Source organism: Sander lucioperca, chromosome 9, assembly GCF_008315115.2.
Source record: "Sander lucioperca isolate FBNREF2018 chromosome 9, SLUC_FBN_1.2, whole genome shotgun sequence".
In the NCBI taxonomy this organism is placed as follows: domain Eukaryota; kingdom Metazoa; phylum Chordata; class Actinopteri; order Perciformes; family Percidae; genus Sander; species Sander lucioperca.
The window spans coordinates 37,366,513-37,483,270 of NC_050181.1; the positions used below are offsets into that span (position 1 = coordinate 37,366,513).

The 116,758-nt window shown below is 40.4% G+C and overlaps 6 protein-coding genes across 16 annotated transcripts; 1 reads left to right on the forward strand and 5 right to left on the reverse strand.

Moving 5' to 3' along the window:
• Positions 1 to 4,431: 4,431 nt before the first annotated feature.
• Positions 4,432 to 13,037, reverse strand: LOC116037348 (RNA-binding protein MEX3B). Of its 3 annotated transcripts, none has more exons than XM_036005362.1 (5): positions 12,731 to 13,037; positions 12,474 to 12,609; positions 11,379 to 11,947; positions 9,187 to 9,449; positions 4,432 to 9,026 (listed from the first exon to the last, which is right to left on the reverse strand). In XM_036005362.1, the coding sequence occupies exons 3-5, from the start codon at positions 11,875 to 11,877 to the stop codon at positions 7,800 to 7,802; spliced, it is 1,989 nt and encodes a 662-aa protein (XP_035861255.1). In that variant the 5' UTR covers positions 11,878 to 11,947; positions 12,474 to 12,609; positions 12,731 to 13,037; the 3' UTR covers positions 4,432 to 7,799. The 3 variants fall into 3 exon arrangements, with proteins under 3 accessions (XP_035861255.1, XP_035861254.1, XP_035861253.1); XM_036005361.1 differs by having other exon boundaries at positions 11,379 to 11,942; positions 12,731 to 13,036; XM_036005360.1 differs by having other exon boundaries at positions 4,432 to 7,746; positions 7,779 to 9,026; positions 11,379 to 11,942; positions 12,474 to 13,036.
• Positions 13,038 to 13,729: 692 nt separating this feature from the next.
• On the reverse strand, positions 13,730 to 21,462 carry mbd3a (methyl-CpG binding domain protein 3a). 2 transcript variants are annotated; one of them, XM_031281271.2, is made up of 7 exons: positions 21,242 to 21,462; positions 19,907 to 20,072; positions 18,577 to 18,714; positions 17,741 to 17,831; positions 17,467 to 17,644; positions 14,804 to 14,965; positions 13,730 to 14,648 (listed from the first exon to the last, which is right to left on the reverse strand). In XM_031281271.2, exons 1-6 carry the CDS (start codon positions 21,253 to 21,255, stop codon positions 14,809 to 14,811), a joined length of 744 nt encoding a protein of 247 aa, XP_031137131.1. In that variant the 5' UTR covers positions 21,256 to 21,462; the 3' UTR covers positions 13,730 to 14,648; positions 14,804 to 14,808. The 2 variants fall into 2 exon arrangements, with proteins under 2 accessions (XP_031137131.1, XP_031137130.1); XM_031281270.2 differs by having other exon boundaries at positions 13,730 to 14,965.
• Positions 21,463 to 22,803: 1,341 nt separating this feature from the next.
• On the reverse strand, positions 22,804 to 26,028 carry LOC116037407 (cytochrome b-c1 complex subunit 10). 2 transcript variants are annotated; one of them, XM_031281299.2, is made up of 3 exons: positions 25,880 to 26,028; positions 24,599 to 24,729; positions 22,804 to 23,194 (listed from the first exon to the last, which is right to left on the reverse strand). In XM_031281299.2, exons 1-2 carry the CDS (start codon positions 25,927 to 25,929, stop codon positions 24,609 to 24,611), a joined length of 171 nt encoding a protein of 56 aa, XP_031137159.1. In that variant the 5' UTR covers positions 25,930 to 26,028; the 3' UTR covers positions 22,804 to 23,194; positions 24,599 to 24,608. The 2 variants fall into 2 exon arrangements, with proteins under 2 accessions (XP_031137159.1, XP_031137158.1); XM_031281298.2 differs by having other exon boundaries at positions 22,804 to 23,198; positions 25,880 to 26,027.
• Positions 26,029 to 27,488: 1,460 nt separating this feature from the next.
• On the reverse strand, positions 27,489 to 57,070 carry tcf3a (transcription factor 3a). 6 transcript variants are annotated; one of them, XM_031281071.2, is made up of 20 exons: positions 56,534 to 57,070; positions 52,905 to 53,001; positions 51,488 to 51,560; positions 45,366 to 45,439; positions 44,286 to 44,361; positions 43,551 to 43,591; positions 43,265 to 43,400; positions 42,813 to 42,862; positions 41,291 to 41,387; positions 39,589 to 39,725; positions 39,296 to 39,452; positions 38,916 to 38,974; positions 38,720 to 38,798; positions 35,940 to 36,016; positions 35,600 to 35,773; positions 35,322 to 35,433; positions 34,617 to 34,704; positions 30,791 to 31,026; positions 30,265 to 30,396; positions 27,489 to 30,151 (listed from the first exon to the last, which is right to left on the reverse strand). In XM_031281071.2, exons 2-19 carry the CDS (start codon positions 52,956 to 52,958, stop codon positions 30,272 to 30,274), a joined length of 1,845 nt encoding a protein of 614 aa, XP_031136931.1. In that variant the 5' UTR covers positions 52,959 to 53,001; positions 56,534 to 57,070; the 3' UTR covers positions 27,489 to 30,151; positions 30,265 to 30,271. The 6 variants fall into 6 exon arrangements, with proteins under 6 accessions (XP_031136931.1, XP_031136929.1, XP_031136927.1 ...); XM_031281069.2 differs by having other exon boundaries at positions 34,572 to 34,704; XM_031281067.2 differs by lacking the exon at positions 30,791 to 31,026 and adding an exon at positions 32,498 to 32,736 and having other exon boundaries at positions 34,572 to 34,704; positions 56,534 to 57,068.
• Positions 57,071 to 61,546: 4,476 nt separating this feature from the next.
• On the reverse strand, positions 61,547 to 68,069 carry map2k2b (mitogen-activated protein kinase kinase 2b). Of its 2 annotated transcripts, XM_031281204.2 has the most exons (12): positions 67,177 to 68,069; positions 66,624 to 66,834; positions 66,340 to 66,486; positions 65,749 to 65,826; positions 65,391 to 65,442; positions 64,990 to 65,114; positions 63,643 to 63,856; positions 63,118 to 63,170; positions 62,950 to 63,011; positions 62,780 to 62,825; positions 62,404 to 62,531; positions 61,547 to 62,319 (listed from the first exon to the last, which is right to left on the reverse strand). In XM_031281204.2, exons 1-11 carry the CDS (start codon positions 67,269 to 67,271, stop codon positions 62,421 to 62,423), a joined length of 1,194 nt encoding a protein of 397 aa, XP_031137064.1. In that variant the 5' UTR covers positions 67,272 to 68,069; the 3' UTR covers positions 61,547 to 62,319; positions 62,404 to 62,420. The 2 variants fall into 2 exon arrangements, with proteins under 2 accessions (XP_031137064.1, XP_031137063.1); XM_031281203.2 differs by having other exon boundaries at positions 61,547 to 62,531; positions 67,177 to 68,068.
• Positions 68,070 to 94,608: 26,539 nt separating this feature from the next.
• Positions 94,609 to 109,961, forward strand: onecut3b (one cut homeobox 3b). Its single transcript, XM_036004912.1, has 2 exons — positions 94,609 to 95,686; positions 104,768 to 109,961. The coding sequence occupies exons 1-2, from the start codon at positions 94,609 to 94,611 to the stop codon at positions 105,115 to 105,117; spliced, it is 1,428 nt and encodes a 475-aa protein (XP_035860805.1). The 3' UTR covers positions 105,118 to 109,961.
• Positions 109,962 to 116,758: the final 6,797 nt, after the last annotated feature.

Below are 116,758 nucleotides of genomic sequence, written 5' to 3' on the forward strand. Positions count from 1 at the left end.
TAAGAGAATGATTGAAAGACAGAAGGTTGAGTGTTCAAATCCTGTGTTGTGCAATTGGTTTCAAAATCTACTTCATAGTAATAAACATTACAAAAAGATGAAGCGAAAAGTTGTTTCTGTCACTCGGTTATTATTTTCAATATGCTATACTACACTCTTTATCACTTTTTCGACATACTATACTATGACGTTTTTATAACTTTTTTCAACATGCTATGCTATGACATTTTTACCACTTTTTTCGACATACTATACTATGACTTTTTTATCAATTTTTCGACATACTATACTCTGACTATTTTATCACTATTTTCAACATACTATACTATGACTTTTTTATAATTTTGTTGACATACTGTACTATGACTTTTTATCACTTTTTTCGACATACAATACTATGACGTTTTTATCACCGTTTTCGACAAACTATACCATGACTTTTTTTATCACTTTTTTTGACATACTACACTTTGACTTTTGTTTGACTTTTTTCGACATATTACTGTATACTGTTACCTTTTTATCACTTTTTTTCAACATACTATACTATGACTTTTTTCGACATACTATACTATGACTTTTGTATCACTATTTTCGACATACTGTACTATGACATTTATATCACGTTTTTCGACATACTGTACTATAACTTTTTTATTTTCGACATACAGTACTATGACTTTTTTATCACTGTTGTCGACATACTATACTATGACTATTTTCAACATACTGTAACATGACTTTTTTATCACTTTTTTTCGACATACTATACCATGACTTTTTTATTACTATTTTCGACACACTATACTATGACTCTTTTATCACTTTTTTGTCAACATACTATACTATGACAATTTTTTTCAATTTTTCAACATACTGTACTATGACTTTTTCATACATTTTTCGACATACTATACTATGACTTTTTTATCACTTTTTTCGACATACTATACTATGACTCTTTTATCACTTTTTTCGACATAATATACTATGACTGTTGTATCAGTTTTTTCTACATAATCTTTACTTTTTTTGACATGCTATACTATGAATATTTTCGACATGCTATACCATGACTTTTTTTAATCACTTTTTTGGACATACTATACTATGACGTCTTTATCACTTTTTTCGACATGCTATACTATGACATTTTTACCACTTTTTTCGACATACTATACTATGACTTTTTTTTATCAATTTTTCGACATGCTATACTATGACTTTTTTATCACTTTTTTCGACATACTATACTATGACTATTTTTGATATGCTTATTTGACATTATTACCACTTTTTTTGACGTACTATACTATGACTTTTTTTCAATTTTGCGATATACTATACTATGACTTTTTTTTCAATTTTTCGACATACTATACGATGACTTTTTTTTCTATTTTTCGACATACTATACTATGACTTTTTTTTATCAATTTTTCAACATACTATACTATGACTCTTTTATCACTTTTTTCGACATACTATACTATGACTTTTTCATAAATTTTTCAACATACTATACTATGACATTTTTACCACTTTTTTCGACATACTATACTATGACTTTTTTTTACCACTTTTTTCGACATGCTATACTATGACTTTTTTATCACTTTTTTCGACATACTATACTATGACTTTTTTTCAATTTTTCGACATACTATACTATGACTTTTTTTTCAATTTTTCGACATACTATACTATGACTTTTTTTTCTATTTTTCGACATACTATACTATGACTTTTTTTTCTATTTTTCGACATACTATACTATGACTTTTTTATCACTTTTTTCAACATACTATACTATGACTATTTTTGATATGCATATTTGACATTATTACCACTTTTTTTGACGTACTATACTATGACTTTTTTTTAAATTTTTCGAAATACTATACTATGACTTTTTTTTTCATTTTTTCGACATACTATACGATGACTTTTTTTTCTATTTTTCGACACACTATACTATGACTTTTTTTAATCAATTTTTCAACATACTTTACTATGACTTTTTTATCACTTTTTCGACATACTGTACTATAACTTTTTTATCACTATTTTCGACATACTATACTATGACGTTTTTCGACATACTGTATTATAACGTTTTTATCACTATTTTTGACATACTATACTATGACTTTTGTATCACTTTTTTCAACATAATCTTTACTTTTTTTTACACGCTATACTATGAATATTTTCGACATGCTATACCATAACTTTTTACCACTTTTTTCGACATACTATACTACGACTTTTTTTTATCAATTTTTCAACATACTATACTATGACATTTTTATCACTTTCTTGACATACTATACTATGACTTTTTTAACACTTTTTTTTTCGACATACTATACTATGACTATTTTTGATATGCTTGTTTGACATTTTTACCACTTTTTTCGACGTACTATACTATGACTTTTTTTTTTTCAATTTTTCGACATACTATACGATGACTTTTTTTTCTATTTTTTGACACACTATACTATGACTTTTTTTTATCAATTTTTCGACATACTATACTATGACTTTTTTATCACTTTTTCGACATACTGTACTATAACTTTTTAATCACTATTTTCGACATACTATACTATGACTATTTTTGATATGCTTGTTTGACATTTTTACCACTTTTTTCGACGTACTATCTATGACTTTTTTTTTTTTTTTCAATTTTTCGACATACTATACTATGACTTTTTTATCATTTTTTTAAACATACTATTTTTTGGGCATTTTAGGCCTTTATTTGATAGGCATCTTAGACATGAAAGGGGAGAGAAAGGGGGAATGACCTACAGCAAAGGGCTACTGGCCGGATTTGAATCTGCGGCCGCTGCAGCAAGGACTTAGACTCTTTACATGGTGCGAACGCTCTACCTGTGACCTACTTTTTCATAATTTTTACTTAATAATAATATAATTCTTAGTAAAACATACTATACTATAATTTTTTTTACCACTCTTCTCAACTTACCACACTATACTTTTTCATGACTATTTTCGACATACTATATACTATGACTTTTTTTAGACATACTATAGAAGACTTTTTGCGACATATGCCTTTTTATCCTTTTTTTTTTTTTTTACATACCTATACTATGACTTTTCGACATGCTTTACTATTACTTTTTTTTTTTTAAACCTTAAAATATTCCACTTTTGTTTAATAAATGATTGGCATTATTCAACATTTCAATGAAATTCATACTAATTAAAACCATTCCCACTTTTACAACTATTCTCACTACCTCACTTTCTTCTTACGCAATTATGCCAGCAATGCAGTTTAGCTTTAGCAATTTAGCTTTTCAGTATTCTCTGCAGGAACTGCATTTTGTACATATTTCAATATTTCTACTATAATGTAAGACAAGGAAGCAGCTAATTTAAATATTTAAGAAGCTGGGACCTTTTAATATTTAGCAATTTTGCCTATAAAATGGCTTTCCAATTCCAAATTAGTCTGCAGTCAATTGTCTGTTTTGTTTCAGCTCTATTCAAGTTCTTAAAATGTCAGAAAACAGTGAAAGATTTCCACCAGAAACTGACATCCTTACTTTGCTTGTTTTGTCAGGCTAGCAGTCCATTAAGGTACTGAATTCCTAGCTATAGAAAACAGAAAAAAACAGAAAATCCTCCCATTTTAGAAGCTTTAACTTTAGCTTTAAAAAAAGAGGCACTTTTGCTTGATAAAGACTTAAAACACATGACTCAATTGTTTTTCTGTTGACTAATCATTTCAACAATACTTCTGACATGATACATTTCTTCTAAAGCTACACCAAAATCTATATCAGTGTTAGATCCAGGCTCATGCCAATGTTCCATTGATTTTCTAAAGAATTAACTGATGTTAGGTCTCAGACAAACACTTCTGAACTGCAGATTTCAGTCCCAGCAGTATTGATGCTTGTATCTGCTGCAGGTGTGTCAGTACTGCCACCATGTGGCAAGAGGCAGTTGCTCCAGTCTGCTGCACATTTCCACTCAGCACAGGGAAGTAATAAAGACACCAGACACAAGTTCTTATTTTTACAGTAAAAAAATGAAACCAAAAACAAGACTTTATTAAAGAAGCATAAAAAATAAAACTCTTGATACATTTCTCATAACCGTCAAGTCAGTTCAAATTATACGATTATACAATTTTTCCGGCTCACGGTTAAAAGGTCCATAAACTTTCAAATAAAATATATTTCAATTTTAAAATTTCTTCAATAATTTTCTCATTTTGTTATAAATTGCCTATATGTAGTACACAGAAAATAAGGAAAATAAAAAAAAAAAAAATGGAAAATAAAAATAAATTTGAAGTAATAAAAAGGGTCACATTATTGTCTGGGATATTTAGGTAAGCAAATAAATTGTAAAAAATAAAATGTGTAAAAAGTTTTTTTTTTTTTTATCTTAAAAATTATTAGCTAATGCCAGGTGGCTTAAAGACATGCAGATGGTTAACTTACAAATAATGATACATGTTCTTTAGAAACTACACTTATCTTAAATAAGTAATTTCGCTTTTGAAAACAAGATCCCAATGATTGTATTCAGGGTATATACACACTCAGGTCAGGCCTGAAACCTAGTTTGCCAACAGTTTACATTTTGGTTCTGCATACAAAGAGATTTAAAGCAAAAAATAGGAGAGCGGCGGTTTGAGGGGTGTCCGTCACCCCTTACTGGCGTGGCTCTCTTCTCACCCCCCCCCCCATCTAATCACAAAAAAAGCCAGAGGTCACTGGCTAGCATGCCTCAGGAAACCCTGTTTTCAAACCTTCAGGAAGGAAATCGGGGGAAGGGATAAGTTTGGCTAAAAAAAAAAAAAAAAAAAAAGTCAGCAGTCAATCGGAAAAACTTTGTACCTTTTTAACAATTAAACTACTGTACATTAAACCCTAACATTCTCTCATTGGCCAGAAACATCCCAGTGCAACACCAGAGTTTACATGAGACCCATCTGGTAAATACAACATGTTTAATTCCTTCAACACATCGACTTGGACAGTTTGAAGAAGGGCTTTAAGACTGGCCTCAACAGACTTACATGACAGAGCTGTTCTTTCGGTACATGTTCACAGCCCTGCATCTGTTCCCAGTGTGCACGAGTAAGAGACAAAATGGTGGGTTGCCAGTTTCGACGAAAATGCGAACGCGGTTGTCAGGCCTGTACAGTGCCCTGCAGAAGTTTAGTCTGAGAACTAAAGAGGCCTCTCGCTACCAACTGGGTTTGTTCATCGCCATGTTTCAGTAGGGAGTTGCACCAAAGCACCATGGGAAAGTCTTCACAAAGACTACCGGTTCAGCTCCTGGGCAGATTTTTCCTACTCGTGTGTGACACATGAATTAGTGCACTGCTGCGCTCAACCAGGACAGCGGCTTATTAGATTCCTCTGTGCAGCTGCTGCCCTCTTCACCTAAAAGTAGCAAACAAACAGACAGCAAATAATTTTCACATCATACTGGCTGGAGCACCAAAGCACAGCAGCAACTGCCCATCCTCGGCAATAATTTCCTCAAGTAGTTGCCCTTTTTCCCCCCCTTGATATTAAAACCCTACAACCCGTCCTGATCTGAGACTTCGTCCAGAGAGGAGGACACACTGTGACTGCAATGCCCTACGCTCTACTGGCAGGATCCGAATGTGATGACTGTGTAGGGACAGTTAGAAAATATAATTTAAAAAACAAGCAAAACATTCTGCAGCTGCTGGGATTTGAACACAAGGAGTGTCTGGAAGCCCTGGATGACCTAGCTACTAGCTGCCATAAAAGAAGTTCTACCTACCGCGTGTGAGCCTGAAAAATGTGATCATGTGTCTGTGCAGTCAGAGGAAGCCCTTGGGAATTAAGTGTGTCATTTTTAATTCTATTGTCATGGCTTGTCTCATTCTATGAGCTGATTCCATGCATTTAAAAAAAAAAAAAAAAAAAAAAAAAAAAAGGTCCACCAACGGCAACCGTGTACCATCGCACCGACATCACCCAAATCATACGTACAGTATTAACACTATAGGAGGCAGTTACTGCAAACTCACACTGAATTCTTTAAAAACCACGAAACACAAAATGGGATGCAACCGCCTTATCAGGAGTTACTCAGTAATGCTATGAAAACATAGGACAAATCTCAACAACAACTAACCATATAGTGCACCACATTTGGCCAGGAGTACAGCGCTATATGGGTATGACGGCGTGTCATCTGAGAGAGTGCCATACAGCTTGGCTGTGAGAGTGGGGTGGAAGACCAAAACTACCAAAACAAAAACAGTAAGAGGCGTTTCTTTCTTCTTCTTTTTTGTCTTCCATTTTAGAGGGGCCGGGAGTAATCAGTGCATGAAAAAAAAAAAAAAAAAAGGTTCAATCGAGCCCCTTGTTATTGTTTCATATGGGAGGAGCAGCTGTCTCTCCGTAACCTTATTGGACAAAACATTCACATGTGACATCAGAAAAGCCCTATCTTATCCTATAGTTCAAAATATGTCTGCGAGCCACACACTTGACAGTCAAGAGTCAAAAACTAGTAGAAAATGCTAAAACGAGCCGATCTGAGTGTAACAGACAGGACGTGAGGAGGAAAAGGTCCTGGTGTGGATGGATCTGCGCAAAGTCCTCCTGTAGGACGATGAGCGGGATGAAGGAGAGGGGCAGCAGACAGAAACCAGGCCTTCTCATGGTGAGGGCACATAATGATGCCAACATGGAAACAGCATGAGCGGGCATTATTCACACACACACACACACACACACACACACACACACACACACACACATACATACACAGACGCGCAATAGAGAGATGTAAAGGGATTGTCAGGCAGCCCAAACGTACAGAGAACTGACCTCAGACACATTCCTACAGTATCACTAATGGTATGTTTCCCACTTATTAAAAGGAGAATTAATGTGAACCAATGCGGCAGCCACAATTCAAATGTGGAGCGTCCAAATTCATCCATCGTGTTATTGAATTCGATCAGGAAGTAAGAGGTGTCGATTAATAGCATTCTTTTGTCATTACTGATGGCAAAACAATGTGTGGCAATGAGAAACATGAAGTCATCCTTAGGAGGTCCCCTCGGCTCTATTGTTTTCCGATAGGCGCCTGACCAAATGCGGACATTTAAAAAAGTTCCGAGCGTACAGAAAAATAGCAACCCCGCCGCTTCATGTCAAACAACAGCATGAGTGAGCTCAAGAGGAGAAAGCATAGGGGTTTGTTGGAACGGTTTCGTGTCCTGTCTAGAACATTAAAATAAGGAGTAGAAAAGTGCAGGCCTCATTGACAGCTTCATCAAAAAATATCTGTTAAGTACAAAAGTGTCAAAACGAAAGGCTGTGAGAGAGAAAGCAGGCAGAGATCTGAAGAAGCCAGAATGAAGAAATGTCGAGACGGACCGGCAGCAGTGCAGGCTGCTGCCGGTCAAAATGAAGGCCTGAAGAGAGATAAGACACTAGTTTCCTTCCAGAAGTTCACCACCGAGAGACTGTCTGAGCAACAACTGTCTGCAGACCAGTTTCAATTAACTTCCCTCTGAAAATAACTCAGGTCATTATTATTATTATTATTATTATTGTAGATTATTAATCTTGACAGTTATCAGCAATAAATCAACATCCGTATAGTATCATCATCTCTATTATGCATTTATTATGGTCCATCATGTGTGTGAGAGTTATTAGTGTGAATCCTTCCATTGCCTCCGCCACAGCTGGTGCCCCACCTCAGTCTTCTTCTTGCCCACCTCATGTTGCCCCCACCCCCCCCAGGCATTAGGAAAAGATGCGGATGCACTGTGTGGCGGGGGTGTGGCAGACGGGACACTCGGGCTCAGCTGACTGGCAGATTTGCCCGGCGCACTCCATGCAGAACAGGTTGTGGCCACAAGGCACCAGGGCTGCCGTCACCTCGCTCTCGAAACACACAAAGCAGTCCCTGTTGATCCCGGGGCTGACGCCGACCAGACCCGCGACCCCGGAGACGGAGCCGCCTTTCAGCCGACTCAGCATCCCAGAGCTGAGGACCATGCCGCCGCTGCCTCCCTCGGAGTCAGTGGGTGAGCCGCCGGGCAGGGAGGAGGCCGAGCAGGAGGAGTAACCGGTCGACGAGCCGCCGGAGCTGGAGCTGGACGCTCCGGAGAAGGAGCCGCCTCCGGCGCTGCCAGACTGTAGCCAGGAGAGAGTGCTGAGGGGGTCGCTCTGCGCACGACGGGCTAATGGATGATCCAGGGGGCCCACGCCCGCGTCCTGAGGCAGAGTTGGAGACAATCTTGGAGTGATGGCGCCACCGCTGAGGCCGCTGCTGTTGCGACGTAGAGGCTGCTGCTGCTGGGAAGAGCCGGCCGTCTTATTGCCCGCCCCCCCGTTGACGAAAGGTGCCCAGATGTTGGCAGCAGTGAACTCAAAGCCCAGCTCATCCGAGGAGGGCAGCCCTGGGGTGGAGTCGCCCCCGAAAGTAAACCCTCCTCCAGCGCTGCTAGAGCCTGTGCTAAAAGGGCTGGTGGGGCTGCCTCCCTCGTTGGCCTTGCGAGAGGTGCTGAAGTTGTCTGAGGTCATCCCGCCGTTGTGTGTGTGATAGGCTACTGAGGAGGACATCTTCCGGCCAGAGGAGTGGTGCATGGACATGGGGAGGGGAGGAGGAGGTGGGGAGGGTGGAGGAGGAGGAGGGGGGACCGAATGGTGGCCAGTAGCCCTGGACCACAGAGACGACCCCAGCCCTCCGCTCAGGGCGCCCAGGCCTTCCAGACTGACATCGGTGCCGTTGGAGTGGAAGTCGTTGTCTCCCTGCAGGTCTACAAAGGTTCCAGTTCGCAGGGTGATGTGGGTCTCGATCTCCTCTCTCGCTCGGTCCACGTTCTCCGGCATGCCGGTCACCTCGAACACCGGGTCTTTCTCTCGACTGGGTGTCACGATGTAGGTGTGAGTCTGCTGCTGGATGCGCTTGATAGTTGCTCCCTTTGGTCCAACTACTAAACCGACTACTCTGTAGGGCACCCTCACCTGAATCAGTGGCAAGAGAAATGGTTTAATTTAACTACAGGATAGAGAACAGAGGTATGGTGGTTTTAAGCAGATGTTATCTAACACCCAGTTATTCCTTTGTTACCCGGCAGAATAAAACAAAAAACACAGCTAACGACTAAGTATTCGGTTTCTGTACCTGTATGGTGGTCTGTCCAGGTAAGTGTGGTGGTCCAGGAAGAGAGCTGGCGCCTCCTCCTCCTCCTCCTCCTCCTCCGGGCCCTCCAGCTTTGCAGCGGGACGCCCGGATCATAGAAAAATGCTCAGCTGCAGAGACGATTTCCCGCTTGGCCATCTCGACATCCTCCCTGCGTCCCGTCACGATGAACACTGGCTCCTCGCCTCTGACTGGAGTCTTTATATAGGTGTTTGTTTTGGCACGCAAGGCCTTAATCTTACAACCTGGAAGACACAGAAGCACATAAACACCATCATTTATACACATTCAGACACACACACGCATATATAAACACATATTTATGACATAGCCATAAATATAAGTGCAGCTATAGTATATACACAAAGTCTAATGAGAACACTTCCAATATGCACTCTTAGCACTTTATTAAGTACACCTTGTTAACACTGATGTGGTCTGATACAACAGCCCTACAAGAAACCCTACCCACATGAAGGTTATAATGCTCCGTTTAGTTGAAATTGAGAGTAGGACTGGGCAATATATCGATATATGAGGCAAGATAACGTCTTAAATTTTGGATATCGTAATATCCTGATATGGCACACGTGTTGTCTTTTCCTGGTTTTAAAGGCTGCATTACAGTAGAGTGATGTACATTTCTGAACACACCAGACTGTTCTAGCTGTTCCACTATTTGCCTTTACCCACATAGTCTACATAACTGATGATTATCAAAAATCTCACTGTTTGCATATTTTGTGAAAGCACCGATTGTAAAACCCTACAATATCGCCACAATGTGGATAGAGGTATTTGGTCAAAAATATATTGTATATATTTGATTTTCTCCATATTGGCCAGCTCTAAGTGAGGTGTTCCCCCGACTTGGATCAGTCTTGAAAACTGTTTCAACAAAAACTGCATAATTCATCATGATGGTACTTCTTTTTTTTTTTGATTCAGGACTGTTGTATTAGACTGCATTAATTGAACTAAGTGTACCTAATTAACTGGCAACTTGTTATATACACAAACATGTTTTAAATTGAAAGCTGTTCCAATACATTTTTGAATATCGAAATGAATAAGGAATCAACGTGCTTGGCTGCGTCAACATGCTGGGTACTGAATCCTCAAAAACATTCAAAAATCAACAACATATCACTACAGTTTCGGTGCTTTAATGATGCACCGTCATGGACATTTTCGCATCATAACAACATATCCGTAGCCGCAAAAGCAGCGGTTATGCAGGTTATTCATGAAGAGCCTGTCTGCCCCAAACATGAAGCCTAGAGCGGATGCACTGCTTGTGTCAACTCATGCTCCTCCACCAGCATCAACCGTGTGCTCTGTTTCTTTAAATATGGACGCTTCGTTCTCGGCGACCAATAGGGCGCACAGTGTGTGATGTCATTCTGGGAAGCAGAAAGCATGGCTTTTTCAAACAAAGAGAACAATGCCGTAACGCCGTCGCGGCTGCGACGGTCGAACCAAACCTACAACCTCAGTCTATCTAAAGTGGAGGACATGTGTGGATAAATAGACAAAAAGAAAAGGGACAGGTATCAAACGTAGCGGCTCATATGCGAGCAGCAGCATCGGCAGACAGAGCTGGGTGCAGGGCGTAACACCGCCCAGTCCCGTGTTTGTGCGTCTGCTGCCCCGTTTCAGCCTAAAATCTGCTCAGCGGGGACAATAATAATCTACCATAAACATACACATGAGGTAGAAATGTGAGTTCAGTGTTCAACACTGACTCTTAGAATATGTGATATGTAAAAGCAGCACATTTCGGTATTTTTCCTTTGTTAGATGCAGGCTGCTAGACATGTCCAGACTCCCGACAATCTGCCGCTTTGTCTGACCCTCTCCCACCCCTCCCCCTCCATCCTACTCAACCACACTCTCTCTCACTCCCTCTATGCCTATTGTTAAAATGGAATATAAATATAGTACGTAGGGCTTCTTTAATGGAGTACGCATTATGCTGACATCAAAGACCCAAACAGTGAGTGCAGTCCGACCAGAGCACTAAGCTCACGCTGTAAAAGTTCAGAGATCATCCTTCCACCAGACTGCCACCCAAACAAAGAACAGCCAGGCTGCATGCATCCTTTAAGCGCAACATAAACACCAATTAATTCTTCACTAACTAAGCAGCATCACACACACACTCGTGCTCTTACCTTGTCTCCCCACTATTTCAGCCACATGTTCAGAGCTGGGGACAGGTACACATTCCGTCATGTTGACACTTCTTTTCCTGCTGCAGAGGACGGAGCTTTGTTCCCCGTGGAGCATGGAGTGCGAGCTGGCCATGTGGTACCCGCCCGAGCCGTAGTACTCCGGGGATGGAGAGCAGGACGTCGGCGAGTCCCGGGACCCGTTTGGATGCTCCAGCATCTGTAGATCCACGTAGCCTCCTCCGCCCACACCGTTGCAGCCCTCGGAGCCCGGACCCTGGGTCCCATCCAGCGTGTCGACCAGCCCGCCGCCTCCGCTACCACAGTCCACCTTCTCCAGAGCCATGAGTGACAGCTGGTCCAGGGCGAAGCGGAGCGCATCATGGTGGTCCTCTTCCCGGGACTCCTGGTCTGTCTCTCGGGGCAGACCGACCCCGTTGTGCTGGCTGCTGATCACCACGTCGTGGTCCATAATCTCGGGGTGGAATAAAGGGCTAGGCATTGTCTCTCCGTGGATCTCACATCAGATCACGGATGCCTGTTTGTTGGGAGTGAGCTCACCCTCTTCTGAAAAAAAGGGATAAATAACAAAAAAAATCAAGTGTTTGTTTATCATAAAACACTCAAAAGCAGGCCGGAGATGAGCACAGTGGAGCCACCGATCATTCAGAAACAATAGCATGCATTAGCAGTGTTGATTTGGGCGCCTTGCTTTGTCTGTTGTTGCTTTTTGTCTGACACCTGAAACCATCCAGGAGCTTGTTTTGTCATAAAGCATGTCCGCTTTAACACAAGTGCACAACGTGTACGCGTGCACACATACGAACATTTGTGGTAATAACTTCAGACACTCTTATATGTACTGATCGAATAAAAAACAAAATATAAAAGAGGGCTATAAGCTGTTGTTAGCTTCAGCAGCCAAGCTAACAGGCTAGCTCCACATAGTCGGCACTCAGTCACGTTGTCGACCCCTTTGTTTGGGAGCACCATAGCTAGCTGGTTAGCTCTGTTCTGACAGTCGAACTTGTGATCATTCTCAAATGCAGCCGCGTTGATTTTCAAAATTAAACAAGTGCGAAAACTACATGAACTTACTTTATCTTGTCTTTGTCGACGAGATCCTGTCTTCGTTTGTCGCCCAATTTTTGAGGGAAAGATGAGAAGCAGCCAGGAGGAGTACTGTGCGCTGTGCAACGCTAGAGAGCTAGCAGGTTAGCTAACTAGTAGCACGCTAAATGGGGGGCGTAGGAGAAAAACGTTTAAAAACGAAAAGAGAGCTCTGTTGTTTTTGTCTCTTTCTTGAGAGTCAAAGCATATTCCTGGGAGTGTCACTGGGTCTTCATTCTGCGTACCTTCAGGGAGACCGCCGCTCAAATCCAAGGTTAGCAGTTTTCAGTTAAAAAAAAAACACACATTGGTTCTCAGCTCTCTGCTTCTACTGCTGCTGCCTGACCCCAGTCGGTCCGCCGCCTTTGTCTCGCCAGGCGCACGCCGCTCCGTCTCCAGCACACGGCACTGACGTCATCCGCGACACAACAATGAGTTCAAAGGCCACATGCAGCAAGGGGAGAGCATCAACGGCAAGCCACCACTGCTGTCACTACCATTGTGTCTATCAGTCTGCAGGGCACTATTTTATTTCTCTATCTCCCTCTCTGCATCCCGACTGTTAACGCATTGATACATGTTTAAAACATTTTGTCATCATTGGGTGTGTTCATCATGGCTACCAATAAGGTGTTTTGGGTGGTCCAACAACAGAATTGAATGATGCTCATGCAGTGTGTGTGTGTGTGTGTGTGTGTGTGTGTGTGCGCGCCTCCATTTATTTGTGCTTTCTAGGTTAATACCTAATACAAAAAAAGAATCATTAAGGGCAATAGGTATTAAATATTAAATTAATACTATTAAAAGCACACCCTTTTCTTTGTTTCTTTGTTTAAAACAAAGCTCACATGGACACTGAAAGTAATTGATCACTGTAATTGTTCCTCCTGTCTATACTGGCTGTGGAGAGATCCCCTCTTATGACCTCTGCGTTTCCTTGCTAAAATCCCTTGGTGTCATACCAAGGGATTTTATTTTTTACTTTGGAAGATACCCACTTCGTTTGATTAACTCATTAGCTTTGGCTCAACATGGACTGTGGGTTTTGGAAAGGAGGAATCATTACAGGGAATAATGTCAATATACATCCAAGAAGTTCAGTATTGTTTTAAGATGCACTTGAACAATCCTAAAGCTTCATTTTAAAGAAGAAAGGACCACAACCTTTAATCACAAAATCTAAAAACATGTCCACCTACCACAACCTCCTAGATTTAAGAATGATAATGACCAAGAAAACATCAGTCATGAAAGAGCTGCATTTATTTGACATTGACACAGGGGTACAGAGACAAATAATAAATCTTGTAATGAGGTACAGTACATCTTGTTATGAGGTACATCAGTGTTGTATTTGTTTTTCTGAGGGTACACACTCTGTTACTGATTAAACTCAAATGTAGCTGGCAAAACAGTACTAATAATTATTTTGGCAATACAAATACCATGACTTAAACTCCAAAACAATGTAAACTCAAAAAGGTTATTGTGAGAAATAACACTGCTTTGAACTGTCAAACAATCAAATCAAACAAACTAAATGTGATTATACAGAGCATTGCTGTGTGCATGTAAACATACTGCAACCTTTTTATGCTTCCAAACAAACACACTACCTATAGTGCCAGAGTAAAATATAAAAGAGCAACATGTTAAAAAAGAAACCCACAACGTCAACATGAACTGATACATTCAACACACATACACACACGTCAGTCACATACATCAGGTTTGTGTTTTTAACTTTGAGCTTGAACAGCTGTCAACTAAATGTAACACTGCATTGTATAGAACATCATCCACAACTGCCGTAAACTGCCTTAAAAGTACAACTACTTACAAGAACAATATTTTCCTTTGACTCACTATAGTATCAATAGTGAAATGGTGGTCATTCCTGAAAACAGTGAACAGTATAGAGTCTAAAGAAAGTTGCCATACATTAGTGGAGGTAAAAATGAACTGAAAACTGAAAGCACCCATCCAGGATTACACTGTCACATGTAAGAAAAAATACAAATAAAGAAAACAGTCTTTGTTAAGGTAAACAAAATCTGCAGAATGTCTGCAATTAGGGTCTATTTTAGTTAAAAGTGTATACACAATCCTCGTGGAGCCAATTATTTGAAAATGAAAGTTTACCAGCAAACATGTCAAACAAGCCTGTGGGAGAGATGAGAAAGAGACATGTTACATGCACTGTAGTTCCTAACAATGAGGCAAAACAGGGGCAATGGGTGAACCAATAACAAACAAAAAAAATAATAAAAAATTATAGGATTCAGCAACACTGGTACCAGCCCTGCAGTTTGGAGTACCTTGGCTATAATTCCTCCTTGTCCACCTGTTCAACCTTCTCCTCCACTTTGTTGGCTGCTGCTGCTGCGTCTGCAGCGGTGTCCTCTATATGAGCTAACATATCAGCCGTGAGGGCTTCCTCCAGCCGCCTCCGCACATTCTGCACCAGGTCCTCCTGCTTCCTAAGAGACACAGACGAGGAAAATAAATAAATAAATAAATAAATAAATAAATAAGGTGGCTATAATGAAAACAAATCTTTCATGGCAAAGACACAATGATGATGACAAGACAGGATTTAGTTCCCCAAATAGTGGAACATGTATAGAAATATAATTAGGGCTGCCAAAGTTAACACCATAATAAGTAAACGCAAATTCCTTTCAACGCCACAAATGTTTTTGAAGCTTTGTGAGCGTTTATTTTCCCACATGTGAGGTTAAACACAATTACACTGTCACATTCAGCTGACAAATGTACTTGTACAATATGTCTGTTGCTGTAATACACAGGCTCCAGTGTTTTGTGTTGAATTGCTGATAAGTTAATCTTTCCAAGTGTAAAGTGGGACACTACATTGGGTTAGTAGTACCAAGTAATGTTACATTCAGGTCAATGTTCCCAACTGTTGATGCTTGATAGGCTTAAATTTGCCGTATTATGCTTTCAGCATACATTTTGAGCATACAGTACCTTTGAAGTTATTCTGAAGAATATTCTAGACAGTATCTGTCATTCTTTTGGATTGTTGCAATAATAATTAAAAAAAATGCATAAAGCAAGCATATTTGTCCACTACCATGTTGATAAGAGCATTAATAACTTGAAAAATATCCCTTTTAAAAGTTAATTTAGAACAGATTAAAAAAAAAAAAAAAAAAAAATGAAAGAAACACATTCAGCGCGTTTGACCACAAACTAGATTGCAAGCCAACCACGGAGCTCCATGCCGCTCTCGTCTTAACAGCCCAATTAGTCAACATCATATGTATACAAGGTCTATGTTTAACATGGGTGCCGAAGGGAAGTGGGCAGCGCTTCAGGGTGCTTCCACCTCCTGTCTCAACCTGGCGACTGCCAAAATGGGCAGCGCAGCAAAACTTCGACTGGAGAGTCACAGCTGTGGTGCGTTTACGGTGTAATCATTGTCACAAATGTATGGACCTGTGGGAAAATTTCCTCTCCATGGCATCCCCAGTGAGCAACACAGCATGGCTGCCTTAAAAGGTCAATTCCGACGCAAAACAAACCTAGCGGTTAATAACAGATGTGTACCCACTCGATCGTTCTCTGGGACATGTTTTCATGCTAGTCGAATGCGTTTGTAGCTTGAAAGAATCTAGCGCGGACCGCTGGTTAGCTTACAACGCTAGTATTCAGGGCACAGGGAAAGTAAAAACAAATCGCCATTTATTCCACTAAAAAGGCTCAAAATATCACCAAACTTCAACGGTAGCATAATGAGGGTCCCTAAATGTTAACCGAAGCATTGAGAACACTGTAAGTTTCATCAGCGTTCATTGAACGAAGAGCTGCGGGAGCTCCGTGAAAGGGCTACGAGAGAGAGAGCTACCGGTAGTCAATGGTGCAACACAGCCTCGTACTTCAGGAAACTGGTGGTGTACCTGCTGACATTGTGAAGCTATGGCCACCGAACAGGAGTGTCTGTGTTGCACGGAGTGGGCGCTGTTGCGTTGCGACACCCAAGAGACGCAGTGTTTTGTACAGTACAGGGCTGAAACTTTTTTCCCCATGTTCCGAAAATAAATTGGAGACGGCGACCCAGACCGGAGGGACCAGATGGACAGTTATCCACCGAGTAAGTACACTAGACAAGTTATGTTTTAAATCGGTGTGATTATTTCAGATATACTGAGCAAATTGCTTGATTTTAGTTTGCATCGCCAGCTGTAAGTCATGACTGGTTTTCAAGACGGCGGCCGCATGTAAACATGAACGCGAGTGTCTTTATAATCTATCTTTTCAATAAACTGTCTGTACGCTTACAAAGTTCTCAATGCTTCGGTTAACATTTAGGGACCCTCATTATGCTACCGTTGAAGTTTGGTGATATTTTGAGCCTTTTTAGTGGTACAAAATAGCGATTTGTTTTTACTTTCCCTGTGCCCCGAATACTAGCGTTGTAAGCTAATCAGCGGTCCACGCTAGCTTCTTTCAAGATACAAACACATTCGATTAGCATGAAAACATGTCCCAGAGAACGATCGAGTGGGTACACATCTGTTATTAACCCCTAGGTTCATTTTGCGACGGAATTGTCCTTTAAAACAAGAATTCTTGATCTCCCCGTCACAGCAGTAAATTCACTTCACCAGTGGATTGAAATGCATTTAACAGAGTAAGCAAATCTCAACATTCAACACAACGCATATTTCAGGTGTGGTGCTTTTTCTATTATGTACCCTAATAACATGTTCACTAGTTCAGTAACTTAACATGATAACCCACAACTAACAATAGGCCTAACATGTTAAACGACCTTGTTACTGAGTGCATGTGCCACAATTAACTGCACTTTTACAGTTTACTTGATTCCAATTTGACACATTAAAAAGAGCCACCAGTGATGGATTGATTCAGCCTATTGTCCATTTCCAATGTTTTCATGATATGGATCAATCCTCCAGAGGGGACAGCCATGTTGTTTGTGTGAACATCTTACCTGATGTCATCATCAGTCACTACGAAGGCTTTGCAGAGGGGCTGTGATGTGTTGAGCCAGACTCCAGGATTTTTCTCCACTGCAGCGGTGAGCTGTCCAGTGACCGGTGCCGGGCTGGTGTGCAGGGCACTGGCGATGGCAGAAAGCAGTGTTTTATCTGAACATGCAGGCCCAACACCTAGGCAGAGGACAACAAGAAAGCACAAGTCAAGCTTCTAAAAAATTCCAGCTCTGACTCACACAAGGTTGTCATATTTGTTTTGGTTACACTCACCCTGTAAGCCTTTTGGAAGATCCATAGTTTTCACTAGCTCCTCTGCGATATCAAATGCATTTAACCCGCTCAACTTCCTCTCCCAGAACAGCTGAAGAAAACAAATTTCCTTGTTATGTTTTGAGCACATTTTTCCACAAACTAAATATGTGCATCATTATATAATTTACAGGGATATTGAACTAGGTTGAATCGACCCTTTAGCACTCATTACATAACAGCAAAGTCAGAAAGAGACATAACATAACACTAGGACACCAGGTTTTGTACTAGAGGTGTTGAAATTAATCAAATAATCGATGCATCGAATCGTGGACATGGACGATGCTGCATCAATTATCGGCCAGGCCATGATCGATTATTTCTGTTTACAATTTAATGTAGGCCAAACAACCTTTCTGTTTACATATTCTGTTATGTTTTGCACATTCAGGAAGTGCCACGTGCTCAGTGCTGTAGTTTTATGTGTCCAATGTATTTAATATCAGAGCACTGCAGAATGTTTTGTTTTTGAAGCTTGAAAAGCTATGAATTAAATATCCTATATGGCTTTAATAGAAAAATGTATTTGATGCATCGTGATGCATCGAGATATCGAATCAAAGACATGATAATCGTAATCGAAAGATCAGTGAAGATTCACACCTCTATTTTATAGTGGCCAGCTTTGCAAAACATTACAACTACTAAAAAGGTATACTAATTTTCTTTTACTCACATGTCCTTCTATTGTATTAATGGTGATGTAATCATTTCCTAAAAACACTAAAAAGTACAGAGAGCCTAAAGAAAGTTTTAAGAGCTGAAATGTGCACGTTTTCTGCCCTCTGACTTACTTGTTTCGGTTGGTCCACAGCCTTCTGGGGGTCTGTCTTCACCTTGTTGTTGGGATGATTTGTTACCTTGGTCACTGGTTGTTTGAAGATGGATGCTGTCTGTCGAACTGGTAGTGTTGTGTTTAAATCAGGCTTGGCCTTTAAGAGAGACAAGAACATAACGGCAAAAATTCTGATAACCAGCTTTGACCAATTTTCTTTCATAAGAAAATACAACTTTTTAGAAGACTTTTGTGAAAAGTTACTGTACAAATCTACACAGCTGTATGACTGTGTTGTTGTTAGTGATGAACAGGGGGTACTGTTGCATCTCTTATTTACTTCTATGCAGTGTGAAGAGACATTACAATGAACTGGGATGATTATGATGATGCAGGACAGTTTGGGGGGAATGATCTCTCCTTAAGCTAAGCAGCAGAGATAAAAGGTTGTAATGATGTAACGATGTCAGTTTTACAATGGCACTGAATACCCCTGGTAGCACAGTCTTCAGTCAATCATAAAACAATGCCTGTGGGAGATGATTATCAGCAAGGGAGGCAACAAAGCAGTCTATGGCAACTCTTGTGGACGGTCGTGTCCAAAATCCCTCCTTATTTGTTAACTTGTACACTATATATAATGTCAAAATTCTGATATAATAATATAATAAAATATATGCATATACTAGTGTCAGAAGATCTAGATTTACAGCTTACTGGAGTAAACTAAGGTTTATTATGTAGGTCACAGTCACTGTGTACACCACATGACCACAACTGTTGCCCGGGCAATTTATCAGTTAAAACTTTATGGCAGAGTAGCAAAGAAAGTCATTGTTAAAAAAATAAGTCTCATGACATACTAACTAGTGTTTGCCAGAAAACATGTGGGAGACTCTGAAACAAAGTGGAAGAAGGTTCTATTGTATAATGAGACCTAAACTGGGCTTTATGGCCGTACTATAGTAATTACACTAAATGCTATGTTTTGGGTTTAAAGACAGCACTTTGGATGTTTCCTGGAGCTTCTAAGTCCATCCAAAATGTGTGGCAGGTCCCCATGTAACCTGAGCCGGTTTGCAAGGAAGACACCTATTCTCATAAACTCAAGGCTGGAATTACTGCCAAATGTGCCTCCAATGATCAATTGGCTCAGGTTAACATTAAAGACTTGCTCTGTTGCTCATTGTCAGAAAGTATAATTAAAACCACTTTCATTAAATAATGTAAAACCATAACATGAAAATGGGAGGGGAATATGATTTATGGGCACTGTATACTAATGTAATAATTGTCCCTTCAGGCAGCACAGCACAGTCATTACTGCATCATAAATACCACATTCTCACCCTGATTTGATGGTTGATGTCATAGAAATGCTTGTGCCTGCTGCGCTGCACTTTGGTCAGGAGCGACCATCCAGCCCGGGAGTGGCTGGCATTCACATCTGTGTGAAGGTTGCTGCCCAGACTGCGGACTATCTGGGGCTTGTTGAAAATGCGCTTAACAGGAACACTAGAAAGAAAAACAGAAGACTCATCATCATCATCACAAGATTTACCTGTTCATTAACCGAGGCATTAAAGCAGTTATGGGTCTGGACACCCACACATGGCTTCTCAGTTATTCTAAATGATTGGATCTCTTCACAGGCTAAAGTGGGGCATAGTTCTCTGAGGTCACTTAACTGCATGCAACTTAAAATATGATCAAAAGCTGTAACGTTTGATTGTCCCAGCCTATCAGGTGTAATTACTTATGGTAATTAGTTACCATTGCACCTTTCTGCATTTTTTTGCTACAATCTAATTTTACTGTACTTGATATCTTCCTTTGTATTTTTGTAGTATGTATGTGTACGTGGATGTCACATGTCTGTGTGCCTATGTGTGTGTGTATAAGCTATTGGACACCTTAATTTCCTTCGGGATTAATAAAGTATCTCTCTCTCTCTCTCTCTCTCTCTCTCTCTCTCTCTCTCTATATATATATATATACACACACACACACAGGAAATGTCAGTCAAGTACAAATCTGTACACGCCCACAGGTGTAATCAGTAAGTGAAAACACCTGTGTGGATGATTTTTGGGTGTGTATTTGGAGCTTTGAGGTAGATCACTTAACTGCTACGGCTTTGTAATGTAATAACGTACAACGGAATGGATGATTTTCAAGCGTACGTTACCACTATGTTAGAGTGAAGTGTCTACTCATTTTTGGGACTTGCAAGTGGATAAATTAGCGGTGAACTACACACGAGGCAGCATATCCTTCATCTACAAGTTTTAACCAGACAGCTGGCTGCAGCTGAGATTTTTATACCGTATACTTGCGTAACTTAGCTGTGCCGTATGCGGGCCCAACGCGCCGCAAGTCAAGCGTGTGTAAACAATGAAACTTAGCTAGCTAATCAGGCTAGCGGCGTTGGTAACGTCAACGCACCAGCAACCAGAATATCAATTAACTTGCTATTGTTCTAAGTTGCATGTTTACACACGTAATAAAGTCAAAACCAGCTAAAGCCTACGTTTAGCTAACGTAACCAACGTGTAAATATAACAGACCTGGTAATTTGCTAAGTGTTGTTCTCAATTGCAAAACGCATGTATGCATGCGTGCATTTCCTGCAGAGAAACTTTCATTTGAACAACTCCTTCGACTGAACATTTAAAAAGTCTCACCCTTTTCTTTCCATGGTCTTGGCTGTCTTTATTTGTTTGTCTCTAATTATGGCTCATAAAAGATAAGAAGCCAGCTATCTGACTATTGCTGCAGTCATAATGTTCATTCACCGAGTCTGGTTTGTTATCGATCCCCGCTGTCGGTCTGTCTCCCGTCAGGACCTCCACAACTGCAGATCACTCCGCCAGCCTTGTAAACACACTAAGCGGAAGACATCCGCCACACGCCTGTAAAATAGTCCGAAAATGACACGCGCCAGGTTTCACGTGATATGTTCACTGCACAGTCAGAGGTAGAAAGTAACACATCTAAAACTAAGTATATTTACTCAAGTACCACACTTGAGTACAATTTTGAGGTACACTTGTACCCCTAATCCGCTACATTTTAGAGAAATATTGGTACTTTTTAAACGCATATTTATTTATTTGTTGTTAGTTACTTTGCACACTGAGTAGTTGCATGGTAAACATACTGTACGGTATAATCAACTTAGATAATGACGTATTTCTATAAATTAAACTAAGTACAGTAGTACTGCTAGAGTACAGTAGTTTGACAGACCACCTGGACCTGGCTACATTAAAATGCTGCTTACAGGTTATTCACTTATAACACCATCAAAGGGTCATTCTGAATGAGTGCTTTTACGTGTGATGTTTAGTACAGTTTGCTGCCTAAAACTATGTACTTTTTAATGTAACTTTATTCCAGGACTAATACCGTTAATCGGGTCACTTTACATTATTGCATTATATTTACTTTGAAGAATCCTTCTACAACTGCATTAAATATATTTGTGGCAATTCTGTAACTCCATGGCAACCTTTAGTTACACCTGTATAAAGTGTAAGCCTTGTACACAGAAACATCTTTTATATGGATACAATACAATCAAAATTCAGGACAGGAACAACCATCTCTCCCAAATTGTTTGTCTACTCTTTTAATATGTGGACTGTGTCCTAATGCTTTTTAAGATTTGTTTTCATCACCTTCACTAATGTCTGTTAACACAGTTTATATTTGTATTATGGTCACTAGGGCTGCTCCCTCTTAGTCGATTAATCGACTAATCGGTCGTTTTGGTCTTAGTCAACTAAGATTTCTTTAGTCGATTAGTCATGTTGTATGCTTTTTTTCATGTTGAATGACTTATTTCCAAGAAACGTACGAGCACATCTCTGGTAAACACAAGAATTAAAGTGGTGCTTTTGCATGACTCTTTGCGGAGAAACTCAGATTTACAGATCTGTCGATTAAATCAACTAATCGATTAGTCGATACAATTGAATGAGTGTTAGTCGACTAAGAATTTCTTCAATCGAGCACAGCCCTAATGGTCACCTATGGTCTTTAGGGATATACCAGCTAATCAGAGGCTCAATTCAGGATTAGTCATTTTCTATATCCTTCAGTGATCTGACAAGGTTACATCCAAGCAAACTGTAGCCAAACTGCACTGATGGGGGCTACATTCACAATACAAATACACTTTAATTTAACATGATATTGAATCATTAAATCATTGGAAGTGAAATAATTTCACACATCCACAATATAGGATACATCTGATCTCACATACTTTACTTCAACTTTTCAAAACAATTAGAGTATGACATGAAGGGAAGATGTTTCCATTTGAGAGGCAGGTTCGACACACAGGAGACTGGTGATTCAAATAAATACCGGACCCCCAAACTAAGTGGGAAAAGAAAAAAAGTCCAATTATCATGAGTGTTTTCATATTCCTTCCATCCACGTTTTCACTGGTTGAGGAATGTTGAAATGCCTAAGTCCAGTGCATTTCACAGGATGCTGATGGTGAACAGTTCAATGTTGATTGAGCTGCAGGATGAAGATGACAGCTTCCAGTGGCCTGGCACGCAAGGTACGGGCTGCAGCAGTTCTTGTCCATTATTTTAGTCTTTGTGTAAAAAAACAGCACTGACCTGACTGGGGAAAAACAAAGTCATTAGTGTAAACAGTAGAAATGTGGTTTTGCTGCGACAGATAAAATCAAAGCTGGATGGAAAGTCACCAAGTTCAGTTATATTGAAGTGGCACTTGAAAGCACATCTGTCTTTTTGTTCATAAATTATATGCTTTGTTGTTTTTATTTTAAAAGCACTATCCAAAACTCATTCAACATTCAACACTCTTCGCAAACTTTCTTTGATTTGTGGGTTGAACAACTATCAATTTTGAAATTTCCGAGCCAAATAACTAAGTGGCAGTAGAGCAGTTGAAGCTTTGAGACAAAGTCCTGTCTTATTCAAAGCTGCTACACATGGTCTCAAAATAGCCCACTGTCCTGGATTCTGGTATCCTGATGCCTCTAAACTACCTGGCTTATTGTCTGTGAATGCCACTCTTGTTAATTGTTTCCTTAGTCATGAGTCTCCTGGTCCCTGCTAATGAGAAGCATCCCATGTCTTTATTCAAGTGTTTTTTTAATTACCAGAAGTGGCACTTGGTATTCAAGTACTGTGTTGGACCAGAGTTATTAATATAGTGCAAAAGCACAAACAGACCTTTACCTCTTTTACATAGTTTCATTACATTTAGTTTAACTGGAAAAATTGTCCGGCAATTTTCCTACTTGGGACATTGTAACATTGTGTCTTCTTCACAACAGTTCCAATGTGAACAAAAGCACAAACGTATAAAGCATGCACAAGGTTACAACTTTCTTTGACTCCCAGCTTGTCAACTAGAAAACATGCAGAAGAAATGGTGTCCCTGTGCATGCGGTTATGTCTATATTCTAAGTTATTTCAGAATTAAAAACAGTGGCCGTGTTCACTGAAATACATTGAGTATGTCACCCAATGCAACAACATGGCTGTGACGTGTGGTTAATGGTTTATAGACAACAATGTAGTTATATCAGATAGAGGCTTAAGGCTGTTTTATGCTTCTGCGTCAACTCCACGCCGTAGCTACGGCGTCGTGACCCTTTTGGAGTTCTGCGTTGGGGTTGCTTTGCATCGCGGTGCATTTCACCGCCATAACGCTAGGGGGTGATAAGTCTGAGGTTATTTGGTTTGAGGTGTCTTCCAGCCAGTTTATGTCATGTTAGCAAGCAAGCAGCCTTCAAGCTGATATTAGGCTGTGGCTACACAGACAATACGTGTTAACTGGACTGATTGCTGCAACAGAGGTACACCTTCACCCTGTGCTGCCTGTGGTCTCTGGATGGAAGTCTGTTGCCACTGTTCTTGTTTTGGGGCTTTGAAAGATACAGTAGGTGCAGAAATAACGATGCTGATAACAAAATGTGATAACGTTTCAGCTGTCCTTATTCATCACATGCTGTCACACCTCTCTTATTTCTACCATTTCCTGAGACTAACCTGAGTGCCACTACTCTTCCTTCTTGAATTTGCCGCTGATGTAGGGGACATAATCCAAAATCACTCGCCAGTCTGTGAAATGGACCAGAGCTACGCCTCCAACTGTGCCCCATACAGTCATAGTTGGGATCCTGTTGAGTAGAGAACACTGTCAAGATTTTACCAATGTCTTTTTCCATTTAACGTGTATATACCCCTAGGACAAACACCTGAGCAAACATCAAGCACCTATTGACTAGTAAAGCAGTAAGTGTTGGAGTAATGCATGCCAAAAATGAGCAACTTTTATCTCGATAGTCGATGATTTTGATCATTGTGTAAAACTATCAATAGACTTGCTGGTTAAAGCTTCACAAACACAAATGTGAAGAGCTGCTTGCTTTTCCTCCCAGTTTGCATCAGTTAGCTTGTTAGACTAAGTCCAGAATTAGGGACATTAATTTGACCTAATACCTGACTCTTGTAGACTAAATAATGAATGGACTAATTATCTTTCTGATTAATCCATAACGAAAATAACCGCTCCAGAGATCAGGGAGTTAGCTAGCTCTCTAACCCCCCCGCCCTCAGTCACTACACGTTACATTAACGCACATCCTGGACTATTACCCCCCGACCATTGCACATATTATAAATACTGTGAACTTTTTTTCACATGCCCTGATCAATATTTTTTTCACATCCTGCTCTAAACCGTACAGCATTCATTCTTTCCCTTACTAAAACAGTTATAGTGTACATATTTATTTTGTTACTGCCTTTTTTTAATTGTATTGTAATATATACAGTATATATATTCTATATTGATGGTCTTGACTGTAGCAGTACTTTTGTCATCTTGTTTATTCCCTTTAATATGTTTATTGTATGCACCAAATACATTGGCACATTTCTTGCAAGTGAAACTTAACTTTGGTAATAAATATGATTCTAACGTTAGGTAACGTTAACCGGTTAGTAATAGCAGAGACGATTTAGAACAGGATCTTTGGTAATCTTTGCTTAAACGTATTCAAACTGGGTTATAAAAAATATATATATGGAAATTACGTTTGCTATGTGATCATAGCCATTGAAGAAAAAGTAATGCTGACCTTTTTACATCATAATGGTAATTTTAGGCATTTTTAGCCTAATCTTAGCTGACAGGTAACGTTACAGCATGTCCCCAAGCAATGACCTCGGCTAACGTTAAGCTAATGTTAAGCTAAGGACACATCGAGATTATTCAACCGAAATACTGACTTCTTTTACCACTGGTACGATATAAAGAAATCTTACCATGATTTGGCAATGGACACATACTTCTGACCGATTACTTTACTGATCATTTTGGCTGAAATATGTCCTCCTAACGCAGGACGTGCAACTTAAAAGCTAAGAACTTCCGATTTGGGTTTGCTGACTACGCGTAGAGCGCATGTGCGTGGACTACTTCCGGTCACTCGAAAAATAAAAGTCGCAGTCCCTCCCTTTCCGGTGGACCTCATGGGACCATAATTCGGAAAAAAATATGAACGGTAGTGAACGGGGAGAGGCAAATTATTTTTTGATCCCGCTTGAACTGAGCCAAATATGATGTTCGTCAATTTAAAAAATAATTTATCAGTTTGTCGCACGTATGTCGTATGACCACTTAGTTTTGTGTGAAACCGCTCTGTCGGTACACGATCCGTTCTGCACATGCGCAAAATGTTCGCGCATGCGCGGTTGTACGAGGATTTACGACACTGCACGATCTGTTCCACGCTTCCGGTCGACAGCCAAGCTAACGTTAGTTTAGCTAACAGCTAATTCGGCTAACTGCTAGCTGAGACAGCATGTAATAACTTTAAAAGACCCTCAAAATAAAACTTGAAAATAAACGTTGACATATATAACAAACACCTAACATATATAACAGCTGTTACGTCAGTTCTACTTTACTTGTGCTCATTTAAAATACAATCACTCAATACTTGTCTTTATTGTTATTACTGTGAAGTCTTAATTTAGCTGTAGCCTGCTTTTCCCATTACGTTTGAGTTAACGTTATTTTAGACTGAATCTAGCTGTCAGCTAGCGGTTAGCCGAATTAGCTGTTAGCTAAACTAACGTTAGCTTCCCGGTGGAGGCTAGCCATAGGCTAGCGTGGAACAGATCGTGCAGGTCGTATGGATACGTAAAACAGTATTATCTTGCGCATGTGCAGAACGGATCGTGTACCGACACGCTCAGTGAATTACATCTCTCGTCTCACACAAGTTACGTCACCGCTTGATGCTCAACTTGCCCGCTAGCTAGCTAACTTAGCTCTATTTCACAACATCTGTAACGTTATCTTGCCTGATGCGTTTTATCCGGTGAAGTTTTATCGGCAGAGAAGCGTAAGAACGAGCAAGATCATCTAGTAGTGTGAATAACTAACGTTACATCCCGGTTACGATTCAGCGAGACGTCATCCATGCGACTTGAAGTGTGTAGTCTTTCTTATATACTGTCTATGAGTCTTTCTAGTTACGTATTTTCATAGTATTATGCTTCAACAGTTTAACAATAAACTGAGACTTTCTTGACATGAACTGACGAACATATGTGTAATCCATGGCTCAATTCAAACAGAATCAAATAATAATTTGTCTTTCCCCGTTCACTACCGTTCATATTTTTTCCGAGTAAGGTCCCATGCAGCTCATTTCTGCCCCGTAGCGGACAAATCAAGGTATTGTACTGCTGGCCACTATGAAATCAACGTTACCGGAATGGCCTGTACTAGATGGGTCAAGTCAGTTTCACAAATAAAATACTGAATGGATCGACCACTACCTGGTTGCATTGCAGAAAGGAAAATGCAATTAGGTTTTTTTTAATTTATGGGTTAAAAAAAAAAAGACATTGGATAATCGTGGTAGTTGTTATTAAAAATGGCACATTTATTGCTACATTACTGTTATATACACAACAGTTCTCTATATCTACTTTATATATAAAAAATAGGAAACTGGAGGCACTTTGAGGACATAGCCTACATAGATGTTGTCCCCAAACATGAGTGAAGACAGAGAGATTTGTAGCAGTTCATCTGTTGTGGAGGACAGAAAGGGTCTCTTAACAAAGAATATTAGGTGCATGTTTTGATCCTTGGATTCCCCCGACATATCTTTCATGTAAAGAAATAAAAGTATAAGTCTTTAGTAGAGATTTTCATATCACAACAACACCACATTTTTCTGCAGAAAGGTTAGATTAACTGACTGACTGTGAAAATAATGTTTTGGGCTAGTCCGTGGGGCAAGATTTGTGATAAAATGACAGGTGGAAAACCAAATACTGTTACATATCAGGATCAGCTTACAATGATAAAGCTGACATATCATACAGCTGTACATACATATCAATGCACATGCCAGTCAAGGACAAAATTATACTTAACAAAATCAGTACATAAAAGATGAAAAATTTTAAGCAGTTTTCAGCGTCAAAGTTGAAGACCAGGTTATTAGTCATTTTACATTTAATGACAGACACTGAAGCAATCTGTATCAATGAGTGTAATTCTTCATTTAGATGTTGTGAGACACTGTCAGATGTTACAGAAGTATATATGTTTTTATACATCTGTATTATAAAAAAGGTACAACCTATAAATCCTCAAATGCAACATCATCCACCATGTAGCAGAGACGTATTCAGGCACTGGTGAGTAACCATTATCAAAACTCCCAAAGTCAGGAAAATGACTAAGGCCACCCTTTTTGATTCGTTTTATGCTTCAGATCCTGACAAAACAGTGAATTATGTTGCAGATTGTGCAGACCGCCCCTACTGCCCCTGCCTCAAACTAATCAACAAGCTCAGCAAAGAGCTGGACATCAGGGAGTGAAGAGGGGGGTGTGCTGAAGAAAAATATTGTTTCATTTAAGAAAAACTGTCGCAATCACCAGAACAATCCAATTACAACTGGTCTGACAGGTTTGTGTTGAAACATGCATTTTTTTTTTTTTCTTCAAAAAAAAAAAAGAGAGCAATATCACAACATGTGATGTTACAGAAGTTTGTCATTTCTAAGCACCTGGCACAAAAGAAAACACCTCACTTTGTTCCTGGAATCTAAATTGAGAGTCGTCTTACATTTAAACAATGTAAACAAAAAAAGAAAGAGCATTCCAAATGATATAAACAAAAGTCATACAACTATCTTACAAAGTAAAAAACAAAAACAATACAAAAAGCAATGATAAATCAATTCTACAAAAGGAAGATCCTTACAACAGGCTTTGCAATTGTTCAAAAGGGGAGAAAAAAAACAAAAAAAACACTAAATGCTCAAAACACAGCAACAACCAAAACAAGTCCATTAATGGCAAGTAAATTCTCTACAGGGTAGCAAGTACACTCATGATCCCTTTCAATACCCAATTATTTCTGCCTTCTCGCAAAATGTGATTTACCACAATACAAATTGCTTTGAGACTTAAGTTTAGTAAGTTCCTAATGCTGTAACAGTCTTTAGGTATGATTTGACAGGGGCAGACTGATGGGACACTGGCTGACCACATGGCTGTGTGACAGTCATGAGGGTGAAGGAGCTGAGCAGTGAGGATGACATCTGTACACTCCAATCCAATCGGCTGAGATGTGCATCGGCACATTTGATTCAACATCGCTGTGGCTCCTGGATTTGTATCGAGTCTTTGCTCATGTCTGTGTCGGTGGAGGGTCTCTCTCTGGCAGTCTTTCTTTCTGTGTCACTTGCATTGCAGTGACCATAACAGATGTACAGGACTTAGAGAGGTACGATTCAGGGATCCACAGTTAAGAATAAACAAAAAATTACCCACCACATGCGAGTCAGTGACTGTGGCACCTTTTTAGTCAAAGCAAGAAATAAAAAATAAAAAAAAATACATCTAGAAATACCAGAATACCAACAACAAAAAAGGAGTCGTCTCTCTGATTGCCCAGTTAGTTGCTGGAGGTCTCCAAACCTGCCTCTGTAATTCAGTCATCACAAAAGGAGATAATGATGATGGCTATTTTATCTTAACACTATGCATTAGGCCTCTTGGGCGCATGTTTAAAACGGGTTTTGTTCAATCATAAGATATAAACCCAGTTGTCCCTCTTTGCCTGTGAAGAATGTAAGACCTGCTTTTCAGATGGGAATGCCAATAATCATCCAACAATACAAATCCTAACTCTGCTCACACAAGCAGTTGATCCAAAAAGTTTCATTTGATCCAAACAAAGTTTTGCTCCCAACACGTAAAGCAATTTTTCAAAATGTCTTACAAAAACACGATCATAAGAATGTCCTTATGTCCAATTTCCACTGTCTCCAAACCGGTGTCCTCGGTTCAAAGTGTTGTCATGTTAAGATTAATACATTTTCCCTCTTTCTGTAAGAGTGTGCTTGTTACTTTTGTATTCATAGTCAGGAATGTGGCCACCTGCTTTGTCAGTAATGAGGTGTGTGTGCGTGTGTGCTTTCCAAAAGTTGATTAACACACACTGAGATGCATGACAATGATAGATTAAGGCCACGTGTTCTAAGGGCTGTACAATCAACAGGAACTGGAAGAGAAAGGAGAACAATGAATGAATATCTTTCCACAAAACAGAAACATGCAAATTGTTATTATCTTGCAGGCACCACAAACCCCACTGTACAAACTCTGTAGACTGACCTGAGAATTACATATGTCCATCTCCTCCTAGACCAGGGTGACCCCCACCAAGCTGCATCTGGGGGTCCACGCCAGAAACTTTTTCCTCCTCTCTCCTCTTGAGGCAGGCAGCCTTTGGGTTCAAATTACGCTCTTTGAAAAAAGGACCAACACATAGATTAAAAACAGTAAGGGAGCACATCTTTTTATACCTTAAAGCTGAGTTGTGAACATACAAACGGTCAACAATAGACAGGGAGAACAGAAAAAGGGGAAAGCCAGACAGGAAAATGAAAAGTAAGATGAAAAATGCAGGCATTTGGCAGAAAAGCAGGGATATACTTCCTCAAATTCTCCCTTTCATCTCCATTTTTCAAAGTCATACGAGCAAATAGCGAAGAGAAAGCCAAAGTGAATGCCACACAGTAAGCGAGAACAATATAAGAAGAGATTTTTCTATAGGTGAATGACTGGCAACTTGTCCAGCTATGATAAGAGATGGTTGGTTGTCTATGTGGATCAGACCTTCCTGTATCGGCTGACCTACCTCGCACCTGCTTCTCCAGGCCCATAATGACCTGGACAGCCTGTTGCAGGATGATAAGCTTGGTCTGGGCCTTGTCGCTCTGCAGGTGGACCTGACACATCCTGCCCAGCTCTCTGAAGGCTTCGTTAATGTCACGCACGCGCACCCTCTCCCTAGTGTTGTTAGCCATGCGGCGCTCACGCTCCCTCTGCTCCTTCTCCTCGGCAGTCAGGTTCTCATCGGTCACCGAGACATTGCTGCAGCCAGGAGGAGAAGTGGGGGGTGGAGGGGCTGGTTAACAAACCCAAATCACAGCCCTCGCTGAACCTGGGCTAGATGTTCTCACTAAAACTGGGTTTTTCACCTATAATATTACTTTTAACTTAGTATTTTTCCTCCTCAGAATCACCCAGAGGAGACCCGTGGAAATGCTGAAGAAGATACCAGTGGAGTGGGCTGTGTTGCAAGAGAGGGAGCGGATGGATGGGAAAAGTTTTCAGGATCTACAGTATGCAAACAATACATCTTTTTAAAATTATGGATATTATCTCAATGAGTCACAACTTTAAGTGTTGTGGGTTGAGTAAGCGCAACACTAAATGATTCAAACCAAGAACAAATATATTGGAGATCAAGATACAATCAACCTGAGCGACCGGGTCTAATTAATCCATCCTGAAGTCTATCCAACAAACAATTTCTTTTGGTCACTGAGGTCCAGGATGGAAGTTGAGGGGATATGGTGACTGTCCAGCAGAATGAGAGGAGTTATGAAGAGGTAGAGAGAAAGGGAGAGAGAGGAAGCAACACCTTCTGCCAACATAAAAAGAGCCACAGAGAAAAAGCCAAGGGGAGAGGCTGAGGGCATTGTGTTAAATACATCAGCAATAGGAGATGTATTTATCTGAATATGAGGAAGAGGTGGTCACTGTTGATATCTGTAAAAAGAAAATGACAAGAGGACAGGGGAGTGAATGGAGAAACAATAAGGTTTTTCGCGAAAAAAAGGGTGGCAAAATTAAAGGGTTAATGCTTGAAAGGCTGGGACATGCAACACAGAGAACTGCAACAAAGCTGAAGACAGGTTAATACACATGACGACAGCCCTGCTTTCATGCTAACCAGAGTGCCAGTGTATAGACAGGTACACTATGTTTGGAAGGTTTAAAAAGACATTATAATGCTGAAATAACGTTGAAATTAAAATGACTTCATAGTTTACTAAAAGCTTAATGAGGCAACAGTGGAAAAAGCAAATGAGCACACAAAAAGATGTGTTAATACAGTGGAAGGGCGAGGCAGAGAGACATGTAAGCCTTTTCACAGCGGAAACAGACGGCCAATTATAAGACAAGGCAACACATACTGTATCAGAACAAACAGCAGTCCTGTATGTGTTACCAGAGGACGAAAACCATAGAAGATGAACTAGAGAATGGGCATGTCTTAAAAACAGTCACACAGCTTCATTTCCTTATCCCATATCCTTACTTTGATGATCACTTTTAGGATGGACTGCAAAAACTGCTTTAACTCCCATTATTCCTGCTTAATACCAGCGTTAATACCACCACAAGTGGAGTCAAATGAATTGCCATAAGTCATTTTAAAAAGATCTAATATGACTAGCAGCACATCAGTCAGGAGCGGTGGAATTGAAGCCATGTGGGAGTTTTTTGTAAAGAGGCCCTTCCCCTCCTTTTCCTTTCTCCCTGGACACCCACTGACCTCGAACTTGCTGCTCCAGGTTGAGTATAACGTTAACGGCCTGTTGCAGTACGATCAATTTGGTCTGCGGTTTCTCGTGGCTCAGATGGAGCTGACACATGCGGCCCAGCTCCTTAAAAGCCTCGTTGATGTCCCGCACACGTAGCCGTTCACGGGTGTTGTTTGCCTGCCTCCTCACTTTCTCCCGCTCAGCCTTTACCTCCACTGGTAGATCTTCATCGTCTTCCTCATCATCCAGACTAGCCAATGGCAGATGAGGAGGGAATGAAACAACAGTATGGGTACAGTTCACTGATAATAACTTCCCAATTATGGTGTGCAATACATTTTCCTAATGATGTCAACATCACGTGGAAAGGGATACAATTCCAGAGTAACTCAATGACGATTACAAACACTGCTACAAATGTGGGTCACATTAGGGTTTGGCCCGAGCAATCGGTCAGTTTTTGACCAAATAGTACCAGGAATAATGGAGCCCCAGGAACTAAAGTCAGGAACAGAATCAGGAACTTAAAGCTTCCACCACATCTAAGGAACCATGAAGATTAAAGGTGCTATACACAACATTCAGAACATTAATATAGCAGCAAACAACTAATTGCTATGTAAAGATATAGTGGACTAATGGCGTCCTGAGCAGAGAATGAAGTCACATTCCTTCTGTGTTTGTTGTAATCAGAGCTTCTCTGTTCTTTGTTTTGGTAGCTGGGCCAGCCGCAAATGCATGTTTGTGCATGTGATTGTGATGCATGTGTGTGGCCAATGCACCAATTTGTTTTGGTCTGAGATGTTGGTGCTCCAGCGCAACATTTAGTGGTTCTGAATGTCGTATATAGAACTTTTAAGTAAATGACAATGATGAAAAAGATTAAAAAGTAACAACTTTGTGTGAGATGCAACGTCTGAACTCCAGCACAGCCAAGAAACCAACTGTACTTAGTTCTTGTGGTCGAAATGTTGGTAAAGAATAAAGAGAACATATTCCAAACAGAAAAAAACTGCATCAACAATGTGGAAAACCAGCGAAGATGAAACTCGCTGACAAACAATAGCATGTGAGATAATGTGATCGACAACTGTAGCAGTGTTTATAATTGTGATTTTATTACTTTCAAATTGAATTCCCTTTTAATGAAGTGTTGATCTGGTTTAAACTGTGTAAACCAAATTTTCTTCTAATCATTGGCTCTGAAATTGTCTTTTGTCTGTATTTTTGCTGACTAGATTAGGGCATTTTCTGTTCATTAACCTTTAGATTTGATACTGATGTTAACCCTGTAAGGATGTCAGATTTAGAAAAAGACTTTCACTTTTTTTGAAGTGCTCATATTATTCCTTTTGGCTTTTTTCCCTTTCCTTTATTGTGTTATATATCTTTTTTGTGCATGTTATAGGTTTACAGAGTGAAAAAGTCCAAAGTCCACCCCAAAGGGACTTACCATCTCCACCAGAAAACACTGTTCACAAACTGCTCCAAACAGCTCTATTGTAGTCCAGCCTTTACTTCCGTGATGAACGTGCGTCACTTTGTTACACACGTTATAATGCTCGCCTAGCAGCTAGCGTGGCACGCCCTCATACTCTGCTTCTGACTGGCTAGTAGTCTTACCTAGCTACTGCTGTAAACCTATTCTGATATAACCTCTAAATACAATTATGAACCTGAAAATGAGCATAATATGAGCACTTTAAGTCAAATGACAGCTCCAACTAGTGAGGTATCCTACTTAACAGATGATGAATCTTTTAACACTACACAGTAAAAGCACCTTTAGAAACAACAATACGTTTATAACGGGCCATCCTCTCTTACCATGCAAGAAAAGGGGCACAACTGAAGTCCTTTTGTAATTTAAATTTTTTTTAATTTGTATTCATTGTTAATAGACTAGTGCCCATAATTTTATGATTGAATTAAATAAGAAATTAATGACTAGAAATCATCATTTCTAGAAGGTTGAAAGACCATTTCCTGACACATATTATACTTAAACCACAGCAGCATTATTTGCCATGAAATATCATGCAGTGATGGAGTATAAATATTGTGTGAAAAAAAGGTTTTAGACACCTTGTTCCCAGGCGAGCCTTCGCGTCTTTTTTCTCGTCCTCTGACCTGTCGGTGATGGAGCAGTTTTCATCGTCCTCCTTGTCCTCTCGTTTGATATCAGAACCACTGGAGCGATTTAGGCTTCCGGACAGGGCTGCACAGAGTTCAGAAACAAGGATACTGAATGAGATACATAAAGAACTAAAAAAAAGATTACTTAAAGTGGCAATATTGAAGACTTTCATTTAAATGTGTCTGTTAAGTCACCATCTATCGCCGAATGAGGTAACACAATGGTGATTAAGCCAATGGCCCACTGATGTAAGCATTGCAATATTTATATATTTGCAGTATTACAAACTCAGTGTCTGTGGCATCATTCCCTATAAAAAAGTTTTGTTTTTTTAAAAGTTACTGCTAATGCAAACCAAACATTTTATAGAGTTGCAGGCTGCACGCCTCCAACTTTTCAGCGAGGTAACCAACTACTTTCACAAACTCAGGTGTGACCAGGTGCATAAAATCACACCACAGTTGCTCACAGAATGATGGAACAAGGCTATTATTATTATCATCAAAAAGACAATAGTTTGTTTTATTCTAGTATTAAACCGCTTTTGCTGTTACCACCAGTAAATAGGGTGTCACCAAATCAATCAGAGCTGAAATCTTAAGGATTGCCACTTTGACATCCAATGATGGCAAAGTATTACCAACCTTTCTGACATTAAATAAATAAATAGAGGAGTAGAGAGCAACAGAAAGTCTTACCGGTAAAACCTTCAGGCTGAGAGCCTGGCTGGACAGATGCGGGGCCATGGTGACCATGCATAAGTCCTCCACTAGAGGGCAGACCAGGAGAGTCCTCATGGTGACCGGACAGCTTCAGGAAAACAATTTAACAGTGTTTCATGGATCTTATCAGAAGTTTGTTGTACTAGCATGAAAGCAAAAAACAGGTATACCACTCTCTTTAATTTTTAATATCAAACTTCATTCAGTCATTTGTGGATGGATAGATTTCCTGTGCTGTTATTTATTCATCTCACCAGTCCAGGCAGGCGACTGGCCAATCCAAGTGCTGCGCTGGTGAAGGCTGGAGGCAACCCTAAGCTAGACGAGAGCAGACTCTGCATCTCAGCCAGTCCTGGCCCTCCTTGTCCACTGGCGTGACGCTGAAGAACATTGATGGCTTCGTCCAGACGGTCCTCCATTTTACTTGGCTACAGAGAAGAATGGACAATGAGACAGCAATAGATGACGCATGAATGACAGTGAATGTAGCATCCTGTTTTTGCTACTGCAATTTACTTTTACTTACTTACTTTATTACTTTAACAATCTTTTGTTGCATCTCTACTATCAAAAAGAAAAGACATGTTGACTCACCATGGATTGAATTCCACCCTCAAAGTTGGGAGAAGGTGTGGCCTGGCCAGAGGACCGAGTCCACTGGGATGCAGAGCCTACAAAAAAGATCATTAGATTTTGCTAGGTTCATTTGCCCTCATTTACTGAGCTCAGCTGAGCTTATGCTCTAAACTGATGTTAACATAATAACGCATAGGTAATGCCTCCAATCAGTAGCGGATGTTTGATGATGCTACATTTTAAGGTTGGACAATTTAAGAAGAAGAATACATTTTATTTATCCCGCATGGGGAAATTCACAATTTTCACTCTGTTACTACAGTTGCACACACAGGCCTGAATTACAAACATACTCAGAGTGAGGGGGCTGCTCCTTGGAGGAGCGCCCCGAGCAGGTGGGGGTTTGGTGCGTTGCTCAAGAGCACCTTGGCAGTGCCCAGGAGGTGAACTGGCATCTCTCCAGCTACCAGTCCACACTGTACTTCGGACCGTAAGGGGACTTGAACCAGCGACCCTCTGGTTCCTAACCGGCAAATTATTGTTCATTTTTTAAAGTTTTTTCAAAAATTAAAGTCTTAACATGAATCCAACATATTATTAGCAAATATAAACCCCCCACTGCTTACTAAGGTAGTCACTAAGGTAGCCATCCACAGATACAGTTAATCCTGAGGATTCACTGTGCCACATGTATGTTTAACATTACAACATGATTTATAAAATCATGCCAACAATTACTAGGCTATTTGAATAGCTTAGTATTCTATCAAAAAAAAAAAAGGTATGTATAAAGGCTTTAGGCCGCCCTACATGATATTGTAGGCCCAGTTAAATATGCAACTTCATTTTATACAATATATGTAGTAGGGGGTCCCTGCTCCATCTCTCTTTCAGTTGGGGTCCTTGGCCTAAAAAACATTGAAGACCCCTGTACTAGACTGTTCTATCAGTTGCCTTTACCCACTTAGTCAATATATCCACATTATTGGTGATTATTTAATCAAAAATCTCATTGTGAAAGCACCAATAGTCAACCCTACAATACTGTTGTATTATCAATATCAAAGCATTTGGTAAAAAATATTGTGATATTTGATTTTCTCCCCAGCCCAACTCAGGTTTTTTGTTTGCTCCTGTGTTCCCAGAGAGATGCGAGTGCTGGGTTTGTCAACAAGAAGCACTCCTGGAAATAAGCTTCTCATGTCTCACTCACAAACATTACAGAGTAGATGACGGATGCAACTGGGGCTTGAACTTGGGCCTTGATGGTGAATAATGGTCTCCCTACACTGTCGTATTTTGTGAGTCAATTGTGTGGTCAATATGATGCATGTTCAATCACCGTCACTATAACTTTTATGCCCATGTTTTGTTGTTTTAAGGCAACCACATGCAGAAAAAAGATTAGGATTAGTTTTTATAGTTTCTAAAGATTCTGCTCACATTATTGTGTTGAACATGAAACACAGGATAACAGAAATTGTGTGTTTCATTGCACATTTTAACCTGTAAAATATAATAATAATAATAATAACAATAATAATGATGGGGATATGAAATATGTATATACAGCAGATATATAACATAACTTTGTCGTCCATACTTGGCCAAAGTATGAATCAAATCTACAATTTAAAAAAAAAGGTTTTTCCTTATTTCAACCTTTATTGGGATTACGATTATCATCTTCGCCCCCCTTTTTTCTTTTCTCAACTTGTGCAGCATTTGATGTATGAAGGGGGTGATGAGCTCACTCATAGACTCAGTGCAGAGACAAATGGAGAAGTGACCCCACTCTTTTTTTTTTACTGCATTTTCCCTTCCTCTCTTAAGTTATATTTTGAGTGTGTGTGTATGTGTGTGTAAGATCAAGTGAAGGTTCAGCTGTGGATGGTGTAGCTTGAGTTACATTTACAGTATGCACAGATAAAAATGCCATTGTCTGCCATTTTCAGAATTGATGCAAGGTTTAAAAAAAGAAAGAAATTTAAACAAAAATATGGACATAATACTGACACAAGTATCTTTGAATCTTGGAAAGATTTCAGTCAATAGGTGAGACATGTCATACAACTAGCTTACTGCTAAATCAGATGACCAAAATGTCATGATAGTCTTAAATGCCAAACTTATTTCTGTATGAAATAAAGAAATAAAGTCACTGGTGACACAGGTGATGAAAACAAAAGAAAACAATCGCGTTTATTTAAATTTTGTAAACCAAATCAGATTTATCAAGGGTGACCCTAAACTGTGCTAGACTCAGACATGCTCTTACTTAAGATAATGCTGTGGAGACATTTGGAGAGCTTTACTACTATTACTATAACTTGCCAAATACACAATTTCAATAGTTTGTAAATGTTTTCTATGATTGCCCTGCGGCTTGTCAGCTAAGATGATCGCTAGTCATCATTTCTAATTTAAAGCGGTAGTATTAAATAAGTCCAACTGATGGTAAGATAGTTTCAAGCTCTTACAGTCACCCATGTAATGTATTTTAAGTGATATGTTTCAATGACAATATTGATACATATCGTGAAGGAATTTGCACGTGAGAAAGATCACTCAATACAAAAAATAAAAACGTTTGTTTTACTTCTACCTTTAACCCAATAGATGGAGCTACATTGTCAATAAGAACCAATCAGGCTTAGTTAGATAGTAGGATGACAACAATTTGCATTTTTAAAGATTTTAACATTTTTATAATCTCCTTACACATCCTGTGTTGAACCAACATGACAGCCAGCTCACCTCAAGGCCTCAGGAAAAACTAACTAGAGCTATTTCCTCACCTGATACAGCCTGTGGAGAGCCAGAGGGAGTAGACGGAGATGGAGGGAAGGTGTTACTGTGTGGGTCTGAAGGATAGATCTGGAAAGAAGAATTTGTTTTTAACTAAATGAAATGCAACTTATTCCTTTACAATACGTTATATTTGAAGTCGTGTGTGAGAGAATTGCCTATAAAATGTATTTTATTATTACTTACAGATGCCAGGGCTTTTCCAATCTCATCACCTGAACTTCCAGGTACTGCTCCTCGATTGGCTTTTGAGGAAGAAAAAAGCTTTTCAATTAGATCCTATGCTCAATAAATAATTAGCTATGTGACAATATTGCATGAATGTATTTGTGTTATGCTGATGTGTATAATGTTTTTTATTTTGAGCTGCTGTAGCACAGGAATTTCCCCAGAGTGGGATTAATAAAGTATATCTTATCTTATGAAAACATAAGGAGCACTTTTCACAAAGAAAAGAGCACACAATTAAATCCTAGGCTCAATAAATAATTAGCTATGTGACAATATTGCATGAAAGCATAAGGAGCACTTCTCACAAAAAAAAGAGCACACATTAAAGGGTTTACCCATAATGGTGTCAGCCATAGGGGGTGTGTGGCTGGGGACTCCGAAGCTGCTGGGTCCAGAGTGGGGGCCAGAGTGGAAGCCAGCAGGATGAGCCCCATTCACCTCACTGCCATGCATTGGGTAGTTTTGGGGAGAGAGGGGTAGTGGCTGCCGTTTCTGGGAAGCAAAGACAGCCAATGATTTAAATGCACAACTAAAAAGAAGCCCTCAATGATGCATTAGTCAAAAAGTGTCTACGACCTCATCATGCCTTCATAGAAAAACAAAACCAAAGTGTGAAGGCACAACTCACCAGTCTGTCTTGGGGGTTGATGGCAGTGAAGGGAGCAGGCTGGCCCAGATGGGGGGAGTTGCCCAGCATGGCAGAATAACCAGGCTGAACCATCGACCTGGCAGAGCCCCATGGATCAGAGGGCGGGTGGAGGCCTTCTGTCAGGGGGCATCCAGCGGAGGAGGGAGGAGCAGGAAGGGCAAGGGATAACCAGCCACGGGAGATGAGAAGACAATGAAGGCCACATATGAGACATGTCACATTACTGTGATGACTTCATTCAACTGTGATGCACTATTCAGCACACAGGCACCAGAGGGTGTTAACTGGCATACGGCTACAGCACATAGGCCCTGGTCACACCTGGCATTAACATCGGTCCTGAGTGATCTGATCACAAGTGGACCAGTACTGAAAGGCACCCAGGACACATTGAAATCAGATTACTCAGACCACATTTGGAGGTGGTCTGGGCTGCAAATGGCCACATTCTTTTAGCAGTGTGTGCGTGTATGTGTCCTGGGCCACATTGAAGGACTGCCCACTCAAATGTAAGCGGAACTACTCTACGTACTCACTGCCTTTGTCCACAACGTCTGAGCTAGAAATAGGTCTGGGAGTTGTAGTTTCATTGTTTAAAACAATTGCCGATTAAAATATATCTGTTCGTGGATGGGTTAATCCATTACAGTTTTATCCACGTTCCGTTTCTTCATGTCATTCTGATAAAATCGCTGCAGTTTCCCCCACATAATTACGTTTTCTTGATTCGATTTGTATTGGTAGCTAGCTAGGTAGTTGACCATGTTGAGAGCAAGCAAGCTAACATTAGCCACTCAGCTAAAACTACAATATATATTTCACATCAGTGTCACTTTTTGGATGTTTTTAGCACCGAGGGAAAGGGTTTGTTGTAACGTTACTCAACACCGCTGAGAGACTTACTTTGCGGCTGGGGCTGGCCGCCGAGTATCTCCGGGGCCGAGCCGTGGCCACAGAGTTAACGGCCGAGGATATGCCTACTTAAATGGGATGGCTGCCGGGTGTTGCTGCCAGACTCTCCCCACCTTCACCTTTTGTCCGCAGGACAGTCACCATTTGTCGGTCAACTTAACTGTAAAGAGGACCGCAAAACGCTAAAGGGGGAGAATTTCAGCACAACACCACTGCCAGCCAGACTCGGACGCATGGGGCGATATGGTCCATTTCCCCGATGGAACATAAAACTTTCTGTTACTGCCATTAGCATCTTTATCACCCAGCGCTTGAGTTTGTGCTGGCTGGGCTCGGATTGCTGTAAATTAATAATAATGGCTGGCTGCTGGCTAAATGTGGATGTGTCGTGTCCCCGGGGCTGTTGTCCGGGTGTGTCCTCCCGACTGAAGTCTTAACACATTTGGAAACGCATTCTAACGCAGTGTGAACAGACTAGAGCTGTCCACTTGTGATCGGATCAACAATGACGCATTTGAATGCCAATCGGTTCACCAAAGACTCATGTAAATGGCAGGTCTGAACAGCCTCTTAGGTTCATCCGGACTTCCATAAGGACATTATGGGGAGCGGATTTAACAACCATACTAGCTATAAAAGGAATATTTCAGGTCATTATTATCTTTATAGTTGTCTGATACATTTACCCGCATTAACAACAAGTGTCTCGGTCAGATTGAACTTTTCAACCCAATTCAATGAACAAGGAGAGGCTCTTGTTGCAACTGACCTTGCATGTAATAATGTTGGTAGACATTTCCTGCCTTGGAGGCCGGGTACCCAGCATTGTCCCTGTTAAAATCCTCTCCTGAGGCTGATGCATAAACCTAAAAAGGATACACAGAAGAAAAATGAGTGAAACTGTTCAGCTCAGTGCTTATAGACTTTGTCACAAATCACTATATTACTGTAAACAAAAAATATGGTTATCTAACTTGTTGCATGAACGACGTGCAGAAGATACTGCATATAGCATATTTGTTCTGAGATACTCATAAGAAAGCTATAAGAGCTTCATTGTGCTTTGTGCTCAGGAGGGTGACTACAAATTATTTTCCCCATAAACTAGTATTTAGGCCTGAGTTAAGTTTTCAAAAAAAAAAAAAAAAAGAAAGATATATGCATTAAATACCTGATTAAACACAGCTCTTAAAAGTATGTGTTCCTTACTAAGCTATCTATTTTTACGATCTGGATTTGCTACTTAATTCAATAAACAGGCTGTTGCAACATTTCTGTAGACTGTAGCGCTGAGCATTATGTATCGAATATGCAGTGTCAGTAATTTTATTGGGCTATGTCTGTAGGGCTTTAACATTTTATCCTGTTAAAAAGAACCTCACTGAATGGTTTACAGATACATAATTCACACTCTTTAACACAGTGAGATGTGACCACACAATGGGAAATGCAGTGGGAATTGGTGCATGGTATAATGGGTATTAAGGAACCAATGTTCTGAACCACTTTAGCATTCTCAATCAAGACTATTCTAGATGTAAGCAAGTTTCAAACTGTGTCTGCAAAACTCAAATCCAAATGGACTGAAGTTTTCTTCTGTAATTTGATTAAACAGAGAGAAAAAGGAGAGGAAAAAGAGGGGAGAGGAGAAGAGGGAACGGAGAGATGCACTCCTAATTACTGAACCATCTGCCGAATCCTGGATGGCAGCCAACTCCACTGGCAGCTGGGATAGAGGGATGGGGGAGGGAAAGAGAGAAAGGGGAGGGAGGCGGCGGGAAGGAGAGGGAGGCGGATGGAGGGGGGTGTGGGGAATAGAGGAGGGGGGAGGGGGAAGCAAGAAACAGAGAAGAGGAGGAAATAGGGTGCCCAGAGAGCGAGAGTGGGAGGGAAAAAATGAGGTGGAGTAAGAACCATCAAACCCCAGTATGAATTCCCTTCAGTAATCTAACGGGTATACTTGGCAGAGGGGAAGAAATGTGGCCATAAAGTAAAGGGCCTTCAAACACAACACACTATAAATACATGCTGCAAATGAGTGACTGGTTGAATGAGTGGCTTCCCCCACCCCCTTTTCCTTTTTTTTTCTTCGGTGGTGCAGATACACAGCTGTAAGAGCTGGATGTCCTGTATTGCAGCTATTCTCCTGCTTTGCAAGCCAAGGAGAGGCTTCAGATGCCGAATGGAATGTGAAAAGGGGCGTAAAACATGACAACATGAGCTCCCATTGACTGACTGCAAGGGCTGAGATATAGTTCAGGGTTGCAATGTTTGTGGATGCTAGTACTCACAGAGGAGGGTAGGCCAGGGGGCACCTTCCTGATCTTTTTAGGCTGTGGTCCTGAGGAGAGGAAGACAGAGGGAAATCACATAAGCATGCACACACAAAGATCTTAACTTATTGCAGAAGTGACTATAGAACCACCAATGTAGGGATTCACTTATGCAGCAGCCCTTCCTTCTGAAGTCCTGCTAAACCAATCTATCCATCTGTCTTGTGACCACTCATTAATGCATAACCAAAGGTTATTCTAGTATGAAGTTATTTAATGATTTTCCTCATCGAGAACTCAGTGATTTCACTTTCTTTAACTAAGCAGAAGTGAGATTTCTGAAACACTTTTTAAAACCTCAGCAGGAGAAGTGATGATATACACAGAAATACATACAAATCAGTACAAAAAGAACTTTTTCTGGAATGAAATCTCATCACTGTACTTCAAACTATCCTTCACAATCTTACCAATAGGCTCCTGTGAGGGTCTCCGGCGAGGGTTGCTTCCCTCATAGGAGGAATAAAACTGGGAGTTGGACTTCAGGCCAGACGGGGAGAGGGCATCGGGACTGGGCATGGGCATCTCACTGGGCATAAAGCCCGGCTAGAGATGGTGGAAAAAAAGGACAAGCTCATGTGGCGTATAAGGAAATCATTATGATACTAAATTCTGATGATATGGGAAAAGAAAACTGACTTAGGGACAGAATTACACTAAAAGAGCATTAAGGGTTGATACTTCTGACTGATTTACCTGTGTTGCAAATGACGAGTAAGGTCCTCGCTCAGCCTTTCCTGTTAAGAGATAGGAATATAAAAATCAGGTCATGATCGTGAAAATTGGGCTTTTATGTCAATATTAAATCACAATCTGGCTATTCCCCTGTCTCCATTTGGGTGCCTCCCATCTGCTGTGTGAGTGTATATGATGATGTGTGGTATTTATGGCTGTGGACAGCAAAACAACAACAAATTGGCCCATTATAAATGGTCCAGGGGCAATTGTGCCAAACCTCTGTCCCCTCCCGACAGTTAAACAGAAGAGAGCTATAGGCTACCGTAGTCCCAAGGGAGAGTCTTGTTTGTGCATGGGTGCCCTTTACACCCCGCACCCCCTCCTGCCCTGAACACACAAACTGCAACAACAACAACAACACAAGAAAAACCCCTCCTCCACATCCTCCCTGATTACCCTGCTCCCTTCATCTATTGCCACCTAAGCATAAATATGGCTTGCCCTAAAGTGGTACATTAGTATATAACCTATGAAACAACTAATTGTGTTGGTTTAGTCACACAGTCCATCCATTGATATAAACGTGTGCATTTTAATCAGCATGTTCTTCTGTTATGAAGTCCTAATATAAGTAAAGCTGGCCCCAAATGTCCCTGATTCTCTTTGTTTAAGAAAAACAAAACAAAAAAAGATGATGTGAATGTTGTGCTTTCTATGCTTCAACATTTAAGTTTAATTTACCAACTTACTTACCAACAATCCCTGATCCATACATGGGGGCAGAGGCAATGCCCTCTTGCTCACCGTAAAGGCCTTGTTCCCCATAACCCTGAGGGAAAGACAGCAGAGACACTCGGGATATAAAAATAGATAAATAAATAAAAACAATGAAAGCCCATTATTAACACCCCTTTCACACCAAAGCTGCTATGTAAGAAAATAAACTGTTCATGTGAATGAGTCAACAAAGATTATCCAACTGGGCTCTCAGACCATGTGCCAGACCTAGTTTTCAGGCAGGTCTGACACTGCTCTGTTTTGGGATGAATGGGTAATTATGAGATTCTTCAGCAGCTACAGGGATACTATAGAAATCCATAAATCACACATACCTCATTTATATGTCATAATGTCTAATCAACCCAAGTTACCCCTGATACCCTGTTCTAGCTATCTGGGAAGCAATGGTCTGGCCTTGTTAGTACCAATCTTAAAACTCAGAATATCTGGTAATTTGAGTGGTTTAGAGATAAGATATTAACCCTTCTAAATTGCTGCTCCAGTAACGGCAAACCAGTTTGATATTAGTATGAATCTGGACGGTAACATTAAGGTTTTTTGAACTAACAAGTAGACTCACAACAGTGAGATGCAAACCGACGATCTATGAGATGTATAGAGATTAAAGGGGCAGCCTAATGCTTGTGACAGAGCTCCCTCTCGAAAGACAATCTTCATAATATTGTGTAAAGTCTGATGCACCATCATTTTATCGTTCATTGTGAATATGTTTATGCTGTTGTTCATAGATCATGTGTCAAATGTCTGTGTGTAATCCATCTCAATTTCTAGTAAACTCCTCAAATCTGAGCCTGGTCTTAGCAGTCAGTTGTATTAAACTAAAAGGTGTGGAACCAGGTGATAACTTACTATTTACCTATGACCAGAATAGTGCTGTATCAGTGGTCAAATGCAGGTTGAAAACTTTATTATCCCATATTATACATTGCGTTTGTGTGTGAAAGCGGTATAAATGACATGATCACCCAAACTTGTGTTTTGCATGACATCTACAAGGCCATATTCTATGTAGTAAGTGAGGATAAACCGTACCCTTCCCTGGTTGAAAGATGGACTGTTCTGTTCTCCTGGGCCCCAGGGACTGGACCCACTCCTCTCATCTATACCTGTAAGACAAAGAACTGGGTTAGGCCTAGTAACCACAAAAAAGGCAGACACATTCTTAACAGGGATTTGCTCTTCGGCTTTGCAAAACTAAGTCTAACTTCAGAGAATGATAAAGTTAACCTGCTTTGATACTGTTTTTTTCAGGCTGCTCAAAGTAACCTCAATTGAAGAGCTTCAGTTCACAGCTCACACAGAGATAGCATAGTGACAGCGCTGTCACATAGTGTGGATATGAGCTGTAGGAAGTTTGAATAATTAACACCCAGTATGAGGCTCCCAGAATCATCCTCAACATTCTTCATTCTCCCACTCCACTCCTTTACATTTTCCATGGCAACAGTCATTCGTCCTCCATCTATTCTCTCACATTTGGACTACACCTTCACCTTAACACAGACGAGTGCTCAAGGTCTCAATCTAACATAGTTGACACACCTTATCCCAGGCCAGAGTACTCCAGCTTTCAGAGAGGTGAGCGTGTTTGAAAGGAGTGATTTAAAAGATTGGTGAAGCAGAAATTCCTGCCCGTCCCCTTTCTCTCAATCTCCTCTCGTAGCGCAACACAGCATCTCTGGGGAAAAGCTGAAGCTTAATTGCGTACTGATTTGCATAATTGTGCATATTAATGAAGCTCAGCGCTATGAATATTCATATTTTTTGTTTTGTTGTCTAATTAAAAAGCGGAGAGGGGAGAGGGGAGTGGGGTAGAGGCGGGCTAGAATCATGACAGGATCAGCAGTAGAACAGACTGATGGGTCCACAGCGCTGAGAGCTGCTAGATTGCCGTGACAACTGTGATCTATACACACGACACCAGCAGAATAAGAGATGAAGGAGACAATGTCTTGTCCCCTCTCTATGGCTGCCTGTCACTCTCCACGTCAATCAAAGACGATAAAGAAAACGCATGAACCATTCGTTTCCACTGTAAGTCATCAGAACCCAAGCTCAAGACAAGAAAAGGCTCCAATTCAATGTTTTGTGTTCGAGACTGCGTTACACTTTTCCTGACAGTTTTGTTATCAACACTGAATTTAAGTTGCAGTGTCAAACAACGTATTGCCAAATAAATAATATGCAGAACAAGCTTTTATTTTTGGGGCCACATTTCATCTTTCACACACCTACATTATTACCATGTATTCGGAACCATGTAGCATATCAGAACAGTCTGAAAAAAAAAAAGATGCAAAGCTAATTAGCGAGACACAAACATGTGGTATTTTTGGCCTCTTTAGAAGAACTGAGGATTGTAAGGCAGTAGAAAAAGAAACATGAAAAGTCACCTTTCATTCGACAAATAGCAGGGTGCATATAGCACTTTGCGGAAAACTAACACACACCTTCTTGTATAAGAATACTTTTTTCAAGGCACGCAAGTGTAGGGTTAACAGGTGTTATGTATAAATTCAGGAACAAATTTAATGGAATGAATTATTTGTGTGGAGGATATTATGTGAGGATTAATGTAAATATTTACAACTAAAGGAATGAAATTATGGGATAACTATTTAAGAAACTAGTGGCAATAAGATAAGAGGCAGTAAAGAGCAATTTAAATTAATGTAAAACCCACATATTCTTTCTAATTAACTGAGCTGATGTTAAGCAAATAAACAAAACTTAAGTGGAAATTTCAGCTTGTTTTCAGAATTTCTTCCATGAATCCTGACAACTCTATATAATGAAGCCAAACAATAAAAACCGAAAGCGAAGTTATACAGGGGGTTCTATTATTGTGGTCAATAGTATTGTGTACTTGTATTAATATACCGGAATAATAATGGCTACACACAAATCTAATGTGGTTTCAACCAAAGGAGTCAAACATAAAAAATAACCTGCAAACTAATGCATAAGAACATAATAGGTCTGGATCACCTTGACAGTGTTATAATGCAGGTCTATACATTAAATGCCACCACAGTGATGTCCCCTTGTCGGAGAGACTGCCTCAATGTGTGTGAACACACATTGGGAAAATGAACAATAGGCTCAAGTTTTAATGCGACTTTACGCCAACTTAGCAGTGTTGTTGCTTTGGTGACTTTTAAGACCCCTTTGATACTTTTATTTCACAAAAGATCCTAGAAATGAACCTCGGTAGAGTGGTGGCACTTTCAGATGGCCGTGTATCAGCTAGGTTTAAACAGGTAACTGCCTGCAAAGTATTCATGCGAGTGAGGGCATATGTGAAAATGGCATAGTTTACTTGTTATGGTCATTTTGCGTATCTTATCGATGTGGTTCAGAAAAACTAGGCTTGCCTGGTTTTCTTCTCCAAATTCCAACGTGTAAAGCCATCTTTAAGTTGTTTTCTTCAGTTTTATTTGTTGTGACATTTCAGGTGGTTGGATAAATATGCCTCCATCCTCTTGAAAAGTAAATACTTTTAACATAATCGACACCCCTCCCTATAAGGACAGCATTATTACATTTTGATCATGTTTTTTTAAAACTATTACTACACTACTTAGGCGGACTACCCGGACTGGGGAGAGAGAAAAATGAAGAAAAGGGTGAGTAACATCAGACAAATTCTCTGGTGAACCCCAATGCACTTTTCCTCCCAGCATGCAACGCCCCTTTAAGCATGGCTAGTCTATAATTACACAGGAAGAGATACTGGAAACAGACAGACAGCCTGAGTCATAGGCTTCATGAGCAGCAAAATTCCAGCACATCCATTGACCAAACTTGCAGACATGTCTTGGTTTTTACATGAACACTGCCCCAGGCACCTATAACTGAGTGTGCCGTTTGGTCTACACACCTTCTTCCTTCCCTTGGCAAAATGAGTCACACAGACACAAAGCATGATGTCAGGTCAAATCTCAAGAGTGAACACTGATAACAATGTACAATAACACAGGCCTGGTTGTTTTAACCTGTGAGTCACTAGAGACAGTATGCGCTAACGGACTTAGAAATACATTTGTTAGTGGGTTACACACTTACACTTTAATATCCTACTTCTGACACTGTATACAAGTATACATTTCAACAGCAATATGCACAATAGTAATTACAATTTTAAACAGCAAATCTACTTCTTTAGTCTTTGTGATTCACTAACACATCTGTTTAAAAAACAAGACAACTCATGCAAATTTTAAACTCTTCCCCTTCTGCATTTCAGCCCATACCAAAGTTTAAAAATACATTTTAGGATTCTCAGTTTCCAGAGACCAAAAAATGAAAGTGCAATTAAATTACTTTAACTGACTGGTGAAAGGGATTGAATAGGCACATGAGACCAAAGCAGAGATATTACCATCACTGAAGGCTCTAAAAGGGAGGTTCCCCATAGCCACACATGTTAAACCTCGACATATCCCAAACCTTAACCAAACTGGGGAGAAAAAAAAAATCTGACTCTATAAGAAAAACATGTGGCAGCTGCTCCAGCAGGACTACAGTTTGACCAAGTCAGCTTCTTTGAAAGTAATCATATGATAGCACAGCTTTAGGTTACCCGAAAAGCATCGAAATGACCAAATTTACTACATATAGACGGACATAGATCGTACACTGAGGTTCATTTTTCTTTGAAATGATTCTTTTAGCCACGTATGCTACATGAATGCAGTACAGCTCTGACCTATCCCACAGCCAAAGTATCTGAGACAAAAAGTATGGCCTTGAGCAAGATGGAATAATTTAACATTTTGGGAAAATATTCTGAGAGTGAGATGAGAGGATGTGTACACACACACACACAGGAATGTGAAAACAAGAAATAGTCTGCTGTTACATTACCCCTGCTTCCAGTCTTGATGCTAAGCTAAGCTAATTGCTTCCTGGCCCCAGCTTAGCAGCTAACACTCATGAGAGTGTCACACGCTAACCTCTGTTAGGTTAAAAGGTGTTAGACATTCCTAGTTTGCTCCTTCACAAAGAACAGCCACTGTGGTTAACTTGAAAATCTGTCAGTTACAATAGATTCACTTTCACAGCAGTGGAAAATTAAGTATCAAACGTCCAAAGAAACATTTTAGACTGTACCACTCCAGCATCATATTCTACTTTTCTACCGTTTATCCATATGCTTATTAGGTTGCAAGCAATCATTGTTTTGCCAAAGTATGGCTATATACCCTAGAATGGACTGAAAGGACAGGTGGCCAGCCAAAAAGTGGTGCAGGAGTGCTGTACACATGTTTAATATGAACCTTGTGAAACTTTTTTCCTGCTGTGAAAACTGGTCTCATTGGGAATCCACTGTAAATAACATATTCAAGCAGACCACAGTAGCTTTTGTTCGTGAAGAAGCCAACTGTGATTGTTATACAGCCAGCAAGGGTGAGTGTTTGATACTAAAAGCACATATTAGGGTGGAGTATAATATTAAGGCAATGCAATAAGCAGCCGTTGGATTGATAACATCGTGTTTTTTTGTAAGCACACACCTTGCTGTGACAAAAGAACGTGTAAGTGGCCCTCAAGTGAATAGAAGAAATAGAGCCCCCTATACCCCACCCAGCCACTGCTTGTGTTGTCTTTCATCTTAGCTTCAATATCCTGTTTCTTTCTTTTGCTAGCCGAAAGAACTACTGCACTTCTACAGATACGAGGGTGACAGAGAAAGGTTCATGTAGGGCAAGTGGATCTGCTACAGTGGAAATAAGAGATGGACAGGTAGGCATTTTTAAAGCTTACCACTTTTTGTGTATGACAGCAATTCAAAAGGGCCCATAAACACACAAAAAAGAAACAGTCTGATCTGAAGTATCTCTGATACTGTTGGTGTATAGTAACATGCATGCATGTCTTAAAACTGACCTAAGGGCTGGTAAAGTAGATGATGAGGATGGATAATGGCTCTAGGTGAAAAGAATTTATATGAAGAGAACATGTAGGGTGCGAGATTCCAGGACAAGGAAACGCTTATCTTATCTTAAACGCTTATATATGTCTCTTTCACACTTGGTTCTCGCTAAGTTACTGGGATAACCTTTCAGGCACCAATATTGATGTTCACTATTTACACATGCACTACATTCAGGAACATTTCCATTTTGCGCATTTTCACACATGCCATGGCAATGAAGAGCAGATGGAGCTGTTTTTGTCCGGTGCCAATGTTCTTGTAATGTATTTAATATTCCACAAGTTTGCGAGACAAGTAAATGCTAAATGTTAAACAAGTCACAGATTTAAATACGTCCTGAGCGTAGTCTTGTGATTGGTTCACTCGCTCCCCATGAAAGCGTCTTTGGACAGAGGGACGTAACCCTTTACATGCTTGTCCCTGCAATGTTACTGTTTTCACTAACACAGCCACACCAGCAATTTCCCTGAAATGTTACTAGTTCTTGAGGTGGGAAATTGGCAGTACAGATTTCCCTGAATATTGATTTCTGCTCCCATTCACACATGACCCCATGCAGGTAATGTTCTTGAACATTTTAGGGATAGATTTCATTTGTGAAAGGGGCTTTAGTCACAGAGTAAGCAAAGGAGATTAATTGGGCTGTTCCCATCAACCCCCACCCTCAGCTTTTGTCCTTAGAGTGATTGAATGGCAACAGCTGAGAAGGTGAGGGAAGGGACACCTGCAAGGCGAGGATGAGGAAGTGTTGAGGAGATGATCTACATAACATTAAATAACCTGGCAATCTTTCCTGAGGTTCCTTCCAATAATTGTGATCTGATACACAAGTGGAGAACAGGAACAATTTCCTTTTCTATTACCATTCAAAACAGCATGAACAAATGTGGAGTAGAATAGTGAGACGACAAGAACAGCCTATTACTGCCATGCTTTACTGTCAGGAGATGTAGGGAGCATTACAAACCAATAAGGACATTTCAACACTAGCTTTATGTGAGAGGAAGGAAGAGAAAGTTGCATTTCTTTTCTTTAACATAACATTTTACTGACATTTCTTTCTTTTTTTAATCAAGAGAATCAAATGCATAGGAATAGTGCTTTTCATTTATTTGGGAGTCAAAGGAATAGAAAGTCAAAAAGACAAAGTAAATGGAATTTATTATTTATTTTTTTTTAAATGTTAGAAAAAGAAAATAATCTTTTTTGGTCTTACCTGAACCTCCAAACTGACTGCTGGCGAGAGTAGTCGGCCGGTTCTTGCCGTTTGAAACTGGAGGCTCAAACATCTGAAATGAGAGAAATTAAACTGTAAACTGTAGTCCGTCTAGACTTTGCGGATTTAGATCATCTTCACTTGTGCAAAGGTTGATTAGGTGGTAATTCAAACTATTCTATCCTATTAAGCCTACAGATTCCAGGTTTGACTGAGTGACTGCTAACATTAAAGTGACACAACAATAAAACGTCTCGTAAAAAGATGGCTAACGTGCACGGTGCAACCCTTCAAACCCTGACCGACTGGCCCATTCATGGATGCCCCGATATTCATCTATCTCACCGAACTGCTGCGGCTTGCACACACGTGGTGTCCACGCATTGCAGTGGCGCTGACTGCAAGCCCTACCTTTCTACATTGAGATTGCCTTTGATAATGGACATCAATAATAGAATGTTTTTATTTCATCATTAGTCTATATCCACGACGTTCCACTTCCGGGATTGCTCCGGTGCCGCTGGAAATACCGCCTGATGTCCCTCTTTTCGGCCGGATGTCCATTACCTTCTGCTTTCTTTGTGTTGTAACTTTAAACTCCGGTGGATTTCTGAGGACTATGGTTAACTGCTCCTCAGATCTCTGCAGGGTAAATCCAGACAGCTAGCTAGACTATCTGTCCAATCTGTGTTTTCTGTTGCACGACTAAAACAACTTTTGAATGTACACATGTTCCACTAAACAAGTTCCTTCCCGAGGCTATTTTGCAGCGGCACCGTGGCTCGGCCCGGCGCTTAGCACCGCCCAAGACGATTGTGATTGGTTTAAAGAAATGCCAATAAACCAGAGCACGTTTTTCTTCCACCCCGGAATGCTGTGTGGACTAGCCAGACCCTCCTCTGCAGCGCTGTGGAGGAAGGTCTGGCAATGCGAGACTATTTCATTATAAATGTCATTCATTTTATTTCAGGCAGAAAATGGTTAAGAATCGTGCGCATTTTCCACAACACGGCACAGCAAACAATTCACAATAAAAGCCTTGTGTTAACAAATGAAGGGATTCTGTCCACAGAAATGCCAGAGGGCTTTTAATTTGAAACAGAAACAGTACGTGTTAAATTATGTCTGTGACATTCTACAGATATAGACATTGAAACTGAAGTGAAAGGAGAGGGAGTGGAATATGTTGCCTTCCAATAAATAAACAGTTGTCATTTGATGATACTTTCTCAAATCTTTATTTTCATACGTCATGTACAATGTTGTTGAGAATAGTTAAATAAATAATGCTACCAATAAATAGAAGGATTCAAAAAGGGGATGCGATTGGTATTGGCAGATACTGCTTCCGGCGATCGGAGCACCCTTACTGTAAAGGATGCACATTAAATTCAAGCAATCTTCAGAGAGATCTTACCGCGCTAAAATCCAGCAAGTCGTTGAGCTCCTTGTCTGTTTCCACTGCAGCCATTCTCTGCTGCTGTTCACTTGGGCCTTTCAGTCTCAGCGAGCGACTACAAGCAGAGGTAAGGAGAATATGAGTATATTTAGTAAGATGGTTAACTATTCTGACCAGCAAAGGTATGCAGGTGTAGAGCTAGATATTTCCAAAGTCAAGTATCAGTGTTTTTCCATACCTCAATAATGTGACAATATTATGGCTATTGGTGCTTTCTACAAAATATAATCAAAACAAAAGGGAGGGTGACATAAGTTCGGAGAAAAATGTGGATTTATAAACCAAGCAGTTTGGTGCATTCACTGTTTTTTGACTCAGCTTGAACAATCCACTAAATTGTTTAGGAAATTGCATTACTTACTGCTATCTTAGAGCCTTTAAAAGTATTTTTTTCCCATTTGTTTTACAAACTGTGTCTTACTTGCATTGTTTTGTTCATCATGTGTTTATGGTACAGGTGCAGGTAAGCGACTATATAATGTCATGGACAGCTGGACATTAGAGGTGTCTTACTTTTTTCTAACAAACAGGTGGTTCAGAAAATATAGTTAAACTGGAGACTTGTTTAAACACGTCTGAGTGCCCGTGGTGTTGTTGTGTCTAGTAGTGTTGTTGTGCCGCCATATCTCAACAATAAAGCTGGTACAGAAATGTTGTCAGAACCAATGGAATTGGAATGGTGGCAATAGTTATGAAATAAGAAGAAAAAAATCTTGCTTTAGGAAATATTACAAAAAACACAACTCCAGACAATGTCTAGACCTACATCACAATGCCAATCTAATATTGAGTTCTCCCACCATTACACAGAAGATAATGATTCAGGCTAATGACTCAAAAGCATTCCATTTGCTCAATACAACAGTGAGAAAAGTCAATGAAATGACATGGTGGTAAGCCTGACATACATAACCTACAAAAACCTTTACACAGGTAATGTTTCTACCATTGATACAGTTAAACCTAAATAACTAATGCCATAACCATTCTAGTAGCACGTTCTTGCAAGACCATCAAATGATTGAACAAGTACTGGGGGGAAAAACAGTCAGTTCTAAGAGTTTCCCTGGTAGCCCACATCTAACATGTGTGACCATGGTTCAGCCACAGGCCACACTGCACTTGTTTGTCGGGCCCTAGACTCAGACAGCTTCTCCTACCTCAAAAACTAACCTGCTCTAACAGCTCTTTGGAAAAACGTACAGAGTAATAAGACGACATGCTGAACTCTCAAATAAAAAATGTGCTGTATATGACCAGCCTGTATCAAATGAGGCCATGTGTGTAAAACATCTAAATAAGTATAATTTCTACATGAGGTGGGCAAACCAGCAGAGACGCTTTGCAACACAAAAGCACTGCAGTAAATACCCGCTGGGTGACATCATAATGTTATGATTTTGTTTGTACTAAGGGGTGTTCAAATTCATAGTTGAATTTTGAGACTGCAGTTTGTAATGCTGTCAAGCAAATATACAATTAAGTGTCTTTCGGTTAGTGTTTTTGGGGGTTGACTTGTGGCCAGTGTTTGGAATATGTTGTCATTATTTTTAAGACTTATGCTAAGCCACTTTAAATATATTTTAAGTGTTTGAGAATTATGCTGACCCTGTGTATCCCTGTAAATTGCCACAAAAACTGGCCTAAACTGGCTACGGATGTTTGTCCACACCTGCTAATGTCAATACAAAAAAAAAATGGAAAACTGTGTTGCCACAAGAGAACATTGAGATCTTTCACCAACACTGACATAAAGTCACTTAAAGTGATATTTAATTTACAACTACCATAATTGCGAAAATGTATGTAAGATTAAAATAACAATTTTGACAGTCAATAAACAAAAGACGACCAATGTGAGCTGCTAGAAATGTACATTTTGTCCAATGTTTGGTTTTGTTGCAAGCAGTTAGTTCAGTGTAGAAAAAAAGTTAACAAAACGCCAAAATAACAAATACAACGAGCAACAACATTAACAACTAGGTGGGGGTTTTAGGATTAAAAAGTATATTTGTAAGATGTCCCTGCGATGATTTCACTTGAATAACTCATATTTGTATCATTTTCAGGGCATGACTGAAAATTCACTTTTAGTCTAAATTTATACGCTAGAAACCGAAACATCCCATTAGTTTCAGTCATTTGAGCTGGTAATGGGAACTACATATAACATATGTATTATAACCCATCACATTAAAATGTATCCAACTTTTTACCAGTGGTGATCACATTGCAGGATTGCTACTTTTACCAGTGATATTGGGAGTCATCTTACTACTTTGTTTATAAAGTCAAACAGTGACAACACCAAACATCAACAATTTGACATTATTTTATTCAACATCTACATCCGATTCTGAATGCATGACAGGGTGCAAGCACTAGATCAAGCCTGACTGGGAAAAAGCAATGTAAATGTTAAAAAAGGAGTTATAATCAACGTATTGTCACGGTAACAACTAATGAGAAATGTGTGCTATGACATATGAACAAGCCAAAATACTTTGGCACTTGGCCTACATAGTCATTTCTGTCTCTCACTGAGCTGAGGTCAAAATGGGGGATAAGTGTTTAGCCCCTCCTAACAAATGGAAGTTGCATACGCTTGTCTTGAGCACCCCCACCTCCGGCCTTTCCATTTGGAGAAAAGTTTTAAGGCACAAATATCCACACAACATCGCATACCTGGCGTCAAATTAGAGATAGGCAGTTATCAACTGCATGAGTTTTCGTGGCTCATCGGTAGTTTAAAATCCTGCGGCACGTTTAAAAAGGGCCTTAAAACCTGTTGCCTGCCCCTCACGTCGAGCAGGAGAATGGGGCACTAATGAACACAAAGACTCGAGCCACCAAAGTTTCAGCTGTACGGTCAAAACGCAATAAAATCAGAATAAAAGTCAAAATTTCTTGAAACAATTGTTCCAAATGTGTTTTTAATAAAGCAGGATGGAGTAAATAATGCTTTAGCTGCGTTCTTGTTGCTTGTTATAACGTTAGTGGTGGTAGGGGGTGGAGGGAGGTAACGCTAAAAAAATAATCATTTTAACTACGATTTTATTACCATTGCATAATTTGGTGTTTTATAACGTAACATATGACGGCACAGTGACCTAATCTCAGGTTACATTAGTGAACATCTTGATACCAGGTGGAGAAATTTGCAATTTTAGCCACAACCAGGAATGTTTTACCGTTAGCTAAAACAAATCAACAACGCATGTCTATCGTTTAACGTTCATGCGTTGTTTCTAGAAAACCGACATACTGGTACTACAGACAGCTAAATCCTGGGGGAGCTAACTCGGTTCAGTAATATGCTAATGTGCTGTAACGTTATAGCCCACTGAAGCGAACAAAGAAATATTTTCCACCACACATAAGCTAATACTCGTAATAGTAATAACGCTGCAAGCTCGCTGAGGCCGAAGGGACGAAAATCCAAGACCCGCTTTTCCCGGCTGTGGCACTCGGTTACAACTTGAACGTTGCGCTTAAAACTTGATTATTACTCCAGTAACAACGCGACAGACGACTTCTGTTTGACATGCATATGCTTGTTATGAATGTATATTCAGCCATATATTTACCTGGAATCAATTATATGGCATCCAACAGGGAGAAATCGACGGCCGCAGTAGAGAGAAAAACAAAGTTAGGGATAGGATCCTTCCCCCCGTGGTCCGAACTGAGGGCTTGATGAAAATGAGAAAAGACTATATGAACCACTCCTCCGTCGCCTCGTTTGGTTGTTGTCTTCGTCACGAAACTGAAAAGACGTTTCTAACACGAACCATAACTCTTTTACTGCTCCGTTTCCTTATTGTTAGAGAAAATGTAACCATTTCATTTTCCAAGTAGACATTTTAACAGCCTCCACATTGTCGGTTCCAATGAAGTTAAGTATCACTCCGCAACACAGCCTACTGGGGGACACCGAGGCTGAAACATCAGCGATGTCCAATCTCGGCTAAAGCGAAGTAACCAAACAAATCAGGTTTTAAAAAAAAATTAAATTTACGCGGCGATTATCTTAGATGCCGCAAAATGTCCCTCTTTTGTGGCTGCAAACACGACACAAAATGAGTAGCAATTCGCGGGGACCTATGTCGACTGGCGGATGAGGACAGCGGAAAGCCCAACAGCCTCAACCAGTAGAAGATGGAACGATAATATCAGAGGGAGGACCAATTGGATACGACGGAAATGTGATTGGCAAGTTGGACGGCCAAACATATTTTATCATCATCCTTTAGGGCAGTCTCATTTTGCCTACGGGTTGCTTGCGTTTTAATTTTGTTCTCAAACAGTGGCTGCGCTACAAAATATTTTCGTGTTTGTGTATGTATGTGTGTGTCAAAGAGAGATGGGAGTCCACCATGCTCAGTAATGCTAAACATGGATATCATAAGACCATAAGAAAGTTTCTCTTAGGGTGAATAGTAATTAGCCTGGTTTGTCTAAATTCATGGCCATAAACATCAGATTATGGTGTGACCTTGCTATGAATAAATCCCACAATGGGCTAAATATTTGATATGTACAATCTTGCAATATTAACTATCATGGATTCGCAATACCTTTTTAATGTCAAATAGTTTTATTTTAGTCCTGTGTTGGAGGAGAAAAACATATGTAGGCTACTAGTTGTATGTTATGAATACATTCCTGAAAAGTATTTATAGCCATCATCATTTATAGCAATCTATATGTATTTTATGAATACACTTTTAATGTATCAATACATATTCACACTTTGTCAAATAGTTTTAGCTTAGGTTTAGGGAGGAACAAAAACACAGGCAGTTAGAAAAGATGTGCAACATGTGTGAATGAATGATTGTGTGTTTTTATCTAGAAGAGAGAAAGAAAGTTGCAGAAAAAAGTAATAGTACTGCTCCTTTGGCAAGCAGTAATCAAAAGGGTTTGCATGAGCCAGCATCAAACAAAAATGGCCTGGTTGCTGTTTTCTCATGAGTTGTACCATGGTGGTTATGTAAACAAGGCTGCAGTTAATGTCAGCGTTTGTTTTCAGACTTTCTCAAGAAAACCTCAACTGGTTTAAGGGGAAACAACCTAAATAACATCTGTGCTGGCCTTTACGAGAAAACTCAGCCATCCACTTTGTGGTTCACAAACACGCACACACTCTCAGCATGCTTTGCACACATGCAACTCAAGCAAACACCTGTATGTCATTAACAGTGGTACTAAAGACTGGTTACCAAAATATTATTCTTTTAGAATTAAATACATGTACAGTGCTAAGCATAAGTGAATACACCTATGCTAAAGTTGACTAAAAAGAGGAATAAAAAAAATCTTTTGGAAATTGATCTTAATGCCTTAATTAAAAAAATGAGGAAAAAATCCAACCTTTAAGGACACCAATTTTCTTTGTGAATGAATAATATATTGTAAATAAATAAATGTTCTTCCTTAAAATACAGGGGGCATAAGTCAGTAAACCCCTATGTTAAATTCCCAGAGGCAGGCAGATTTTTATTTTTAAAGGCAAGTTATTTCTTGGATCCAGGATACTATGCATCCTGATAAAGTTCCCTTGGCCTTTGTAATTAAAATAGCCCCACATCATCACATACCCTTCACCATACCTAGAGATTGGCATGGGGTACTTTCCATAAGATAATCTCTCAATGCAAATCAAACCAGCTATTAGGTTAACTGAAATAAAATCATGCCAATCTCTAGGTATGGTGAAGGGTATGTGATGATGTGGGACTATTTTAATTCCAAAGGCCAAGGGAACTTTATCAGGATACATAACATAGGAATTTAACATAGGGGTGTCTATACTTATGCCCCCTGTATTTTAAGGAAGAACATTTATTTATTTACGATACATTATTCATTCACAAAGAAAATTGGTGTCGTTAAAGGTTGGATTTTTCCTCATTTTTTTAATTAAGGCATTAAGGTCAATTTCCAAAAGATGATTTTTTTATTCCTCTTTTTAGTCAACTATAGCATGGGTGTATTCACGTATGCTTAGCACTGTATAAAATGTACGGTATATTTTACTTAGCCACGACAGCCAATGCATGCTTAGAATTGCATTGTTAAAGACAGATGCAGTTAAATGAGGTAAAGGAACAAATCAGCTCTTTATTTTTTTCCAACAGGGTAAGGAGCATCCCGTCAGTGTGAGCAGATCAACCTCATTATGACAAAACTGGTTTCATATCATAGATCCACGTGAAAAGCTCCTACAGTACACCTGGGGAAAAATGGTGCATGTATTTGCCATGGAAGTGATAACATCACAGCTCTACACAAAACATCAAACAATGTTTGGTTTGTTGCCTTTTATAAAGTAGGATGAACAGTATGGAGGCAAAACAACATCAAGGTTGTACGATAAAAAAAGAAGCTATATTTAGAGTGGAACTCCATTTTCCTAGCCCCCCAAGTGTGTACCCTACTCTCCACCCACGCTTTCCTGGGTTCTCTCTTCTTCTAGACAAGCACCATATAGTTTGTAAATGGGTTACCCCCATGCAGCCACCCACGCATCAGGTACAGTATGAAAACCTGGGGCATCCTGTTATGACTTCTGGTTTCCTGTTTCCTGTGAAAAATACAGCCCCCTCTCTCTCTCACACACACACACACACACACACACACACACACACACTTTACCACTCATCACATAGCTAAGCCTACCAAACAGAGCAGGCCTGGGATCAGCTGCTAACACCCCACTGCAAATATGTTAGTTTGAATGTTTGTATTTATAATCCTGACTCAAGTATTTGGATGAATATATTCAAAACGTAAAACATACTGATACGGTGGCATGCTTTCTCTTTTTCAGATTATTCCCAATAAGACTCAATCTAATATCTTGGTGTATTTTTGACTGTATATCACAGACAGTGGCATTGTTTTGGCGAGTATTCAGCCCTGTGAAACATATAAAGCCGTGGCATTGTGAGAAAGTCATTATGCTATAAGGTGACAAGAGCAGCTGCTTTGCCCCATTCTTCACATTTAATTTGTTTTTATTCCTTGTATACATATTCTCATTTCACATGCTAGGGAGGAAGATGTACAAGTGTCAAGGGACTACTGAAACAGCAATAACAGCGGTGTGCTCATGCGTGAACTGTAGGCCCCCTTTCGCCAGAAATATAAAAATAACAGTTTGTGACAGACAACATGCTGTCACTGCACACCCCCTGCCAATATACCTGAGCATCTCTCTCAACAGGGGTCAGCCACATCACTCTTAATGAGCAGACATCTCTCTTCCTTCCTGTGGTGGCTCTAGCCTTCAATGCTGAATGTTCAGTGAGTGTACACGGTTAATTGTCTTGGCACAAAGTCCTAGACCTGTTTTCCACTCTTTTATGCCGTGGCTTCTGTTGGTGCTCAAACAGAATTTATACTCCTTTAGTGCATTTTTTTCACGTGAGATTCTTTTTTTTTTTATCAGTTTTGGGTAGGCATTGTCGTCTTTTTTATATTTGATTCAAGTCGAAAAGCAGCAATGTCCAGTTTTTCTTCTGTTCAATAGGGCCTTTTCACTCTATAGGCCCCTAGTCACTCTTTTTCTAATTCTTTTGCAAGAAAAAGCACAATAGCATCCTGTTCTTTTTCCTCGTTTTTAGCTCATCATCCCCTCCCCCTTTCTTGCAGATTTGAATTCATTAGCAATCAAAGAGCCACTGACAAACGCCCAATCTTAATTACCCTCTCATTTGCATATTTGCATATTAATGACTGCAGACTTTGCTGTTTTTCTGCTGCAGTAGTCCCCCTCCCATCAACATTGCTCAGACTTAAGCCACCAATACACACTGTAACACTACATCTTTCTCTGAGCTCAAGGCCGCACATTTTCAGTCTGAAGCTGACAGACATTCAAGGAAAGACATTTCATTATCACTCCAGACATGAACCAAACAGATGAATCGTTGTGCCTGTAATTTAAATGGAGGACTATTGTCATTCAGCAGGGCTTTCCTGCTCTTTGCTTCAGTCACTATAAGCATGAGTTAACTTGGTTGCAGCAATGTATGCACAATACACCACACACAGTAAGTATATTTTTGATATTTCTGTTGGTAGTATACTTCAGTCATTGTACCAGAAGTCTTCAGTGCATTGTACCCAAGTGCTTCCCCCTCCTGGTGAAATGAGTGTAAAACAGTGAAGTGATAGTCTAGCAAATCAAGACGTCATTACAATAGATACCATTTATTGACAATTCGGACTTTATAAAGACAAAGCTCTCGATGATTTTACCATAAAAAACATCTATATCTTTAAACCGTGACTTAAAAGGAGGAAGTACACATAAATGGAACAAAACAAAGGAGCGGAATGCCCTAATCCTGCCGCAACACAGGATGCACTTCAATGGCAAATCCATGTCCTGTTGTTTACATTAGAGCGAATACAAAGAAACAACCTTTGGTTTCTGCTGAGACTGCTCAGTGAGTCGCGATGCAGCTTGCTACAGCAGGTACCGTCCAGGGATGAATCTCTAGTATTTTCAAAGGCAGCCTCCGCCCCAGTGTAGCTAATGGTACCACAACAAGCTGAAGTTGCTGCTTTAATATAATAACCCCCGACATACAAAGGAGCAGAAGGTGCATTTAAGGTTGCAACTTTTTTTTGTTTTTGGCTTTGACATGAGTCACGCTAAAATCTCTTAAACATTGCGCTTCACCTCAAGACATCTCAAAATTTGTAGAAATCAGTCACATCACTAAATGCAAAAAAAAACATCCTAGACTCAAGCATCTCTTGCTAACACAGACACACATAACCCGACCCATTTAGTAATATAAACTTATTCTTACATCTCTAAATGTTTTTGCATAACACATTGGGGAATCATATATGTGTCTGCCTGTACACATTATCACGTTCATAATTCAACTGTGTTCATTGAGCGACTGGGTGGGTGGGGGGTGCGGTGTCAGGGCTAAAAGCGGAAATGAAACAGACCTATTCAATCAGTCTGGGGGAGATGCTGAGGGAGACAGACTGCCTGGACAGTTCAGCTTTTCCTGAATTAATTGACGGATTTCCTTTTCTCCTTGTATGTTGAGTTTGTCGACGCGTTTTCGACGTACACCAAATGAACTGTTACAGAGTGACAAGGGCAGAAGAGCGAGCTGGTCCGGCTGAGAGGGGCAGCAGAACTGGCCGGCCCGGCCCAAACCAGCAGCAGGTACATCGCACTCACATTCCCCCGGTCAGACGGTCAACGAACAAACAAAGAGTTGGATTATGAACGTGACAACATTTGTAATAATTGACACACTCGTGCTCTAGATACAGAATCTTTCTTGGCTTACATGTCCATGTAGAGTTCATTTCATGGATGGAGACTTCAGAGGTTCGCCTGCGGGAGGACGTGGCAATCAAGGTGTGTATGTGGGCGTAAGGTTTTAGGCAGCAGCTTCTCCATGTTTTTACATGTACATACTGTGTGCGGGAGTGTGTTTAGTCTGCAGTGCACGTGGGAGTGCTAGGTTGGTTCAGCCCCATGGTTTTACAAAGCCAGCCAGCAAAGTCTACCTCCTCCACCTCAGACCTCTTGATAAACATATGGTTCTGCAACAAAACAAGCAAGCAATACAATTAAGATACTAGTCAAAACTCAATCATATAACGGAACAAAGTGTTCTGCTGCTGACTCTTGCCTTCACAAAATGTATAAATAGTTTAACCCCAGTGGCGGAGGTTTTTCTACTAGTCTAGTCTTTGTAATTTAGACCTTCAACCTGTCAGATATTGCAAATGTTCAAAGAGAAACGTGGGAGCTTTCAAAAGTAAGCCATAGTCTAACTGAGGACACTCACCATCAACATTTTCAAGTCAGCCCTGTCTGCTGGATTTTTGATGAGACTGAAAATGACAGAGCAAAGAGGAATCTTTCAGAGGGAACTCTGGCTTAATCCACGAAGAAGAAAAAGATGCGTTTGTGAAAAGGACAACTGAACAATGTATTCAGGCTAAAACGTTGTCTCACCACTTAGTCACAAAGTCCTGGAAATCAGAGGTGAAGACGCCATGTGGTAGTTTAGGAGGGGGCTGAAATGTGGAAGAAAGTTGAATTGACATCTGATCGCATTACCTTCCTGATGTTGCAAGGACGACAGCAAATACTTTGTGGAATCAGTAGGTAATGCATTCTTACCTCATTCACTATGTAGTCTAGTAGTTCAAAGATGGCCATTGCAGGACCGTGACCTGGAAAAGGAGCCGAGGTAAAGTGTGTTTGATATTCCACATTTCAAGCAAGAATGTTACGTGAAAACACACTAATTCTATCAGCCTAAATTACCCAGAAGAGTTGCAACAAAAATCCTGATTACCATACTAGTTAAACACATGGAAGATTTATCTTAGTTTGCCATTTATTAGATTCCAACTGCAGGTATATTTTTTTCTAACAACAGGAACTGATAACTCAGAAACTGAAATGCAAAGTGTCCCTGAAACAGCAGCAAAGTGAGAACTGAGGAAACTATAATTACAAAACACTAAACTCTCCCTTGTGGCATTCAGCTATCACAGACTGGCCAGGTTAGTATACCTTAGTGCACAATTTACTCTGGTTGCATTATTTCTAATGCTACCTAGAGCTACCTGAATGCAAAGTTACCCATTGCAGTTTTAAATAGCCATCCAACAAAATTGTTCAATTGTGTGTATTGCTCACTGCTGACAGGTCTACCCGGTGGTCTAGGTCTGGGTGAAGTGCTGAGCATCTCTCCTTCACTACCACCCAAGATGTGATGTCCAAATATGGCCTCCAGTTCTTTAGCATCTGGAGGAGGGATGGGGAAGCGTCCGATTGATAGCTCCACAAGGGACAGCCCCATACTCCACACATCTGACTGCACGGAATAGTGGGTTCCCTGCAATCTCTCAGGCTGCACAGCAAACATAAAAAAACACACACATTAACAAAAGAAACAATTAACAAAATATCAACAGATACAATGAACTGTTGCTTACTGTTCAAGCACTGAATAATCTCAAATCAAATGGCTAAGATATTGTTTATTTTTCAATTGAAGCACTGGTTGAAGTTAGGTTAAAAGATGCAGTAGGTAAGACTTATAAAACTGTCATATTTGCTGAAACTGACCCTATGTTCCAGTAGAACTACATGAAGCAGGGAATTTAAAAAAAAAAAAAAAAAAAAAAAATCTGTCTCCTCTGGCACCACCAGATTTGCAAAAATCCACAGCTCTCTGTTCAGATGCACCAATCAGGGCCAGGGGGGTGTCCAACTGCGTGTCAATCACTGCTCGTCAATCACTGCTCATGCACACGCAATAGGCTCGTTCGAGATGAGCCAGATCTGCGCAGAATCGATCACCGGCGATCGCCGCCCAATGCATGCCGGTAAGATTTGTGTCCGACTTGATCCGACGTCATGCACACGTGGACAACGATAACCTCACGAGATCAAGGCGGCCGCGGTTTTTAGAGCCAGGCGCCGCAGTTGCTCTCCACCGACTGCAAGAGCCAGGCGGACCCAGGGCATGCTGGGAAACGCCGGCCTCTCAGATGATCTAACAGCTGATTGGTTCAGAATCGACTCAGCATGATGACGTTTATTATAAACGTTTTATTGATTTTGATTTGGAGGGATCTTAACTGCTATTTGTCTGATTTAAAGTCTTATTCTGTACAAACCACATGTTGTGTGACTGATAGTTACGTTTAGAAGTCAGAGACTAAATCCGTTCAGATTACGGATCATCTACAATGTTTTGTTAATTAAAATCAGCAACAGATCGAATGTAGAGCATTTGGGCTTTAGCAGAAAGGGGGGAGGGACTGAGAAGTTGTTGATGTTCAAATTGTTTGGCTAAGTCCTGGATCTTCGCAATCCTACCTACGGCACCTTTAATAATGTTTTAATGGACATTAGTGGTATACACAATACAATAAAAAGGATGGAAACATTTCATTTGAAGGTAACTGATCACAGTAATGTGGAAGTACTAAACTGAGTTGATATTTTTGAGGTATAATTCGGAGAGGACCAACATACCGACATATAGGATCTTGTCCCAACAAAGGAATTGGCCATAGAGTCTATGAGCTGCCCGCTTACACCGAAGTCACACAACTTGATCTCCCCACGAGAGTTCACCAGTATGTTTGAAGGCTTCACATCTGAGGGTAAAAAAGGTATTAAAATGACTTTATCTGACCGGAAATCTGTAACAGAATGTAGTGTAAAGGGACAATCTTTACCAACCATTGTATGGACTACAACCCTAATATTAACATAGAGGTTAACATTTACATTTGTTATTATCCTTGGCATGTGACCATGTGAATGAACAGAATAACACACATTTTAACAACATACAATTCATTTTGCTATTGTGCTTACGCCTTACAGATGAAATAAAAGAATTAGTCATTAACCCCATGAAAAAACACTACCTCTATGCATGATTTGGTGTTTTTCTCTTAGGTACGCAAGGCCTCTCAAAACCTGTTTCAAAAAGGGGAGTTACACAAGTCAATAACTGTAAATACACTTAATGTGAAAACAACAAGTAGAAACAAGCATAAAACCCATCAAATGACTTTATTTTTGGTGAGGAACTTCATTTGTGCAGGGGACAATGTTAATCAGTCTGCTGTCCCTGAAGGGAACAGGTAGGGCCCAAGGCCTTGCTGAAATTGTTTTATCTAAACAGAAAAATGTAAACTAACCATTTTGGTTTTTTTAAATTGATGCCAACAATGTAATATCACATACTATTATAATATACATACAAGATAACCATACACTTACAGCAATGCTGACTTTGCCCAGAATCTCTTCTGGGATCCTCTTAGCTTCCTTCAGCACCTGGTCCAGAGATCCACCATCCTGCACAATAAAGCGAGACAACAAAGAACACAGCAGATCGTAATACAGATCTCTAAAAACACACACATCCTGTATGAATGGAATTTCAAAAGGATCACATCTTTCCCATCATTGTAATGCGCATGGAGTACATTTACTGAACAAGTACATTGTTCTTCTGTGGAACTTATACATGTCTGATACAGTACTGTGTCGTTTTGTCATCCACAATGAATTTGCATCACATTTTGCCATAACAATCACACTCCATGCAATTTAAATTGACATGTAATCATTTGGCAAATGCTTTTGTCAAAAGCAACATACAAATGAGGTACAATCCAACCACAATAGACCAAGAAAAAAATAACATGTGCTTAAACATGGGACATGCTGTATGTACACAGAGAAAGGCCCTAGAGGGTCTAGTATTTTTTTCCTCAATTCAATGTCACAATCCTTGAAATCAATAGATCAATATAGAAATAGCCTTAATACTTTAACCAGCACCGTCACATCCTCTAATTCTCTCACCATGTGTTCCATGCAGATGCTGATCTCTCCATCGCTGTAAAATGCTCCATAGAAGCCCACAATGTAGGGAGAGTTACACTCATGGAGCACCTGAAGTTCACGGATGATCTGGTTTCTGATAGCAGGTTTAATTTCAAGATGAATGAGCTAAACGAAAAAGAGAATTGTTATATTGAGTGTGTTTTACGGTAAGACCACTTGAAACAAAATCAACAACGTTTTACTACCAGGTTCAGTTCGATCATATTCATATCACTGATGTAACAGTGTAATTTGCAGCTCACCTTTCTGGCCATGATTATTCCTGAAGATTTGTGGCATTCCTTAGTGACAACTCCTCCATTGCCTGCACCCAGCTCACAGACACGATGAAAGTCATCGTCTCTCAACTCGCCCACCTTGGCCTTCTGGCTAAGGAAAGCTTCTAACCTTTTCTTCTGTTGTTCATCCAGGTCCAACTCTTCCAGTATTCTTTTAAGTGCCTCTAAATTGGCCCTGCGAAAAACGAGCTATATTACTGTAGGACAGTTGTCCCCAAAGTGGGGTACAGGACCCAGGGGGTTCCCAGCAAAGAAAAGGAATACTTTATTTTCACTATAATTCCATCCATAAGTTACACAATGACATAATGTATGACTATTTGGGGCACAGGTTTCATACACTTTATGTAATAAAACATCTAAAAATAAAAATCTTATCAGATGGGGGACCCTGGGACAAAATCATATCAAATTGGGGGTACATGGTCTAATTTTGTCTCAGTTAAGGAGTCCTTGACATGGAAAAGTTTGTGAACCACTGTGTTAGGATAATACTGGGATCAGTAAAATAACTTACTCAGATGCAACATCAGTGTTGATGGAGGTCGATAATCCATCGCCAGCAGGAGGAATCGTTAAGGGGCCTGGCACTGGTCTCCTTTTAGGAGCCATGCTCACTTGTGGATAAACTACGACGTGGGCTTAACGAAGTGACACTTTTCTCAGGGCTACAAATTATACTTCACTAATCTTAACCGTCTCTGCGTAGCTAGAGCTTTTCTGACCGGAAAATGACTGCTAATGTTATTTTTGATTAGCATAAAGTTTTACTTCCTGAACAAACGTTTGGTTAAATAACAAAACAGGTAGGTAACGTTATTTATCTCGTAAATGCTATCTGGACTAACTATGGGCGTTTCCCGTCAGTTATTAGTGGGAAAGTTAACCTAAGTAAATATGACCTAATTTAACGTTATCAGGTTTACAGGTTCAACTTGTTACACGGGATTGCCCTCAGACGCTACTTAAATGATCTCTCTTTCTGATTCACAATGAGCAAATCTGCAAATTATTAAAAAGAGTGACACACTATTAACGCTTACGTTAGCTAACCTTACATTAACGTTAGCTAGATTAAGTTAAGTAAAGTTAACGTTACAACATAACGGCAAACAGAATATTTTCAAAACCAGAGCCATTAACGTTACTAGCAGCACTCCACGTTAGCTAACTTCATCTACTAGCTAACGTTAGTTAGCTGTTGCGTGATAGTAACGTTACGAGATTTACTTTACAAACGCTGTGCTAGTGCTAGTGCCGTGTCCCCACCCAGTTAACAGTTAAGTTAGAAACATGGTGCTGTACTGTCGGTTAGTTTATCCTTGCTGTCCCTTCTTTCTGCTAGTAACAGGTGTGTGGGTCGCTGTCCAGAGATGGGCGGATGATACCGAAGCTTGTTTCATTCCTGTGAAGATCACGCGAATTTGCGTTTCCTAGGATGACGAAGGTATATCCCGCCCTACTCTGCTTTATTTTGCCTCTGATTGGCTTACCCTAGTAATTTTACTTCTTACCCTAACCCTAACCAATCGCAGTCCTCATGCCTAAACCTAGCCAATCCAACCAATGAAGCAACGAGTACTAGCCAGAGTGATACTAGCTCTGGTACTAGCCAAGTAGAGTCAGAGTAGGGCGGGCCGCGGGTCATGCCTTCGCCATCCCATTGAATAATAGAATAATTTTCCCATAGATATCTATGAATTTTCCTTCCGCCCTCCTAGAAAACATGGAGCAGCAGATGTTCGATTTAGGATCTACCAAAGATCTACCCATGGATGTATTAAGAGAACGGATCTACCCAGATTAGCAGCATCCACATGCCCAATCCGTGGAATAAATCTCGCGATATTTCAGACGTTGACCATTATTTAGGCACCACCTCTCCTACCTACTGCTCTCAGTGCATTGTAAATGTAAACTGTCGCATTAAAGTTCTTATCTAGAACGGTGCCATGGCTTTATTATACAACATCCATGTGGTGCACACGGTCATGGCATGCCCATGTAGAGACCTAATGATCAACAACCAGTGCTGTTATACTAGAATAACAAAAGCGGTTTCCATGCTGTTTTTTGTGTATAACAGCACAATATTAACTAAAATAAAAATACATTTCAACATATAGGATCACTGGATTATAAAGCAATATGTAATGCACTTTCACTTCAATGCATTAACAATTTTAGAATTAATCAAATGACCAAAACCAATGCATGACAGGACAATAAGCGGACCTGGACCTTTGGGACTTTTTCGGGCCTAGATCCAGGTTTATGATAAGACCACCTGTGGTACAAGAATCAGTTGCAAAGCTATACATTCTGAACACCTTGAAAGAATACTGATCTGCCCTTGTTTATAATAATATGTGTGGCTCGTGTGTGTGCCCTCTCCAGGTGAGCCCACAGAATGGTCACAAAAATGACATATTTGAAGTCCAAGACCATCAAAACATACAATGCAGACCTACAATCCTGGAACTTATTAAACAGTATACCCATTTTAAATATCATCAGTTGTTACATGTGAACATATATTGGACAGAATTGTGCAATTTACAGTTTATTTTGTGTGTTCTAAATGGAGTAGGCTACAACTGCATTGTGCAAACCTGTGTGTGTTCAAAACCTTAAAGTTAGTTTTTTCCTTAATAAACTATAGATTTGGTTTGAGAAAATGTAATCTAGCTACAAATATTTCAAGATGACATCAATGCAACTGATATATCTCATTCTGTACTGTGTGAAGACCTGAGAAGTTCAGAGGCTCTCTCTAATAAATAACAATGTCTGCCCAACACATCAAACAGAAATGCATTTATTTTGCTTTTGTCTGTGATCACTCCACTCTTGCTGTGTGATTTCCTTTCAGCAGTGGGTGCCGTTGCTCATTTCTTTACAGCCTTTTCAGTTGTAGCTGGGCTGCAGCTGTTTCCTTTGGGCAGCAGCAGCTTTGAGATACAAAGAGAAACAGAGACAGATGAGAGAAGAACTGTTAACATGATCACAAACTAAGAGATAAAGCTGTCATTCAGTTTGCTCTAAAACATGTTTAGCTGTTCTACCGACCAGAATGAAAACCAATTGGTAACCGTGCGCTTTCGGTTACGGAACCTCAGCTTTGGAACAGATCAGCAGACTCCACTGCAACTTAGCGCGAGCAGTTGCTATTTGAGTGTGAGAGCAAGGTTTTGAGGGACATTTACTCACTTTTACAAGATGGTCTACACTTAACAATGTTTTCTTTTCCATTATCACATCACTTCAAATTTCCTCTTCATATTACTATTTTATGGTTTGAACTTTACTGTCTATACATATTTCAATTGTGCTTGTTTTTGTATAATCATTTTATCATTTTTAGATGCACTTTCATACATTCCAACATATATTTTATTGGCATTCTATCTGCCTTATATGAGATCATCTCTTATATTTGCATCCTATTCCTTTATATGTTATTTCCTTTATTGAAATTTCAACTGCTTGAGCTTATTTCTCTTATCGACATTTGACTTATTTATACATTAACTTATTTATTTTATTTTACACTTGCACCTACATCTTTTATATATTGGCTCAGTGCTGCTTAATACTTGTGCTGGCATGTTCCTATTTTTTTGTATGTCATACAAGAGGGGCTTACCTGGGTTTCAGATTCTTTCATTTTATTCTGTAAATCTTTTAATCTGGAAAGCATTTTGTGCTCAAGCTTGAAAAGTGCTATGTAAATACAGACCCCAATTCCAATGAAGTTGGGACATTGTGTAAAACATAAATAAAAACAGGATATACAGAATAGGCCTACAATGATTTGCAAATCCTTTCCAACCTACAGTATATTCAATTGAATACACTACAAAGACAAGATATTTAATGTTCAAACTGATAAACCTTGTTGTTGTTTTTTGAAAATATTCACTCATTTGAATTTGATGCCTGCAACACGTTCCAAAAAAGCTGGGAAAGTTGAGGAATGCTCAAAAACACCTGTTTGTAACATTCCACAGGTGAACAGGTTAATTGGAACCAGGTGAGTGTCATGACAGGGTATAAAAGGAGCATCCCCAAAAGGCTCAGTCGTTCACAAGGAACGATGGGGCGGCGTTCACCGCTTTGTGAACAACTGCTTGAGCAATTCCAACAGTTTAAGAAAAACGTTTCTCAACGTTCAATTGCAAAGAATTTAGGGATTTCATCATCTACAGTCCATAGTATCATCAAAAGATTCAGAGAAACTGGAGAAATCTCTGCACGTAAGAGGCAAGGCCGAAAACCAACACTGAATGCCCGTGACCTTCCATCCATCAGGCGGCACTGCATTAAAAAACATATCTTATTAGTAATAATCATTATGTGAAGGATATTACCACTTGGGCTCAGGAACACTTCGGAAAACTATTGTCAGTTAACACAGTTCGTCGCTACGTCTACAAGTGCAAGTTAAAACTCTGCCATGCAAAGCGAAAGCTGACTGACGCAAAGTGGAAAAGCGTGCTGCTAAAAATGCAGCTCCAGACCTGCTCTTGATGCAGTAATAGCAGTAATGAAGTTGTGCAAAAATCCTATTTAGGTCACAAGAATTTATGGTCTTAATTTCATAATTGCTGTCTGGTAGAGATCTTTATTTCTGTCATATCGTTATTCACACAGTCACACACACTCAGTGACATACCCTCTGATGGGTTTGGCCTGCCTGATGAGGTCAGGAAGTTTGCTGTTTCTGGTGTCTGGCAGCAACATGGTAATAGCAGCAGCCATGATGCTGATTGTGCCAAAAACAAGGTATGGCAGGATCTTGCTGTACACACCTGCAAACAGAATATAAGGCACTTGAATTAGAATTGCCACTGATCTGTTTATTTCCATGGGTCACATTCATAGGCCATGGCCCTTGAGGTAAATAATACAATTAATGAATGGCTGAATTCCATTTGGCTGCTTCAGTTTCAGGGTCCTGGTATTGCACATGCCGGCTCACAGTCATGGTTTCTGGGACACTTGAATAGAATGGAGCCGTTGTACATGTTATTTGCACCTGTGCTTTTACGACTGTGGCAAGCCAAAATGTCTGCTGTGAAAAGGCTGATTAATAGTAACTTAACTTTTCACACACAGGTGTAATGAATAACACAATTAAGTGCTGCATTGGTACAGAGCCATCATCAATATCATTAGCTCCACTTGACAGACCTTTTGCAGGAAATAAAAGAAAACTGATGCTCATCAAGTAAACCCGTCAAGCAAATGCAAAATGTAGGGAGAGCTTTGTGTCTTTTGAGTGTAAAGTGTAAGTGTTTGACTGTGGAAAAGTAGTAACGTATTGTACGTTACTACTTTTCCACAGTGTTGTTACTGATTGACAAAAATCCGATCAGTTTTGACATTTATTGGCTGTTAAAGGGGGCTATGACAGGGGGTGATACTTAATTGCTGAAGTCTTCCTTTAAGTAAACTATGTTCACTCAGAGCTTTCTACTGTTCTATTTGTCTAAGTACTTAGGTTCCAACAGTGTACACAAAAACAACAGAAAGAACCAAGAAAACACTTGCCAGTGTAGATCACATAGGGACAAATGACAGTGCCTATGTGTGCAGCTGTGGAGAAGACTCCTAAGCCCATGTTCCTGACCACAGTGGGCATTAGCTCAGTGGAGAACACAATGACCATGCTGAAAGCAGCAGACACACCCATCTTTCCCATCAAGGCTATCACCTGAAACATGACATGCATGTCTGAGAAAAACGGTATTATTAGACCAGGCATATACCATTTTACACATGAGTCTTCTAGTACCTTAAGATATGCCTCATTCAATTAATAATGACTCAGAGTATACAGACCTTCAGGAACCAGCTTGATAATCACAAGCATGATGCCACAGCACATCAGCGTGGAGGAGACGAATGTGGGTCGTGACACATGGTTAACCAGCACCCAAGTGGCTACATCCACCACAATGTCAATGGCTGCTGAAATGAAGCAGTTGAGGTAGACATTTCCATTCAGGTTACTGGTATTGAGAGAGAGACCATAGAAAACCACGCCTAAGGACAACCTCCAGAAACACAAATACATTGATCGCAAAAGTGCTTTTTACTTTGAAGATGCCATTTTGTGCCATAGCTCAGGCTGACACCAAGTTGCTTTGAAGAAGCTACAGTTTAAATATTGTTGGTTTAATAATTAAAGGGACAATTTGTTATCCTACTGTAAATAAAAACAAAAAGTACAAACATGACTTGGGACCTGCTGTTATTCTCAAGTTGATTGACATTGTTTGGACTAACTCCAGAAAACCGCTTAATCTAAGTTATTAATATTTTCTGATAGTTAAAACTGGCCTATATTTTGAAAGTTGTTTAAGCATTAATATTGTCAAAACTGACAAGGATTGTACCTTTTGTAATTAAGGTAGGACTAAATAAAGTCTTCCATCTGAACATATCCTAACTGTAATTGATCTTGTTTTGCATCCTCTTCTAAAGTGCACTTTTTTGCAATATATTCTGAGCGCCTTCATTTAATATTTATTTATCTTTTTCAAATATGGGTAGCAGTCTGGCAATCAGAGTGAGGAGCATTTATTTGTCAAACATAACTGTATACTTACAAAATGACATAAGGGAATTACATTGGTATAGAATACAGTGTATCATGCACAATCATATTCAGGAAAGTTACGAACAGAGAAAAGAAGTAGCTTTACCATATGAAAACACTCAGAATTGTAATATTCCTTATGTTAGGGGTGCGTATCAGATCCAGATAAGTGTATGTCTGCTTCTCTTCACCTTCATTTTGCTGAATTAGACATATATTAAAAGAAAAAGAACAGTCACATTGCATAATGTAATGCTTGTCAAGGCATGGGCCATATTTTATACTGGAGCACAAAAGCTTTCACAGCATGAGGAGTAAAAATTTAATAAATACCAATATCTCCAAGCACTCGTCAGCCCTGAATATGACCTCAGGAGCGGGGACTCTGTTCCTTTTGGCAGCAACGCGTATGACAACCTCAGCCTCCTGCACCCGACCTTTCTGCAAAAGCCAACGGGGAGACTCAGGAATCACCCTGAACAGAGATAGAGGGATAGAAGTGCATTAATCTTTGACAGTTATTTAAAAGAATGAAATGCTTCAAAAGGTGTATTTGCTTTTGGTAATGCATGGAATAATCATTCAGAACATGTCATGTCCCAGATAACATATGGTATGCACACAGCTTTTAGAATTGAGATCAGTATTTGAAGCTGAAGCTTGAACTTTCTGTCATATTTGCTGAAACTGACCCTATGTTCCAGTAGAACTACATGAAGCAGGTTATTTAAAAAAAAAAATCTGCCTCTGGCACCACCTACAGCCTGTAGTGCGATTTGCAAAAATCCCTGTTCAGATGCACCAATCAGGGCCAGAGGGGGGTGTCTAACTGCGTGTCAATCACTGCTCATACACACGCATTCATTCTCCCCTGTGGGGGGAGGGGCTTAGGAGACTGTTTTGGGCTTTAGCAGAAAGGGGGGAGGGACTGAGAAGTTGTCAAGGGGGTAAGCTTCTCCTCGGACTGCGAACCTCCTATGGCGCCATTTTGATGCTAATAAGCCATCACCTCCCGTTAGCATTCCATTGACTGCCATTCATTTTGGCGCCACTTTGACAAGCGTTTAAAGACTTTATTTGTCCATTGTTTATTTCTAAAGAAACACGACAATGTATTAAAGGTTCCATTACCTTGTACCTCACGTTATGGCTCCGTAGCAGACGTTTTTGTAAAAATAGGCTAACGATTGTGTCATAACCACGCGACTTACTGTCGCATAGTAGAGGAATTACCGTATAGTACAGGAGAACCATGCAGGCAGTTTCGTCTCACATTAGCTGTTTAAGTGTAATGTTAACCAGCATTTTAGTTAGCAATAATTAGCCTGTGTCCATGTTATCTCCTTACATATACCTACGCTCTCCGTCTCTGCAAGATTGGGAATGATTGAGATTTCAGAGCCCCCAGAGCAGCGGGGTCTGTTGATCCATTCTTACAGTCTATGGAAGTTGTCGATGTTCAAATTTTGGCTAAGTCCTGGATCTTCACAATTCTAGCACCTTTAACTAATTACACGTGGTGATGGTGGACCATTGTTTTGATAATTTAGATTTATTAATTATTTTATTTTATTTTTTTGTGTTTTTTTTTTGTTTTGTTCTTCTTTTTTATGGTTTTCTGTTATGTGTATGTTGTTTTACGACAGAATATCCGAGGATAATCAAATAAAGTTACAAACAATACAACAATTATTGGCATCCGGACCACTTCAGTCATATATTATGAGACACAGCACAACAAGGAATTTAAATCTTTGTTCTGACACATCATTGAACAGTGATATTTTTCAGCCAACTTTCATCAGACTTACCAACATGTTGGAATTAATAGGAAGCTAGGGATGGCAGTAGCGACCAGCAGCAACCGCCAGCCTCGTATGAAGTAGGCAAAGAGAGGCAACAAGGCGTATCCAACGCCAAAACCCACACTGTGGCCTAGCAGAGAAAAGCTCATTCTGGCTGTCTGACTCAGCAATTCACACCCTGACCAAGAAGAGGATCAGATGCATGGCATTTAGATGAGAGAGAAAACATGAAAATACACAAAATGTGAAAACTGTCTGCAGCCCACAAAGCAATGCCCTTATACAGCTTGCCTCGTGGGAAAACTACAATTAAACAAGTAAGCTACACTTTGTCACAGAAAGATATTGGAGAAGAGATAGAGACAGGGACTCTTTTGAGACCGATATAAGTGCATGTGTTGTCTCACCCACTACGAGTGACGTGATGTAATATGATGCTTGGCCAAGTCCTCTCAGACAGTTGAGGATACAGAACATGACCAAACTGGCAGAGGTGGCCTGAATCAAAGGAGTGACTGTTTGTAAAGCCATGGTGACAAATAACACTGGCTTTCTGCCAAACCTGTGAGAAACATAAAATGAACAGAGCATGTGCAATCTGTGAGCGTAGTGTTTGACTTTCATTTATTATGGGATAAGCCTGTTCTTCTTCTCTTTCTTTTTCTCTCATTCCCTCAGTTTTTCTGACCATTGTTTTGATTTTGCTGCTAGCACCCTAGACATCAGCGAAAACTAGAATTCATCAGTAAAACAACAAATCAAAAATGAATTCTCATAATCAGAGCTAAAATTATTAGTCAATAAATCGATTAGTTAGATATTTGAATGATGATTTATATATTATTATATATATATATATATATATATATATATATATATATATATATATATATATATTATATTTTTAAAGCAAAAATGCCAAACATTCTTTGGTTTCAGCTTCTCAGTGACAGGACTTGCTGTTTTTCCACGTCTTATATATTTATCTATAAATTGCAGGACTGTCTGTCTGGCTGTCTGTCTGTGTGTGTGTGTGTGTGTGTGTGTGTGTGTGTGTGTGTGTGTGTGTGTGCGTTATGCGCATATCTCTCGAACTGTTAGTCCGATGGATTTCAAACTTGACAGGTGTCTTGCTACGGGCACGAGTAAGGGCAGTGCCAAGTTTGACGTTGTTTGGATTAGAAATGCAAACAATATCGTTAAATATATATCGGTAAAAGAAGCACATGCACATGATTGCTGGATATACCAAACTTACTTTTCTTCACTTTCCTGGAGCACGGGCGGATAGCTGAAAGGAACATCACGACTGTTGTGTGGAATAAGGTTGGCGGAAAAAAGGTGCTACGCTTTTCCATGTCTATTTTTTCGCTAAGAGGAAACTCAAAAAAAAGCTATTTGCCAACACTAAATATTAAACAAAAGCCAGACACTATATAGTATTAAGTTGCTGTGAGCTGTAGCCTACATTCACCACTTCTAACCAGAGGCAGAATATAAAGTAATCTCGGAGATAATTCCTTCACAGCGCTGTGCAATGTGAGAAAATCTCAGAGCTGAACCGGGCAGACACAGCAGTTTCCATCGGACTCACCCTGGGTCGGGTTAATTAAGTATGGCTACTTCTAACTTCGAATCAAATCCCCTACTTCACCGTTAACTGTCAAGCCACTAAACCTGTATGGAAATTAACACCTCTGCTGAAATGTGATCATACGACACACAACAACACCATCTCTCTCTCTCTCTCTCTCTCTCTCTCTCTGCACATACACACACACTCCGGTTCTGGTAGTTGATTAACGCAGATATGTGCTGATTAGCTCTCATAACGGGCCAGGTGGGTAGCACAATGCCATGAGTCCATGACGCTAATGTCTGATTACTCCACATTGTCATTGTGATATTTTGTGATTACATTCTGAATCTGCAACGTTCTCTGTCAGGTAAATCATTAAGTTAGTAGTAGGGTATACAGGGGAATGGTTTGGGGTCCTTCTGTAAGTAATTTCGGGGTACAATTTGGTTTTGATATATTCTACAAGCAGCAATACCACAGGCCAAGCAATCGGCCCGTTCCAAACAGGCACATTTTCAACGGGCACTGCACTAGTCATAATAATTGGATATGTTTGGGGTTTGGACAGTCGGTCAGACAAAGCAAGCAAACTGAAGATATTACAGTGGGCTCAGTTATTATGTAATCAATCAACTGAGACAATAATCTGCAGATTGACCAAAAATGGAAATAAACATTAATAGCAGCTCTTATTATAATCAAATATATACAGTATAAAAAAACAGTAAGAAGTTTTGCCACATGAAAATTAAAGACAATTCAAATTGTATTTTATGTAATTTCTAAACTGTATGTTTTTCAATTGCTTTGCCACTTGTCAGGCTGCCATTGTAAATAAGAGCCTGTTCTTAATGACTTGCCTGTAAAAATAAAGGTGAAATAAATAAAATAAAAACCATGCACAGACCACCGCAGTATTCAAGAAGACATAGCAACAACTCCACTGAGGATCCTCAGAAAAACCAACCTGCAGGAGAAGCTGCTGCTGTCCTTTTACCCCGTTACATCGAGAGTGTATTGGCTACTGTATCACTGCATGCTATGCTGGCTGCTCAGCAGCAGACAGGAGAGCCGTTCATCAATACTGCACAGATCATCGGCTGCTCACTGCCCTCTTTGGAGGACTTACTCAGCCATCTCTGCCTCAGTAGAGCAGCCATCATACAAAAGACCCATCCCACCCTGGACACCATCTGTTTGACCTGCTTCCCTCCGTTACAAGCTTCAAGTCCATCAAATCACAAACAGACTAAAAAACAGCGTCTACCCCAGAGCCATACAAGAACTGAACCATTTCTATTACTATTACTGTAACGTTTACAAGTTAATTCATAAATTTGAGTGAAGTTACTATTTACAATGTTTATACAGTTAACTATTTACAATTTGCATTTACACAGTTATTATTTACATGTGTTATCATCAGTTATAATAATCTGTGTGGAGAACAGTAAAGTGCTGCTTAAGAAAGTTATCTCTGTTTCTTCTCATTAAGAGAATCTTGTTACATTACTATTATAAATATAGTAGGCTATATAACAGTAATGATAATAATAGTACTATTATCATTACTGTTTTTCCCATCACACAACAGGACTGAGACTGATTTACCGGTCTGAGAGGTGACCACTTATAAAGGATCCAATCAGGACTCCTAGAAAGAATGAGGAGGTGGAAAGGGGGACCTTCCATGCATTGTCAAACACCAGATCCCACTGTAATGAACAGGAGAGAAGACAATCATAAAGGTTACAGCAAAACACATTACAGAGAAATCTGACATTGAAGCCAAATCTAATCTTAACTAATCTAAAGTTTAAAAGAAGTTTTGACTAAGCTGTCAAAGTAGGCTAAAATGAAGTTAAAGGAATTGTAGGCTACAACACTAGAGTCAACTGCACACTCAAGTGACAACTGATAACATATAGAAAATGAAGCAATGTATGAACAAGCTTTCTATAGCCTACAATTATCTTATCATCATTCGACAAAATGTAGGGTGAATAGTGGTAAAGTGGGACAATGGGTAAAGTGGGACAGTTCAAGCTTTAGTATGTAACTTTTTTTATATTATGAACATCCGTTACATTCAAGCCATTGCCAAATGAGTTGCTACAAAGCTAATTAAGACTATCAGCTCCACACAACTCTCTCTGTATTTCTCAGTACGGATATGTTCAGAAGACATTCCCGCGCAGAAACTCGAGTGAAGATAATTACCTCTTCTGAAGAGTCCCTCGTGTTTTTTTAATTCTCCGTGTCCTCCGTGGCTACTAGCAACTGCGTGGAGGAGGGGGGTGCGATCACGGAAGGCCGACAGTTTTGTTGTCATTACTTAGAATTCCTCATGGGGGCAGCAGAAACTACGCACTATGAAACTACGCACTACGTTTTTATCTTTTCATGTATATACTTCCATTACTAAAAATCAACAGCGGTGAAGGCCCTATTGAAACTTAAGGAATTATTATTATTACAACAAATGAATTGCCTTTTTGAGGGGCTTAACATATTCAAAAACTCACCAAAATTGGCGGGCGGTGGTGAAAATTTACGTATTTTAAGGGTTTCAGGAATAAGCGCACAAAAATGGCTCGCTACGCCCCCTACAAACTTAAAAAAAATTTGGTCTGTGCCATCTTAAGACCTTAAAGATGAAAAGTTATTAAAAGAAAAACTTTTCGTCATAGGGCATGGCCGTGGCGGGGCGGCCATTTTGTGCGTTTCGCCATCGAAACAGGAAGTGGGTGTAACTCGAGTGTACATTGTCCAATTGGCTCAAAACTTTTCATGATTCATAAGACTCTAACTCTGAGGACATTTACCGGACAAAATTGACACAAAGTAATAGCGCCCCCTAGTGGCAACAGGAAGTAGGCCTAAAAGTCAAAGTGCTAGACTTTAACGAACTCCTCCTAGAGATTTCATCCGATGGACTTCAAATTTGGTCTGTACCATCTCAACACCTTAAAGATGAAAAGTTATTAAAAGAAAAACTTTTCGTCAAACGGTGTGGGTGTGGCATGGCGGCCATTTTGAGTGTTTAGCGATGAATGAGAAAGTGGCTGTAACTACAGTGTACATTGTCATATCTGCTTGAAATTTCCCACAATCAACAAGAGTCCAGGCCTGAGGACATATACAGGCCAATATTGACTTTTGGTCATAGCGCCCCCCGCTGGCAACAGGAAATCAGCCTTATATGACAAACATCATCCGATTTACATGAAACTTATAATGTGTGGTCTACATGTGATACTGAGCCTATACTTTAACCACGCCCACTTACTCAGGCCATGCCACCTTTCATAACATTTGAACCGTTTAAGGTAGAGTCTTGTGTGAGGTGTCACTGAACTCAGCAGAGAGTTCCTTCTTCTTTGGTGATGGTTTGGCCCGCCCCCTATGCTTAAGCCACGCCCCTTTCATAACATTTGAACCGTTTAAGGTAGAGTCTTGTGTGAGGTATCATTGAACTCAGCAGAGAGTTCCTTATTCATTGGTGATGGTTTTGCCCACCCCCCTATGCTTAAGCCACGCCCCTTTCATAACTGGTGACCCGTTTAAGGTAGAGTCTTGTGTGAGGTATCATTGAACTCGGCAGGGAGTTCCCTTTTCATTGGTGACTATTTGCAGTGTCTGAGTGGCACGCAAATGCACGGTCGCAAGGAGCGACATCCGCCAGTAACCCCGACACACGCACAGGCGTGAGGGCCCGTCCATCGCTGCTTGCAGCTTTAATTATTATTGTTGTTAACATACTTTTATGGGTTACTATTAGTTATGTAGTTCATTCATTCAGTAACAATTTAATGTGTTTTAAGTGTCCCACTTTACCAATAAAGGTGTCCCAGTTAGTGCCTGGAAAAATGTGGTGTTGGGTCAGTGTGTGTTTGAGTAAGAGTCAGCCATCCTGTGTTTAATGATCCTTTCTTTTTTCTTCTGTATAGTAGGCTATATTAGAGCTCTTAAGCTATTTAGAATATTATCATATGAGGAGCCAAGACATTTGGATCATAATAAAAAATGACACAGAAGGTACATTTTCATAAAGTGTCCCACTATACCACTGATCACCCTATAGGCCTACCTCAGACACAATAGTGGCACTGTATCTCTCAGTGCTAAAGACCCATCCATCGAGACATTGCTCAGTGTTATTGCTGGGTCCCGCTGTCTCCGTCCAGTTTGCCCTCACTTTGTACCAGAACAGCTGTCAGGTCCAACCCAGCTGCTTTTATTGGACTAAAAGTCCAATAAAAGTCCTATATATAGATAAAAATCACAAAACAATTTCAGCAGTGTGTAGTGTAGTGGTATAGATGATGTAGAAGCCAGTCTGTCAACTTTTTTTGTCCATGACATCCAAGATTCGAATCCCAGCTAGATCTTGAGTGCGTTGTTTCGTTTGATTTTTTTCCATTCATACAGTATGTGTCATATTTGTGTGGATAATGCTTAAACGGACATGTATTAGGCTACACATTAACTGGTGATGTTTTCAGCGATATCCATTATTTTGTCTGACTTGCAATCACTTCGTGAAAATGTGAACCTCTGGCACTCGAGGGGCGGAGGCAGCGCAGAATGCTCTTAAAAAGTAGGCAGGGCCATGTTGAATATTCACTGATTTTATGCAAATATCACCAGTTAACATGATCACCAGCTAAACTGGCACACCTGTGCGTTCGTTGTCCTGCAGATAACACAAACAAACGCCTGTTGATGTGCTGTTTGTATGCTCACATAAGAAAACAGCAGCAAATCTTTTGTTATTGTGGCCTCCATGTTTTCACACACCTGATGCTCTAGGCTACACCCAACAGTTGGTGGCAGTCATGCAACAAGTTGTTATGCCAAATGCCAATATAACAGAAGAAGAAGAACACCCATCCCGATCCTGACCATGTGAATGCTGGCAGTCGGAAAAACAACGTAATCACGGGTGTGGTCCCTGATATTACCAGGTGGCATGAACGCACCATAATATTGCGATGATACAACAATGGTTACCGATAAAATAAAAGTTATAATCAAACTGTGTTCATATTGTGGGGCAATTCGCTCTCAAAATAAAAAAAGCTACAGAGATGATTTCTAGTCCCTCCCTGTTTAGTCAGGCATCAACTTAAGCTAAAGTTAGCTTTGTAGAGATCTATGATTGTGTCATAATCACGCGACAGTAAGTTGCGTGGTTATGACACAATATTTTTGTGTCATATTTTTACAAAAACGCCTGCTACGGAGCCATAACGTGAGATACAAGGTAATGGAGCCTTTTATACATTGTCGTGTTTCTTTAGAAATAAACAATGGACAAATAAAGTCTTTAAACTCTTCAGATGTAAAATTATTTGCTGTCAAAGTGGTGTCAAAATGAATGGCAGTCAATGGAATGCTAACGGCAGGTGATGGCTTGTTAGCATCAAAATGGCGCCATAGGACCTACGCGTTGTGGAAAGAGGTTTACCCCCTTGGTTATAACTAAGATATCTGCTGATTTTTTTCCCCATGGATAGATAAATTAGATACTAAACGTCCGCGAACTTCAAACAACAGAGACAATTTCCTGTCCCTGTAAAACATTAGTCAGCAGCTAACTTAAGCTAACGTTAGCTTTGTAGAGATCGTGGGACTTCCCAAACTGAATATTTACCGCACATATAAACACAAAACTGCTTTGCTAGCTCAATCTTGTTGTGATTACGATATCTATAGATTTGTTTTTTTTCCATCGACAGATATAGCTCCTGTACTCCAGTATTCCACTCCGTAATGTTGACAGAGAAATGGTGGAGTGATATTTTAAGTGATGCGCCAGCTATGTGCACCAAGTGTGCTCTAGTCTAATGGCTCTGGGTCAGGTGTCATGCTGATTTGAGCACATTCTAAATGTCTAGTTGACCAATCAGATTGTCTGGTCGGATCTACTTGTTGTATAATGTTTAATAACATTGTTAGAACCATAGACTGTATATTAGTAAAATAGTATTAGTATACATATACATACATATACATATAGTATACTAGTAATTAGTATTATTAATAATATACAGTCTATGGTTAGAACATAATGAATGCCCTAAAATTCTTTAAATGATTTCAGTGGCACACTTTTTGATGTTGTTTTAGAATAGGATATACTTTAAAACCATTATTCAAATGTTTTGTGGTAACATTTTGTTAAAAAATGTTAACATTATTAGAACAGTATGTCATAACTTTCCTGTAACTGTTAAACACAACTGATCACTGTGGTCACTTGGATGACTTTGATAATTTACCTAACTATTGTAATTGGACTATAACACAAGTAAAAGGTTGATATTCAAAAGTCTTTCAACAGAATTACTTTTTCATTTATTTTTTGTGTGTGTGATAATACTAAACCTGGTAACCTCTGCAAAAGAGAAGTCATAGTTTTAAGAACTGCTTTCTTCACAGTGTACACGTTACAGCAAATATTCACATTTAAAATATACTGCTGCAAAGGAAGCTAAATAACTGATACATTTAAATAAATGCTATTAAGCCAACAATGTCACACATTAAACAATACAACTCTCTGACACATATAAACAAACATAAATATAACCGCAAGCAGCGATTTGCGGATTCAAACCCTTTCGCGGCCTACAGAGGGATGTAAATGGACTATATACATTATAGCCCTTTTCTAGCCTTAACGACTACTCAAAGTGCTTTTACATATTACAGGCACCATTCACACATTTCGACATGGGACTGCAATTTGACTTACAATTGTTAGGTGAACGCTCTACCACCTGAGCCAAAGCCACCCCTGGGAAGCAACCCAATCGCAACGGGTTTCAGTCTTTACAAAGCTGAGAAAGTCATTTCAGCTGGTTTAATTCTGTATTGTAAAAGGGATGAGATCAAGCACACACCTCTTTCAACAATACAATTGATAAAGCAGTATAATAAGCCCCGCCATTTTGCCCCCCTTTTTTAGATTTTAAAGGTCCCATGGCATGAAGATTTCACTTTATGAGGTTTTTTTAACATTAATATGAGTTCCCCCAGCCTGCCTATGTTCCCCCAGTGGCTAGAAATGGTGATAGGTGTAAACCGAGTCCTGGGTATCCTGCTCTGCCTTTGAGAAAATGAAAGCTCAGATGGGCCGATCTGGAATCTTCCCTTTATGACATCATAAGGAGGAAGGTTACCTCCCCTTTCTCTGCTTTGCCCACCCAGAGAATTTGGCCCGCCCATGAGAAAGAGAGAGACATCATGGCTTGCAAACAAGCAAAGTGACAGTTGGTTAAGGCCACACCCCCACCATCCACCTTGCCCCCCCCTCTCTCCTCCTCAATAGCATTTAAAGCTACAGACACAGAAATGGCACATCCTAAGGAAAGCTCATTGTGGGACTGGCTCTAGTGGCTGTAATTCTGCACCAAGGCTGAATTTCAGGAAAGAGACTTCAGATACAGTATTAGGGGACCACTAAGGCCTATATAAAAGCATCCAAAAAGCAGAATGTCATAGGACCTTAAACAAAAATTGGCACCGGGTTTTGCGGTGTTTCAGGCGTCCCCTATGGGTTGAACTCAAAAACTTTGTGTAGACGTATTTGTCAAGACGCACTGAAGATATATTACACATTTTATGATGATTGGTCAAACTGTTAGTGAGTTATGGCCAATTTTCAACTGTTGGAGAAACCAACTGCAAAGGTAGGCCTATGCTATCAACTGGTTCGCCCTTGCATTCTGGGACTGGGACACACAACTTCGTATCACATTGCCAGACCTATCTCCACAGCACTGCGGTGTAAGGTCTGGCTACACCACAGATACATTCTAGGAGAAAAACACACTCTGGGTTGTTGGTATTTCTTTAAACCAATCACAATTGTCTTTTCTTGCAATCAAGATTATTTTGCTGAGGCACCAGCTGCATCTGGAATTTTGCACCGCCTAAGACAATTGTGATTGGTTTAAAGAAATGCAAACTACACAGAGCGTTTTTTTACTCCTATAGCCAGAGACGGTTTAGTTTATAGACTTTCCTCCAAAGTGCTGTGGAGATATGTCTTGCAATGTAGCCACACTATGCAGTCTCACTAGGAAGCTATGCCCCCTTGGGACGAAAATCGGAATTCAGTTCACAACATGAATATGCACCAAATTAAATAAATGAAGCTCTTATGCAGCAATATACATATGAAAACTATACAAAATATGCATAATTAAATCACATAATGTGACCACATTTGTGTGTAAGGGAATTGTAGAGAAGCAGCACTCACTGGTGAGCTTCTTTCTTTTAACAATGTTAAGCAGAACAGAGAGAAAATCTGTGAAAATAAATTCATATTTTTTTATTTGCAATATAGCCTACCAGTACCACTAACAGTAAACAGTAAACAGAAACAGCCATAAAGAACCCACTACAGTTGTTGTGTGCACAACCACCACAAGATGGTGCAACAAAACATGAAATAGTTTTCTGCCCAGATATTTGTTTTCCCAGTCTGAGGTGTGTCTTACATTTAAAGGTTGTGATAAAAGCAGTGCTGGAATAAGTATTCTGAAACTTGACTTAAGTACAAATCAATACTACAATTTAAAAAATTGCTACATGGTTCAGTCCAGCATTTAGAATACAGAGTAAAAGAGCAAAATGTACTTCCATTATCAACAGTTATTCTGCAGAAAACTGGCTTCTGTGACTTATATTATATTAAATAAAACATTATTAGATTGTGAATACTGATGCAGTAATGCATAAGCAGCACTTCGTTGTTGTAGTTGTAGCTAGTTTGAACTGCTTTATATACAGTTAGGTAGTTTGGTCCAGTGGTTCTCACCTTTTTAATTCAAAATATGAATCTGCAAAGGCACAACTATGAGTAGAGTAAAATACAATATTTCCCTTTGAAATAAAGTAAAGTAAAAGTGTAAAGTAGCATTAAATGGGAATACTCAAGTAAAGTACAAGTACCACAACAATGTGCTTACTGTTAGTGCAGTAGAGGAGTAAATAGTTACATTCCACCACTGAATAAAATGCTGTTTTATTTGCTGCAAACTGCAGTTTGCAGTTTGCATGAAATCACATTGGGAAAGTTACTGAAACTGGTTGGACAGTAACACCTGGACACTTTTATCCAACTGCTAGTGAATGCAGCTTACAGTAAACAAGTCGAGTTAACATCACATCCCTGCACAGTCCATCCACAGTGACCCCTCTCCTCCTAAACGCCACACCTTGCCATTTTTGGCCAGTGCTGTTACCATAGCAACGCCTCTCTGGACAGCATACGGCAGTGCCCTCTGACCCCTGGAGAAGGGACCTTTGGCCTGAGGCTCATCAAACGGGGTCAGGGGGTCAGCTCTTGCTGGAGGACAGTAAAAGCACTTCACTGATTGGCTATCATTTGCCCTTTCCATACCCTCATCTATGTAATTGGCGTATTGACCAACTCGCTCTTTGCACATTGTTAGCAGCACCTTGTCCTAGTACATAGGATGAAGTCTAGTGTGGAGGGTGCTGATATTTATGTGCCTGGTTATTTTTTGTAGAAGGTGTGTTTGCCTCTTCTTCTTGCTTCCAGCTCTAATGCTTTCTGAGTCATAAAGGAAGTAAATCAACTGACAGGACTTTTGAGATTCTGTCGACAACTTTGTGAAGCTGGTGGACGTTTGGTGGGCAGCCACAGAAAGCTAGCTAAATAAGCTGCTGTAAGGGGGATGAAAGGGAAACCCCTCCATCCGTCGGGCCTGGCCTCATCCCAGCCCTCTTCTTCTCCTCTCCCTCCTGATGATCTATGCCTCCCAGGCCCATCACTTGTCAATATCTCTACATTAATTTGAGAGACTGCGGCCCCCACGACCAGTGTGGCAGCGCAGACACTGGGTGTGGGGGAGGGGCTCTCTGAGCAGGTAGAGGGAGGCATGGAGGGGGAAGTATTGGCACACAGGAGACAAGGACATAAGAAGGAGAGAGCCAGGCGGACGGAGGAGAAACGAGAGGAAAATGAGGAAATGGAAGAGGGATGAAGGATGGGAGAGCCGAGCGTGGGTGAGAAAGAGAGGAGGCTGTGTTTTGCCCATTAACCATTCTTCTCTCAAATATCACAAGCCCTCTCCATTTGTCCAAATGAGCCCTGAAGTCAGCAGGATCCGTAATGATAATGGCTGTTTAAGAGCTGAGCCCCAATGCAAGGAGAATCCATCATTCCCCGCCATCAAATCTCCAAAGCCTCTGTTCTCCAAAGAGAAAGTGGAGATTCATGAAAGGGGTATTTTTTTTAAATTTTTCTTCCGATGGAGACATATCATGCACCTGCACCGAAGTCTGACTCCAGTTTGGGTGCTTTAACCCCACCTGCTGTAGTAAAAGACTTCTGGTTTATATGGGAGCTGAAATAATAAAAATGATGGATTGTTCAATAATCATCCTCTCTTCTATTACTCTGACATCTGTCCTTTGGGCTCTGTGGTATTTTCAAGGACCAAAGTGACCCTTCACCTCTCACCCCTCAACTCTGACCCCACCCGGCATAGTCCAGATTACACCGGGGAGCAGAAAATCTTGTAACATCATGACCTCTTTCTTGGTGACACAAAAGACGACTGCACATAAATATATATGCACACAGTGTCATCTTTCTGTGTCAACTTATTTCATCAGCTCACTGTGGTAGTTCATTTTTGTTTTAATGAATTCATTTATCAGATTCTAATAACCGCTGTTCTTGGCTGTGAGGAAGCCCAAGGGATTGGATGGTTACACTAATGTATTAGCCATGTTTGTCATCATCTGATTAATGTCACAAGATCTTATATCATCTTGCTATTTTAATGCTTCGAACAGACAATAGTCAAAGACACGTTCTTGGATGCGACACATTTGTCTTTTTGCAGCCCAAAATTTGCAAAAAAAGTAAGTGGAGATCAGCAGCTTGGTTTCTTTTCTGCTTTTGTTTTCATTCAACTTTGTCACCCGTTTCTAATAGACTTATTGCAGAACATTTAAAAAGGCTTGAGGGTGAGTATCGAGTAGACTTGCTTCAGTGAATATTTCGGCCTAGAGGAATTCTTTGAAGTAATGGTCTGCTAAGTAACTTCACTGCAATGAGCTCAATAGTTCCTCCACACTACTTACAGAAATGATTTTTCTTTTGCAGCCGTAGTTGAAAAATTGTCTGTACCGTGCTCATTTGAAAGTGAGAAATATTTGCAACAGTCAGAAAATGCATGTGTGTGTATGTGTGTGTGTGTGTGTGTGTGTGTGTGTGTGTGTGTGCGTGCGTGTGGGTGTGTGGGCTTGTGTGCGTGTGTGTGTGTGTGTGTGTGTGAGTGTGTGTGTGTGTGTGTGTGTGTGTGTGTGTGTGTGTGTGTGTGTGTGTGTGTGCAGCAGGAAGGATTTCCAGATTTTCCAGCTCTCCTGTAATCTAATGGGTTATTTGTCATCTGCAGAGTAAAGGATTTTTAAAAGTCAAGCCAGGACCAATTCCCTCCCTATCCTTTCTCTCGCCCTCATACCCTCCCTCTCTTTCCCACTACCCCCCTGACACTCGCAATGGCAGATCGATAGGTTATTGATCAACTCTCTCTATCGCCAACCCACCAGACTAATCACCTTAACACCAGCCCAACTCTCTCTCTTCCTTTCTCTCTCCTCTTCTTCTTCCCTGTTGCTCTCTGTTCCCATCCCTCGCTCTGTTGCTCTGTGTCAAACTCAGAGTAAACGCCACTATGTTTAACGCATTTAGAGCTTGAAGCCAGCTTGATAAGTATTTCCCCCCTTTGAAGTAAACACACACACACACACACACACACACACACACACACACACACACAAACGGTTAAATTCTCCCAATATTAAATGCTCTTTATCCATCTCTCATTTCTCTCACTCCTTCTCTCCTTCGCTCTCTGCCTCCATCTCTCTCTGTCTGTCTTTGTTCCAGGGCAAAATCGATGTGAATGTATGAAACTAGCATATTTCTCTGCCTCTTGCTGAAGGAGACCAGAGGGAAAGAGACATGGAGAAGCTGGTTTAAAGTACATCTGTACATTTCTACTTGTCTTTTGAATGCCTTTTTTTTTTTTGGGGGGGGGGGGTTATAGTCAGTCTTTTAAGCATTGGAAGCTTGGAACAAAAAACTCACATATTTTCATGGATAAGTTAGAAAGGCTAAGCTATAGCTGATAGGAGTGTGTTTTGATAGTGGTTTGTCTTGATTTGCCATTATGGCTAACTTTGTTGAATTTATATTTATACAACGCAAAATCCCTAATTTGTCTCATAGGGCATTACGATCTGTACAACATACAACCTTCAATTCAGATCAGAAAACACTACACAAAAACTACAAAACACACAAAAGAACCCTTTTTTCATCTGTTGAATTAATCATCAAAAATAGCTTTAAAGAAACATTTATTTTCAAAATCTCTTAATTTCCCAGTTGAACATCAACAACATATGTTTGCACAGAGAGACTGTTCAAGAACAAGAAACTCCAGAGAGGTCAGGAATGTTTTTTTTTATTTTATTTTTTTTTATTTAGAGCTGTTTTCCATCCGGGGGCAAGCGAATGATGTCCGATGCATCCCTTTTGGGTACAGGCAGCATCATTGCCTCTGTATGTTGAAGATAAGAGTTTCCCTTCATATAAGACTCAAACTGCGCTGACTATGATAAAAAGCAGATAATCCCTGAAGGAGAAGCCAGGTGACCTTTGGATACAAAATGGTTGAAGATGACGTTGTTCTCAATATTAAGTGGTTGAAATGACAAGTGTGGGAAACTATCCTGGAATTTGTGATCCGATCCATTTATATCATAATCTACTTTCCTGGGTAATTCAAATATTGATATTGTCAAAACACACATATATTACCATGGCCTTTACTTACAGAGTCAACTGCAGAGACAATATGCCTGACGATACTAAGACAAACACCAAACACACACACACACACACACACACACACGCACACACGCACACACACACACACACACACACACACACGCACGCACACACACACACACACACACACACACACACACACACACACACACACACACACACACACACACACACACACACACACACCTCACAGGAGAATTGATTTACTATTCTGTCTCAATACATCTCTCCTTCTGTTACTTAGCAACCGGTGCCTGAGAGGATATGGATGCTGGAGAAGTTGTACATTTTCAGTTGATAAAGAGATATGATTGATGAAAATATCACCATCATTATGTGGTGAAATGCTGGGAAACACGGAAACAGTCTTTTGGATCTTGTTGTTATCTTGAACTGTGTCTAAATTCTTACAAAAGTCCGCAGCTGCATGGAGAATTAAAATCAATGACAAGAATATCCTAATTTGGTATTTCAATATTATGCCAATTGAGCGAGTGGATTAAGTTGTTGAGTTGTTTTAATCAATAGGATTTTTTCAGTTGTTAACCGCACCATAACATGATAAAACAAATTGCTTTTGTGTTGGTAAAAACTGACCCCCACCCCCCATAAATGTAACCATTGTTAGGCCTATAACTATTACTAACATCACTTTATTGTCTAAATTTTATTCATTCATAATCTCAGACACTGTTGAGATGTAATAATGTTTGTATATCCTATAGGCCTATGTTTGATTTCCTTTTTGCTCTGCTTATTGGATTTTAATAAGGTTTCTCGCAGTTACCTGCTGCAACAGAAGACGCGTGGAGAAAATATCCAGACTGCAGCAATGTCAATGTCCAATACAACTCAGATAAATCTGTAATATGTATATTATTTATTTATTTGGTTTTATACAAAACACTCGAAAATGAATTGCTTTTTTTATGTAAAAGACGTTCAATAGGTTGAATTATCTCTTATTAAAAACACAAACTGTCTCATGTGCTATAATGACTCTGTAAGCCTTCAAAAAAGTTGAATTTAACTTTAATGCATTTAAACTTATTATTATTAACATTATTTCCCATTTACGCGGAAATAATCTCACATTGACTGGCAGTAATGCATCCAATATTTAGGACGTTCAGATAAAATGAATAACAAAAAGAAATGTAACAGATATCACTCAGCCTTAAACCACAGTAGAGGTGCAGATTCAGATAAAGAGACCAAAAGATTATTGAGGAAGAAGTACTGTTTTTTTTTTTTTTTTACTAATTATGTTTCTGATTTATATACAAAGCTATATGTTCAGTCAGTGTGCAGAACATGTCTGTGGTAGCTCCAGGATTTCTCTTATACTTTAAATTCCTTAGTTCATTTCCCCACTAGAAACCAAGCATGTGAACAATCGTATAGCCGACATGTAGGGCCTGTTACATTATTATTATTTTTTTGCATTTCAATATCTCTTAGGCTTAGTCGATCAACTCAATATCTGTAGTTACTCTTTTTGTAAAACATGCAATCAATCCCATGTGTTATGTCAGACAGCAGATAAGCAGATGGGACTTTTTGTCAGCTACTGTATGTGCACCTAAATAAGCTGCAGTGTCCTCTAATGATGCATGCAGTGCACTTCAGCACATTTGGACGACCAAGACGAATATGTGTGGGTGTGATTGTTTTTGAATGATATTGTTAGATGTTAGATTATATTTTTACCACAACTCATCAGTCTCTCTCTAAAATGAACACGTGGTGAATTTTGCGGACGGGGTGACTACTAAGAAATTACAAACATATGAATGGTGAATATGATGCACACAAGAAACTGCCAAGTCATTCAAATCTAAGCCAATAAATAGTCTACATCAAATATGCACTGTTATATTGCTTTCTTAGCACTCGAGTCTCACCCAAAGTCAAATCTACATCTTACATTTAATCTACATTTTACATTTACACACACGCGTATTGTCGTCGTTGGAAACCCCATAATATTACAAGTGCAGATAAACGTGTTAAGCCCAATGCAAAACCAAAATGACGGACACCGACGACGAATCAAACAATTTTTCGATCAAATAAATAACAAGAATGTTTTGTTTTCATCATCGAAAAACCCTCTCGCCTGTCAGAAGGTAAATTACAGGCCCGCGCGGATAACATCATTATCATCATCATACCTTTTGCTCAATGAGATGATAAAACAACAGCTGACGTTTATTTTTTTTCCAACATATTCCTGGTGCCAGTCAGTCATGTGCCACAGGTCAGAGCCCTGAAACACATCACAAAAAAAAAAAAAAAAATGCCGCTGTGTTTAGGAAACAACGCCGAACGAGATTCAAGTGATCGATGATCAATACATCAAACGCTGTGATCAATATAGGAAACAGCTTAACCGCGAGCGTTATGATATCAGGAATAACAGTTAGTATGGATGGACTTCTCCGGTTTAATTTAAAGGCTAGAAATATTGTAGACCCCATGCTCTTAAAAAAAATATATAGGCAAATTTGTGGTAAAAATCTGGCAAATAAATGTAGAAAAAAGTGCATTAATAAGCTTCGGCTCAGTCTTTATCTTTTAGGTTTATTTTGGGCTGAAGGACAGGAGGCCTGTAGCCCACACAGAGCAGAATACATACGCTCACAAAAGTGTGTGTGTGTGTGTGTGTGTGTGTGTGTGTGTGTGTGTGTGTGTGTGTGTGTGTGTGTGTGCGTTTCGGGTCAGTTAGGCTATGTTCTTTAATTCTTAAAAATGAAGAAGCCTTAAATATTAAACTATTTTTTATTTGGGTGTATTTAAGCTTTTTTTTTTTTAAATGATTAGAGCCTTTTGCTGCAAGATCTAAAATCAAAGACTATTTTGAATGAACTTGTTTCTAAATTAATTCAAAGTATCCTTTGTAAAAAGAAGAAAAAAAGCTCTATTTATCTTGATTTAGTACTTTAGCTGACCACTGTCACGGTGTCACGGTTTCTATTCACATGGCTTTTTTGATACCTGGGAAACTAATAAATAAGTTGTTTGTCATTCAATGATATGATTTTTTTTTTAGTAACAACAACAAAAACAATAGTAACAACAATAATAGGCCTAATATTGGGGCGTAATCATTAATATTCGGGGGAATTAGCCTACATCTTATTTGATGGAGGGCGGTTAGGGACCTGGATAATGGATAGGGGCTGGCACAAAAAAGGTTGAGAACCACTGCATTAAAGAAAAAATCTCCCCTTCTTTCTGTGAAGATTATGTTCTGTTAGTGTTTAATGAGCAAACTCAATAACTATAGGCCTATATATCTTTCTTTTCTATGTGTCATTTCTTAATTTGTCCTGTGCCGCAAACTAAATCACTGGGGAACAATAAATAAAATCTATAAAAAAAAAATATAAAGACAAAGAGACTATTGACTGCCTCTCAAATTCCCTTACTAAACTGCTCACACACACACACACACACACACACACACACACACACACACACACACACACACACACACACACACACACACACACACACACACACACACACACACACACGGACAGTCAGATAAAACGGACAGCACCTGTATTGAAGAAGCGGATGGTACCGGCATCAATCACCGGCTGAGCTGACCGACTGTTCATTTATTTCTGTTAGTTAGTTAGTGAGCAGAGAGATTAGACAGATAACACTCACTGACCATCAAACATCTGTAAGTCTACAAACTATGTTCAATACACAATACAACATAATATGCTAACAGAAATATAGGCTTCCATTATTATTATTATTATTATTATTATTATTATTATTATTATAAGGCCTATCATTATTAGTAGTATCATCTACGATACTATATTCTGAAATGGCATTGTTAAAAAGTTCTTTATAGTTGCGTTACACTACATTTTTAGTGATCCAAATTATTGATTTAACATAAAATCACAAATGACCCATCTGCCTCGGTCAGGAGGATATGTGCTATTTATTTATTTAGGTTATGTGACAAATAGCAGAAGTGCACTTTGCTTTGGACCATCGCTATTTTAGTGTGTCATAGGACAAATATAATATAAGACGATATGATTGGACAATTTTTCTAAGCGGATCAAATCCCACACCAAACTTCATCTCATGGACTTAGTGGACTTCGCTCCAACCAAAGCAGCGAGCTGTTCTCTTATTGGTCTGCATGCAGCGTTGGGATCCTAACTCACTTTGTGACCTCCTTCACTCCCTCCCAACCTCCCTTACCGGCCTGCACCATGTCATTAATCTCTGTCAATCAATACTTCGATCAGGTTTATCACTAAGCGCATAAATGCAAAACCATACAGTCCGTGGGAAAACAAAGTTTAGCTGTAAGGAACTCCTGTTTCCAGAAACTGATACTTACTGTATTTTACCATTGACTGTTACACATATTCCATGTCAGGCCATCAACTGTCTGATTGTCATGTGTGTACAGATACACGAGAGCTACACGCGCACATACAAGCGTCAGATGCACTAGGCTAATATATAAAATACTTAGCCTACAACTTCTCAAAACTAAATTAGGCGTTACCATTTCAAATTGAGAGATAGGCGTATGGTGTGAGACATTGTGTTTTCCCCGGGCGCGTTTTCATCCCAGTGGGGAAGACCATTAAGAAAACTCTGCTCGTACCCGCCCCACATTTTAAATACACAGAGGCGCGCACCCATCTCTCTGACACGCGGCTCAGCCTGCTCTTAGTGGAAGCGCTGTTGGACCAGAGATGAGATATAGCCCCGGAGAGCTCCCATCCACATGAATGCATAAAGCGCTACAGTAGCCAACGACGCCGTGAAGACACTCGGTTCTGCACCTTCCTCAGAACATCAGAACTTATCTGCACCACACTGGACTGATTGGAGAGTTTTAATCAATGGATTGGCAATCAAACGGTTTGGTAATTTTACCAGGAGGGCTTAGGGGGTAAGAGAGAGCGCGCCTCCCTGAGTGAGCGCGAGAGAAGGAGCGTGAGGGAGAGACAGACAGGGGGAGAGGGTGGGGAGGGTGGGACAGGGGAACATATATCTTTCCAGCTATGGAGCTCACCATGGAGAACCTTCACAGCATCTCGCACTCCCAGGCGGGAGACCTCATGAGCTCTCCGCACGCGCGGCCGTCGCCGTCCCCCAGCTCCGCTTCCCGGAATCTGGTCTCACACGCTCCCGGCGCGCGGACAGCCATGGTCTCCGGCATGGCCTCACTCCTTGAGAGCTCTGGTGGGGACTACCGGACAGACCCGTCTGCGCTGTCCGGACACCTGCACCCGTCCATCAGCATGTGCGAGACCGGGATGAGCCTTAGTAACACATACACCACGCTGACCCCTCTGCAGCATCTACCTCCGATATCCACCGTCTCGGATAAGTTTTCCCACCCACACACTCACCACCATGCTGCCGCCCATCAACGACTCTCCGCCGGGAACGTCAGCGGCAGTTTCACGCTGATGCGGGACGACCACCGGGGGCTCGCCTCCATGGGCAATCTGTACAGTCACTACCCCAAAGAGATGTCCGTGTCCGGTATGGGCCACGGCTCGCTCTCCCCGCTGTCCAGCGGTCTGGGTTCTTTGCACAACTCCCAGCAGCCGCTGTCAGCCTACGGTCCAAGCGCACACCTCTCCACCGACGCCAAGATGCTCTCTCCGGTGTCAGGGTTTGAGTCCCACGCCTCCATGCTGTCCCGAAGTGACCAAGAGCACCTGGCCAGGAGTTTAGGAGGTCACGGCCACGGTATGATCTCCAACCTCAATGGCATGCACCACCACCCGCACAGTCACCTCCACTCCCAGGCGAACGGCGCGGTAATGCTGGGGGGCCGCGAGAGGCACGGCCACGGAGCCGGGCAGGGAGGAGCAGGGTCAGGCATGCAGGCGGAGGAAATCAACACAAAGGAAGTGGCTCAGCGGATAACGGCCGAGTTAAAACGGTACTCCATCCCGCAGGCCATATTCGCCCAGAGGATCTTGAGCCGATCGCAGGGAACCCTGTCAGACCTGCTACGGAATCCCAAACCCTGGAGTAAGCTCAAGTCAGGCCGGGAGACCTTCAGGAGGATGTGGAAGTGGCTGCAGGAGCCCGAGTTTCAACGGATGTCTGCTCTACGGCTGGCCGGTAAGACTACTGTCCTTTCATTATTATTATTTTACATTTTACAAAACTGATGCGACTGAAGTAGCCTAACAGCCCGGTCACCTTACACCGTTATTTCCCCAAATTAATAACAGACACACTAAACTTGCGCAGACCTAAAAGATTCAGCACCACGGACAGTTCAACCGGCTAAAACAAAGCGTGCAGAGGCACAGCGTCTTCACCACTAAACATAACTCTATCTTTATTTCCTAAACCTTAAACACATAGGCTATAGGTTGTTTCTTAAAAACAGTAAAGTCTAATTGTAGTGCATTTAGAGCTCTGTAAAACAAAGATGTTAATGGTTGTTTTGGGCGTGCACATTGGCGTTTACGCGGGCTGTTGTAGACTAAATTTGCAGGTCTATATTTTTGATCGGCACATAGCAAATCGCCATTGATTCACAATAAACCTCGAAATAGTTGCCCTCCCCCGACGCCTTTTTCCCCTCCCTCCCTCTCTCTGTGTCCGACGGTAAGACACAGCGGTAGGCTACTGCATGCATGGGCCCACTAGTTGCGCGGGAGAAGCGTGGTGACCCCAGGCTGCCTGATCAATATGCCAGTTCCCACTCTCCCTTTTAAATGTTGCGCACGGATCAATATTCGTATCGGAGCTGAAAGACGCAATAACCACACGGTCTCTATCCGGCTTTGCATTTAGTACTACGCTGTAGTAAAAGCTCTAAATTTAGAACACAGACAGGTATGATCGCTGGTGTGATGCAGGACAGACGCTTCTTCCCCTAGTGCTAACAGTGCACTCAGATGAGCAAAATATCACCATGAATAACATCATGATTTCAGTGGATCAAACAAAACTGTAAAACACTGATTTGCCTTCACCCAGGACACCATTCAAATAATCAGATGTAAAAAAAACCTTTATAAACAGGACTTATACTTTTGAAAGTCTACCTCCAGTGCTGCCTCTATGATCCCCAGATCTATTTCAAGGCAACCATAAGCTTAAACTGTTCTGATGAAATATTGATTGCTACTGGGAAGGAGATTGCTAACAGGGACCAGTATACAGTAGATAAGAATATAGAGCATACAGAGGTTTTGATACTGAAAAACACAAAGGGAATGGGAATTCACTGTTGGTTTCAATAAGTCAGAAGACTATATCCAGTAGCCTTAAAATATATCACAGTTCTACCTTTGACATCCTTCTTTTCCAGATGGATATTGCAATGCATCACAGTCAATGCAACAACATTAGATTTAGCAGAATCACTACAGTGTCTTTACAGAAGAGATCAAATGTATTGACTGCTAGTTTTTATATTTTACTTTAAAACATTGAATCAACCATGTACTTGAATAGATAGATAGATAGATAGATAGATAGATAGATAGATAGATAGATAGATAGATAGATAGATAGACAGACAGACAGACAGACAAGGATTAGTAGCTGAGGCTGTGAGTGTCATTAATAGTGTAGCTCTGTCCTTTCTGTGTTTGCCTGGCTTTACACATAGGAGATCAATAAGGCCGTTTCCCCTTCCCAACCCCCTTCTTTCCCACTCCCTTGGTACTCCCTCTGTTTTTCTTTCTCTTTCTCTTTCTCTCCCTCACTCTCTGCAGCATATGACAATAATATAATCTTTAACCTGGCAACAGGCAGGCAGGTTGTTTGGCTTCAGGAGATTGGCACCACCGAACAACCCCCCCAAAAAACATTGACTGGAGGACGAGGATGAATGAGAGCTGTTTCATAAAGTCAAACAATGCACACAGCCATTTCGACTCTCCCTGCTCTCTTACCAGACCCATGTTTTTTAATGCCCATTAAACTTGCTTGCGGCATGAAAGATTAATATCAGTGTGCTGTTTCTCATATTTTCTGAAGAATCCAAATGGACTAAATTGGGATGTACAAAACTTTATTCAGCCCGGCTTAAGTGCAAAAGCGAGAAAAGCAAAACTGACTGAAAAAGAGGTGGGAGATGCCATTGATTGAGTGAGGGCAGGCAGGTTTGGGCTTTGTGTGAACAGCCAGATAGAGGCAGGGTAGTGAAAGGATCAATACAGACCTTAATAATTGATAAGTATAAGGGATACAGAGAGGAGAGGGGAAGAAAGAGAGAGTCAGAGAGCGGTGTTGTTAGAGCTTGTAACAGCATCTTCTAGGTAAGCAAAGCCAAATCTGTGGTTAACAGCTGAAGACCACACACCTAAACACCACGGCAGAGAGTGTGTAAGTGGTTTTGAAGAACGCATGTTTATGTTCCAAAACATCATGTGTAATATCAACAAAAATCTGACATCAACAAGGATGGTGTAGACTTTCAGTGCTGAAAACACCCCATTTATGAAGCAGGAAAAGAAGCATCTCTGTAACAAAAGACCTACAATATTTGTAGTGAAATCAGACCAGGAAGGCTGGCATTTGAACACAAACATGAAAAGATCAGAGCTTAAGAGCATCTTACAGTAGGCAAAGAGCATTAGAGCGTCCAGTTGCCTATCGAGTCGTAATGAGTGCTTTCTGCTCATGTCAGCGAATCCTCAAAGCAATCCAAGGTTGTGATGTCATTTGATTTTAAAGGTTGCAATGCTTTATGGGGTTTGTAATGCACCTTTATGGGAGCATGCAAGCACATTTCACCCAGCATGTGTGCGTGCAAGTGCTTCAACATGCACGTGTGTGTGTGTGTGTGTGTGTGTGTGTGTGTGTGTGTGTGTGTGTGTGTGTGTGTGTGTGTGACTGGGTTATAGAGTGTGTCTGCACTATACATTGTTCAGGCTTATCTGACTCACTCTGAATCGGTATTGATTTCCTCTCCTCTGCTCTCTTCGGCTCTCTCTCTCTCTATCTCTCTCTCTTTCTCTCCCTCCTTGCCTTCCTCCTTTCTCCCCCTACTTTCTCTTCTGGCTCTGTACCAGCATCAGCAAAGCAGATCCTTTGCCTTCCACCCTTATTTCATTTCTGCTCTCTGGTCATCTCTCTCTGTAACACACAGAACTCACTTTGGCACACTGGAGTGAAATATTTTGACACTCTGTATGAATGAGAGTAAATGTACCCATCCTTACGAAGATGTTATAATAAAGCACAGTATAAAAAAGCTGTAACTTCATGCAAATTGTAAAACAGCCGCAAGCAAAATATTTGAAATGACCTTTCACGACATACAACTGATGAAATTGGATATTTGTGGCAGTTATGACCACAAAGCCCCCTTCTAATCAATCATATCTCATTATTTTAACATCACCAAACTACAGGCAGGGCTGTAACATGAAGTTAAAAAATGAATGTCTGTAATGAGGCTAGGTGGTAGAAATATGATTACATCCCTCCACTTTGCCTATTGAGTATAAACTGCCTTAACTTCTCATGATAAATATTAACATAAATATGTAAACAGGCAGGCAGAGAATAGGAGGTTTTAGTTTGAGACATCTCTTAATCCGAGTTCTTAATTTGAAACACAGTCTTAGCTTCGGTAAACCTTCATTAATTGCCTCATGCCAGTTTGGAAAATGCCTCCTGATCTCACACAGCAGCAGACTGGCGTTAAAGGTGCCGATTTGTCTGATTATTCAGGATTAAATTACAACTTTTTAAATTTAAGTTTATTGTTAAAGGAGAAATTTATCACACAGAAACGTGTTGCAAGAGAGAGAGAGAGAGAGAGAGAGAGAGAGAGAGAGAGAGTTTGTGTGTGTGTGTGTGTGTGTGTGTGTGTGTGTGTGTGTGTGTGTTCATAATTGCTTATATATCTGAGCAGAGAATTATTTTTAGCAACACCTGATTTCTAGTTACATCATTTCCCAGTTAGCCAATTTATTTTATTAAAATGTGCGGCAGGGGAAACCGACACAGACTTGGTTTTAGTTCATCATCTCTAGCACAATAGGTATTTCTTTTTACAACGTAGACTGATATTTTAAACGTTTGTTCGTTTAGTTTAAAAAAAAAACACGTTTCTTTATAGTCTACAACTTCGCCCACTATTAATAATCCTTCAAACAACATATCGGTAAAGCAGGCCGCAGGTTTCTTAGTATTTAGGCAAAACACTGTTCCTCATCAAATTAAAAGCTGGAATGATAAAACATATTCTGATCATTTAAACAAATAAACCAACTTCCGGGCAAATAAAACATTTAAAAATGCCTTGATAAAACACCTTCTCCAAAAACAAAAACGCCGAATTTAAATCATCGTCGCTAATAAAATGTTATATTTTATAATAGCCTTCTAATAGCGCTTCTGAAAAATATTCCTAAACGCTGCCCCTACATTTCTCTTAACCTTTCCCTCAGTAGCTCGTTTTTTCGTTTGCACCGACAACTCGTTTTATTAACCCTCTTTAGCAACAAATGTTAGAAAATAGAAGCCTGTGCTCTCTGGATTCAATTGGCCAATTCATTCTGAGTTGTTTTGGAGTGAATGAACACCATTTGTTATAGGTGGGGAAAAGGAGAGGAATAAAAACACGGTTTATAGACTACAAGCCAATATCTGATAGGCTGTAAAGCTGCCGATCACTCGTCTCAACAGGCTCAACACACGCTTTCCATTGACAAATAAACGAAAGCTTTCAGATAATCCAATCCTAGTCAATTGAGAGGATTCTTTAGGACGGTTTGGTTTCACCGCTGCTGAATGTTAATGCGGGTGGGGTTGATGGCGTTTTTCCTTTCCCAGCAATGAAAAGGCCTATAATATGATCAATATAATCAATAACCGTACATCTGAGAGGTGTGACAGAGAGTGATTGACGCCAAACTGTTTCTCGCCTGCAGTAGTCCGCCCAGGTCGGGAGAGGGCCCGCCTCACCGGACACAAAGCCCGATCTCATCCGTCCGTCCAGGCGTCGACTAGCAGCAGCACGGTGCGGTTAGTTCACCGTCTGCCCCCCCCTCCCCCCCATCTGCACACACACACACACACACACACACACACACACACACACACACACACACACACACACACACACACACACACACCTTTGTTAAGTAAATAAACATAATGCACTCTTGCAACTATAAAGTAGGCTAATAGATTTTTATTTATATTGATATTAGGCAGTCTGCCTTTTGAGGATATATCAGTCATATCAAATCTGCTTTTTCATTTCACAATTCACCACATCACAGATTATAGATAGATAGATTCACTGTGATACCTTGAGGACAGCTGCCATCTGAGAATCTGAAGTTACTGCTCATTCAACATTTCAAAACACACCAGACAGTGTTTTCAGACCAAATCCTATTGTTAACTGGAGCCTGAAGTCAGCATCATTTAGCCTGTAACACTTAATAATCTATTGTGTTTACTATAAATTATGACTAATGGAAATTTGAAGTCCTCCTCTTCTCTCAAACATGTTTTTTTTTCTGATTGTTACTGCACTTGGATGTTTGAGCTTTGCTGTGCAGGATGATGTATGTGCAGAGTTGAAAACTTTCACCTGCTGAAGGAGGACAGTATGTGTTTACCTGAGCCAATCGTGGGTCAATATGCAAATATACAAGTTGGATGTGGAAACTCGAAGCCTCCAGTCCACCTAAAGTTAGTTGGACTTTTCAGTGAAGGAGGAGACAACATGTGTCTGGTACAATATTTTAAAATGAAAAATACTTGGATATTCATAGATTTTGGATACTTCTATGACGGAGAGGATGTCATTTTAAGAGTTTTTGTTTTGTATGGAAAAAAACACTGTCTTTTTATACTTCTTAAAAAATGCATGGAATGGAATTTTTAAAGAAATTGACTGAAAGATTGTTGTCCAATCAAGCAATTTTTGTCAGCCAGCTCGCTCATAGCTGCAGCTTTCTACCAAGCTATCACATGTACTGTAATATAACAGACAAGAGTCAACCATCATCCTTAAGTGCACAGTCTTAGAGACAGTGGAAGGCAGAGTAAAAAACAGCAGACACTTAAGATAAAGCAGAGCGGCTCTTAAAGGAGGCACAAGTACAACTTAACATGCTGCACATCCTGTGATTTAATCTTTGGATCAGCAAGAGGTTGACATTAAGCAAAGTACCTTTAGCATCATTGACACCAGGACATTTGGAAGAGACAACACAAGCACGTGCCACTTGAGACTGCTGCTTGTCTCTTCAGAAAAGTCCATTTAGTAATGAGGCAACTAAAGATAGCCTACAACGCTGTGGATCTCGTCTCAAGAGAGCTCAATCTAATGAGCAGCTCCTTCTTTACCTTCCCTGTGGTCCTATTCAATGCTGTGAGAGGGGATGTTCAGGGGTCTCATTTGAAATGGATCGATGGATTATTTGAAATATGTATTGAACAGGCCCAGGCCTTGTGCCATATCCTTGGTTCCACTTGGTTGCTCTGCAGGCCTCAGAGCTGCAGTTGCATTTGAGCTGATGGAGGAGAACCAGAGTGGTGTTGGCATTGTAAAATAGCCGGTAGCACAAGTTGTTCGAAAACAAGCATTACATATTAAATTATCACTATATTAGCACTAGCATTCAGTCATTACATTAGGGAGTATTGAGTTTGGTTTGAGACAGCACTTAGAGAGCCGCGAGGAGATTCTGGCATGGCTGGGCCTGAACCAATTGAATAAACGTTCCATGAAATGGTTCTGAAGTGCGGATCAATCAATATGGGGGCTATCAATCTGAGGGCAAATTAAAACAATTGAGAAAAACAACAAGAGGGAAACAGTTGAAGAAGTCCAGAAGGTATCTGTGCAGGCTCTAATGCAGGGGCAAACATATAACCTATAGGCCTACACTCTGCTGAGGAAAACATCTTAATTATGCTGTGCTTGCAGTATCAAAGCATGAACAATGGCAATTCAAACACATGCACGCTCACACACAGGCATGCATACACACAGGCATGCATACACATGTGCACATTCATATTGATCTCCCTCCTCACAGTCAAATCTGTTTACTGCTGTTGTCTAAACCTGCTGTAAAGTCATCAATCATTTGCATATACACCACCTCCACACTGCAGCCAGCCTTCTCCCTCCTTCACTCATCCCCTCACCCTTTTCTTTTTGTCCTTCCTTTCTCTCCCACACATGTGCACAAACACTCCAAGACTGCGATGAATATAATTCTTCACGTTGTTTGTTTCTTTTACGCAGACCACATCTCATGCACGCGTGCACACTTTTTGTAAAAAAATAATTCGTGACGTATTATGACAGACATTCCTTTGTCCTCCTCCAGAGCCAGAGCTCTCAGACTGGATGACTGTCACTCTTTCCCGCCACATGTCCTTTGTTCTTCCACAGATAAACAATTTCTTCTCCGTCAGTCTGTCACAAAGCGCGCTCCCGGGCTATACTCTCCAATGTGAGGTCGTACGCGCGCACACGCACACACACACACACACACACACACACACACACACACACACACACACACACACACACACACACACACACACCTCGGTCTCGCAGATCGATGGGGATCGATCGGGTGGGGAAGGGAGCCCTGATTACTGGACCACGTGTTCAGGAGAAAACCGCGGAAAATCGATCATTGCAGCTTTTTAGGGCAGCAGAACAGAACAGACTGCCTTCAGTCTCCACAGCTACAGCCGAGCCTACTGATGGTGCATCTAGGCACGGCACACCACTTCTTTGTCAGCATTTTACATCATCAGGCTCCTCCAGTTTCAACAAGACACGCAGACCCACAGTGTAAACTATTTATCCACCATAACCTCTTTTTTTTAAGAGAACTGTATCATTAGACAAGCAGAATAAAATGAAACCTAATTTTGCCCACATGTTAATAACAAAAACTCACCTTCTCTACGTTTGGCCAAACTTTAAAGGACCTTACTGGTGTTTTTGCATGTTAACCCATCATCCACAAACTCAGTGTACAACCCACTTTACATTACTGATGACCATGTTCCAAGCCTTCTGTGAGTTTTTAGATTGATTTCCTATCCTCTAGGCGGCCACATGGTTTCAGTTCATTTCACTGCACTTTGAAAATCAACTTGTAGAGATTTGAAACTTGCTTGAAATAGGGAATCCATGCCGATGAACAATTAGGTTTATTAATGTTTTTTTCAAATGTTTTTTTCATGTTATACTGCAGATGTTAGTAGCACTAAAGAAACTATCCTTTGTGTAGCATTCAAGGACAGTTCGACATCTGGGCATTGGTCCTCAACTGCTGCAAAGTATGATTTGCATCCACAAAGTATTTAATAAATATAAACAACATATTGTTTGTCATCTCAGACTGTTCTTCAACACACACACACACACACACACACACACAGGAAGAGTTTTCTACTACCTGTTTAAAATATGGACTTTGATAAGAACATTGAGATAACGGTTAGCTGTGAAGCAAGTTTTAGATCTCCAAAAGTTGATTGTCATACCACAATGAATGATAAATGGAAAAGGCTGCCTGGAAGGTAGGAAATCAATCTAAAAACTTTTAGTGTACTTTGGCAAATAGCGATAAGATATACAATATTCTAAAGGCTGAAACTTGCATAAGCAACTATTAGCTAATGGCCATTAAGACGTTTTAATTTGGTGTTTTTCCCTCACCAGTGTCGACTCACTGACTCGTTACTCTTCTTTCTGCCTTTCCATTCTCTCTTTTTTAGCCCTCTTTTTTCCCTCCTGTTACCCTCCCCCTTTGTTCATTTGAACTCCAAATGTGTTCCTTTTTACCTGTATGATATACAGTCATGATGTATATTTACATTTTAACAGTGAGCTAAACACTTTCAACTGAAAAATTACAACTCATATACACAAAAACATGCATGCACTCAAACACCTGCATTGGTCCATTTTTTAACCTTTTGCTTTTACCGTCTGTTTTGCCCTTCAGCCATTTTAATTGTCATTCTTAAATTCTTTAGCATTTCCCTTTATGCCATAATTAGGTGTCTAATTAGGCATCCCACCCTTGTCTTATTTTTCATTATTTGTTAGTTCCCAACCAATGTTGGGTTTGGTATTGCTTTGTAAGGATCCTAGAATATTTTGATGGCAATAAAACTCCTTCCTTTTGTTCTGTCCTCCCTCTTCCTTTCCTCTGTCCATTCCCTTCCTCTCTCCAGCATGTAAACGTAAGGAGGAGGACCGAGGACGGGACCGCAACCAGGTGCCAAAGAAGCAGCGACTGGTCTTCACCGACCTGCAGCGTCGCACTTTGGTAGCCATCTTCAGAGAGAACCGCCGCCCCTCCAAGGAGATGCAGATCACCATCTCCCAGCAGCTGGGCCTAGAACTCTCCACCGTCTCCAACTTCTTTATGAACTCACGCCGCCGCTGTACGGACCGCTGGGACACAGAGGAGCACAATCACGGGGTGCATGGCCACGTGCACACTCCTCATGGAAACAGCAACAACAACAACTCACCGATCCAACCTGGTACCTCCTGTGCAGCCACTTTCTCTAAGGCCTGACGGTGGCAGGACGGATGGTTGAACAGATGCACGGAGGATGGAGGGGGGGGATGTTTTTCACTAAAGCACTCCTGCAGAGCTACAGGGTGTTAAGCTTCACACCACTCATCTGATTCATCTGCTCAGAGTGCTGATGACTTGTGCAGATGAATCAGATCTTCTCAATGCTCCATGTGTTTTCTTTCAATCTGAATGTTACTCTTAGGGGTTAACATGCATTTCAAATTGTGGTTCTTCAAACCAAAGATCCAGTAGCTTTAAGAGAGGTGCCCTGAAACAACCACACGTTGAGCTGAGTAAATCCAACTGAAAACCAAAGGAAATCCATCTACACTAAACCGCACTGTGGGTCTGTGTTGAAGCCTTGAAAGGAGGAGGTTTTGCTTTAGGATCCTCTGCTGATTGTCAGGATGTAAACACACCAAAGAATTACTCATGACAGGGAACAGATAGCTTTAAGACAGGAAACCTTGAGCAGCCGCACGTTGGTCTTCACAAATCAGCCAGAAATCAGACAGTGGATGTGTCTGCTGGGCCGTGATCAACCACTCCACATTTCAGTAACAGACACTGAGGCTGATTGAGAGGTATGTTTGTGTGTCAAGTGTCTGTTAGATGCTCTCGGCAGGTCCTTTGACCTGCTAACCACATACCACTTTCGCGGCTCTGCATCACTGCAGGCGTGTGTGTACATGTGTGTAATATTCACATGCTTCGGGTTGCTTCTGGGGTGTATTCCTCTACAGTGATTCGGCCTGCTCCACGTCAGAGTAACAGTGCCACCTGCTGTCCATTTAAACCACAGCTAAACAAGTTTGAGCATGTAGGTGCACCTCCAGTATGTCTCCCGCAGGCCTACCTCAACACAGTGTAGCCTGCATTGTAGATTTCTATTAGGATAAAGATACCAATACTCCATATAAGCAGGAGTGTAGCCCTGCAAACACCAAACAAACTGAGACACAATGATAAAACTTAAAAAAATGTACTCACAAACCCTTTGATACACATTTGAATGTTTGTTTCTTATGACTCGTTGTACGGCAACATGGCCATAGACCGTGTAGCCACTTGAGAGGTTATTTTCAGGTTAAAAAAAGGAGAACAATCAAACAGGGATGACACTCCCCACATTTAAAAAGTGTCATGCCCAAATGTAGGGAGTGAGGGAGGGGGGGGGGTCTGCTCTGTTCTAGTGGCCAAACGCAGAGGTCAAATGTCACAATATAGGATCCTGAGTGCCAATGATGTTTGCCTCTTTATGATAATCAGAGAACAGGTGCAGCCCGCTCCATCGCCATGTGCCCCGTTGTGTCTGGCCTGTGTCATTACAACCGTCAAACTGCGAGCACTACACAGGCACGTTACCTATTCCATACCTCAGAAAAACATTGATGTGATCGACATGAAACACAATGAAAATGACTGTAAATAATATTTAATTTCATCTCTCTTTCTCTCTCTGTCTCTCTGTCTTATCTATTCTCTATTTATCTACTCTCTTGCTACTCCCCCTGTTGTGTCTTTCTTTCATTTCTCCCTCCTTAACTATTGATGCGGGTAATAATAGTACCATAGACACATGGTTTCTCTCTAGTGACTTTTGTGCTATGTTGTGCTGAAACTATATGTAAAGAAGCACCTTGTTGACAAAATGTAAAAACTTAAAGATGAAAAAAAAAGAAAAATGAACATAGACTGATCCTATGCACAGAAGAGGAAGGAATACCACAAATGAGGAACTGTGCATATTTGTGAATACCTGTGTGATGGAAGGACCTCTTCCTTCATCTCTGAACTTTGAGCCCTTTGAACTGAACTGTCACTGCATTCCTCTGCTGATGGTGTTTTTGGTTACCATGAGAACCGCCTCATTTCTTTGTGTCTTTTTAAATTTTTTTGTGTGGGCAAAGCCACTTGTTGTATAGCATCTTCTAGCGGGAGATAATCATATTAGAGAGGAGATGCAGACAGGTGGAAGAAGGGTGCAGCTGAGCATCAGAGGCCCATCATCAGACTGGAGGGAAACATTTAAGTGACGTTCCTTCATAGTTTGGGTTCTGCTTGTGCACTATAACAGATTCCCTGTTGGAGGTGTCATTTAAGATGTTTTCTAGAGTCAAGAAGGGAACAAAACTGTAGCTTTTTAGTGCAGATATTTGAAGCTCAGACCCAAAGCAAAGAGTTAGTGATGGAAACAGTTGTGTGTGTGTGGCTACCTCACAGAATAGAGTGGACTGTGACACAGCCATCAACCATCAATACCAAAGATACTTCAAGCCTGCCGTGTTCACACCGGACCTGGGACGTGCACACACATGCAAACACAACACACATGCAGATATACTGCATGCTGCTGAGTGCACATCCACACTTCCACAGAGCAGTCGTGCTGCGTGACAAACACACAGAGGTGTTTGTTATGTGGGAAGAGTTGAGTGCCTTTTTCCTTCAACCAGGGGTTGGACTGCTCTGCACACACGCACGCACGCACACACGCACACACGCACGCACGCGCGCGCGCGCACAAACACACACACACACACACACACACACACACACACACACACACACACACACACACATGCACACAGTGTTTAAAGTGAAGGGGGGGCACACATTGGATGAAGGGGGGGCACACACTGGATGAAGGGGGAGCAACACAGGAGGAGGTCCTCATGACATAAAAAAGCCACTTTTGTTTGATTTCAACTAGCACTTTTTTGAAAAAAAAAAAGTAAAAAAGATTGTTAACCGCCACCATTTTGTTTTGATATGTTTTTACATGCTGGTGAGACGATGTCATCTCACACAGAGACCTCTCCATGATACACACATGTACACACACTCCCACCAGAGATATTTTTGTGTAATTTATAACCAGAGTGTAAGTGTGTGTGTGTGTATCGGACTGTTTACAAAGCCCCTCTAATCCTGCTCTTTCATTGGCTCACATCTAAAACTTTAACCTTTGTAACAACCAACCAATGATCAATCAGTGTAGAAATGATGAGACCTTTCAGCTCCAAAAGACACATGATGCCCGCCGGTGACCCCCGCCCATCCAAACCCTCTTCGCTGGTTCCCTCCGTCCAGGGTAGCATCACAACGAGGCAGGCATGTGTAGACAATTCATCTCGATATACCTCAAATCTTTATTGTAAAGGTTAATATAGTGAAACAATAATGACAATGTTTAGCGGTGAGAGTGACATTAAAGTCACAGCAAAATGATTGTTCCGTTTTATAAGGTTTGTTTAAAGGAGCGTGTGCAGTATAAGCCGTCTTATGGTTTGACATCTTTTGTAATCTGTTAATTTATTGTTTGTAGGTTTGCATGTTGTCCTTTTTTGGAGTTAAGAGAAACACTAAAAGGAGGTGTAAGGATAATTGAAGAGGTAGGAAAGGACGTAATATATAATAATGTAGCAGTAGGGGAGGAAGAAATCAGTGACGAAAGATTATGAATACAAAGAAAGATGTAGGAATTGAGAACGTTGTTAAAGATCAAGTTGAAAATGACACATCATCTGTTTTGCATCACTTTTTGGCTTATTTTGTGTTTGACAATTGTCTTCTGTGTGTGTTAAAGTGATTCCCATATTAAAAAAAAGAAGAACCAACCAAGCACCTCTGTCATTAGGGTTGGGATGAGCGATTCTTTTATGCATGGATACTATATAAGTGTATATAAACTGCAGGATGAACTGTACCTCTACAGGTGGAGAGGGGGAGAAACAGGGGAAAAAAACAACTGGGTTTTGGTTTCCAAGTACATTCTTTTTAGCGTCTTTCATGTGCTGTTTGTGTATTTGTATAAAATATGTGTGTTTGTATGTGTATCAGCTTCATCGCTGTGTGTCTTTCCTCCTGTTGTAACCCTTCCCTTTGTGTAGAAATAGTCTCCACACTTCCATGTCTGTATCTACCCTTTGTTTCATCACACAGTTGGTAGTGTGAGTTCCTCTGTTTTGTTCCTGTATTTCAGCTCATCCGTATTTAATCTAAATTCGATCGGCCTGGGTGTTTGTCTGCTTTAGGGGAAGCATAAACAAACAGACAGCCAGGCAGCTGAAATACGGGTTTCTTCCAGTGCCTCAAAATGGCGTCATTTGCTTTTTCCTTCGGACAGACCTCACAGCTCTGGAACCCCCAGTGTCGATGTTCTCTCCCTCTTCCCTTACTAACCAATCAATCAGAACCAAGTGTCTTTGTGATGGTAGAAGACAATCAATTTCAAATAGCAGAGACAAAAAAAAAAGAAAGAGGGAGAGAGAAAGAGAGTGATGGAGGAGGGCAGAGAAAATGACTGGACAGGAGAAATGGGAGGGGAGGAGAAAGGATGGCTCTTAGAGAAATCAGTGTGTATGTATGTGTGTGTGTGTGTGTGTGTGTGTGTGTGTGTGCGTGTGTGTGGTCACCTTTAACCTCTGCAGAGTGGCCTTTACGGTGGGGGTTGAGGCATCCAGGACAGGACCCTCCCCCAGCCACGATGGAGGTGGTGACGGGTACTTGTTAAGTGGACATGTAATCGAAGATGTTGATCAAATGCCCACATACGCACACACACGCACATGCACATGCACACGCACACATGCACACACGCACACGCACACACACACACACACACACACACACACACACACACACACACACACAAGAGCTTTCTTCTGATTTTCATCTCCCAGGAACACAGTGAGTGTGTCAGTCGTCTGTCTGCCTTCAGCCTGTGGAGGGAGACTCAAGTAATAACTGGAACAAATAATACACCAAGTGAAAACCAGTATGGTTAAATTGTGTGTTTTGACTAAAACAAATAAAGAAACAAGCAATTGGCTGACTTACTTCATTTTCTGTGTGATGCTTTCTTACTGTGGTGCTCTGTTGCCATCTGGTGGTGGTGTAAAATAAAAGTAGTCCAGAAATGTACAGCAGTACAGTATACTAATTGTGATACGGTTTTGCCAGTTACTAGTATACAAAAATACCAGCATACTTTGCCATTTATACTGACAGGAAATTATAGAATACACAAAACATGTGTTTTCAGTGTTGGATGTGAATCCAAGAGCCATCAAAATGTTTTTCCTTAGATTTTATACTTATTTTTGTTTTCCAACATATTTTGGAGCTGTTTCACCACCAACCACAGTTTCCTTAAATGTTTTCCAGCTGTGAGCGTCACCTCCATTTCCTTTTTGCATAGCATTGAGGGAAGGAGAATACACCAGCATCACACTTAAAAATAGACCACATTTAGTATACATGCTGCCTGCTCTCATTCACATACTTTATTTAGTCACTTTTCTGGTGTTAACATACATACTTAACACCTGCATCAGTTAGTTGAAAAAGGGCCTATGTTACTTATTATCGCAACTCAATCAAGACTTTGGGAACAATGCTTTTTTGAAATAAAATAAAAACAGCTGGATTGAATAAAAAACATCCTGTAATAAACTCTTTTTTGTGAAAAGAAGCAACACTTCATAATAATGAGCTGAGTTTAATTGTGATGAACAATTTTTATTTAATGAGCCGAGTTCAAAAACATGATTTCACTTTTTTATTTTTTTTATTTAGTTATTTTAATACTGTTATTGTGGTTATATTAAAACTGCAATAACAGATTTGTTGGCCACTTGGGGCCAGCAAAGAAGCTGTGAACAATATTATCACCTTTTAAACTAATATTTCTAACTTGTTTGCACATCAATCAGTTATGAAACAACTGGTTTCCACCTGGTGACGGTTCAATATTCACTCTCTTTTAAATTTGCTTTTGGTCTCTACCAACTCCTGAGGGAAATATCTGGCTCTGTCTCCTTACCTTCTAAATGCTCCACTTTGTTCATCAGCTAGTCTCTAACTGTGTCTATCCGCTGTTTGGTGCTGAGCAGGGAGTGTGCAATGGCTTTTTAAGGCTTTTTTTTTTTTTTTCCGAAAGCAGGTGCCTGTTGCAGCCTAAAATGACCCTATGAGAGTGGTGAGAGTGAACCAAAACAGTAAAGTTAAAGAAAATCACAACAATGAGCTGAAAGATGTTGTGAAGCTCTGTAGAGCTGCAGAGTTGGGTGATAATTCACTGTGGGTTTGTCACTACGAGCGAGTCATTCGTTCCGTTGTTAATATAAAAATATTGATTATAGCAGCTTTAAATATGTTGAGTATTTATTCATATGATTATTTATATCACAGTGTCTTATTTATTTAATATTCGCTCATACTTGCACCCAACATAAATACCTGACCTCACTAATGCTCTTGCAGCTAAAGGAGAGCAAATCCCTGCAGCCAAGTCCTAAAATCTTTGGGGAAAACCTTCCAGAAAAGTGGAGGTTGTTGTAGCAGTAGATTAGGTAGATTTGAATATGTTCAACAATCATATTGACCATGTACTGTAGTGTAGCTTGTGTGTGAGTGACATTTTTTGAGAATCACGTGACACAAGCAGCAAACGAGAAGAGACACAGGACACTTTTGACAGAGTCACATCATGCTTTTATGACGAAAAGGAGTTCATTTACAAGACAGACAGTATATAAAACATACATTGAAATAAAAAAAGAAATCATAGTGTGTTCTATAGACAAGTACATTATTGGCTCACCCTTCCCTTTGAGACCAAGCAGCCATGGGACTGAGCAAAACATGGGTGCCCCCTGGAGAAAAGAAGCAGCAGTTAAATCCTATATTACTATACCTACACTATGTACAGTTCAACAGTCATTTTCCTCTGTCAGACATGGCAAGGAGGTCTACAGATTTGATGACATGATATGGCTAATAGATCTAATATGTACAGTTTCTGTTCTTCACATCCAAGGACTTGTCTTTGTGTTAGCTCTGCATTTATATGGAGCGCTCAGCACCCATTCCTAGGTTTCAGGAGTCAGTAACGACCTTGTCAACAGGGAACAATTATGCATTAGTGCAAAAACTAAAAGTGGTCGATTAAAAAACGTTCTGAAATATTTAACGAGGTCGGTGCCAAGTTGATAGAGAGACAGAGAGAAAAGACAGAGAGAGAAAAGAGAGAAAGAGGAGAGAGAATAAGTTTACCCCAGCCAAATTTAAGGAAATAAACTATATTTTCCATTAGAGGGCTCCAACAAATACAGAGCTATACCACAGTGACAGCTTCCTCTGAAGAGTGGGAGAGGTAAGAGAGCGTTACATCGGCTCAGACCTGGGGGAAAAAAGAGTCGGAAATGTGGCACCATCTCGTTCTTAAAAGAGGAAAAACATCTTAAAAGGTAATGTGGAAACCTAGGAATGAGTGCCAACCAGGTCTGTAAGAGCTCTGTACGCCTCCTCCTACTCCAGAGGGATTCTGGGAGAGTGGCAAGGTTCAAGATAGATCAATGAAAGGATGCCATTAATAATCCTATCCCCATACAGCATTGATCAGTCCCACCATCCTGCTTAGAATATCAATCGTTTTATCTACAGCTTATACATCCTCTGTGTGTGGATAGATATGTGTAAAAGTACAATCATCCCAAGTAAACAAATGCTTCTTTTGCAAGATGCACACGTCTTTAAATATCCGTGAATGCAGGTGCAGCAGATGATATGCCCCTTGCTTTGAACTGTACCAGATTAAAAACACTTTAATGGTCCCACCTGCTCTTACAGCAAGTCTGTTTCAACCAGTCCCATGGCCAGCAACAATGGCACCCATAGCTCTCCATACAGGTGTAGATGAGAGTTTGGCAAGACCAATCACTGTATACAAAAGGCATGCATAGATTAAACCTGCTAAGACCACAAGAAAGAAAGTTTTGTTTCTCTAGAGAGGAACTGACCATTTGCCGATCAGTTCTCAGTCGTATGCAGAGAATGAATGATGCTGTGACATTTTTATCATGGTTTGTTACTGTTTGTTGTGATGGCAGTGAGACTGGCGGGGGGCGTCAGAGAGTATTTGTCTAATCTACAAACTGAGTCCCAGCAAACCAGGTCAGAACGGTTGCTTTTGGTCAGATGGAGACCTCTCCTCAGAACTCCCTTTACACAACGGTGGCTGAGGGCAGACACCCACGGCGGAGAGGAGGTCACGCTATGGCTATAGGAAAAAAATCTGTGAACTACTGACTTATGAATCTAACAGTCAATTTCCCCTTCTCCCTTTAGTTTTTTTCACTGTATGAGACCCAGAGCTTTTATTTTCCCACCACATACAACAATAATGGTACATCAGCATCAGCAGTATTGTCCCATATCAGACTTTTACTCACAGTGACCACTTGGGGTCAGTATTGCCACATAGAAAGGGAGGCAGTTGCAATTGTCTGGTCAAGGTTAAGATGAAGCAGTTGTGCTGTTCAAGGTGCTTTAAACAATCCTTCAGCAATGCTCTGAAACATGTCCAATTAAACCTGAATGTCAGTTAACAATGACTGCTTTCCATTATCATCTCTCTGTCCAATTAGAATAAATTACCATATCTCTATTTAACACATATGTAAAAAAAGAAGTAGCTAAAATAACACCATGAATTTAGCCTCCAGTATTTCTATGTTCAGAGAGGTCTGTTATGGAAATGGGACTAATAAGCAGAGTAATCACCCAATCAGCCGGGCTCACTTCTCCGTCATCCCCTTACTGCTCCTCTCAGCTCTCATAATTCAATTTGGGTCCAATCCAAGCGCAACAGCAGCTGTACGATCTGGAATGGGAGCTGGATTCATTTACAGAGACTATAGAATAAGACATGACAGGAAAGCAAGGTAATGCATGTAAAAATGCATTCTTCTTGGCCAAATAATGAGAGAACAGCTGAGAGGAATGGCCCTTTAAAGCTGGGGTAGGCACTTTTTTTTTGGTGTCGTTGGGGGAAAAATTCACAAGAACCTTTAGCATATTGCAATTCAAGTGGTCTGAGAGAAAACTAGACTCAGCACCTCGTCCTGGCTCTGTTTTTAAGGCTTTAGAAAATCTAGTCTGTGACGGGAGACTTTGACCAATCACAGGTCATTTCATAGAGAGAGCGTTCCTATTGGCTGTTCTACACATGCAGATGCGCGTGCACATCCCTTCAGATGGTGAAAGGATGATTCAACAGTAGAAAACAGTAGAGCCTTGAATCTCAATATGTCATCTCAAACTTGTGGGCCAAGGTTGCAAAGAAAACAGGATGGTAATTCTCATAGAATTGCTGCTATATAACGGCATCTGGACCACAACCATGATCAGAATGATGACTGTATGACTAGTAGTCGTACAGGTTACTGTATGAAGCGTGTGCATATGCCAGTGCCCCTCTGATGGGAGGGGCTTAGGACAGAGAGGGGAGAGCTGCAGGAGGAGGACTGTATTTAAAAAGTTTTTTTTTGCCTTTTCCAGAAAACTGCCTACCCCAGCTATAACTGAGAAATAGAATGGAAACAATGTTACAAAATAAAAAAACGGAATAATTCAGGCCATGATTATTGGTGTCTCGGTTCTAATTTTGGTCTGCGTCTTTGAAAAGTTCCCCAGTGGAAGGTAGTGAAGTTGCTGCTGCTGTAAATGGGGCGTCTAGACTACAGTACACCAACCCCAGGCAAGGGCGAACCGGAGGAGGGAGCAGGGGATGGCTCAGCCTACTTTCTCAAGTATCACGGCAAAAGAGATGAATTAAGTTTAAGCTCCACTGGTATCTACAAACACAGAGTCTGTCAGCCAGACTGGAGCAATGGCTTGGCTGCAAAGCTGTGTGTACAGGCACCTTTTTTAAAAAAAAGAGAGCTGAACAATTGTTTGGCAGTGTCTTTCAATTAAAATGTTTAACGTATTTCTTTGTTTCGTAAAGCCTTAGATAATGGTTCTCTGGTAGAAAATTGAAGCTGGAGGGGACAGGAAAGCATCTTCTAGCTTTCAAGGACTTGTGGGGGGAGTAGATACAAGCACTTATTTTCACCCTTGACCAACATGAAAATGTCTGTTTTCAGTAAATGGGCTGCTTCTTTCACAAAATGACTCAGTGAACCACAGTAGGCAGAAAGTGAGTGTAGGCTCATAGTCACGGTGTTAATAAAACAACCCAACCCCCCTTTCTACATTTGCAAGTTAAAGTGTGACAAGTTATCATCAGAGAAAATACATACAGTACAGTCCGTGGGTTTTCATATCCAGAGAAAGATCTCAGAGCGGCACTGAGCAGAACTGGGAAAGTTCCAGAAGTGCTTTTTCAGGAATGAGTATAGGGCGTGAAATGGGAACCAATGTTTTTTTTGTTTTTTTTAGGGAACCTGGGTCACCCCTTTCATCTTTTGTCTCCACTGATCCTATCACTGCTCCGTGTTCGATGGCATCACAAGGAGCAACAAATCCTAACACGACAACACTGACTCACCGACCACAGAGAACACGTGTCTACTACCACACAACCATAATCCAGCCTAATACTGTGAACAGGGACAGCAAGGGTTGGAAATGTTAAGAAGACAGGGAACAGGAAGAGGAGGAGGGTAAAGAGGGGAGGAGAAGAAGATAATAAAACCCCAAAACATCCTCATCTACGCTTACATTTGTGATCGATGTTTGCACAATAACACCATCGACAATCACTACAGACATTCTCACTGTCTTCTAAGCCTAGTGAGAAATACCGGGGAATGGAAACACAAAAGGGTCAGCTCAGGGATAGGAGACGTCCATAAAGGCGATGTCCTGTTCTCAACACAAAAATGGCCATTGACACTGTTAAAGTAAGTGTAAAGTGTAAAGAGGCTGACACAAAAACCATGGTTTGATCATCCCTCACAAGGGACAAAAATGGAGTTTGTAGGATTTGTTTTTGCAAAAGTTTCGAGAGTTTGAGGTTCTCTCTTACCTGGGGCAAATGATTTTCCGAACTGTAAACTTGTCTTTATACAGTGTTGTAGATGTGCTTTAGATCAGTGGTTCCTAACTTTTTACAATATGACCCTAAAAATGAAGCAATGTGTACTCCTCATGACATAATGCACACGCCAGCTATTAGTAAATCCATCATAAAGTTTGTGTGTCCTTTATAAGTTCTTATTACCTACTAGCTAGTTTTATAGTGTGTTTTAATAGTTCACAAACACCCTCAGATTGACTTTGTGGTGTACGAAACTAAAAGTCATCATGCTAGTCTAAAATGTCCTCTGCTAAACAATAGACATCTCCAGGGAACTTTGAACATAAATAACATACTGGAGATAGAATATCAGGCCAAAGAATCTGAGGACATTAAGAAAGTCTCTTAAATAACATTAAGCAAGAGCCAGGTCAGGCAGACTTTGTTATGGACAATTAGTAGCTGTCTACAATGTGTGCGTGCGAGGCTGTCTTGAGACAAAAAACGTGATGTAATGCCTTTGTGTAGAATGTTTTTTGGACACTATAAAACTGAGTTCAAATGTTAACCTGCGCTTCTTCTCAATAAAATAAACCACACATCTGCAAACCTCTTTTTGAGTCTTTTTGTGCAACAACAGTTTCAAAATGCCAAACAATAAATATTAAACTTAACTGCCGGTCCTTTGTAAGTGTAGGTATGATTTTGTTATTTTTCTGCATACCTAGAAATGTGTTTCAGAGTTAGTTAGTATTCATGCAGTTTCAAATGATTCCGAAATATTTGATTATACTAACGTTACATTATTGGCATAATGTTTAGTAACTTGAG

Bases quoted from the DNA above. Each gene is read 5' to 3' on its own strand.
- tcf3a (XM_031281067.2), bottom strand. From the start codon at position 52,958: ATGGCTGCAGTGGAAACAGACAAGGAGCTCAACGACTTGCTGGATTTT. The intron at 38,799-38,915 runs GTAAGTAATAAT...TCTTCTTTCCAG, and splicing joins TTGGAAAAGCCCTGGCATCT to ATCTATCCTTCAGACCCACA. The intron at 34,705-35,321 runs GTAAGACTTTCT...AACTCTGTGCAG, and splicing joins TCAGCCTGAAGGTTTTACCG to CCCTGTCCGGAAGCCTAAAT.
- onecut3b (XM_036004912.1), top strand. From the start codon at position 94,609: ATGGAGCTCACCATGGAGAACCTTCACAGCATCTCGCACTCCCAGGCG. The intron at 95,687-104,767 runs GTAAGACTACTG...TCCTCTCTCCAG, and splicing joins GTCTGCTCTACGGCTGGCCG to CATGTAAACGTAAGGAGGAG.
- LOC116037348 (XM_036005362.1), bottom strand. From the start codon at position 11,877: ATGCCTAGCCCTTTATTCCACCCCGAGATTATGGACCACGACGTGGTG. The intron at 9,450-11,378 runs GTAAGAGCACGA...TGTGTCTTCCAG, and splicing joins TGAAATAGTGGGGAGACAAG to GTTGTAAGATTAAGGCCTTG. The intron at 9,027-9,186 runs GTACAGAAACCG...CCACTGATTCAG, and splicing joins CTGGACAGACCACCATACAG to GTGAGGGTGCCCTACAGAGT.
- mbd3a (XM_031281271.2), bottom strand. The intron at 17,832-18,576 runs GTAAGTCAGAGG...TGTTTTCTTCAG, and splicing joins CTGTGGACCAACCGAAACAA to CTGTTCTGGGAGAGGAAGTT. The intron at 17,645-17,740 runs GTGAGTGTAACC...TCCTCTGCCTAG, and splicing joins TCTTCCAAAAGGCTTACAGG to GTGTTGGGCCTGCATGTTCA.
- map2k2b (XM_031281204.2), bottom strand. From the start codon at position 67,271: ATGGCTCCTAAAAGGAGACCAGTGCCAGGCCCCTTAACGATTCCTCCT. The intron at 63,857-64,989 runs GTATGTTGGTCC...TTTGCTGTGCAG, and splicing joins GGACAAGATCCTATATGTCG to CCTGAGAGATTGCAGGGAAC. The intron at 62,532-62,779 runs GTGAGTGTCCTC...GTTTTGTTGCAG, and splicing joins CTGACTTGAAAATGTTGATG to AACCATATGTTTATCAAGAG.
- LOC116037407 (XM_031281299.2), bottom strand. From the start codon at position 25,929: ATGATCAGTAAAGTAATCGGTCAGAAGTATGTGTCCATTGCCAAATCA. The intron at 24,730-25,879 runs GTAAGATTTCTT...TCTACTCAACAG, and splicing joins GTGTCCATTGCCAAATCATG to GATCCCAACTATGACTGTAT.